Source organism: Azolla caroliniana, unplaced genomic scaffold (genome assembly GCF_043228905.1).
Source record: "Azolla caroliniana isolate FFs.n. ecotype wild unplaced genomic scaffold, voAzoCaro1.0.p SCAF_1, whole genome shotgun sequence".
Taxonomy (NCBI): Eukaryota; Viridiplantae; Streptophyta; class Polypodiopsida; order Salviniales; family Salviniaceae; genus Azolla; species Azolla caroliniana.
Window position 1 is genome coordinate 32,558,165 of NW_028230436.1, and position 140,771 is coordinate 32,698,935.

A 140,771-nucleotide genomic window follows, 5' to 3' on the forward strand; every position below is an offset into this window, starting at 1 on the left:
AAGGGAATTTTGGGCTTTGAAACAAGAATCAAAATCTTCAAAGTTTGTAAAATGAAATAGAAAGAAATTGAAGTGAAAATTTATGGCCATATAATCTTCAATTTTCAAACTAAACCTACCAATATGTAAATGTTTCAAAATTGCAACCTAGGTTGGTCTTCAAATAATTTATCATCAAAACCTTTAAGTAAATGGTAGGAGTGCAACCTTAAAGGGCATCTGGAATTCAAGAGAAGCCTAAACTTTTCAATAAAAAGTAGCAAAGTTTTAAGAAATTGAAACCCATTCAAGTGCTCGGAGAAGATTGGGGTTTCAAATCATGCAACCGAAAGGTCTTTGGAACACAAAATCAAACTTACTCAAAGAGAAATGGGTGCTCCTATTTTGGAAATGTTTTACAAAATTGTGTGAAAAGCTTACCTTTGCCTTTTAAGTGTTGCTAGTTATTGATATAAAATCCTTTCGATCTGAATATACTCCTATACTTCAACTTATACACACTACAAACACACACACACACACACATATATATATATGTCATCGACATATCTTTGTCGACAATGTCCCGATTATTATACTATTTCATATGCATTAATTTGTCTTCTATAAACCGAGGGATGAACTCCATCACTACTATTGGCTACACTTATTTCGACTACCAACTATTGATGTTGTTGGTTGTAATCCATTTCATGTTTTCACAATGTCACTTTTTCATGTATTTCAAATGATACATTTTCTTACTCTAACTTTAAGCTTTGTGCATGGTATGTACTCAAGGACATTTTTCCTAATCATGGGCCTTAACATCTATTAAGTACTCTTCATCATTTCTATACATATTTTTTGTATTCCTATCAAAATTGGGATCTTGTGAGTTAACCACTCCATATTATATCCTTAGTCTTGCATATGTCAATCACTCAAACTTTAACTTTTTATAAAAGCATTGCCCTTTATATCTTGTAACCAACCATACCTCATCACATTTGTGTAGGACATTTCGGTTAAGCGAATATTTCGGATCTAACGCATGCTTTTTACGTATGAAAGAATCTCTTCGATTGCTTGCTCAAATATTGCTACATGAAGCATGTTTATGTCTATTATTAAAAAGGGCATTGAAATGTTTCATGCACACATGTGCTCCAATCATAGTTATTAGTCCACATTCATTCCTAAGGGTGTAATAGGAATTGTCTTTTATAGCCAAGTTTTATCTTTGTGTACGCCCAAAGCAAGATGAATTTGATGGATTTGGTCTTACGCTACCAATGTTCTGAAAACATGTAATATTTACTTTGGAGAAAACACACTAGTAGTATGAAAACTTCAATAACATGTTTTAGGTGATCCTTAGATGCGTGAAATGTATATTCACATTGTCATATCAACATCGCTTGTGTGTTAGTTCCAAAAGAAGAATATACTCCATTAGTTAAAATGACATACAATACACAACTTTAGACATTACCTACTTCCATATGGACTACATCACTTATTTATCTTACACTAATTAGCCCACATGTTTGTTCTCTATGTTTGTCGTTTCATTCACGCCCCTCTATCATCTAATGGGAGGGGGGAACAACCATCTCGGTACTACGTACTGCCATTCTATATCCACTCCAATTTCTGTAGCCATCGGTGTAATACACCATTGTTTTCTGAATTTCAGCCTCATTAAATTTGAAGCATCATCTGTTCCATCAATCCGCTCATATTGGACCCTCAATGTAGTTATTAGCATGTGCCATATTAGCTTAATAGATTATGCTGGAGGCCGTTTGTTTGCTGAAAATACCTTGGTACATCTTGCGGTCCAAATGTTCCATATGATAATGGGTGCTAACAACATCCATAGATCTACAATTTTCTGCTTCTGGACATTACTTCTAGGTGCACTGTTACCAGCAATCACTCGAATAGTTCCATTCTCCCCTCTGTACGTAGTTGTACATGTGCTATCAAATTTCTCTACGCCATCATCAAAACAATTCCAACAAGCATGTCCCCAATTGAGGGCAAATGATCTAGAGGCATGGCAAAGCAATTGTAATGCCCTTCTCCATACTACCGTAGCCTCATGACATTCCCAAAGACAATGGGAAATGCTTTCTAGTTGTCCACATGCACTACATCTTGGGTCTACATTGGGGCCTTTAGCCCACGCCCCTACTGGCAAGGCTCTATGCACAATAAGCCATAAGCACATCATTATCTTGCGGTCACCGCTGTCATGCCATATCATTTTCCAGAATTTAGCTAATCTCCTTTCACTAATGCCCTCTTGTATCCAAAATTTATGAGCTACAATATCTTGGTGTTCTTGTTTTAGGATAATTTGCCTCCCGGATTTTGTGTTGTACCTGAAAAATTGCACCAACTTGGCACCATCACTTTGACCTTAAGTTTTCCAGAAATACATCGCGGGGTCCCATGATAGCTTATTTGAATGCCCTTCTATCGGTCAACACGTTGTCGTTGTTTGAGCTCACTCAGTTTGGGGTCAACTATCATAGCCTTTCCATTTTTTGCAAGCAACCTAATCGGCCTTTCAGTTTGATAGGCTGGTTGCTCGCATATTACCCTTCTATGCTCTATTTTGTAGTAGCATGCCTCATTAGAGCCGACTTTCATTCCCTTAATTCCGATTATATAATTTTCAGCATCGATAAGTCCTGTCCATTCCATTTCAGAGGGGCTTATGGCTGCATCTTCCAAGATTTGCCCGCTGCGTGCAAAGGCATCTGTAATCCTCATTAGCATGCATTTACCCCTGTTTATCCTCCATATTCTAGCCTTTTGAGTGCCCACATCATTACATAGAAATCTCTTCCAATCTGCCAATGTATACCACGCATGTTTGAAACAAGGATAATGAAATACTATGAATTAAATTTGAATTTCTTCTAACATAGTATACATAGACTTTGAACTGGATGATTCAACACTCTAGTGATCATCGTAAATAACATGCACACACTCTTGGACAAAAGTTAAATCAAAGCTCTTCGCTTCTAAGTGGTCAACTTAGCATTGAACTATGCATAAACAATTAGGCGGTGTGGTTAAGATCAAGAACTCAAGAATTGCAATGTCCTAGATAAGTATTTGAGGTGAATAATATACATGTATTTTCCTTACCACCAAGTGATGCATAAAATAGTTCAATGAGATATTACCAAGCATGTATACATACGTATCCATATACATATGCACATTTAGAGAAGTGAAGTCAAGAATAGTTGTCACAATCCATACTGACAAGGTTGACATTAAAGGGAATGGGAAGACAAGCTCATAGAAGGTTCAAGAAATTGCAAGAGACAAAAATTATTAAAAAAAACTAAAAATATCACTAGACAACTACGCCACAATAAAACGATATATGTTCAACGAGATGAACGGTTTGATCACCACCATAATTCCAGCTTCACGCCGTATCAATATATGCCGATGTGACCATGATATGTTTTCTTTTACTACCTGGAAAAACTATGATAGCAATAATTTTCTAAATTTCCAAGTTATTCTCATATCCTCCTTTTTAGGTAGAGATATTCACAACCTTTTTATGAGGGCATTTGTAATTCAATTAATAATCACGTAAGTGTTGAAATTAGTATACTACGTTTCCGATGTTGATGATTTCGATGAGTTGGTTGTTATGACAACGACAAGAAAGTGATTTTGTAGTTCACTAAAACTAATGTTTTTCACATATTGTCATACTAGATTGTAACAAATAGATTCTAATGGGGATATATATATGAAATAGGTCATAGGTATTATTGAGGAATTGTGACAAGTGTAAAGGATTAAGGTCAACAAGTAAATTTACAATGTTAAAAACTTTTCTATTGATATACTACTAGCATAAGCCTTTGCATTAGCATGAGGTCAAGCTTGACCCATACAATATGATGTGCTATTTAAAATATGTGCGTCTTCTGTGTACACGACATCAAAGTGCCTCTATGGATCGACAAAGTTCTACGTCCATATTGGTATTCTTTCCAAAAGGATTTGGACCTATCTTTACCCTCTTAGTAGCGAGCCGAGTGAGAGTAGTTGTCAATCACTCTCTAGCCTCTAGTCTCACAACTCTCGTATAAATAACACTCACACATGCTCTCTCTCTTTTTCTTTTTTCTTTTTTTTTCCTAAAAAGATACGCCTTGGTATTACGAAAACATAAGAAATACAAAAGTTGTGTTGGATAAACAAATATACAAACTGATTCCCTTGTACTCTCATCATAGCCGATTTAATGTGTATATACAAATACACATGCTCTCTCTTAATAGAGAAGAATACAAGAGTAAGCAACACCAGTCTACCAAAGAAATGCACACGACACACATACAAGAGGTAGAGTGATTAGGGTTTTAGCTAATTAGCATTTAACCTTAACCACTCGTAGAGTCAAGTGAAAGACTGATGGGGAAGAGTTAGAGCTCTAATATGGCTATGTGAAAGGAGATATCCAGGGAGGAATAACAGCTACCAAAGTGACAAAAAGGTGACTTTCAAAGCTTGTTACAATAAGGTTGGGCCCCTTTCAGGTTAGGGTGGCCATTAGGCTACAAGCTTTAAGTGATATTCACTCTACCCCCCCTTTTCCTAGTGTTCTCTTGAGCTCTATGTATATCCTTGGTGCCAATATCTTCATGGTTCTTGTCTAGAATAACAAGTAATTTACAAAATATAACCAAGAAAATATCACAAATATCAAGAGAATGAATGATGAAGATGAAGTTAGTAATGAGAATATAAACATAGATAATCTCTTAGGTACACAAGTTCTTCAACACAAAAAGAGGTGGGACGTGAAGAGGACATCCTTTTTTTTATAAAGACATGCAAAGTTTTTGTTTGATGAATGCCAAGATAATGAAAATCAAGGGCTTCTTAAATTTGTTGGATAATTCAAAGAAGCAATGATTCTCAAGGTTGAAGAATCAAAACCCAAGACAAACAATTACGATTGGAGTTGCCATGAGAGCAAGTTTCAGAGACAAAATGAGATAGTGTCCCCATCAACGTGAAGACCACTATACCCATGCCACTCGTTTTTCACTCAAGCAACTTTCATATTTTTAACACTAAAGTGAGGGCATATCTCCGGACAGCATAACATTAGTATGTATGATGAGTGCAAGTGCTCACTCTGGGCTCGTAAACATGCCAAAATGTTTTTTGAGATTATGACTCCAAAATATTGTATTTCCCCAAACTTATAGCATCTTAATTGCATGGTTGTAGTATTTGGATGTGGGGGGCAATTTGATAAGGCTATTTCAATGATCAAGGCAATGCCATTTTTTGAGTATTTAGCCATAGGGATTTCACTATTGGGTGCTTGTAGGAAATGGGGAAATGTGAAGCTTGGGAGATTGTCCTTTGATCAAGCCATACAAGTAGATAATAATGGTGCGACGACATATGTTTGCATGGCTGATATATTTGGAAGTGCTGGTATATTAGAGGATGAAAAAAAATTGAAAACATGATCAGAATAAAACATGATTCTTGGAGAAAGCGAGAATATGAACATGCCATGGATGTCTATGTCAATGAGCATACAATGGATGCCTACATTGATCATGGATGAGTTGATAGATTTGGTGGGTTTTAACAACTCATAAGCATGAACATACCATTAATATCTATATCAATGAGCATGTCATGGATGCATTTACTGATGAGATTAACATGGATTTCTATATCGATGGTGGTTGTATATAAGGGAACCAGAATCTGCAACCTATGAACATGAATATATCATGGATGTTGAGGAACATGCAATGAAATTTCTGCCCATAATCCATAGATCTAGGGGAACTTGAGTTCACAAATAAAGGGTCATGAACCCAAGCTTAGGGCTTGGAGAAAGCAAGTAATATTGAACATCAAAAACTATGTGTGATTATTGTATATACACATCAAATCGGCCATGATGAGAGTACAAGGGAATCGGTTGGTATTTCCAACACAACTTTTGTATTTCTTATGATTTTATAATACCAGGGGCGTATCTTTTTGTCAAAAAAAAACACTAAAACACACACAACTATAACTTGACCTTATATGCACCTTTAACTTTATTGAACTAGATTTGTAGCATGATCTTAATGTGATGATGTTAGAATTTGTGTTTTGGGGGATAATGACATACATATAGCTCTTTACTTGAAAAGAAGCAAATTATTATGGCATGATAGTAATGTTATTATATCAAGTATAGGACGTCAATAGTAAATACGCATTCGTTTTATTGTAATAGCAACTAAAAGCACAATAAATTAGTGGTGTTGGTGATAAAGCCACGGCTTTAAAGGACTTGCACACCATCATTATCTAACAACCCCATTGCCACCTCTATAATCCAGATGCACTTATAGATTCCCAAATGTTTTTGTTGTTAAGTTGTCATATGCACATGCTTCTCGTCTAGTGCTTATGATGTCTCAACAACACTGATAATTGTAAAGTGAGTTTGGTAGGGATATAGAGTGCACACACCATGTAGTTTGTGTAGATTTTTACCTCCGTTGTGTTAGTACTTTGACCTTTTGCATATCATAGTGTCACAATTATATTCCACATCAATAGTATGTCATCATCCATATCATCAACATGTTTATGCATGAATACAAAACATTGGTTAAGTGTTGATAATTAGGCTTTGTTATATTAGTTGTTGCTCCTATAATTAATCTTCATTATTAGGACCAATCTTTGAAGTTTAGGAAGCCATTACGAGATTCAAATAAAAGGAAGCCTTTGTTATTTTAAGGTTGCAAATAGTTGATGAGTCGCATTAAAAAGTTTTAAAAACTAGACCAAAATTACAAGGTGCTCAAGGTTACATGAATTATATTATATGTGTGTTCGTGTGTGTGCATGCGGGTATGCATGTATGTACCGGCATACATACAATTTACAAACATATGCATTGATTAGTATGCATAATTAAGACATTTGAAACTTTTGAAGGTCCATATTATTAACAAATTGAAACTTTCCTCAAATTGAACAACAATGTTTACTGTGAAGGCCAAATATAAGAACCTAAAAGCAAATCCAAGGATTGATTGTTCATATTTGGATTGTGTTCCCACTTCAATGCATACATATCATAAATACATACCCTTTTATCTCTATGCATGTGTTCTTTTGTGCCACTGACACGCTTTTAGCACACCCTTTTTAGCATGCATATAAGCCAACCCAAATGGGTACCTTTGTATTGACTATAAATTGAGCCAGAAGTAAGAAGTTAAGTAGGCTGGTTTTGATGGGATGTGAATGTGGGGGGTTGGCTCTTCCATGACCACCCCAGAGGTCACTTTCAAGAGTTGATTTGAAGCATAGCATTGGAGAGGACTTGCAAGAGCTGCTCCATTTGGAAGTGGGGTGGCCGCTCATGAGGTTGTGGGAACTTAGGCTACATAGGGGTATCTGCGTCGGAGGCGACGGGAGGGAATTGGGACGCCATGAACAATGTGTTAGCGGCTAAAATTTTACCCCACATCTCCACCAAGATGTGAAATGCACATATATAGATCAAAACCAGTCTACTTAGCTTCTTACTTCTTGCTCAATTTATAGTCGATACAAAGGTACCCATTTGGGTTGGCTTAACTACATGCATGGTAAAAAGGTGGCGCAAAGGAACACATGCACACCACACATGCAACACATTTATTTATAAAATGATTTGTATGTAGTTGATGTCACAATAAAAAACTTCACCCCCAATTTGTATCCACAACAGTTAACCAAAAACTTTGACATATGTGTATCGCATTGATTCCATATTTCACAACTGACCCAATTTCATATTATTATACATTTGATACGTTTTCCATGTCCTCAATTATACATGAGGTAGTTAGACGATACTTAGATTTACTTTTTGAGTCTTCTCAAACATACCTTGGGACTTTATATATACATTTCAACCACCCCTTCTCATGTCCCCACAAACTTCTACATTCTAGCCTTTGACTATACATTATAATATAATGTACTTGACTTTCTTTCTTAGAAATCTGGGCATTAAAACACCTTTAACCTCTCCGTGTTGTATCTCAATGAACTTCTATATTCTAGCAAATCATATGTAATATTTGGGAAATGATCTCGTTTTAATGACTTCTCTATCGTGGACTTTGCATAGGTCACATACTTGTTTTTTCATTTGGACAAATTCTTTCAACCACCTCTCAACATGTATAAATGTACTTCTATGTTCGTGAATCCGACATTCATCTTATAAGGCATTCTTTAGATGCATTTTGATTGTACTTTATTGTGTAAGGCGAGTATTTTGCCATACCCATCGGTAAAGATATTAAGTTGTTCTTAATCAACGTTTTTGTTGGCCAATCCCGAAACATCCTCATCCCCCTTAATGATATATTTGAAGTTTGCTACCTTTAATGCTAAGTAGCATAAGTGGAAGGAAGTCGATGAAGTTTAGGAAAAACTAGTGGTTGATTGATGTTTTTCATAAGATTTCAAGGTATGAGTATGTTTTTGGGCATATCAATTGAACTAGGTATTAAAACATTATCAAAGAGTCAGAGATTTTGTTCGAACCAATTGAATTAGGTATTAAAACATTATCAAAGAGTTAGAGATTTCGTTCGAACCAATATATATCCCTAGTGTGCATCTTATACCATACGTAGGAGCATTTAGCATGTATAATGGTATGTATTTGTGACGAGAGATTCAATTGCAAACTAGAACAAGAAATTTCCATGTAATTAATGTTGTTCTTTGTTACTATTTGTTTAGGGGGCATTGGGTTGTGTTTATGTGATAAGCGATAAACTTGTTTGATCATCATACGATTATAATAACCCAACCCAAATTAGTGAACCACACATCATTCCTCCTCTTAGCATATTTGGGTGCAAAATCATCGCCATCATGCTAGTACCGATGCATAGAAATGTTGGCATAAGAAAAATTAGTTAGTGCATTTCTATGGTTGATGACAACTTCTAATGGCCTCACCATGAAGCTTGATGGGTGCAACGTAGTTTGGGATTGGATGCCAAATGTAATGTTGTACCTCAATGTTGACTCATGTTGGGTTTGTCTCGCAACTTATGAAGCATTTCTTCTTCCACGTCCACGAAATTGTTGTCTTCCATACAATTGTTTGTTGGCTTACCACTTTCTACTTGTCCTTGTGTAAATGAGTCGGGTCCTCTTCGAGGACAATCACCACCTTGGCTCTATACAGCCATCACAGAATTTATTTTTGCGCTTTTCCTAAGATTTGTACGCACGAAATCATGACAACTAGGAACAATACTGGCTTGGTCGGGAACAAAGGCATTCACCAAGGAAGGGACGAGGGCAAGGCGCTCACATGTACGTAGTGTTCTCGGATAGTTCTCTCTTTGCCGGTTTCTTACTTGATCACGTGTATGCACATACGTACGTACGCGTGTATGTATGTATGTGTGTGTGTGTGTATGTATGAATGTATGTATGTATGTGTTTGTGTATTTATGTATGTATGTATGTATATATGGGTTTGTTACACATGGTATGCCATGATAAAGACCGAAGAGGATGATGGATTCAAATGGGCAGGCGGAGATGAAGATGCACGTCCGCTGTGTGTGAACGCAAGAAGGTAAACCCTAAACCCTAATAAAATGAAAGCAGTCAGTGTTTCACCATAGCCATAGCCATAGCCATAGCCATAGCCACAACCTTACCCCTGTTTTTGTGTGTATCTATCTGTCAGAAGCGTTATACATCCTCAGGGACGGACGGTCATGGTGATGACCCCGACCTGTGCCAGTGACGATTCCTATGAAGGGATGAAAAAGAACGAACGCTCCTGGTGTTCTGTTTCTTTTGCCTGATTCATTAATTTTCCTTTTGATTGTCACTACCACTGAGGCACAGGGGAAGAGAAACTGCTGCTCTATACAGATTCCTCCTTACATTTTTTTATTATGTATTTTGTTCCCTGTTTTGAAAATCTAGTGTAAGGATGTTAAGACGGCCTTGACATGTGGTTAGTTCTTTCTAGCGGTTTTGGATACCGCTGTTTTCACCTGAATTCTTCTGTATATGCATGCAAATTTGCAATTATATTTGTAAACCCGGAAATCTTAAATCTTGAAACTCGAAATACCCACCTGAATGCATGGTAGACTCTAAGCAGGGACTCCCGATAAATTACTTGGATTATATATTTTGGACTACTGTTTTCCCAGACATTCTTTGTGTAAATCAATCTGGAAAGAATTTCCATCAAAGCGTCAACCACTGCGTAAAAATTCCATTTTTGTTGCTCCGCAAGGACCACGCATTATGGTTTTCTTAGAGACGTGCATCATTTAACCTGTTCATTATCATGATGATTCATATCTGATACAATCGTTTGAACTCACGAGTCACGAGCTCTGACAGTATATATGCTTAAACATCCAGATTGTCAGATATAGGAAAGAAACTCTATTCCAATTCAGCTGAAGTATAACCTATATTATGTGCTCTAATACTCTATTAGCCTTGATTTCACGAAGTTAGGGTTTTCCGAGACGAGCTTGTGGCCCAATTACATTGAAGCAAAATGTCATAATAAAATATAGGTAAATCTAGGTGTATAAACACGATTATTTGCAATTCGAAACGAGGATTTAAATCAGCGAGTTCCTAATAACGAATAGTTCCATGACATACAGACGCAAAATCCTTATAACCATTGTTTTACATATAAATATATGTATACACTGATGGTGCTTAGGCAGCATGCTTTCCGGAACTCTGTAACCTTTAGTATGTCAACATGATTTGACTTTTGACCCAAATTTCTGGAACGCAAGCAAAATTGTTAATCTTTACACAAGCAACATTGTAATAAGAGTAGATATGTGTATCGTATATGTCCAATACTTGAAATGATAAGAATTTGCTAATTAGTTATATTATCCACTTGATTTCGTTTGCTTTTCGTTTACTGCTGCGAATTTTGTCCGTTTCTCTATCTTTTAATTTAGTCTTTTGATCTTCCGTGGCTTGATGTGTTAAAGGTTTCGGTATCCCAAGAGTGTCTTTTTTTCATCTGTGCAGTTTAGAACAATCAGAAACCTCAATCCAGAAAATTAACGGATTTCTTCCGTATTGGTCTGACTTCAAGCTTCCTCTGCTGCGATTTAAGACGCATGCTTCATTTTGTCATCGTTTCATATTTACAGGTATGTATGCCTTATAATTTCTTTCTTCTTTTCTTGTTGGCCCCATATCCATATAAATAAAAAAGGCTTTCTTTGGCACAATCCTTGTTTACGAGCACCCTACCTGGTATATGCCATGGTCAATCTAGTAGGCTCGTTTTTTCTCGACTAACTATGAGGCGGCTCTCAGGTAGTATTGTTACACAGTGGCTGTATTTGTGGTATTTTATAAAACTCCATTGCCACTATTTCATTAGCCAAGACCATTCTATTATACTTTAGAGGAAATAGAGATGAACAGGTAGAAAGGAGAGATAGATCGATAAAGAAGATATATTTGGGCGATAATCTGGTTGTGGCCAATAATGATCAGACCATTTCATGAGGTATTATTGTACAAATTGGAACAATGTTGTGCTGCTTGTTAGACCTTAAAAAGTAACGTACTTTGGTTTAGAGAATCTTCTTCAGAAGGATGTCCATGTTGATTTAAGGCTCCCCCATACCCCTCAGTGTTGATGATTTATTCAGTTGCAAATGAGCGTGCATTTCTGTCAACAAAGATGCAACAATAACCAAAGTTTCAGGTCGTTGTTAAATAAAGGAGAGCGCTGATTGATAGATGTCTGATGCATAAGGATGCATATATATAGCTAATTATCCGGTTTGCCATTGTTTTCAAACCTCCTAACTAAGGTTAACACCACTCGGAGAGTCACTGTATATCATGCTAGTAGGGTACCTCAAATGGATGTATCGGAAGAGTGAAGACCCATTTTGTTTGCAATGAGTGAGAAGACTATAAATAAATATGGAGAAAATTGCAACAGAAAGCAGTTTCTTAGTAAATTACATGCTGAGGATGTAGGAAAAGTTGTATAACAATGGCAGGTTTTTTCACACATACCCTCTGATTATTTGAAAACTCTTGGTTTGCTAATTATTATTCTGAAACAATTCTCCTTTTTCTGAGCTTAAAACTCTCTACTTCGTGGAGAGTTTGATTTGCTTCGTGAGAATGGTAGCAATGGAACTTGGATTGAATTTTGATGTTGTGAACTTGTGAAACATATAGAGAGGTTGATGTTATGTCTGGACCACGTTGGAAGTACTCGGATGCTGAGAAATTTGCCCTGGAGAATCCTGTCTCTGGAGTTTATGATAAAATCAAGTGCATGCCCTGCATCAAATCATTCTTTGCAAATACAGCTATGATTCTAGAAGCAGATGCACATCAATCAGAGCTTCTAAACAATGCTTGTTTTGGTCGACCTATTCTTGTTGGACCTCGTCAGAAGATTTCATTCAGTATGTTTTGATCTTTCGTTATTTGCATATTGATTTTTTTCTAACAGGCTTTCTCTAGTATATTTTGGCAGTCTAACATCAACTTCAGAACTTGCTTTTTCTTGTGTTATTTGTCTTTTTCTCTAACACGAGCATAACTACTCCTTTTTCATTGTTCTATTAAAATCTGGAAATCATTGGCTTTTGTTTTGCATGTCTACTATCAGATCAAGAAGGGCTTCCAATGTCTACTGATCAAAATGAAGAAATTCTCTTGTATGAGCTTGGTTTGGAAGAGGCTTTTTTCTTGTGTCATGAATTGAATTGCTTACAAGTGTGCCACAAATCAAGGGAGGTAATATTTGCTCTCTACTATGAGCTGTTTAAGAATACTTGTAAATATTACCTATTTGCTCCATATGTACAAGTGTGCCACAAATCAAAGGAGGTACTATTTGCTCCCTATTCACATTTGAGGTGTTGTCTTTATTTTGATTTGTGCATTTTGCATAGGCTTTATGCTGAAAATCTGAGCTGTTTTCCTGAGCCATTCAAAATGTGTTTTAGATGAAAGTGTCGAAGTTAAAAATGTATGAATGTATTTTCTTTCCAATAATTACATAGTTTGCATGTGCAGTGTTTATAGTTATATTAAAAAAGTAAAAGAAAAGATAGATCATATATTCTTAATCATTGATTAAATTGCAGGGGGAATGTATTTTGGATACATCTGAGCTTTGGCTTCTTATGTTAAAGAAGAAAAAGGGGTTTTTGTATTTTTACAAAGCTTATCATCATCTGAGACAAAGGAACTGGATTGTGCGGACTGGGCATCAATATGGAACAGATTTTATAGCGTACAGACATCATCCATCTCAAGTACACGCTGAGTATGTAATGATTGCTAAGTAGAAAATGGGCTAAACATCAAATAATTCTCAATTGGATATTTACCAGAACATGCCAATGTAGTTGCACGCTTTTTTACCGAAGAGGGGTATGATGCTATCATTTGAGAAACTTAGGTGTGTTTTGGTGAATACCCTTGCTCTTGGAATTATTCCAGTCCCTATTGTGATAGAAACGTTTCCACTAGAGGATAACTAGCAGGACTTTTTGAAAACTTAGTTCAATACTTTGCGAAATACATAAACAAAGTAAGTATGTTTTGTTGTTCAAAAACTAATTTGTAGTAATTATGTTTGAAAACCTTTGTGCTTTTATCCATACAGGTTTGCTGTAATTGTTGTCTCTGAGAGTGATAAGCAGATACAGCTGAATTCATGGAGTCATATGCAAGGTATTATTCGACTTTGTGGGAGTGTAGCAAAGGTAAATAGAATGGAGATGGTTTTTCCATAACTTTTATTTGGAGAAACATTGGTTGGGAATAAGGTTGTTTATATAGTAGTAGACAGTAATCAGCAACAGTTTGGTTGGTTTGGCAGTCTGAAACTCAACCAAACCTAAACCAAACAAAACCTCAAACAAATCCTCAAACCTGTAAACCAAAACCATTAGCTTAAACGAAATGTTTCAAGTATTTTCAACCTCAAACGAAATGTTTCAAGAGATAAAAACTGTTAAGTTGCGGTCGGTGGTTTTGCAGTTCAGTTTTGGCTGTTGCTGAATTATTGGCAACTACCCATTTTTTTTATTCAAGAAACTTTTTTCTAAGAAAAATGCAGAAGAAGACTAAAGGCTTGAGAGAATTGTTAGGCATTAAAGTTAACCTTATTATTCATAGTACATAATATATAGTTTATAAAGTTTTTGAGAAATGTTCATCTAAACCGCTAAGTTGATGAAGGCTCAAACTGAACTTCTGAAACCCAAGCCAAACCGAACCATTTGCAAATTTTTGAACTTGAACTGAACCAGAATGGTTAAGCCGTTAAGCTCTGGTTTTGTGAACTGTTGATCATAACCCCAATTCAAAGGAGTAGATGAGTAGAGATTCTTAGCATTTGGTTTGAAAATTTGTACTGACAACAGAAGTTTTCCTACAGACTTTACTACTGTTGCGTGTTTCTCGAATAGAGGCTGATGATTCTCATGGAAAAAGCCTTGACAAATACTCTGTCCAAGAAATGGAAGTGAAACGGTGGCTTCCTAACAAGAATCGAATGAATAGTTTGGCTGCAAATTGTACGATGCCAGAATTAAATAATGGTGATTGTGGTGTGCATTGTGAAACTCCAAATCCTTCCGTACAAAGTAAATAAGGAGAAATTTGAGGATCTATTTTTGAGAATTTTGAGAATTCTGTCAAGCAGTGGTTTCACTAGCTCAGTTTTAGTTTAAAATTTGAAATCTTCAGAAGCATTCCATTCTCTATTGTGTTTATTCTCGTCACAAGGTTATTGGAACTTAAAAAGTGATTGGTATGATGGCAATGGTGTAACGTAGTAAAGATTATTGGAACATTGAAATAGAAACTGCAATAATTCCATTCTGCCAAAATTTGCTCGTGTACCACTTCATTAGTAAAGGGAACTTATGCAAACTCATTTTTATCATTATGTTTGTTTTGTACTGTACTTGATATGCCATGGTGCTAGTTATTCTAGGTATTTATTTAATTAGAATCGTTGTGAACACTTTAATTTATCATAAGTTTATTTACGTAAACAGTTTGTCTGAACCTATGCTTCTTGTACCTCAATTCAAGTTTTGTCATGACAGTACCTGTCGAGGATTTATTATAAAAGGAGCTTCCAACAGACTTCATCAACATATATTTTGTAACTTCATCAAATAGAGTCATTAAACATATTCTGCCTCACTGAGACTGTAATTAGTATTTGAATTGAAGTGTACGAGTCTCCATGCTCATGTATCACAATTACATTAGGAGAGCAAAACCCCAAATGAAAACTTAGAGATACAACAAATGACATTCGAACATCAAGACAGAAAGTTTCAAGATTTCAAAATTCTGTTGTGGACAGGCATGGTGGTTGTATTTGACATGTATATTCTTCATTATTTACATTAATACATATCTCATCCATGAATATTAAACCTAACATACAATTGACAAAAGATGAGATAACTCTCTGCTCACCAACCAAAAGAATCAGCCTCCAATATACTTCACATTTGACTTTGTTTTGTTGTTAATCTACTGTCCACTGTTTTCGAGTTCATGGATACGGAAAAAGTTACTCTTTAGAATATTCACTAAACAAAAAAGAATGATTGACACTTAATTTAATAAAAAAGAAGGAACTTCAACCTGACTCACTAACTACCATTGCTATGAGAGGATACGTTACATGGTCTTACCCTGCCATTCCCATACAACTTTAGACTCCCCTTTGACCAATTTCGGATATTGATCAATCCGTGAGTCTCTATTCACCATTTGCTCAACCTATTATATAAGTTGCCATCATTAGATTCTACTGAAAATAAACATGTATCGTTTTACATTCACTCTTTTTTTGTGAAAAAATATATCATCAGTGGAACATATCATATACCATTGACCAAGCCGAGTTATTTTGTCGTTCCTGTGGCGTAAGAAGGTGATCACGAAGATGTGATGTGACAACCCATGTTTCTCTCCCTGATGACTTATGATGTGCTTTCTCTTCCAATGTTTCACAAACCTGCAACAATCCGGAAAAATATGTTATGGGCAAAAAGTTCTTATGGCTCATACCAAAAACTGATCAAGAGCTTGATGCAAGCTAGTGTTTCGAGGGCAGAAGATTCAAAATATCATTGAAAAACAAAATTCTTGAATTCTCCTCATGATACAAAAAAACCAACACTTTCCTGCAGATACAACTCTTCAGCCCGAATTGAATGTTTGTGTTTATGATATAACTGAGAAAGGATTTTCGCAACTAAGAACACCTGCAAATCAAGTAGGCATTAACATCATAAAGAATCCTTAACACTGTAAGAAGGCATTTGTAAACAGTAAAAGCAAGAAAATGTCACATACTGATGATGCAGTAACAAGTAATATAACGTAGTTATAAAAAATCCACTGTTGCAAGCAGCAGAAATACGATTTGTAATGCTCTCGTAACTCAATAGGACATTGTAGCTCCAATAAACTAAAAGCATAGACAATGATCATTCAATTTACACATATATAAACAGAATCAAGAATCAAGAATCACCAATCCAGAGAATAGCCATAAAGGAATAGCAAAAGTAACCAAGAACAAATAGAAAATGAATACTAATCTAGGAAAACAATTAACACACCCATCTGAAATTCTCCTTTCAATAAGTTGCTTCTTTGCGGCTTTCACACCTTCTTCTATGGCAAGCCTGAATTTTGAAGGATCTATCATCAATTGTTTATCTATCCCAGAATTTTCCACAAGTAAAACCTCCTCATCCTCAGGAACCTGCACTGAGATATAATTAAATGTCAGTTTCCATATAATTGGACATAACTGACTGTCAAAGATGTGCACAGTTAATGCAATAGAAAGCCATGATCTTTTTATGAACGCACAATGCTTTTCTCCGAATTATATAACGCAAGAAGAATTAAAGAATATGCATTTCGAGGAAAGGTTCTGCTCTATCAGTTTCATACACAGGATTGTTCCCAAGATTATGACATTCATTTTATAATCTGGTTGGTTGAGTAGGTTGTAATTTTTATTTTTTTCAATTTGCCACATTTGCAATGAAATGTTTCAAAAGGTGATGAAGTGGTCACCCCTTTAATATTGTCTTATTATCTACATTTATGATACAAATTAGTCAAAATGACTAAGGAGCTAAACACTTTGAGAAAAGAAAAAACGGCAACCATGCTAAAATAAAGTGATCCAGGATAGAAGCAAACCCATTCAAGCCCAGTCCATTGGCAGAGAGGAAAGGTGAAATGACCACATACATGCTGCATTACATAATTTTCCTGCAAAGAGAAAAGCATAACAAACACACATGAATGCGCATGCATTTTCTTGAAACTGTATGCTTGGAAAACAACTAAAAAACAGAACTTTGCGGAGTAAGAACTATGTATGGAAACACCTGCATTTTCCCAAAACCATGTGCAGCATGGACAAAAAGATTAAAAATAAAACTTAGCATAAGACTTACAACAGCTTTGACAGCCTTGTGTGCTTGCTGATCCCTCAGACACGCTCTTCTATGCTTGTTAAATCCAGGTAGACATTGCAATTCACCACCATAACATATCCCATTCTCTGGACAAGACTGACATGCTCCTGGATTCAATATCATACAGCATAGATTTAGATACACCTTTTAGATACATAGCTTTTTGCAAGTCTTACTCCTAGCAGCTTCAGACTCAAATCCAGCAAGACTTCTTCACAACCTATAGACTTTATTTTCATAATTTCTTCTTGATAGAGCAATTTCAACACATATTTGGGAGTGAACGCATTTGTTAATGTGCGATTTTATAGAAACGGGTAAATAACTACATCGACAAAATACCAAGGACAGGTCTTGCACATCATTCAAAAATAAAGAAACACGTATTGTCTTTCTAAGAAGGCGGAAATGGTGCATCTGTGGTTGTTTCCGCAGGTTGTTCAAAGAGGTGAAGAAAAGACGGATGCCTTGTTTACAGTGAAATGGAAGGAAAACGAAGAGAACAGAGCGAGAATGGAACAGGAATGAGAGGAGAGGGGACAGTCACCCAGTTGCTGCTGCTGCTGCTGCTGCTGCTGTTGATGATGGTAAAGGTGAGGGATGAAGGTGTCGGCGATGGCGATGGCGGAGTGAGCACAGAAGGGGAGAGAGCGGCGCTTGTAGGATTCGACGAGGGTGATGCCGAGGGAGGCGACGACGGCAGCGATGGCGACGACGGCGAGAGACTGAAGAATCTGATCACGCAGAGCCTCCCATGCCAACGCCTCCTGCACCTCCCCACGCCGCCGCCGCATCTCTCTGTTCTCTCTGCTCTCTCTCTCTCTCTCTCAGTCTCAGTCTCTGTCTCTGTCTCTGTATCTGTATCTGTCTCTGTCTCTGTCTCTGTCTCTCTCCATACACATACATACGTATATACTTCCATATACATACATACATACATACAGTCTTACAGAGTCCAGACAGACAAACGTATATAATTTCGTATACACACCCATACACACATGTACGTATATGTAGTTCCCTCTCTCTTCATCTTCTTTCTTCTTCTAATTCGTTTGTTTGTTATATAGCCTTATAGGTGTGTGTATCCATAGTATTAACCATACGTACCATACGTGCATTCGCGTAAGAAAAACACCCCTCAGAGAATGATCAATACCATACCTTTGGATTAACTATTTATTATGAGGTAAATAAGCATAAAAAATGGAAAAAACAAAAAAAAAAAACATTAAAAAAAAGGGGGGGGGGGGGAGAAAATAAAAATAAAAATGTTTGAATAACACTCGCATTTGTTTTCCAACGTAAGAAAACGAATGTTATGCTATACGAACACGAATTTTACGTACTATGGGTGTATGTGTGTATATACATAGCTAGCCGAAAACAAAACCCGAAGAAGAAAATGTATTCTATAGAGATGAGTCTCAGTTAGGAACGAGCACATGCATTCAACCATACTTGTCATTGTATCAAGCTTTGTTGTAAATTGTAATAACCTAAGGAACTTCCTCAATTAGAGTCATTGCCAAAGAAATAATGTCTGCGGTGTATTTATGTAATGTATGTGGATTCTGTGCTTCACTTCTTTGCAGAGTATTCATTTGAGTAAAATTCGTTATGATCTTTTTTGTACTTCTTACTTCCTCCTCCTCCTCCTCCTCTCTCTCTCTCTCTCTCTCTATATATATGTATGTATTCCTTGGAAATTTTTGTATACATGTTACATCCACTATGGGAGATTTCGCCAAGATATAATTTTGGGGGATTAGAAAGGCAAAAACAAAAAAAAAACTCACGCACTCCCGGTGTGTTCTCCCCCATGCTAGATTTCCACAACATTTTACGTTCGTGTTGTTCCATCTCGATTTCATCAATCCGATAATGACATATCTATATATCCATCTAACTTAAATTGGCAAGTGTGGATAGATTGAGGGCCAATGCTGTTTTTGCTTGTGCACTATGCTATCGTATGTCCGGCCGTCCAACATCTCTCTCAATATATTAGCGCCTAGTGCACCGACCGGATCACATGCCGATTGAAACATTTGGAAATGAGTTCCGTTCCGACCTTTTAATGGTTCATATGATTGTTTGGGCACACCCAATTATGCATTGGATTAAGTCAATTAGGTTGTATTTATTCCACCTTAAATTCTCTCTCTCTCTCTCTCTCTCTCTCTCTCTCTCTCTCATTTTTGTTGTAACCCAATTGTCTCATGGGCCAAATTTGGCCTTAGAAGACGTTAATATATCTTTCTTTCTTTCTTCTTCTTTCTCTCTCTCTGTCTCTCTCTCTCTCTACCTCTGGACTAGATTTCCCTCTCTCCCCCCTTCTGGATGACTAGCAATTTGTCTGTTTTTTTTGTTGTCTATTTTGGTATCATGTGGGTCAATGCAGGCACATTAATCCTTGTAATGGAAGATATATATGGCCATTGTCTCACCAATTCACCTGCATTAGCTATGTTCTAAAAGCTTCATTAACAGCAGAACTCTCCTTAATACATACATACATACATAGGAATGGTCCAGATCTTGAGGAATATAACATTCACATTCCCCTCATTAAATTTCTTCAACCATGTCAATACATACATACATAGGAATGGTCCAGTTCTATTGACAGTAGTAACACGAGTGTAGAAGCAATAATCCCCAAAAAATCAACCATCCCCACCAATTATTTGCAGCAATGAAGAAGGGCTTTCATTGATTTCCATCAACATTTGCATAAGCTAAAGGACTATAATTAGTTTGCGGAAGGGGCAATATTTGTACACTAAATGAATAACTTTGATCAATCCAAGAGCACCTTTTACACTGAGCGAATCAGATATGATTTAAAATTTAAGCTCTAACATTATTGTGAGTATGCTTCATCACCACCACCATTCACTCAATTAGGCTTCATACATCCAGAATCAAAGAAAGTAATGCTTTGGTGATATTTCTTATCGGCTACGTGGGCATAGAACCCACATGGCATGGTTCGAGATAGGTTTCAAAAGACACACCGGAGATGCAATGGAACTAAGTATGTTCTGACAAAGTTGTTTAATGAATTGATCCAATGTCTTCTTGTGATGGTATAATAAAACAAATGATCAATCTAGAAGGGAGAATGGAGTATGATCCTCTATGATTAATGGACATCATAGTAGTAGTCTTAACTCATTCTAGCATCTATGTGTCTTCATGATCGATTACGAGGTCAAGTGTTGTTTTGTAGTGCAAGAGAAAAGCACCTAGGTTGTAGGCAAACAATGTGCAATCAAAGAAGGACAAACCATGACTGATGAGGCTGATGAAGTCAAGGAGAAGGGTTACCATTGACTTATGAGAGTAGGATATAGGGAGGGCGTAAGAGAGGATTCTAATGAAGCTAAAGGTGAGGATCTCTTGACGGAAAAACTTGCTAGTTGTTATGATGATGACCAAATGCGATAGTTGCCGAATGGCATAGTGGAGTTGTCGAAAACCATACCATAGCCTAATTGTCACTTTGAGGAGCACGAACCAAAGTAGCCCCAATGTGTTGGATAAATATGAAGTGATGATCCCAACGATCCATATGAACGGTTCTGCGCCTACATATAACATTGTTATGAGTATTGCGATTATAAAGCATGTCGTTGCTGGACTTTGTGGTGTCGAATGATACCCATAAGTATGATCTCCTAGTGCCACAATGGCACACATGATCTACCAAAGTCGGAATCCTCTTCTTCTTCTTCGATTACAATCAGCAAATATTCAAGAGTTTGTGTTGAATCTGTAGATCATCGGGAGCCAAGTCCAACAAACTCTCTCGCTCAACATACCCGGACTCGAATTAACATCGATTTACCCTCCGAAGTCTGAATACCTCTCTATCTTGGCCATCAAATCACCTCCCTATTCATTATAATTGATGGCAGGGATTGATTTTGTGTCTATAAACCTCTATGTCTCTATATTATATTTGTGGATGTAATTTCTCTCTTTATGTTACTTACACATACATCCTTTCTCAATTAAGCCTGGGCTTGAACTTTGAAGAGCACCCCTCTTGGCTTTGCACCCTTTTCATAACTAAAGAGGGAGGGTGGGTTAGTTAGTTAGTAACAAAAGAAGGCAGACTTACTTCTTAGTGGAGTGAAGACTTCATTTCATTTGATAAAACTCAGAGAAAACAGACAATAATGGCAGTTGCCAACTTGCCACATGTCTAAACCCAACAATCTTTTACCATTTCTCCAATATAGTTGTTATGGATATACATGGGTTAAAAACTTAAATCTAAAAGAACCAACTTTACAGAGTGGCTTGTTTGTCCCCCCACCTTTTGAACAACTCAATGCAGCTTCTGATCAATTAAAAAAGATTAAGGCACTTTATGCAAACATTTTCTTCTTCTTCTTTTGAAAGAAACCCACCCACCCTAACACTTTGGAGCATCTAGAATTAGTGGCTCCAAATCTATGGTCACATATTAAAGAAGACATCTCTGGAGCCAAGTGAATGAGGAGCCTCATCACAATTGGGATGTACCTCTTCCCACAAGAGGAAGGAGGAGGATGTATTCCTGCCCTCGGGTTCTAATGTTAACAAACTTGAAAAATCATAATTTGGTGAACCCGACATGACTTGGGGGACACATCCATATTTCAAACATAAAAATCAAAATAGAACAATGATCTCATGCCATACCCCGGAAACACTCACGATGATAAAATGTAAGATGGAAATATCAAATTTTGTTGCATCGTCTTATAATATCTTACCTCACAACAATAATACCATAAGATCGAAATATGTCAAAAGTTGTATGAAACTTTTGTGACACGATTTGAGATTCATCCAAAAACTGTCACCTCATTGTTATACACTACAATAACCTATGTAACATGCTATTACCCTCTTGTGAGTCGTAACTAAGGGTCCAATCTCTTATGGTGCTGAGAGATTAGGAGGAGAGGATTGGGCACATGGACTTAAAAGTGCAATGTAGCTCTAGATAAGACGTTTCCAATTAAATAGAGAAAAGAAATTTTGAATCTTGTAAAAATAACTTTCAATGTATAAATTACAAAGATCTAAAAGCTAACCTTGTCTCTAGAAACTATGGTGCACATGCACCTACAAAGAACTCGAGATTTGTGAGCCGAACGACATAATGAACATGCATCGACTTTAATGGAAGACTTTTTGACAAATGAAAGATAGTGTGGTAAATTGATGTTTGGAAAATTGGTAGCAATAGAAAACATGACAAATCAACTCATTAGCAATGTGTTAAACACTCGAGATGCCAATGAAAATGAAATAAAATGCCATTATCGAGATCAAATAAAATATTTCAAAGTTTACTTGAATAGTTTTTAACGGATAAAAACTTGTAGTTTGACAAACAACATGATATACTTGTGACAAAAAAACCATATTCAATTTTTAAGATAACAAAAATGCAATATGGTAACAACATAGTGAGATTAACAAATGTTAGATTGACCATTACAAATTATTTATTGATGGAAACTATTTTAAAAACATGTCAATCTTATTAGGACTTTTTGGAGGAAAAAAAAATCTTATTAGGATTATAAATTTCTAACTTGGCAATCCTTTCGCATTCTAAAAATATTGTTAATTTGTCCTTTACATAGTAGAACAATTTCTCATTCACATAGTAAAAGATAATCTCTCTCCTTTATATTATTTCTCGTGAATCAAGGCACATGAAACCTTCCCAAAATCATTGCACAACACTTGCAACCACTCTCTTGTCCAAATCTTTATCATAATACTTTTGGACAAAAAATCTTCCTAGATTCAAATAAGTCATAGTCCTTTCTTAAATCTATATCAATAGTACAACAATCAAACTTCTCAAATAGCTTTGACATAAATGGACCATATGTGCATTTGGCCTGGCACACATTTCGTGTGTATTTATTCAACATCACCTTTATACATTGCATACAAATATTGGTGTGAAATGCATTCAATATCCATAGAAGTAATTAATACATTCTCATTAAGTACCATTCTTGTGAAAGAGGTTCAATATGTATAACAAAGACCAAATTACCAATGAATGCCAAATGGAAAGTTTCAATGATTGATTGAAAATTACTATTTAGATTATCCTTGATTCCTTTGTTTCTAATGGATGTACTTGAGTCTATATGAGGCGTTACATTTGTGCTCAACAAAACAAAAGTGAAACCTTACTTATAATGAATCAATATTGATCTAACCTATTGTAATTACTTACATTAAAGATAGCATATTTTAAATTTCAAATGTTGAGTTGAAACTTAACATATAGCGTAAAGAGGAAACTCACGACTCATCAAGGAATAAATTGATTTGGTACATATTGCATATGTTTCTGTATATGCAATTCATTTCCAAATCATGAGAATCATCCTTACTAATTGCTATAGCTAGAAACATATAAACTATAAACATTATGTAATTATACCATATCGATTATGGCATATGTTATGTTATATTTTGTGGAAGCACATTTACAAGTACAACCCTACTAGTCTATGGCCAATGAGTGTATCCCCTCTCTTCTCTCTTTCAAAATGATTTTACATGTGAGGTCACATTTTGAAGGCCTTGGACGTGTGGACAACAATCAAATCCTATCATTCATCTATAATTAATGTGCAAATAAGTTATGTAGCTAACAATGATTGGTTCTTAACAATTATTGCATTATTGGTTTAATATTCATCAACTTTGCTATTAGTCAATTTTATAATTAATAGATCTCACATATATTTTTGTACTCTAAGGTGTGTGAAAACAATTGTCAAGGTGCAAGTTATAGTATACCTCAAAAGCACCTATTGAGATAGTGACTAGTAAAAAAGAGTTGTTAGTTTGGAAAGACAACATGGTTATGTGAAATTCTTATGAGTCCTAAGTGTTCCAAATTTTAATAGTTCATTTCTACTAGCTAATGTTAAGGAACGTTTGAGAACATCAAGCTCATACCTATGTGGATCATGGGGGGGGTGTTGTAAAACATTGTGGGTTATGGTAAGGCTTGATTGTAAATGAACCTTTCCTAAACATCCAAAAATAGACAAAAATGTGAAAAAATACTTGCGAATGGCATGTTAGTGTGTCTAAAAACAGGAGATTGCGACATGGTAAAGCACAACTTGAAATATATTTGCATTTATGCTTTCCAATGTCCCTCTAACGTTTGATTCTATATTCACAAGGCTATTAGGCCGAAATTCTAATTTTCAATAATACAAACATTGCAGGCATGCATGGTGGTAAATCGTGTGTTGAATTTGACAATAAAACTCTTCATAATTGTTCATGAGGACTATTGAACTATAGAGGATGGATGGTTTTTACTACTTACATATTACCACATCTCCACAGTCCACAAAACAGTGAAAACAGTTACACACCGCTGAAGATGCAATGCTAACAACTCCATTCATCGTGCCATTTGGTGTGTTGTACAACTCTGCCCCTATTTTAAGTAACAATGGGTTCCATGTTTTCCAATTGATTGAAACTCGGGTACAATTTCCCAGTTGTTTTTCCTCTCATCTCCAAACTCCACTCCATGAAGAGATCCTAGCACTAGTATGGGCTTCAGATTGGTGTTGCTACGGTTTGCCCTGGAGATGTTTCAAGTATTCCTTGACAAGCATTCTCTGTTGCCTCAATATCTGAAGGCATTGGATATGGGTCCTCTATCACTTGCACGGGCTCAATTGCGGTGAAGCTGAATAACCGAAGCCCTAGTGCCAAGCACTTGAAACACTCTGTAAAGCTCGGTTCGCCTTTCTGTATCTTTTCCAAGGATTCTTGAGATAATACGTCTCTGAGTGTCACCAGTATACTCGCATGGAACTGTAAATGTCAACAATCATGAGGTTTCAAAAATGTTATGTGTCCCTTCTTTTTTTCTTTTTTTCGAGAATGAATTGATGTACTGGAATTAAAAATGCCGTATGTAGTCCGTTGGCGAGTCATCTAATGGTTAATGCAATGATGTTAGAGCCATGAGATCCTGGGTACAATACTGCAAAAAGCATGTGTAAGGGACACTTAACATGCTGGTGTGAGCCATGTAGATGGACACACCCCCAAAGAGCCAAGTGACTTGTGTATCGAACTCAATGCTCCTGGGAGAAATGCCCTACATCGTACTCAAGAGGCGCCTAACATGTTGGTGTGAGAATGTTAATGGAAAAATAATTATAAAAGGTAATTTTTTGTATGACCATGTAGATAGACCATTTTCCCGAATTAATCCCCCACACAACAGAAACAAATATAAAAGAATGACTATATTGTAACATTTTAACTAATTGATAAATTAACTAATATTCAACTTTAAGAGTAAAGATTAAACCTCTCCCAGTAACTCTTCTCCATATTCTGCTGATTTGTCTGTTGCCACAAGAAGCCCATTTCCTTTGGCTTTGTACAGGATTGTCTTGATATTTTTACTCTGTGAATATTTACAGAATAGTATTAGTTTTTGCATTAATATTTTAGTTACTTCTTATATACATTGTTTATAAGATTTTCCAAAATACAACCTAATACATGGAGCTGATCAACACTGACCACTCTTTGATGTAAGAAATAAATGTACTTTAACATTAATGTTCCATGATAAGCCTAAAAGCACTACCACATATTGACTCTGTTGCAATTTGATCTCATATTGATGTAATAAAATGATCTACTATTTTATCACTCAATATGTATTTTAGAAATCTAACCCTAACACTGTAAAATGGAATACTACCTTCTCAAATGTTGGTGGGAAGCGCAATTCCTCGATTTCCAATATTCTTACCACGCAAGAATCTTTACCAGCTATGGGGTTCCATTTGCTACTCGCAATCGCACATGTGGGAATTGCCAATGCAATGTCATCACATGTATAATGTTCCACCATTGCCTCCTTCACAACTAACCCAAAATTCTGAGTGTGAGATTCTTTTAGAGTCATTAATTCTCTATCGCAATAAAAAAAAATGTCATATACACAAACATCTTCAGGGTTAATATAAAATACCCCTCATGTAATAGGCAATATCAACATTTAGGGGTAATACGAAAAAGGAACTGTACATACTGCATATAAAAAAGCAGGACTCTAGATATTAATATTTCAAATGAAAAAAAGGAATGACAAATTACACTTCAAAATGTCGCTATAAATACCAATCCCCTCTTGCATTCAACTTTTCTCACCTTAATTGGTGTTTGGAAAAATTGGGCATCATCATCTTCAGGCATCAAATGCAAGCCACATTTTGATAGTCTCTGTTACCATGCAACACAACAATATGATTGATCCATATGTGATTTCATTCTCAACTTTCATGAAGTTTCACCAATGAGACTATATATATATATATACTATTTTCTTAATGTATAATGTCATACCTGGAGAAGGAGTATTGGTTCTAATTCTTCTCCTATAATATGTTTGCACTCTGGAAATGGCGTTTCTAGAAGTTTGCACAAACCACTCCCAACTTCAATTCTGATAATGTTTCCATGGGTGTCCAATGTGAGAATAGCTTTATTTTCTGTTACAGGATTCAAAATCCATGATTGATATGGATAGTATTTCACTCTGCTCTGCTCCAAAGAAAATCCATATAAATCGCATTTAGTTTATCATAGGAACATATATGTTGGGTTCAATCTTTCTGGAAAATGATAGTTTTTTTTGCCAAAAAACGATATTACATTAGTATTAAGAAACGCCCTATGGCTATACATAAAAGATATACCGTTCAGTAATGAGCCCCTTTCTAAATTCTAATTGTTGGCTTAGATAAATACTTCATGTAGAGTTGAACCACTCCACCTTATCAGAAATCTGTCTATAAAATATTCCTTTGTCCCAAATGGCATGAAACACCAATCGTTTGAGCTCTGCCTATTGCGTATTACCTTTTATGTTATCCAAAGAACCTCTGAGATTATGCACAATCTCTGTCCAAATCCCAGAAATTATTTGGGCAGGTCTTTCAGTTACCATATTGATGATATGATATGAATTCATGGTTTAGCCATAATGATAAGGGATTGGAATTGCCCTAGTCATCTCTGACGACGATGGGTTATACTCCATGATTCATTAAATCCTTCATTAATGCACTGATAAACACTGAAACCCAAATAACTGAATATAGTCTTATCAATGTGGAAAGAATATATAACATGATTCTTCATATATTTGGGCTAAACACTGAAACCTTCTAGAAACATACTTAGCAAGACGAGTTTAGAATGGGTCCAACTCTCCTAATAACTGTATTTCTTTTTTCTGGCTTCAAGGCTATTTAAATCCCAAATTATGCACTTGCATCAATCTTTCATCTGTGCTGCCAACAATTGATGTCCCCTTAAACCAATCATTCACCTTTGCATACCAAAAGTTGGTTTAACCTTCTTTCCTAACACTAACTGTACAGACAAGGCAAGAGCACGCCATCAGTGGCAGTGCCTAGGCTGCACCCATTGGCAAAATGTAGAAAACATAATCTAGACATGCAATAGCTATTAGGCCATGATGCATCTACTCCCACCCCATAGGTATAGATCCCAAGTGGAAGAAAAAACTATTCTATCGTCTCTGAAAAACCAAATTCAGCATCCATAAGTATTTTTAAATATCCATGGGAGACCCAAATATGATCTATAAGACGGGGCTGAGTGGAGAGAAATGATTATGATCTGTTGAGGTCCATGGGGGGGGGTTTGAAAAGGGTAGAATAAAACCCAAACTACAACCTAATATGAAATAATACGCACGAATTTCACACTATGGATCTTTCAGAAGTTTGGATCTGTGGTTAAGTGGATGGGCAAAGAGCATTTCTAGTATCATAATTGATGGCCGGCCACCATCTGTAATTTTACCAATATTGAGTATTAATATGGCTGTAATAATACTTGGACTTGAATCTTTATTGGGCTGTTGTCTATTTCATGTGGAGGCTTCCAATGTGGTTTAGTATAGAAAATGGAGTCATTCTCCTGCCTTTTTTCTTTTCCTTTACATGCACATTCAATTTCGTATGTAGCCATTTAGAAGTAATTTTCCATTTCATGTCAAGGGCTTCCAATGTGGTTTAGTACAGAAATTGGAGTCATTCTCCTGCCCTTTTCTTTTTCTTTGCATGCACATCCAAACACTCACATTCAATTTCTCATGCAGCCTTGGGAAATGATTATGAAAGCATTTTCCTTAGTCTTGATATGTACTTTTTTTTTAGGGGGGGGGGGGATTATTAATTTCCATGGAAGACTGAATGTGGTCAATGGGAGGTGGCCAAGCCCATGACAAGGATAAAAAAATTCAAAATAGAGTTGATGCTAAGGTGTAAACCACTAAGCCAGCAGCAAGAGAGAAACAGCGAGGGAGAACCTGTATTACTGCATGTGGCTTTGCTTTGATTGTCTCAAACTTCAAAGTTCGAGTCAATTTATCATATTCCACATTACTGATGCCTTCCTTCTCCCAAATCTCTTCTTCCTGAATCATATAAGACATTCAGAAAATGAATATGTCCAACAGAAAATTCCAGTAGATGTAAGCTTCCTCTCATGTTAGGATCTTATATTAACCATCTTACATATAATGCATGTGCAGGAATAGATTATGTATATCTCATATGGTTTCCAGGAATTTATAGTAACACTTTAAAATGATTTCTATATCATTTGACAAAATGCTCAAACTAATGACTCCAAAGCCACATTGAAAACATGCATCTAAAGGAATAGATAATACATACATCATCATATTGTCAGAAAGATTTCAAATCTTATCACAACTATGAATGTTTCGAGGATTTTTTTTAAATAATTTCAGAAAAACAAAATCTATGTCATTGACAATATGCTTAAACTATAGATTTAAACATCATGGAAATGCAAAGGCAATCAAGACTACATTATCATAAATCTCATCATTAATTACAAGGTGAAATATATTTACTAAGCATCAAGGGTCTTGGTACTTAAAAATAAAAAATACAAAATGCCTGTGCAAAGCAGATAAGAGCAATGGCATCCATTGTCCTTGACACCAATTCGTTCTTCACAGTCAAAATTACATTAGAAACACAATTATTACCAAATAACATCGGATGGCAAACATGTCACAAAGGCTTTGCACATTATCTTATTTCTTCCTGAGGAGAGTGTGTGCATGTCTATCTGTTGCATTACCAGAAAAAAGTATGTGTGTGCATGTTTTCAGCATCAGTGAGAGAGAGTATACTGACCTCATTCCACCAACCTATCTCTGGAATTCCCTCTGAAATTATTATTTTTTCAGGTATAACAAACTCCAGCCCAATTGGAGACACTGCTGTAGATCCAGGTCCCACACCAGAACCATCTCCAGAAAATGGGTATCCAAGGTGTACCACAGAATTTGTCATCAATGAAACTGCAGGGGAGATTATTGGCATCAGAAAATTTGGCATATTTACTAGCTGATCTTTATTTGTTTTTAAATTCAAGATCAGGATATCTTGTATCTTATATCAAGTAAACTCAGTAAAGTACAAATAATTAATAGTACAAAAGGCATACCTTTCTCAAAAGTCCAACCCTTAGATGATCTAGATGCTGGGGGGATCGCCAATACATCCAACACAAAGATTCCACCCTGCATCAATGCATTCATGGAAAATTTTATACTTAATATCCTTTTTCCAAATGCATCATCATTTAGCTTAAAATGAATTAGTTGCAATCAATCCAGGCCAATATCTGGGATATTCCAAAACTCAAAAAATGAGCTAAATCTCACCACTGACTTGAATCTGTTGCGAGAATTCAGAAGAGGATCTAAAACTTGATGAAAGGCTCGAACTGCAACACTAGAAAAACTGAATGCCTTTGGTAGTGTTATAGTTATCATCAAATTTGAATCATTCAAGACACGCACACGAGGGTTTTTCGCATGGTTGATCCACAGGTAGACCTTCCATCCTCCTGACATGGCACAAAATGTAGCCTCATTTGTTTTCTTCCAAATTTCATGAGACCTCTACAAGACAAAAGTTGTAGCAAAATTATGCAAGTGAAAACTTGCAGCATCTAGAAATTCTCTTTAATATATCCTCATATTTACCATCAATTTTTTATTCTAATTATCAAAACCAGGCCACCCATGGGAAAGAGAGAGAATCATACTATCAATAATGATGCTGTCGTTTGATCAATTTCCTTTTGCAAAAGCAGTTCCAGATTCTTCATATAACGATGATACCTGCTATAAAGACCACAAATTCATCAGAAAGGTTAAACCCTACTATTTCCCCAGACACTTTTCTTTTCTGATACTAACATGTTACTGGTGGGGAGTCCCAGAGTTGAAAACCTAGAAACATAGAGTACATAGGAAATGTCAAATACTAATTTTTAGATTCGAGAGATTAAAGATGATTAAGTTTTACATAAAACATAGAGTACATAGGAAATGTCAAATACTAATTTTTATATAGTTCACTTCATTCCCAATGATTATCCTATGATGTCATGCCCAATGACCATTTACCCAGACAATTTTCATGTTTAATTAGTCACCTTTCTTCTGACGAGGGGTTATTCTCCTTTTGTTTTGCCACCAATGCAAGATCCTCTACAATCAAAAACACCTAGAAAGAAAACAGAAACTGGAAGTTAAAATTATTATGAATAGTCAAAGCATTTGATTACAGTATGTTACTGATGTACAATAGTCATAAATGTGTTTGAATGAAATTTGTGTGTGGGATCCAATTATTTAACACTGATTAATGAATATGCTTTTAGTTAATTATTTACCTATTTACATCTAATGATGTCACAATACCTTATGAATGCTCTTGCTTGTGGTCAATGCTGCTTCATAATCCCGATCGCAAGAATTCTCTACTGCATTAAAAAAGTTGTTCATTCGTCCCTCATCACTTGCATGGGGTAAGCTTCCAGCTTCTACAAACCTTCTCCACTAATATAGAAAAATCAGTGAGTTACAAGGATATACAAACATCTGAACGAGTATTTTCTGTCACACATTTGAAATATTCTGATAGTGTCTTAGATTTGCTAATTCCCTCATAAACGTCAATAAACTCAACCTCAAGTGCAAACTGTATATTTAAATATGTAATGTGGGTTGAAAACATAACAATTCATACTAGTCATCAAGCAAACCCATTCAAAAATATTTCTCTGATAGGAAGCTTCTACTGTCTAAACTGCAGACTGGGTATAGCCAACAAGCCAGTATTGATTTTTGCATTCTCTTAACATAAACAGGGGATAGACTTGGAATGCACATAAAAGTCACCTCAACATCTGATGCACACTATGCCACTTCAAATGAACATTCCACATGAATTCAAACAGGGGGTAGACTCTGAATGATATTTCTTAAAGCTGTTACACACATGTGGATGAGTGTGTTGGCAATCGGTATACATCATTCCTCTCCTTCAGTGAAGGTTCAGTCATACTTACTTCATCCGCATTAGCTGCTGTAGCATTAAAATCTGCAAGAGCTTTAGATCTCCAATTGAAAAAGCTGAGTAAACCTTCCTTTTCAATTAAAATGCGTTCATGTTCAACTTTCAAGCGAGCCTGCTCTACTTCCCATGCTATTCTTGCCTCCTCTTCAAGTCGCTTTGCCTCTTCCTCAGCAAGCCTTCTCTTTTCTGAAAAATCACATCACACATTTCTCATGGGAAAATACAAAGAACACAATTTTATAGCATCTATAAGCCATGGCTCAGACTTATTGACCTTCAGCTAGTCTTTTCGCTTCCTCTTTCTTTTTTTCTGCATGTAGAACAAATTTTTTATGTTAGTCTAAAGCTTAGTGATAAAAACTAACAATATGTTTACATTGTGTTATCCATATATCTACCCATATGATCATAAATTCATTCAGATATGGAATGTCCTGCTTTCATTATTTGATTCCACTAAAAAATTTGAGAATTCAAGAAAATGGTTTACCTATCAATTTCCCAGGGGTTTAGAGGTCAACAAAATGCCTTTATTACCAACAATGGTGATTGATTAGTTGAATTAACGGGATCAAAGTCCAACACAAATGTGTACGATTTCTGATGAATTTCAACAAACATTTACAGCATTTTCCCCACAATTTCCTATCACTTCATACACTCGAAATGAAACTCAGATGATCAGCAAGGAAACTTTTGTTTTCCCAAATATCGAATTCGTATAGCAACCATATCCTATTCCCAGTGATCGAATTCAACTGAAAAAAATTACATGGAGCGTACTTGAACTCGAAAGGAATAAATGCGTCGCAAAAAATGTACAAATCTTCTGTCAAACAATGTTTGCACTCACAAAATTATAGATAAATGAAATATATGTGTATAGCTTCACAAAAGAAAAGAGATTTAAAGAAAATAGGAGAAACAAAGAGAATGGAAAGGGAAGCAAGCCCTGAACGGTCAACTCTTCATAAAAGACATTGGCAGACATGTGAATAAAAAACACATGTAGAAAACCAGAGAGAAAGACAGATGAAGGAACCTTTTAGTTGTTTTTTGAGGGCCTTTAGGTCTTGCTTGCTTAGTTTCTGGTTGTTCTGAGGTGCCTTTGGCGGCATGGTCTCGTCGCATTAATTAAACAGAAGACAGAGAGACAGAGACAGAGACACAAAAATGGAGACGAGAAGAAACAGTTACAAAAATCGTGACCAACCAAATTGTTTGTTTGGTGTTTGTTTTTAAGACCGGTTAGTTCCTCCAATTTACATTTCTGGCCCATCTCTCCTCTCTTTTAAAGGATTTTGTGGGTGGAGCCTAGGGTTGTGTCCACCTGAGACCTCTTTGGCTTTTGGTGGCCCACCACACCATACCACTAAAAAGTCATACATTTGAGAAAAACCAAAGAATCCTCACCGTATGGCTATGATGTCATTCCATCGCAATTGCTCTCCTATGGAAGTGTAAAACTCTCTCTATGATGTAACATTAGAAAATTTCCGATCTGCTATATTCTTGTCCCATAGCTTCTTCCATAGGTTAGCGATGGCAGGTCTCATCCTCCTCTCCTTGGGACCAAACCAATCTCTCAAGCGTAGACCCTCATGTTACATCATACACATTTCATGGAGTTTCTTGTCTCGTCGGCTTTTGCATATATATATACCCATGAATGATTGTTTATAAAAAGACATCTCCCAAGCTTAGCTCATATGATTGAGATTCTGGTAATTGCTTCTACTTTCTAGTGTCTGATTCGATGTGACCCCAACCCCCTCGAGCCGTACATTTGTGCTTGCATCTTATATCGTCAAAAGACTCTTCTCAATTATAGTTTGACTGCATGCATACTATTCAATTGTTCCTAAGAACAGTGGCATGTAACATTGACAATTTTTTCCATGATATGCGGAGTTGCACCATCCTTTCATAGGCTATGCTAATAATGTGGATTGTTCTTGGTATATCATATAATTAACATATTTTTACTCGATAGTTAACACGACATTTAACAATGCTAGAACCAGAATTAAATTTGTATGAATGACAATCAACTCCTTGTATTATAGGCAATCTATTGCTTTGAGAATGCTTGTGCTTTGAGAAGCTAGAACACAAAGGCGATTTTTTTTCTCTCTACTTTTCCTAAAAAACGAGGTTTTTACCACTTCCATTTGTTGTTTTGATACATTATTGGTTAATTTATACAATAACAAGCGTGTGTCACAACAAAGAGTTGCAAGTATAGGTTAGGTGTGACAATCTTACTAGCTATCCCAAGACGTGCTTTACAAACCCCCACGGGTTTCATATGATCATTTACTTTTTAATTGACAAATAAGAAGCAATCTAAACTAACATGTGCTTTCCATCACCAATTTCTTGCTTTTATTATAATAATTGATGGTTCCTTTTACAAAATACACATTGATGTCCAAATGTTGAATTATTTTTCACAAAATGCTATAAAAAGTGCCTCATTACATCGTTATTGACACGAAGGTCCAGAAACATATCTGATCCAAATTTCTGTTTTCATGTTAGTTTATATGCATGTGAACACAATAAAACTGTCAAGCCTTCATCTATTCTATGCGACGATAAAAGGAAGAACCATCAGCATAAAGGTTTGATAATCCAATGTTGCAGAGCCTTTCATTTGTTTGTCTTGCGCTTTAAATTTCTCGGTTAATCCCTACAGGAACAAACACGAGATACATATACATATATATCTTAAACCACACCATTTGAGAAACTAATGGTGTATATATATGATCACCATTTTGGAAGGAAAAAAAAATCATATTTGTTTATGCTTTTGCACTGAATCAACTATATGTCATATTATGCATACCTTAACAATCAGCCCACACCTGAAAAAACCACAAAAGAAAATAATACAACAGGTAAGCATCGTTATGCCTATATGAATGTTTTGACATTAAAAGGAATTAAAATTGATCCACATACTCCACGAAGCTGTCATAATCCATCGCCTTTGCTTTTCCACTTCTATCATACTTTGATATAAGGCAATCAACAATGGGAGGTGAGATTGAATATCCAAGACTCAAAAGAGCATCTCGTATCTCGCCTTTATCGATCGATCCACTCTTGTCTCGGTCAAACCTCTCAAATATGCCCTATACCACAGATATTATGCAAAAAAATCAAACTCCAAAGACATTACAATCAAACCACACATTTGACACCTAAGGAAACATTTTGATTCCCTTTCAAGTCACATGCATGTTTAAAATAAATCAATAAAACATAAGATGCCTCGTGATGTATTCAGATGGAAGCAATGTTGATCATCACTACGTGAAAATTATCAATATATATGGTCAATTGCACCCACACAAACACATCATCATCATCATCATTGTATAATGATGTACGATCCCTCACATTGATTAATTTACATTTGTATTGACTCATATCTCATTGTATAAGCTCAAACGAGATCATACACACTGCAACAAAATAAATTGTAAAGATGAACAAAAACTCGTGATATATAAAGACGACAGTATGCATATACCTTCCAATCTTTCAATGCCTTAAACAAGGTGACAAATTCCGTTGGACCTAAATCAAACGACATGAGATATTAAGTTAAATATTCCAGGCTCTTTCTTTGCATTGGTAATGCTGAAAAGAAGGCTATTCAATGAGCAGCGCATAATCCATCCGAATGCCAAATGATATGTATGTGATCTATACCCGAATTTGTTAATACTTTCAAATAAGCAGTACATGAGATTTATCGCCACAATTTGTTGATGTTGTATTCGCCAAGGGCAGGAATAACATAAACAAATGGTGTAAAAACACAAAAACATTTGGCCCTAATGGATCTCAGCTGCATATACCAGAATTAAAACTACAAAGTTATTAAAATCTAGTGTATACCAAGTTTGGTAGCATTATTCGATCCGAACATGTGGATCATCAGGCGTACGGTGCGAACACTGAAAGGCTGAGAATAAGACAAGACTCGCTGAAGCTCGAATTCGTCGGCACTTCCGCTTCCATCTCGATCCGCATCCTGGAACAGACGCACAACCTCAGGATCGGTTCCCGGAGGAAACAGATGATAGTTCAAACCACCCTGCGGAGGAGGATACCCCGAGTGAGGAGGAGGAGGATATGCCGAATTAGGAGGAGCAGGATATGCAGACGAGTGAGGATATCCTGAAGGCTGAGGATATGCAGAAGATTGAGGATATCCTGAAGGCTGAGGATATCCCATCGGAGGAGAAGTCAAATTAGGGTTTTGCTGTTGCCATGGTGATGATGATGGTGGTGGTGGTGGCCCATAGCCACTAGTGCTCTGCTGTGGTGGCCATGAAGGATTCTGATTGTATTTAGACATACTACCGATAGGATGATGAAAATGATGAACTGAGGTTTTCTGATTATTGCTGCTTCTGCTCGCTCTGTTTCTTCTTCTTCTTCTTCTTCTTCTTCTTCTCCTTCTCCTTGCTCTGTTTCTTCTTAACAAATATCTGTCATTGACTTTTGAATTGCTATATTTTGAGGAAATACTAAAAATGTCCCCTCTGTCAGGTATTATCTAGTTTCTTTGACATTGTTAATTTGTTGGAAGGATCTTGTTGATCCGAGACTTGAGTTTTATTTAAACCCAACTTTGCACGATCTTATATTTGATCCATTATGTGGAAATTCTCGACAACATGTTTTGTTCGATAGGGTTCACAAGTTTGAGTATTACACTTAATAGCAATGCTCGACCCTAGATCATGTTTGAGTTCTCGTTCCCCGCATAATTAACGTTTATCGATTGCAATGCTCATTATTAGAATTTTCGAACATGAAGAGTTAATTACCAACTCCACATGTACTCACAACAAGAAATTATTTCAATACAATCCCATGATTCACATTTGATATTGAAGATTGGGTGCTTATCTATGACCCAAGTAGGTATATAGGATGGCTTGACCACCTTTAATAATAAATGGGTTGAGGGTCCAACATCGATGTAATAAATTAGTAAAGTTGTACAATAGAGCAGGAACCAATGACGAGGGTCATACCTCATTCAGTCAGTTAAGTCTCAAACACATCCATATATAACATTTTCAAAGCAAAACTCCAAAGTATATTACATTCAACATTAAAGTTGTAAAGGATAAAAAGGTCAAGCAAAATACGTAGAAATGATAGTGACACAATGTTATCTACAAGTTGTCACGTGAAATTGGGCCCTTCACCTAGAAATCATACATATATCTCTATTTCCCATTAGATGACGCTAAAAAGGGAGAATTCCACTTGGCACAGAGGAACAATATTAATCTAGGTTTTCAAGAACCATCATTCTTAATTTGATAGTTAATCCCCCTTGTACATGCCTAGGTTTTTGGCAAAGGAGTCTTATGATATTTTAATATTTTAATAAATTTCTTTTTTTGTGTCAAGGTGCAAAATTTTCAATCCAAATCTTGTCCACGACGTTCCCTTTTGATGCATGACATAAACTTAATCTCCTTCTTTTGATTTTCATGTATATTATGATTTATCCTTACATAAGCTATATGATGTCATTAACTATGAATTTGTCAACTATGTTGTTGGGTTTTTCCATGTACTCTCATTGAGCTTTTTGGCTACTGAATAATCGACTAGGTCATCAAAGAAACGTTTTCCGACCACTACATTGTTATGTGTTTTACAATTAGTTAGCAACGACATCCATCCTAGAAGATTGAACTCAAAAGGGATTGTCAAAAGAATTTCTTCGGCTAAATGCAAATAGCCCACTCGGCCCAAAACGTCCACCATGCAATTGTAAAGCTCTACAGTTGGGGGAACACCATCAGATTCCCTTGCTGATCTGAATAAAGAACATCCCTCATCTAAAAGTCCTTGTTGACTGCATAGTGACAACATGGGAACAAACGTGACATAAATCGGATCAACTCCCCCTTCTCGCATCTTTCGAAAATAATCAAAAGCCAGATTGTACTCACAATTTTCAGATATTCCAGAAATCATAGCATTCCATGTCCATGTGTCATGGCTCGACATGCTGTTGAAGACATGACATGCGTCCCGGATGTTTCCACATCTAGAGTACATGTAAATTAGAGTGTTATTAATGACTGTGAGAGATTCATGTCCAGCTTCGACTATGTGTGAATGTACGCATCGGCCAGATTCGAGCATTGTCATTATGGAGCATGCTTTTGAAGCAATAACAAATGTTGCTTCATCTGGTTTGCAACAATGATATTGGCACATCTTGCTGAAAAGACAAAGGGCTTCCCACCCAAGTCCATGTTGTGTATACCCAGCCATCATAGCATTCCATAACGCCACATCTTTCCTATACAAGTTATCAAATATATTTTGTGCATCTTCAAGCCCACCACATCTTGTGTACATGTCGATTAAACTACTACTTATGAATGTGTTTAATGTAACATTGTTTCTTACGATGTAGCTATGTATGAGCATGCCCCCATCAAGAACAAATATGTTGGAGCATGCTTGCATAATGGCAACCAGTGTTAAGTTGTTCGGTTTCACATTGTGCTTGGGAAGTCGAGTGAATAATTGAAGAGCCTCTTCAAAATGTTCACAACTAATGAAACCCGTTATCATTGCATTCCATGTAGCCACGTCTTCTTTGGAAAGTATTTCAAATGTTCTCCATGCATCTTCGAGGTTTCCTCTCTTGGCATATATATCAATAAGCATGCTCCCGATATATGCATTCAATTCAAACCCATTCTTTATTATGCATATGTGAACAAATTTAGTTTGATCAGGGGCTGATTCAGAGCACGCTTTTAAGAGGCTCACAAATGTAACACTATTTGGCCTGACATTTCCTGATCTTTGCAAGTATATATAGTATTTGATGGCCTCTAGACCATGCCCATTGTGTAGAAAAGCAGTTATAATTGCATTCCAAGACACAATATCTTTCTTATTTGATGTATTTTTGAACACCGAAGAGGCATTGTGGATGCTACTTAAATTTCCATACATGACAATAAGAGTGTTCCCTACATGCACATCAATCTCCATACCAATCTCGACAATATAGGCATGAATTAACATACCATCTTCGACATGAATACACGCTTTCAAGACTGAAACAAGAACAAAGCTGTTGGATTGTAAATCCATGCCTTGGAAGAGTTTCATAGCTTCTCTGTTTTGTCCTGTTTTCACAAATGCATCGATACTCAGGCTCCATGTCCATGGGCTTCTTTCTGGGATCTTGTTAAAAATCCATGTAGAATCTTCTGATAAGGACTCACCACACAGGATGAACATGCCTATGAAGTGGGTGCCTAGGAAGGCATTCAATTCTAACCCTCTCATCGTGACGAGTGAGTATAGATCTCTTCCTCCCACTAGATCCTTCTTCTTAATCAAGATCTGTAGCAGCCCATAGATTGCATGAGGAGAGGCTACAGAATGTGTGATCATCAGGGATGGATCGATCCTAGTACCTGCCCTTCTATGTTCCTCTGTTTTCCACATGGATGATGGTAACAGTGAGGGGTTTTCTATTCATTTTGAGGGTATAAGTAGGATATGAGAGCCCAAGAGCCATAGCAGGAGCCCAAGTGTGAAAGAAGCCATGCTTCTTATACCCATTCCTTCCTTCCTTCTTTCCATACATTTTGTTGCGAATGAACCCACCAACCAATTATCGCTCCCCGATTGATTCACGGGTTTATGTTCGCCGCGTAATACATTCTCTTGCAAAACGAAACTTTGTATCTACTTTTAGGGTACTAGGCTCGAGCCTCTGACCAAATTGGGATTTTTATTGGTTCGGTTGTAAAACCTCGTGATTTCTCGCTTGAAGATTATGGGTTCCGAGTCCCGAGCAATGCATTGCCATGACTAAAAATGAAATGCTCCATATTTGGTTGTCTTCGATCGCTAGCACTAATGGTTGGTTCCTCGACGTTTTTGGCCTTTATATAATAGTACATGTATACTAAAGTTCAATCCCAAAGCATTGTGTTCATACATCATTCATTATAAGACATCTATGGGGCAATATGGTCCTACAAAATTGGTTGATGATTGATTCGTGATCATAGTTTGCTAAGTTTTAAATCACGACGCATTGAATTGATGGTGCTTTACCACCCTCTCAACAATGTCGATTTACTAGACAACCTTTCTTTGTTTAAACAATCAAACTAAATGTTTCACATACTATTATCATTGTGTTTGAGCAACATCAAATTTGTTGGGTTAAACCTCATACATTTCAAGACGAAAAATAATGTATTTTCTTATGTCTTTCGGAATTACTGATTTTTCTCAAGTATATCTATTCGTGATGTTCTCATTAAGTCGTGTTCATTCAAAAAAATGCCTCATCTTTTATTGTTTATCATTCGTGCAAATAGGTTGCCCCTAAACATACGGCTTTGCAAATCACTTTCCACAACCCAATGTTGGTGTCGTTGTGAAATGCCATCGCCTTTTATACTTATTGTTTGCACTAATTGGTTGCTCCTAAAAATTTGGCTTTTGCCTTAAAAAAGTAATTTGGTTGCGGTCACAAGTTGAATGAATGGTTAAAAATAGACTCTACATATTGAAAAACAAGGTTTCGAAATAGTAGATGTGCAAATTTTCCCACACGACAATTAATGGTAGTTGGCTAATCACCGTCGCTTAGTGATGGATGGGAGTTTTGGTTCCGAGAGAAAGGAAAATGAGATGGAACATAATATTAAATTTATATTTGTTCTATATGAGCAATGGTTGCTTAGCCATTTGCATCAACAACTAGACCAAATTAGGACGTCAAGAAAGCCACATGTAATGCTTAATGTTGAACATTTAACCTTTGGCTTATTATGTTGGAAAGCTACGAGTCGGTAAGAAAATTTACCAATGCATTATAAATTGGACCTTCAACAAAATGACATTGATTGTTTTAAAAAAAAAGGTCACATCACGTATTTTGATTTTGCACGCTACGAATGCTGACAAATCAAAAAAGAGTTGTTGTATATTGATAGAACAATATACGATGTGCATCACATGATGTTTCAAGTTACTTTAGATATAAGTTGTAGATAAAATCATTTATCATACAATGGCTAGCTTTATATGTATTTTACTGTTGACGACGAAAAATATTGCTTTGAAAAGGGATAAAGACTACTAAACACAACCATCATGTTTTTTTTTCCCTTGGACAACAAGAACTTTGAATGATGTCACACATGGTTTAGAAGTACTTAAATATTTTAATCACATGAACGAAATCAATTACACCTATGTTTGGGATTGTATGAGATAAGGATTCCATTGAAACATGACCATGAGCCAATTGAAAGTCACATTAGCATTTCCTTGATCACCTAAGGTTTTCCCTTCTATTGTGTGGGTATAGTGTACGTCTCATGTGTTTCCTAAGAATCTTGAAGTAATGAATCGAACATTGAACCATAACATATAATTTTGACAGCAAGAAAATGACCCATTAGAGTGTAGGCACATTGTTTGGATTATATTCAAAACCTCGATGTCTTTTTATGAAAAAAACGACGGCATAGATTCTTGATAATATAGTTGATACATGCATAAACATATCAACCTAAACCTGAGAAATATTTAAAAAGCGTATTAAAAGCTAGTTGGACACATTGTGGTTATAGGTTAATGTTATGTTTAGATTTCCTTTTGTAAGGATATCATGCACCCAATGAGAACTTTGGATACATTCAGATGGATCGCACCTCAGAATAGCTTGGCATATGAATATGTTCAACATAAAACCATCAAAATGATTACTTGGATACTGTTGAGTTCAAATCATATGTGACACTTATGCTCTGTTGCAATATGCCAAAAATTTGTTTGGGTCATGTCACTCGCTGTCATGCAATCAACATCACACCTTTACAAACATACTTTAGCATCAAGTTGGAGACTATCCTAAAGATGTTGGGTCATTTGTCATCTCACATGCACCTCACCCCCTTTGGATACATATACCAACACCCATCGTGAGCCTAGCCTATGTATCTTTTACTCAAAGCCACAACATATACATTTATGTAATTGTGGAACCTAGTTTATGTGTTGGCATTGAACTCCCAACCCATAGCAACCCTAAAAATTGAGCTCCAATATGCATAACCGTATGGTGGGCTCCAATGGGCATCAGAGACGTGTCTCAACTAGTTAGCTTGCTTTACGTATCTAACATGTAAGCGAATATCTATTTAAGCCCATATTCTTTGCACATCTCTCTTGTTTGATGGTACGGTACAAACAAATATCTGCATGTGTGAATACTTTTGTGTGCAAAAATCAGGTAGGTGATTGATGAGAGCCTCTCACTGAAGAGCTAGAGACCCAATAAGAAGCCAAGAATGGGCCAACATAGGGAAATAGGAGTGCAATGGGGCAGGGACGAAAGCTTGTTGCGGCCACAAGTGGGTAACATCACTAGATCACTACAATCTAATGCAAGAGAGAGGGAGAGAGAGAAAGAAAGAAATATTAACGTCTTCTAAGACCAAAATTGGCCCATGAGACAATTGGTTTACAACAAAAATGGGCTATTTACCCAATTCATCGAGAGAGAGAGAGAGAGTGTGTGTGTGTGTGTGCACGCACGCGTGTGTCACATGCATATGTATGCATGTACGTACGTAGGGAATGTATGTATTGGTATGTGCTCATGTGTGTGTTGGGGGCGAGAAAGAACCAATAGTGAGCGAGGTGTGGGAGACATACATACATACATACATACATACATACATACATACATACATATCCATTCATGCATCATGTGGACATGGCCCTCGTCTCCCTAGTTCACCCCATCCACGAAAAGTCCAAGTGTCTAGGGGATGTGCGCGAGCATGGATGGCCAAGTCTTTTCTTCTATCTCTCTTTGATACATACATACATTACATACATATATACATACACACATACATACATACATACATACATACATACATACATTGTAAATGCATATGTGTATGTGTATGTGTATGTGTATGTATACATATGTATAAGTATGTGCGGGTGTGTTCAATGTGGGCACATATTTTTAGTATTTTTAGTATGTACATAGTTGGTTGTTGGTAATAAGTATATGTATGGTATGGTATGTGTAGTATGGTATGGTATGGTATGGTATATATAGTATAGTATGTATGTATGTATGTATGTATGTATGTATGTATGGTATGGTATGTGTAGTATGGTATGGTATGGTATGGTATATATAGTATAGTATGTATGTATGTATGTATGTATGTATGTATGTATGTCATTCCGCCCGAGCACGATCCGAGCACGATGATGGCGATGGCGGTTTCTGTCTGACAGAATCTTTTTGCTTCGACTCTAAATTAAAGGAAAGCCCAAAAAATAAAAGGAAGCGAAGAAAGAAAGAAAGAGAGGAAGGAAGAAAAGAAAAACTAATTCGTTTTTATCGCAGATTTAGTAGTAGGCTTGGCTATACATACATACATATGTATATGATTTCTTGTTATAAACAAAAAAAACTCCGTGTTTTTCCTCCCTCCCTCCTAACTATATTTCCTTTCTGCGTTTTTCTTTTTTGTTCTTTATCAGAAAGATTAGCTTCTCCTTCTTGTTTCTTTTCCTGTCTTTCCTTATTTCCTTGGGATCTATTGATCAACGCCAGATATGGATGAATGCACTACTCTTGGCGACCTGCATATGGGAGAGATCAGAGAAGGCGATGGAGTTATTAGCAGCGACGTGAGCTGTGAGGATTTGAGCTTCTGTGAAGTGGGTTTTCAGAAAAGAGATGATTTGGTTGATAAAAGTGATGGAGTAGTTGTGGAATATATGGACGGTTGGGCGAGCCCTAGAATCTCTTTTTCACAGGATTTTGTGGTGAATAATGTTAGCCCTATTATAAGGGTTTCCCCAGAGAAGAGGAAATGGGATCACGATCAAGATGAATGTGAATTTGAATTTGCGATAAGAAATAATGCTAGTACGTGTATGATTAACAACGATGATGATGATGATAATGGTGGTGGCCACTCTAGACTCGATGACAAAGGCTTGGGTCTTTATATGCTATCTGCAGATGAACTCTTCTTTGATGGTAAGCTCTTGCCTCTCCACATAAATTCTAAAGCATATGATCCCCATGATCTAGTTAATGTGCATACTAAGTATAACGATGGTGATGATAATCATCATCGTCATCAGCAACAACGACAACAACAACAAATCTGTGAAGATGATGATATGGTTACCCCGAGCAGAAAACCTCAGAATGGTACTAGTAATCCGAGGCACATTAATATGGTTAGGCATCTTAGTTTCGATTATTCAGAATCACGCCATACCACATCTCGTGATGATGAATCTTCACATCAATATGCCATGGCGACATCACAGTCATCCATGATGATGCTGTCATCATTGACCCTGTCATCACCATCTCCATCTCCATCTCCATCAATGTCATCATCATTGCCACCGGCAACGATGATGATGACCCCTCAGACATCATCATCATCATCATCATCATCACATCAGTCGCTAGCATCCACATATTCGGCGAGATTTAAGACATTGTTCAAGTCTTCCAACAAGAGTACAGATCAGGCTAGTCCTCCATCTAATACTACAACGAGGGATGACAATGGACAAAATGCAAATTTGGGCCGGAAGATGATCCCGATATACATGTCTCCAAGGTCATTCTGGCCCTTCTCGAGAAGCAATTCGGCCGGAGAGAAGAAGAGTACAGTAACCCCACCTTGCCTCAGGTACCGGAGCAACTCAGCTGGAGAGACTAGCTCATGTAAAGCTATTATATCTGGTAGATCTCACAGACCTATGGTTGATAACTCACCAAATCTACTAAACACTGATTCGAAGACCGTTGATGATGCTCTTGATAGTAGAGGTATGCATACATGCTATATATGTATATCTCTTGTCAATATATATATCTATATATATATATATTTTTTCATGCATCAATGGTTTTATGATAATGTAATTCCATGTCCATATCTACACCATTGTTTTTATTTATTTGCGTGTTGTTTATTATATTCTTGAACAACAAACACTCATTTCTTTTCCCTAATGATGCAGCTCAAGTTGAGAAAGAGTGTACAAAGAAACCAAGTAAAACAGCTATAAGCGAACCAGAAAGCTCGTCGAGACACAATGAAGAAGAAGAAGAAGAAAAAGAAGAAGAAGAAGAAGAACCTCCTTGTCATAGTAACATAAAATATCATCATACGAAAGGAGATGGTGATGGTAGTAGTATCGGTTCGTTTGAGAACATAAATATTGCGAGTGGGACTGCGAAAGTGCGAAGGTTAGGGAATTCTATGAAGGCTTCCACAAAGAGAAGTGTGAGTGTATATAGTGCCAATCCTCCAAGCAAGATAGTGTTGAAGAACTTGGAGAGATGTAGTGCTGAGAAGAAGGTGGGATGGAAACAATTGAACCGGAGGGGGTCTTTCCCGGTGGCCACGAGGGTTTCTCCGGTTCTTAATGTGGCAATATATCGAGGTGGAAAGTATCCGGCAAACAACCCCAACGGCTTCTTCGGCAGCTTGTTTAACAACCCGAAGAAGGAATTGAAGCCCAAAGAAGGTGCCTTGAATTGGAGAAAGGGTGCTTGATTTTTCTCGGGAGAATCGACCCCCCCAAAACCCCCTACTGCGGTTATTCCTGGTAATTCTTGAAACCTTTTGGAGTTTATTCTCATGTGGACCAATTTGTCCGAAAAATGTTAGGTGGGTATTTTGGTGAATCCAACCCCCCCTATGACCTATGTTGTGTTGATTGTGTATAAAATGTAACAAGAAGCTTATAAGAGATCCCATGTTTTTTTTGCCAACAAAGCAAAAAAGCTGGACACCATGGCACGCATTTTTTGTCCAAATAATCTATAATGCATCTATGTGCCTCTGCTACCAATGTTTTAGACAAGGGAGATCTTATTCGTGACAAATTCCACGAAGTAATCGTGATACCAAGCATATTTTGGGTTATGTGAAAATGCTTTTCTGGATTCTATTTTCTTGCGGGAAATTTGAGTTTGCTTGCATTCAAAGCTAGCATTTTGGGGTTATCAACTTAATGTCACCTCAATGTGTTGGCTACTACCTTGGGAAGCCAATCGATATTCAACTTCTCTGATCTTGAAGAGATTTAGAGTGTCCCTACTCAAAACTTATGGTAGGTTTTGATCTTGACTAAAGCTATGTTCATTAAAGTTCAACCTCTTCATGTTAGAGTCAAGCACGACGACCTAGAGTCAAGCATATTTAGGGCACAACCATATTTTGCACTCTCAATTGCTATTCTCATTAATAAAATTCTCGAACATTGACAATTGCTACTCACTTTCGTTCACATGCATTCTCTGAAAATTGCACATTTTTTGTCTCATAGGTCATATTTGACCTGCAAACACAATAATAAAGTGTATGTACCTATTGACCGACCACTCAAATCTCTAAAATCACTAGGGGTTAAAATTATGAAAACTTCTTAGCACCCTTTTTCTAGCCCAAGGACTTTCTGAGGCCTTGGCGTACATCGATGATTGACCTTTAAAAAAAATGTCAAAAATGTTTCTGGTGAAATTGGTCATGTTAGCTAGATGCATTTATTCATTGAAATCCTAAATTTATACCTTTTTCTTTATCCAGTGGTTAATATATACATATCCTATCAATATTAGGCGTGTTCAAAGATTAAAGTTATTTGGGAATTTCGAGTAGGATATTTAAGTTCCTTCGAAACAAAAGGCTATGAACAAGAGGAGAACACATACTAAACTAAGAACAAAGAAATAATATTAAAGATGTGATATGTGCAATGCAAACGTCGTCACTCTAAAAAGCAATTAGTGTAAGGTTAGACTTGTAATATTGATTCAAAATGCTAGCAAAAGAGGAAAATAGTTTATCAAACATATTTATTTATTTATTTATCCAAAAAAAGTTTATCAAACATTGGTCCACATGAAAATTTAGCAATAATGATAACGTATGTAACAACATTTAGTGAGACTTGTAGTATCCTTCATGAGACTATGGCTTTCCTCGAATCATTGTGTACATTGACATTCTTTTGGGGAGTTTTTACCTCATATTGTCGTTTCCTACTTGTAATATCCTACTAAGAAGGACAATGTAATATCACTTCTTTCATAGGACAAGGTACCCCGTGTCGGTAGCAAGGGATATTGCATTGTTTTTTTAACAAAACACATCAAAGTGCTCTTGTCTCATATTGCCATGGCATCAGAAGTTTGGACACTCCGCAAGCATCTATTACCTCACAAGACCCCCATTCATGTCCGACACGGTTTACTTGTTTTATCTACACTTGATCTCACCATTTGTAGCTTTGTAGTACATCCAGAAGAAATACCCTTTTTGGGGAAAAGAGAAGTAGGACAATGCTTTGTTTTGCTTGTCTTGTATAAACAAAAAATGTAAAATGGCAACGAGACAAGTTTTATTTCTTGTGTACCTTACTAAAGGGGAATGATGTCATAATTCAATGTTTTGCTTATGTAGTGAGGATGGAGGGCTTACAAAAATAATTGATTTACTTAGTTTAAGTGTAAAAATTAGATTCGCTAATTCTAAATATATTTCATGCAACATCAAGATTAAGCAAATCTCTCTTATGTTGGTGATTTTAGTAAAGCAATTATTTTATGATTGCACTCACCATGACATCTTAGTAAGTAGTTGGTGTGATATCTTAGTAAGGAGTTGGTGTGAATGAAGACCAGGTCAATCGTCTTAAAGTTTAATCGTAAGGAGAAGAGTGGGCTTAGTTGATAAAGGGATGGATAAATCTTTTATACCCATTTAAAATTTGGTAGGCCTAGACTATTCAAGACAAATTTTTAATTCCCCCTAATATGAATTCTACCCAATGTGATCATTTTCCTTGGAAACTGCACATCAAATTCTCGTACATTTGCACATGTATATAGGAACCTATGATGTTTCAACTTGTTTGTGTTGTTGGTTCTTGATTTGGTACTTCTTGCCAAGGATTGCTACTTCTCATCTCGATGAAGTAATATATATACCCAATGCGATCATTTTTTGTTGGAAATTGCACATCAATTTATGATACAATTGCACATGTATATAGAAACCTATGATGTTTCAACTTGTTTGCATTGTTGGTTCTTGTCTTGGTAATTACAATTCTAGGAAACAAAAGTTAAGGTTGATATTTAGATGCATGTTAAGTTTTTTTTATCCAAGTTTTGTTATGATTTCATTTCCATTGAATTTATGTACTGCGAAGAGAATGTTTTTGGAGAGTGAGATAGTCAAGTTCACAAAGTTGTGTTAGATGGTGAATCATAGCTTTCTTCATTATGACTTGATGATTACAAGATTCGGCATTAAACATGGCACTTTTATAAATAAGACTGAAATAGAAATAAGTCAAAAAGATAGAAAGTAGTATGGTCTAGATGGTATGGGCGTAGCATGTCAAATTAAGACTAAATGTTAACTGCAACTCGGGCCAAAACAACCATCTATTCCTTTTGGTCATACATTCTCAAAGGCTGAAAAAAGAACCCCTATTAGAGAAAACATCATGTGCACATTGTTTTTTCTTTTACTGTTTGACAAATGGATAAAAGGGGAAGCTTGAGAGGAGAAATTGTAAACATAAATTATAAAATAAGTGATGGGAAAGTAGCGATCAAAATAATGAAGAACTTGAAGACATCAAGTGCTAGAGCACAAATTCACTATATTGTCATTAATATTCTAAATTCAAACATATTAACATGATAGTGAGGTGTAAAGTTTCTTCTCTGCAATATGTATTGAGGTTGGGGTATTATTGAGCAAATGGATTAGAGCTTTCGTTCTTTAGTACAACTTCTTCAAACTCTTTGTAACGCACTCCTACAGTTGTGCCCATGGTCATGTGGTTTTGTAACTTTTGGATTTGTCCTTTGAAAATGATAGTATCATTCCTTAAAAGGCAATGCCAACATTACACTACATTCTATACCACAATATGAAACACCTAGCTTTTAGTACATTATATAAAGAGTTTTAGATCACCTCACAAATTATTGCTTGTAGATTCACGATGAGCTATATACGAAAATGAGGGGGTAAAGGTTGTGCTTAGTAACTTAACATTGCGCATTGAAGTGACAAGCATATTATGAGAAATCGTTATCATTTTAGCTTAAGATCACAAACACTAAAAACATATTGCAATTTGCGACTATTTGTACGAAGAGTGAAGAGAATAACACTACACTTTAAAGGGCATTAAAAGGGCGGATAAGAAAGAGTATATAGTAAGGGTAATAAATTCTAATCAATCCATATCATTGAATTCAAGAAGCAAAGCAAAAGTCGGTGCCAACAAGTGCCAATCTCAAATGTAAACATTTACACTAGATTAAACCGCTTGAATAAACAATTCTCCTCCTGCTCTAAATTGAAGGGGATCAATTGTTGAGGAATTTCAAGTCCTCGAGGATTCATGCCTTCCCTTAGAGAGTTTTGTATTCTTTTGGAGAATCCATTACACTTATGAAATATGGAGTATCTTATTTTGGTTTGTGAATGTTTAGTAAGTACATATACTTCCCGTTAATTTCCCAACATGGTGAAGATTGAAGCATTGGAATGCATCAAATTCATGTTTGAAAGAAGTGTTCATAAATCATCAACCACAAGCTCCAAAGGAATTTCATGTTCCTTAATATGTGATACTATTTACAAGAGAGAGAGAGAGAGAGAGAGAGAGAGAGAGAGAGAGAGAGAGAGAGAGAGAGAGAGAGAGAGAGAGAGAGAGAGAGATACCAAAAAGAAAGAAAGAAAGAAAGAAAGAAAGAAAGAGAGATACTATGTGTTCATTACTTTAAGGAGTTGATTGACCCACAATTGTTAATGACAAATGAGGTGAGTAGAGCACGTCATGAGTTTTATGATGTGGTTAGATGTGTTGTGCATGACCTCATTAGTCATGAATTGGATGCAGATTTCACTGAGGATGAGGGGGACACAGTTTTAAGGCATCTTCCTAGTGGTAAGAGCCCTGGTAGGGATGGCTTGACAAATGAAGTTTTTAAGTGATGTTCGAACATTTTAAAGGGGCCCTTAACTTTGATGTTTCAACATTCTTGGGATTTTGGTTGTATGCCTCAAGCTTGGAAGGTTGGTCTAATTAAATTAGTTCCAAAGGTGGCATCTCCAGAGTCATTTCATCAATGGAGACCCATTTCTTTGATGGGGGGGTTGTATAAGATATTTACAAAGGTCTTGGCAAATAGATTACAAAAGTATTTGCCAAAGTTGATACATCCCGCCCAATATGGTTTTATTGCAAGTAGGAATATATTGCATAATGTGTTGAATATTCAAATAGCCATGGATTATGCTTGAAACACTCATCAAGAATTGATTATGGTGCAATTAGATTTGGAGAAAGCTTATGATCATGTGAATTGGTCATTTGTTTCTGGGTTAATGCATACAATGGGCTTTGGACCTCGTATGTCTCGCCTCATATTTTTATTAGGACAAGATGCGGTGTCTCGAGTCATGCTTAATGGGGGAGTTACATCAAATATTGCCCTTACAAGATCCATTCGTCAAGGATGCCCTATTAGCCGTTGTTGTTTGCTATTGTTACTCATCCATTGTTAGTGATGCTATCAAGGCTTGCAACAAATGGTGATATTGTGGGTCTACACCTTCCGTCTAGAGGGCAACTAGTTGCACATGCTGGCAGATGATTCGTTCATGTTTCTATAAGCCTCACGAGAGAATCTTGAGAAGGAGATGCTTGTATGGAACCAATTTGCATTGGCTTCCAGATTGCATATTATTTGGAGGAAGTCTAGTCTCACATCATGTACTAAAAGGGATTTGGAATGTTTAGGATGGCAAGGATCTGTGGTGAAGAAAGGCTCTATTTTTCGACACTTGGCTATCCATTAAGAATGAATGTTACAAATGGTCAATTGATTGAAAGGATGTCTAGTAAGTTAAGGGATAAGTTTATGTATTGGAAATGACAATCTCGGCCATATCATGTATGTTTGAAGGTTGTACAATGTATTATGGAACCTATGATATTATATTACTTGCCATTGCTTCCATGGACAAAGAAAGCTTTGCATTCTATTTTGCAACCTCTTCGATATTTGTTGTGGAAGAAGAGGGATAAGATGGGAATCACTTGGGTTGCATGGAATCATCTAGCAACTCCTAAGCGCTTGGGGGAAGCTGGAATATTGAACTTATCTAAGCATATGATGGCTTGTAGATTTTCATTATTACAAGACATGTGTTCAAACTCACAACCATGGATATCTATTGTTCAATATTTGATTGAGAATAAGGGTTTAACACATGGGAGGACAACAATTAAGGCTTCATGGTGGCAATTACTAAAAGGATGCATTTCACTTAAGATTCCAGGCTCTACATGTGTTCAACACTTGGTTACCTCATGGCAAGAAGCACTCTTGTTATGTGTATGGAAACCATCATCTAGTAGAGAGCATTGTAATTCTTTGCAAAAAGAGTTACTTGTGTCTTCTCGGTTATTATGTTGGCCAGGAAAGGAGAGATTGCACTCTCAATTTAATCGTTTGTTTCATTTGGGGGTCAAAGAGGTGGGAGATATAGTTGAGGCTCCATCTCAAAGAATTTTGGAGTTTGTTGAAGCGCGACAATTATTACGCATTCCGCCTAATTATGGGTTTATCTGGCAACAACTACAAAATATTCCATTGATGCAAGGTTCCTTACCTCTACAAATAGGAGAACAACCTGGATTGATTGGTGTTTAAAGGGAAAAACATCGTTGTTACAAGTGACGACTAATCTTTTGTATCATTGCTTTGTTGAGTCTCTTGGATGGTTATCATCTAAGGCTGAAGAAGAATGGAGATTACACAAATCTAATCATGGGTGGTGGCAAATCTTACAACGTAGTTGACATTCTAAATTGCTACTTGTAGCAAAGGTCTTCATTTGGAGAGTTTTGATTGGCGGATTGCCTTTGGGATTAGCTCTAAAGCGTTGTGGACTAGCAACGGGTAATTGCTTTTTTTGCACTGTTCAAATGGAAGATAGTACTCATCGATTTATACAATGTTCGATTGCTTCTCAGATTTGGAGTTACATTTCTCAAATTTGGCAAGTTTTATCACGGTGTTATTTGACACCTAGACAGTGGGTGTTTGCACAATTTACACAGGTGGACCCAAAGTCAGAGATGGAGATCGTTTTTCTATTTCTGAGATATTGGGGATTGTGTCATAATTGGAATATGCGCAACACTTTTGTATTCGATGGTAGACATGGAGTGAAAGCATATCTACGAAAGTTGAAGGGAGTACTAATGTGGCAATTTTCTTTATTGGAGCAAGTGGAAATCCTTTCCTCAATGAAGTGTTCGTCTTGCCTGTTAGCAATTCAACATGTTCCACTACCCATGCAATGTAGTGTAGTTAGTGGGTGACCATACTTCATGGTCACACCCATTGTAAATAGTGTTTTTTACACACATTTATTAATATAATTGTGTGTTTTCACCAAGAGAGAGAGAGAGAGATAGAGAGAGTATTATTATGGTATATGTACATATTCCTCATGAAGCAAGTTATGAGACCCATGGAAACAATATAATTATGAGAGTATTATTTGTTGATGCAATGGGCAAAGCTCACATGTATCATGTTATTTTTATGAGATTGCTTAAACGTTTAAGCAATGGGCGTATGTAGGTGCTCTTTGTAAGACAAGGGTGATTGTTTTATGCTAGTGCATGATGTATGTAATGGTAGGAAGCATTCCTTGACAATATCACAGGCTTCACATGGATTCTTAGCTTCGAAGTTGGAGCAAAGATCTTTTTACAGTGACAACCCTTGCATGTTTATACAAGTTGGAAAACCTAAATGATTCCTTTTACACCACAAGCCAATTGGGCATAAACTATTGCCACTTTATAAAGGCAATTTCTATACCATGATGTACAACATGCATACGCACGATCACAATTACATTCGTGCATATTGACACATATGAAAACACACACACACACACACACACACACACACACACACACACACACACACACACACACACACACACACACACCAAGTTGAGAAAAACACTAATATTTGTAGGCTCGACGCAGACACGTGTACTTGGTTCCATGCCTTTGTAGGGAAACTTTCCAAACATATATGGGTTCATCTTACAATAAATATGAATCAACTTCCCATTTGCCTCTTCCCAAAGACGCATTTAGTGGTTGACCAAAATTTCTCCCCAGAGACACACAAGTTCGAGAACATTCAAATACATATATACACATGCTCACGATGATGTAGGTGAAAATCCCCACTAATTGTAGGCCTTAAACTTAATATCCAAGCCTATTTACTTCTTTCAAGAGACGAGACTCTCCAAATAGAATAGGTCTCAATTTTGTCACATGACCTCTCATGCATGCTCTTACAATTGATTGCTCACTCATAATAAATAATAAACTCCAAGATGCCAAGATTTAGAATTGCCAATTGTAGTAATTTAGTAGGGTAATATCTATTGATTACAAGCACACTACCATCTCGACTTCTCTACGTGAAGGAAGATAAAATCAAAGTAGTTAAATTTTGGACAGTTATGATTTTACAAATTTGACATTGTTTCAACATTCCTCATTGGCCCCATCACGAGTTCATATGCGAATTAGCTCGACATTATGAGAAGCTTAACAAATGCAACTCGATCGTTAAGGTTGTGTAGCAAAGATTAACTAGTCATGTGTTCAATCCTTGCCTTCCAGATCTCATCGGCTATGGTAATGCAACTAATGAGAGTTGAACCCCAAAGTCTAGGTTGGTAAAAATTATGGTTTAGTGTGAGCTCCACCCCAAGACAAAAGGTTTGATAAAAAGTGCGGCTTAGATTTGTGTGGTATAATCTGCCAACAAAATAAATGAAAACGAGAATAATAGCATAGACATATAAAAATGTCGTTGTGGTTATTGTAAGGTTGTATGGAGTATCGCAACAATGAGTGCCTGTTTTTCTAAGTTGTTAGCAAGCAAGTAATAAATTTGTCTTAGCACCAACAAAACATACACGGAGTATCGCAACAATGAGTGCTTGCTTTTCTAAGTTGTTAGCAAGCAAGTAATAAATTTGTCGTAGCACCAACAAAACATACACAGAAGTTTCTAATTAAGATAAATAATGAATCTTCTATAGCCTCAAGGTGGAATTTCATACTCTAATAGTAAGAAGGGAAAAGTACCAGAATACCCCTGGACGTTTGTCTATTTACCAGAATGCCCCTGGAAGTTCCAAATTTACCAAACTACCCCTATGTCCAAAAAATTACACTTTAAGTAATTATACACTCAAATATTTGGTAAATAGGGTTAGTTTGGGTCCATTTCTTCCATCTTTGGTAAATAGGTCTTGTAGATTTGAGTGTATAATTACTTTATAAAGTGTAATTGTTTGGACATAAGGGTAGTTTGGTAAATTTGGAACTACCAGGGGCATTCTGGTAAATAGACAAACTTCCAAGGGTATCCTGGTACTTTTCCCTAGTAAGAATAAGTGTTCAGTAGGATCAAAACCACGAGCAAAAGGAAAGCGCAGAGAAGCCTTGAGAGGAAAGGAAAGGGCATAATTCGTGCGCTTAAACTTTTTTTATTTACCATGTGAGAGTCTATAGGAAACACACACACACACACACACACACACACACACACACACAAAGACTAACATAATTGAGCATAATGTTTCCAGCAAAGAACTTTCCGACTAAACTTTTGTTTTAAACATTACGATTCGAAAAGTTTCAGAACCTTTCTCACTCGTACATTCAAGGTTTCTGTCTAACCTACATCTGACCATCACCACCAACATTACCATCACACACACACACACACACACACACACACACACACACACACACACGATGAATCAATGAGAGACAATTGTCGGAGAGGTGAAGCAGTTGATTCAGAATGAGAAAATTTGATGAACCGTGATTTGCATCGGGGGGTTGATGAGCCGGGTTATATATTGTATCGCTCTATCGTATCAACTTAAACAAACACTTCCTTAGTTACTTAGGAGGGTGTGGTTTGTGTGTTGTGTTTTAATGTGTAGTGACTTGACTCACTAGTATGTATAAATGAGGAGGGACAGTTCTATAATTTCACAGACCTTTTGAATTGAAGATGAAACAGAAGAGAGAGAGAGAGAGAGAGAGAGAGAGAGAGAGAGAGAGAGAGAAAGAACAGAGAGGTCTACAGAGACAAGATATGGACTCCATTTTTTGGTTCTCGAAGGAAATGTTCCCCTTTTTGTGTGTGGATAACTGACATACCTGTCGTCGCCTTCTTCTGTTATTCTTTTCATTCTCTCTCTTTTTCCCCACAACAAAAATGAATTACACAAGGAATTAGCTTTAAAAAAAAACCCCAAAACCCCATTTTTATGTGTTCATTTATATATATATATATTTATTTTTTTATTTATTTATTTTTTCTCTAAAAGCAAAGACGAAGATGAAGCAGCAACAGAAAGAAATTGTTTTAATGGGTCTCTCTTTTACCAGATTTTTGTTTAGTTGATCGATCAGTCTCTCTTCATTCATCATATGGTGCTGCTATCTCTCTCTCTCTCATTCTTTGCGATCGTATACTCTCCCTGTTTCCACTCCTTTTTTGTATCATTCTAAACTATCTCCTGTTTTATTTGCTTGTTTTAATACTAAATTTCTCTGTTTCCAATGTGTTCATTCCTTACGATGATTCTCTGATTTTATATTTTTCCATTTACTTTTGTCATCATCATCATCCTGCCCTGCCCTGCTCTGCTCTATATTATATAATGATTGTTTCTATTCATTTTCAATAAAAACTCCATTCTCTCTTCATTTCTTTCAGCATGCTTTGTAATATCATGTACTTTCAGAGTTTCTTTTTCTCTATCGCTTATTTTTCCTATGATGTTTCGTCTGTGCCAGACACAAATAAAGTAAATTCAGTTTTTGCTGTTACATATCGAATGTGGTAAAAGCTTAAACCTTTGCGTTTAGGACGTAAGGGGATGATTTTAGGGGTTAAGGTATAAAAGGTTTAATATTCATAGTCTAGTTAGGATTAGAGTTTAAGATGTATGTTGAAGAATTAGGTTTATGGGTTAGGGTTTAGGGTATAGGGTTTTGAGAACAGGGTTTCAGGTTCTTATGATGTTTCTCCTTTTCCAGACAAAACTGGTTTTCTTTGCTTCTTATAATGATTCAGGCTTTTTGTCACTGTTCTCTTTATGAAGAAGATTGCATAATCACTTTCTGTACTAGAATCAACATTTTTAGGACTTCTGAGAGAAAGAGTGAACCCGCATTTTCTTCCTCGCAAATTTTGTTATAAATAGCCACAGGTATTCTTTGGGAGGAATCATGTATATTCTTGCAAGGAATTTTCACCTTTTTCTTATTGCGAACATCTTCTCCATACTAATCAACCTCTCATCTAGGTAAACTCTAAACCCAAATGGTAAATGCCTAATCCTTCTCCTGAAACCGTAAATCCTTAAACCCTAAGCACTGAAACAATTATCTAAATCATTAACCCTGAACTCTTAAGTTTCTAAACTCTAAACTCTAAATCCTGAATCTTAAACCTTAAGTTATGAACCCTAAATCCTAAATCTTTGATCCTAAACATAAATCTGGGATTCACTCAAAACTGTCTAAATGCATTGTGTTCTTAAATATTTTTCTTTGGGCAATATACTCAGCTCTTCATTTAAATAACTTTCCCATGACGCAGGACTAAACCAACAATCTAGTACTAATTTTCCTGTTGCTATTAAAGCCTAGTAAGGGAAATTAAATCTTTAATCCTAAATGCATTGTGTTCAGTCTGGAACCTTAAATCCTAAATTTTAGATCCTAAACTTAAAGGAGGGATTCACTTGAAACTGTCTAAATGCATTGTGTTCTAAAATATTTTTCCTCGTTTCATATCCTCAGCTCTTCACGGTCATAGTTCCTACAATGCAGGACTAATCCAAAGAATCTAGGGTTAAACCTTCTGTTGCCATTAGAGCCTAATCAGGAAAATTAATAACCTCACTAACAGGTACACACAAAACATTATCTAAATTTTTTTCTTATCAGATATGTCAATCTACGAAGTCTTTAAGCCTATAAATATCTCATTATTTAGAGGCATGTATTTGTACCATGATTCATTAATCTTGAAATTTATAGGAGTTTTATACACACCTTAAAATCCTAAAACTCAGAGGTGATTGCTGAATAATTCAGGTGCACTTTACAGTGAATTTGGATCTTATTTTTTGGTACACTGATGGGACACTTGAAGACTAAAATGGCCATTCCTTGTTATGGTTTGAGGAAGTATGATGGGGATATTCTAGAGAAGGACTTGATAGAATTCTATGAACGAGCACGAGAAGCAACAAAAGAAGCTCTCGAGGAATGCAATGCCAAATTGGCCTCATCTATACAAGCAAGTTCAGCTTGTGGTTGTTCAAGATTTTCTGATTCTATTCAACTCTCTCCATTAACATTAAAGTTTGACGATGTGGACGTTGAGAGAGAATACTCTCAGGTTTTATGCAACAAGAAAGATTTAATATCCTTTGGTGCCAATTTTATCATTCGAATGATACTCTTGTGGCGCTTCCTTTCTTTGTTGCAAGCAAAGGATCATGTCATCCAGGTTCGGTCATTTGTGTTTATCAGACTTTCTACCTCAAATTCGAGATTAATTTAGAAGGATGTGAAAATGTTATACTTCATAATTAAAAAGAGGGTTCACTCAGAATTAGGGTAGTGTATAGGAATCCAAATTATAATTTGGATTGTTTTCGGTCAGTAGTAAATCAATGTTTTCCTCTTCTATTTTAATGAAGGTTTGTGGTATTGTGCATCTACCCAACATTTCTTGATTGTAGTTTAAATTATTTCTCTTATGGGTTTCTAAAGGTTAATTCATGGACAAAAAAGATAATGTTATATATCACATTGTGCTATGTACGTAATGGATTTTATGCTTTCAAAATTTTAAGGCTTCTCTTTTGCAGGAGGACTCTCTATTATTATCTCTTCACCTTTCACATTTATCAGTGAGACTTATTTCTTATCTTTGGATTGCTATCGTCTGTGTGTCAATGATTATCATTCATTTTCAACATCCAAGTTGGTAAATGATCCCCACTTTACTTTATAAATTTGTAAATGTTCTTCTATGATCTGATTTTGCATTTAAATGTCCTTCATGATATGATGATACGTTCATTCCATAATATGATGGTATGGAAAAGTTTAGTATCATAAATGTGTTTAAAAATAATAGCCAAACCCAAAATTAGGCTCTACATCCTCGTATGTTCTCTAAATTACATCATACACTACAAACTTTTTGTCCATTTTATTTATATCTAATACAGGTATGTACGATATTGGAACACGGTCTTATTTGTGGCATATTCCTTGGCATATTTTGGAGAAGAGCTTGCGATTCTTTCATCCCATTTGGTAATTTCTTGTTTTGTAGTAAATCTAGCCTTATAACTTGATTAATTATCTTGTACTTGTTTGTAGGAGCAGGCATCATCACTTGACCTCTCTCTTGTTTTGGCACAATCCATTTTTCTGAGTGTACTTTACCAAGTTCCTTTTTGGTATGTATTAACATCTTACCAACATCAAACTATAGATCTATTTCAATCTTTGATATATTTTCCAACAGTTTACACCTGAAGACAAGGGTGGTTGGGTTTGTGCTGCAAATATTTGGCATCCTTGTGGGGGGAATCAATGTTGACAATCAGAGAGCTATGTTATTCCTTAGCATGGGCCATAGTTTTGGTATTGTTGTAGCATACTTCCTAGATCAGCAGTCACGGATTGGTTTTCTTCGATCAGTTCCTCAATCAATGCAAAACAGAATGTTGGAAGGTTTGCATTGATGAAATTATTTCAGCCATCATCACCAAAATATCTATGTCACATTCAAGTGTTTTGTAACATGTGCTTATCATCTTCTCTACTACAGATTCTAATATTTATTGTCTCGAATTTCCAAGAAGAGCACTTGGTGGTTTTGCGGGGGGTTTCGCAGGGGTCTCAAGCTTGAAATGCAATTCCTCTCCATCACTTTGGAGAACTAGTTGCATGTGATCACATAACCACAGACTTCATGTACTAGCAAGCTCTGGTGCAAAACAAATCACCCTTCTTGTTGTAAAAATATATACCAACGTACTAAATTTGTAAAAAAACTTTTTATTCAATAGCAGTTTGTTGCCCTTGGAATACCTCTCGATGTTACTGCTTTTTTTAATTGTGATATGTTCATAATTATCCACAAACATGTGTGTTCAATATAACTTTTGATTGTTGTAAATGAATCAATTTATGATTTGTTATGGTTCCAAATTTGTTAGCAGATACAATACAGATAGAAGTTTCAACTTGACAACTATAAATAACTCATTCACCTATCTATTTAAGAACACGGCACAAATACGATAGATATCTAAAACTAGACCAACAAATTTGTACATGTACCAATTACATGGACATGAGAGAACTTTTTTTTGTAAGAAACATTTAATCATAGAACAGAAGTTGATGTGACATTTGCACAGCTCATTATATAGTAAACCCTGGTGTCTGATCCATTCAGTCATAAACCAACCACGTCATCAGTTACATTTAGCACAGCTGAATGTGGAATGAGCATGTGATCAAGAATGACCCTTGTGTTTTCTCAAAACTGCCATTGGTGCAATTGTTTGGACTGATTGATTTTTTGAGTCACAACTGTATCGCATTGACCAGTATGTTTGTCTCTGGACATAACCTTTCAACTAACTAGGTATGGAGATCATACCATTCAATAATAGAAATATTACGAGGTTAAAAGTAGGAAGGTTAAGAGCCTTCTAACTTCTGGCAGTTTAACTAAGAACCTTCTGTGATTCTCTTATTGTTTCATGCCAATACAAGTTATTTAGCTCATCATACCACTTCCTCTATAGATCTGTACCCACCAGAATCGTCATGTCCACCATCACAAATCACAATGTCCATTAACCCAAGTTTATGAAGGAAGATCTATTTGTTTGATGGGCGGCTCGACATCTCGCCTTAAAACAACATCAATAAATGATTTGACCTCTCTCTCTGAGCATAAATCAACCAATGATATCACTGCCACAATACAATCAGCAATAGACCCTTCAGAATATTTTTGGTTTCGATGATTCGTTTTATCTGGCAAAACTTGCTGCCTTAACTGAAGATGAAGAACCTCTATGGATGTGCACGTCACAATCCTTCTGAGGTAGCACAGCAACTGAGATGAAGAACCCCTCTGATTCACAAAAAAATCCTTGAAAAGACACTCAAGAAGAACAGATGGAGGCTTATCCTCTGAAACACGTGATGATGATTCACAGATGCATATCAATTCTACTAGTATGCTTGCAATACCATGTGTCACAGCTTCAAACCAGTTTTCACAAGTTTTCCATGGCTGTGACTGTAATAATGTTAACCATCTCCAAGTTTGCAAAATCTCCGATATCAAAAAATCACCTTGAAGGATTCCATTTCTCACAAGCATTTCCCACATTGACAGAAGGCCTGGCATTAAACCATGTCCAAAGTGATTTTCCTTCTGAAAACCAATACAACGTTTTTCAGCAAGGGTCTTCTCATCAAGGAAGGAATTTTGGGTAGACTCCTCACAGTACCTCCGAAAGAAGATCTTCCCATCTATTCCTTGCTCATGAACATAAAACTTGTGGAATGGATGTTCTTTAAACTCAAGTTTGTCCACATATTGGGAATCTACAATAGGAAGAAGGCACACACATCCATCCAATGATTCTGGACTATATCCAAAGGCTTGTAATGGAGAAAGCAAACAGAATCCTAAAGCCAAGACAATGCTTCTTTTAACCAACCCTGTCTCTATTCGGAAATTAACATCAAGATCATCACATGTGGTGGCTAAGTTCCTAAGATCAAGTGAACCTAAACATTCACTGTCAGCATTTGCGTACATCAGTGCATCAAAGCCTCCAAGTGGCAATTGGCTACATTCTGAAGAAAACAATGTTTCCATTGAGATACATGCAGCTGCTAGGTTTACACGCAATCGGTGTCTTTGGTTTTCAATTTGTAAACAATCTGAACAGAATTCTACCACTCTAGCAAAGTAACTTAGTGTTCGATCAAGATGTGAACCTGTTTGTACTGTCTTCAAAACATTATCATGTTTATTCTTCATAGCAGATTGAATATTTTCGTTCTCCTCCGTAAGGATGTGATCTTGGAGCTGGTTTCCATTCAAAGCCTTAGATATATCAACAGTCATAAGACCTTGTTCTTCATGTTCTTTCTGCTTGTTACTGTTCTTTTGCGCATTATAAAGTCTCTGCCTCCAAATTTCAACTTCTTGAGTAATACACTTCCGAACATCACAAGAGATATTTGCAAGGGTCTTTTTACATGCTGCTGATCCCGATGCATCAGCCGCAATTCCTGTAAGCCTCTGAACTTTAGAAAATCTATCAATTATATGAACCTCAATATAATAAAGCGAAAACTTCTTAAAAAGATTGGTCGGAACAAACTTGCAGCAACTCCGAGCACATAGGGACTTTCATCTGGACTGGCAAGTACAGTCAAGGCCTCAGAAACTCTCTCTCTCGTATAATTCTTTGCATAATCCATTGCAGGAATAAGTGCTTCTTGAATAGTAGATGTTATTATCTAATAAACGGGATCATACATGTATATTAGCAATGAGGATGAGATAAGAAAAATAAAAACTATCAAAAAATTAAACATCACATACATTTTCAACATCTGCTTCAATTTCACTTTCCTGTTGGTGATCCTCTCTGTTATCAATACTGACGTGAAGCTTTTGAGAAAGTGATGTTTCCAATTTACACAAAGAGGCTCTTAATATAGGAGGCACACATTTCAAGGATGCTGCTCGGGCAGCATTGACTGCAATTGTGTCAACCACAAAGTCGACTAGCCTTTGCAACTCTGGTCTTTGCTCAAAGAAAGATTGCTGTCATTCAGGTTACTCAGTTATTCCAGAGCATTGGCATGTATGAATAATGACTACCCATTTTATAGTGTATAAATATGTTTACACAGATAATATGATACACGCATAATATGACTACAAAAATTATTAGCGGGTCGCCTTGTCAGATATATGTTCATCTATTATCTATATCTGTTGAGAGATAGCAAGCATGTAGAGACTGCTCAAGTGAAAAATGGATGTCAGGTAAGTCTCAAAAGTAAAGAAAAATTGTGACTAGAAGCACACCTGTAATTTCACTTGGATATAACTGTCTGAAGAGGGTGTCACATCTTCAACAACCAAAGAAACGCCTTGGTCAATGAACCCTGAGGATTTAGGGTGATGAACTGGTGTAATTTTCCTCAATGATTTTCCATGTAATATACTAGATTTTGAAGCACCGCTTGGTTGGCTTTCCACCTCCATGAGCATGACACGGAGCTCCTGCATATGACAAAATATCAAGTTTAAGAGAAGCACAAGAAAAAACTGAAACAAAGATAACAAAATTATCATTATCACCATCAATGCAGGACAGCAATGTTGAATATAGCTAGTATCAACGACACCCACTATTCTATCAAGCCCACTGTTTATTTTTGCCTCAAGTGGAGAATCGTCTTGTGCATGCTTCTGAACTTTGCCAGATTCAGTTTCCTTTAGGTTAACATCGTAGGTTGGCAGATCCATGAACTCAAAAAACCTGTCTAACGATGCCAGAATACATATGCTTGGCACCTGCATAATCTCCAAAGCATTAGATGCCAAGCCTGAACAATACTATCTTCTGCTGCTGGGTTAAAACAATACTATAGTTCCTTTTAATTGAATTTGAGGTAAAACTTTTCTGAACAGGGCCGCAGGTGGTCTGAAGGAGATCAAACAGGGGAGGATAAGCAGGCTTTAGGTTTCCTTTGAATTTGGGGTTTTACCACTCCATAGGATCTTGTTTCTAGGTTCCATCTTTGTTTATGTAGAAAATGACGACATATATATATATTACATATATATTACGAATCCGCTAAAAAATGGTCAGAAATTAGCTGTTAGAAATCTATTTAGCAGGAAATACCCAATAGAAATGAAGAAATGTGAAGAAGAAGGTTAAGACTAGATATCCTAGTAATAAGTCTATAGTAAACAGAAATCAATGTCATTTTCATTAGCCAACTTACCTAGATTCAATTCCTAGTTTTGTAACTTTAATCTAAAGAGAAACTGTAGGTAAACTGACGTAGGCAAAATGAAACCATCCTCTGGCAGTGACCGTCAGGTTAAATGTAGCCATAAATTCTTCAAAACAATGTTAAAGGTAAGAAGAATCACCCCAAAATATTCACATTTCGGGTCTAGGATAGGATAATTGTACACATTCCAAAGTGTCTTTAATGCTTTCTGGAAATGCAGAAGTGAAACTGCTTGTTGGTTGAGCTGCCATCAAAGGAAATGTGGAATAAGCTTAACACAACATGCATGTTGAAGTAGACATAAAAAGCATATAGCATTACAGGCAGATAGACTTCTTTTGTGTGAAGGAATACATCATACCTTGGCTAAACGGAGAAAATCAAGAACCCAAGGAAGGGTAAGCAACATTGTTTCATTAGATATTGCTTTCTGTATTACTTCCACCACATTTATCGGTGGATCTGTTTTGCTGAACTCCCATTCTAACCCTTCATTTTGAGGTCCCCCATCAGGGAAAAAACAGAGAAACCTGGCATCAATGATCTCATTAAGATTAAAAAATTTTAGCAGTTCACCAAATAATTTGATACAAGATAGCAAATAACACTCACCCAAGCAAGCTAGCAAGTGCTTTTAGACTGAGCACGCGTTGTGTCAATAATGAACCAATTTCAGCTGCATCTCGAGAGTGCTGTGGAATCCTAGACATGGAAGTTAGGCTGAATTAAGCACATAGAAAATCAATTACAAGATTACCAAAGAGAGAATTCAAGCATTACTCTGTGAGTCTTGATATCTTGGATTTTAAATTCCATATCATGAGCATTGTTAGTCGATAGCTATCTGCTGCCTCCAGTATCCATACATAGATACGCAATGAAGGAGGGAGATATGTAATGAATTCTATTCCTGCTGGGTTCACTTTCTCGGATTTCACAGTATTCTTCAAGTGTTCGGCATTTGAATTCAAAATCTTCACACCTTTAGAATCGTGGAACTTGTTAGGGTTGCTGAATGGCAAGGATGAGTTTGAAGACCTATTTCTTTGACCCAACGTAAGCCTATCATGCAGCCTTTGCAGCTTCATGGGATCTTGTCGAGCAAGACCAGTAACCACTGGATCTGTCTCTCCACACATAGCCACCTACGAATTTGAAACTAAGAAATTGTGAATTAGTCAAAGAATTCAATTCCTACCCTCAAATGAGAGAATGTCAATCCTGTGCATCGACATCAAACCAGAGCAGTTGGTTGAGTAATGATTTATTGACTCCTCAACTCACAAGAAGCTGGAAATACAGTCATACTAAGACAAGTCTACAAGGGCCCAACCATGCAATATCTGAATTCTCATAAGTGTCTCAAAGTCTATGTTATTAGGTCTGACATGAATTCTCATTATGGATGGTTCCAAAGGAATAGACTTTTCTAAATTCACTCACTTGGTTCAATTATTATGTTTTCAAGATTGTCAAAAATGCGGAATCATCTCCAAGGGAAGCTGTGTAAGAATCAAGACTGAATTATTAAGTTTAAATATACAAATTATCTTCTCTACTGTGTAAAATTTAAGATTAAAAATATGTAATGCATTTCGTATATAGTATACACCATAACAGGAAATCTTGAACATTATACAAGTGTTCTATGATGCTACTGGGATGAATGTATGTTGCATGGTGCTGAAATGCAAACCACAGAAAATGGGCAGAAATCATCCACCAAAGTCAAACATATGAACCAGTTGACAGGTTCCACCACTTAAGATTGGTTGTCTCAATGATGAATAAGAGGATCGATGCAAAACAGTGTATTAAGACTTTCAAAATGTGTTAACAAACCCCAACATTAAAAGGTAATATTCATCTCATTTATGTTTCAAGACATGTCATATGCAAGCAAGAAATATATCACCAAGTAACTAAATAGAATCAAAGAAGCATTGCTGAGGGTCAAAATGTCTGCACCCTTAAAGATGGCGCATATCATAATAAATTTTATAGTCCCCAGAATTATGAGTACTTTTCTTTCACAACGCTAAAACCTCCAATTGGGAACATGGCTCTAAGTCATTTCCATAAAACCATAAATCCAGGAAAGTAGTAGGTTTTCCTAATACACCATTCCCAGCAGAATTTTTCTCTTTCAAATGAGAAATGATCACCTCATCTGACATATTTAATTCCAAACGAAGTTACCTGGACAAATTGCTCCAAGAACAACTCTGCAACAATTACATTCAGCATATGTGAATAAATTGAGCAAAACAGAAACTAATAGAAAAGTTGCAAAGAAAACATTTACCAGCGAACCAAGGATAATTTTCAATCACCAGGACATTCATCATAAGTTTAACACTCTCTTGCATCTTCAAATAAGATTCGTCAAGAGTGCAACCAAACGAATTCTGAACTGAGGCGGCATCTCTTATGATTGCATAAAACTGGTCCCGACAAAGTTCTCGATTATTATATAATGTTTGTGACTCCTTTGGCAAAGATAAAACAAACAAATTCAGGGCATTGATGATACTTCTATGCAAGAAAACTTCATAATCTTTACTGATTCTTTTGACGGAAGAAAAAGAAAAGTAGACATAATAACACCAATATGAACTAACTTACTCGACTTTTGTAGTTGTTCCTGGAGTCCCTAGCTGCTTGAAAAGGTAAAGATACAGGCATCCCAATGTCTGCAGTTTCTGAAAGAACATTGGTGGTATTACATGCCTTGTACAGCTTAACTGAATGAAGTGTAGATGCCTGATGGCTGGCTAGTGATGCCTTCAATCGCTTCTGTAATGCAGGAAAATATTGTGTTAAAAATGGATGGTTTATGAGGCTTGAAAGGAGAGGCTCTCCAACTGCAACAGAAAACAAAACAAAAAAAGAATAAGGAAAGCATAGCATATTATATTAGAAAAGCAAAAATGACTGCTGATATATACCTATGCATACATAAATCGAGACATATGAATCCATACATACATGGATACATTATATATACACACATGTACATATATACATGGATAAAAATCTATACCTGAGTCTAATATTCTTCCCAGCTGTTCCATCAACGTGCATGCATAGAAGGAACAGTCGTTACTGGATTCAAACAAGTGTCTCTCGGTAAGGCCAACACCATACTGATGCTTTGAGAGGCGCTGAAGACTTAGAAGCTGGAACAAATATTGCAACTCTCCAATCAGAGTGGGCACCAACTTTTCAAAGATCAACTTGGAATGTATAGCTGCAAACCGTCTGAGTCTATTTATTGTACTTTTTGGAATACTTGAGCATTTGGACAAACTTTGAGTTGACCCAGTACTCTTCTTTTGCATAGAAAAACATTTTTCGTGAACAGAAGATTGGTGCATGGAAGTTTGTGCTAATTCAGCTGTCTTAGACTTTGATTTACGTTTCTGATCACATCTTTGCATAAGAGCATCCATATCCACTTTCAGAGGAATATTGCTCCTAGTCTTGAAAGAGTTATTGTCACCTGACTTATTTGACTCTATCTTTGCTAGGACAAAAGCACTGTCTACAACTGGATTTTGTGTTGGGGTAGGATTTACCCGCCTTTTCTGATGCAAGTCAAATTAAGGTCAATCATTAAAATGGTAACAGAATCCTGAATTTCAGATGCGAAATGAATTTGACAAAACCTCCAAAACAGAGAGCAAACTCTCTATCACATAGCAATGAGCAATGGTTTGAGCCAAAACTGAACCATGGTTTTAAAAGCTGAACATTGGTTTGGCTTAACTACAAATTTGGAAAGCAATTTGGTTTAGGTTTGGTTTGCCTGGGTGATTAACAACTCGGTTTAAGTTGTATCGATTTAACGGCTTATGGTTGACCAAGCTTGAAATTTCCTCTTACGCAACTTATAGAGTATTTTTATAACATAAATCATAAACCCTAAGACCTCTCTTCTAGGCTATCACTTCTATGTTTTACATACTTTAGAGTTCACTATTTTCGATTTTACTTCTTATGCAAATTATTTGCTTAACAGTTTCTAGTGTAATGGGTTTGGTTTTAAACGGTTCAGGTTTCAGGATCTCTTAAATGGCTCAGTTCAAGGTTTCAAGTTTTAATTTTTTTAACAGTTCTCGAACTAGTTTGAGCCAAACCGAGCTGTTGCATATTGATATCATACACACACACATATGGAAAACGGCTCCTTGAATTTCCTAATTCAGCACACCTAATAACAAGTATAAATGATACCATCTCAGTGGCTTCTTGCAAATACTCATTAGACTGTTACTTAAAAGGTTTTGTTGCTATTGTATACCTTCATAGTTTATAGCATATCCTAAAGTCCAGCACTTCATGTGCAACCTAAGGATTATAAGTATTTTCAGTATTGCCCAATTAGCCAGTGTAATATGTGATGTAGTTTAAATTCTTAATGAAATATAAGAATAACAATTTTCCTTTTCTTTCTTATATGAATATTCATGTAATGTCTTCTTAACCTATCTCCTTTTTCTTACTAATCCTTAGAGCAGCCATACAAAGCTTAGTTTCCTGTTGTTCTCTTAGGAATAAACTAACATTTTTTTCTGAAAAAACTAAAGTCAAGTTGTGATTGAAAGCGAATCTAATACTTCCATCTTGTTCTCAGTACTAGATTCTTACTTCTCCATGTAAACGAAAAAAAGGGACGTAAAATCCATATCCAGTTGAAAGCTCTTACTTTCTCGGTGATACAATACCTGTTTTTCAAACATCAGAGTCTCACTGAAAGTAAACCTTTTCATCTTACTTTTGCAGTGAGACAAACCTTTCCAAACCATATAAATAGTTACATATATGCAGACACATTAGCACCAAAACATCATTGAGAAATCAAATATAAGAAATAATCAAATGAGGAATTTAACAAAGGAAGTATGAAAAGAATTCATGTGAATAACAATATCGCATAGTATGAACTAACCGGCCGTGTTAATGATGTAACTGCCTTCTGAGTGGCAACATTGAGTCTTGGAAAACCCCCTAATGATGGAAATTCAGCATCGTAAGTATCCCCTTCATTGTTTGTAGGAGTATCTATTACAAAAGGAGAATTTACAGTAATGTGTTTTTCTTCAGAACGAGGAGTGATTTTATTTGATGAATTGATCACGTTGTGCGGTTCATTTTCTTTGCTTTCTGACTCCGAAAGTTGACTGAAAAACATGTCTGATTCAGATCTGATGTATTCCAGAAAGGCTTTAGCAAAAGATGAGCGATTTGTTTGTTGCATTTCTTCTTTCAACATGATAGCTTGTCCGTTATTCTACATTGATAAAGAGCAGACTCACAAAGAGGTTGGAAAATGAAGATATTTAACAGAAAAAGATCGAACACAATGCGGATGAGGAAGATGATGTTGTTGATGATGACAAAGGCGAGATGAAGAGGAACAAGAACAAGAAAACTCAAATAAAGATGGAGAAAGGCTAGAGTAACCATGTGAGAAGACCAAAATATGTCGGAAAAAGAAAAACATACCAGAACAATACATTAAAGAAGAAGAACTATTACAAAAGAACCCAAGAAAGAAGAAGAAAAGATCCGAAGAACACAAGAAAAACAAGAAACGATCAGAGAAGAGCTCCAAAAAGAAGAAGAAGAAGAAGAAGAAGAGAATCAGACGAACTCAAAGAAGAAGACCTGCAGATGACTTGATGAGGTTCCCGAGATCCAAGGCAGAAGGAAAGCCAAGAGAAGATCATCATCATCATTATCTACTACATCGTGAAGAAGCAACCTTTGAATGAGAGAAGAATCTGCAGAAGAAGAAGAAGAAGAAGAAGCCATAGCTTCTTCTCAATTCGATAGATGCAGACTGAATTTTAAAAATTGTTCAGTCCAGTTTGTTCCCAGTCTTTGTTTTTGTTTTCTTTTGAAAGTTCTCAAAAATCTCTGCAATGTACTTCTCCTGGATCATATACTACTCTACTAAAACTATTTATTTACTGTGTGAGCTGCGAGCGAGCCTTGGAAAGTTGAACACACATCAGAATGTATATATGATGATAGATATATGCATGGATGCATGGATGGATGGATAGATGCATGAATGGATTGATGGATGGATAGATGCATGAATGGATAGATGCATGCATGGATGGATGGATGGATGCCAAATGGGTTGGAGTAATGTATGCATGTATCATGTATATGTGATGTCTCTCTCACTCTCCTAGTCTCTCTCCCTCACTCTGTGGGTCTTTCGAAGTGTGGGTTGGGGTGGGCGTGGCCTGTGGGTTCCTTAAGCAGAGGAACTCACTCATCCTTTTCATGTCCCGTGTGTCTACTAATAGCACCACCAGAATTCTCTTTGGGTTCTATCCTCGCTCGTCCACGCCACCATGAACACATCCTGCATTCGTATGCCTCTCAAATTTCTAGGTTCGAATCCGCATCGTTTACCCACCCACGATTGTCTCATTACCCAAATCCCTTTGATAACTTTGTCATTGTGCGATTTTCAACGGCATTGTGGTTTTTTTTCTGTTTTTTAAGGGGGGGGATGTTATGAAACTCACCAATGCCTCATCATGTATGTCTGTAGCCTATGGGAATTCCTTTACTGATAGTTACAAACCTTAGATTTCCTACTCATCTTATATCTTTCTCTTGTTCACTTTGATAAGCTTCGATTCAGAAAGTTCAATCATTGAAACTTCAGCAATGATTAATCACATTTTTCTACAATAACCACTTTTCCTCATGAAAGGTATAAGTCATGGCTGACCTCAACTTGTAGGGAAACAAATAGACACGCCTATAACTTGTCAAAATAATTGAAATGCAAAACTCGTAAGTGAATAAATATGCATATGCTTACAATGGAATTCTAAGTGTCTATTGTAGATATATTTTTGAAACCTTACCAATGTATCGAGGTTTATTACCGTATGTAAATGGTTGTATGCCATGTCATGTTTTATAACTAGTAATTGCACAAACTTGAACCCATAACCATATGCTACTACATGCTTGCCCTATCGGTTGTGGGCGTAGCACAAGTTCACGTAGCAATGACACTTACCGGTTTCACTAAAAACTCACCCTTCTGGTCATACCATCATGAAGTAACAATGCTTAGTTAACTCCGGTTGATCACAAGGGGCACTCTGTTTGGAATTCAGCACCCAAAATCCCACCACATATAGGATACATATAGGGGCTTGAAATGTTTAAGGAGTCTCTCATGTGTTAATAATAATAGCCAATGCACTCATACCCAAAACCCAATCGCTATTAATGTGATACATTATTGATTAATGGTTTCAAATCAAATACATTTTTCATTAAACTTTAAACTATTTGATTAAATTTTCTTCCATCTACATTTTGAATTGTGAGTCAAATTTCATAATTTCAGCCAACTTTCTTTTCAAAGGATTCTCACAGCCATGGTTTCATGGTGACTTTAGAAAACAAACAATATTTTCATTAAATCAACATCAATGAGAAGACCAGACTGAAGATGAAGAATGTTTCTTTTTCACAGACCTTCACACATATTGATTATTTCCTACCCAAAACTTAAAATCAATAAAGCAATGAAGAACATTAGGATGATCCCTCAAAACTTCATTATTATCAACAAACAGCATATAACAGACGTCACAAAATTTTAAACTGCACTAAAAAATACATACTACACAGATAAGAATGACCACGTATTAAATTAACTAACTGAACATAATAATGGCAGCCAAACAGAGAATAGACATCTAGGAAGCCAGAACGCACCTCTCAAGGTGTTTAATGAATACCTTGAACCAAAGAACAAATTGAGACCATTTTAGAAGTTAAATATTAGATTAGAACAAACTGAATAAAACCGTTTTAAGAAAGATCAAATAAAATGATCAATCAATGACAAGAAACAAAATATTTGTTAAAGCACTACCCAAAAAAAAAACAAAATTTGCCATCCTGGTTTTCATCTATTTTGCCTCTTCACTTGCATCATTTCGCTTTTAATCAACCTCCTCCATCTTACTGCCATCAGCATCAGCGTCTTCCACAGGAGTGTCAATATCCTCATCAGCATCAACAGAAGCTGCAGCATCATCATCAATGCTCAATCCTAGTTTCAACATACGATGAATCCTGTTGCCAAATGTGTTGGGATCATCGAGACTAAATCCTGAAGTGAGAAGTGAGGTCTCGAACAAAAGCAAAACAAGATCCTTCACTGACTTATCATTCTTATCAACATCAGCCCTTTTCCTTAATTCTTCCATTATCAGGTTCTCTGGGTTTATTTCCATTGTCTTCTTGGAGGACATGTAGCTAGACATGCTACTATCTCTTAATGCTTGGGCTTTCATAATCCTTTCCATATTAGCTGTCCACCCGTATTCACCGGTTACTAAACAACACGGTGAATCCACAACTCTGTCAGACACCACAACCTTCTCTACTTTGTCCCCGAGAATATCCTTCACAACTTTGCAAAGAGGCTCAAATTTGGTCTTCAATTCTTCCCTCCTCTTCTTCTCCTCATCAGAGTCTTCCAGCTTCAAACCTTCCTTCGTGGCAGAGACAAGTTTCTTCCCATCAAACTCTTTCAGCTGTCCAACAGCATATTCATCAATGGCATCAACCATAAAGAGAACTTCATATCCCTTCTTCTTTAACTTTTCCAAGAAAGGGGAGTTCTCAACTGCCTTCTTGCTCTCACCAGTAATGTAATAGATATCAGTCTGTCCCTCCTTCATTCTTGTCACATAATCTTTAAGGCTTGTCATTTCATCACCACTCTTGGTGGAGTGGTATCTCAAAAGCTCAGCCATTTTTGCTCTATTCTGGCTGTCTTCATGAACACCCAATTTGATGTTCTTTGAGAAAGACTCATAAAACTTGTCATAATCCTCCTTATTCTCAGCAATCTCAAAGAAAAGCTCAACACATTTCTTCACTAGATTCTTACGGATAACCTTTAGGATCTTGTTCTGTTGGAGCATCTCACGAGAAATGTTGAGAGGCAAATCTTCAGAATCAACAACTCCCTTCACAAAGCTGAGATACTCAGGAATGATTTCTTCACAGTTGTCCATGATAAATACCCTTCGAACATAGAGCTTGATATTGTTGAGCTTCTTCCTTGTATCAAAAAGATCAAAAGGAGCTCTCTTGGGCACATAAAGCACAGCTTTAAACTCCAATTGACCTTCAACAGAGAAATGCTTCACTGCTAGATGTTCTTCCCAATCGTTGGTCAAACTCTTATAAAAAGCAGCATACTCGTCCTTAGTAATATCATCAGGTTTCCTCATCCAGATAGGTTTCTGCTTGTTACAAACTGACCACTCGTGAGAAACTTCCTTGATTTTCTTTTTCTTTTTCTCTTTTTCTTTTTCTTCTTCTTCAACATCTTCAGCTTTACCCTCTTCTTCTTCCTTGGTTTCTTTCTCCTCTTCTTCCTCATCATCAGAAACCTCCTTTGTCGTTGTCTTCTCAACCCACAGAGAAATAGGATAGCTGATGAATTCTGAATGCTTCTTTACCAAATCTTTCAGACGCCTCTCTTCAAGGTATTCTTGCTGCGAGAGACAAACAATGAAATCATTATCAATCGTATCTCTGAATCAGATATATCACGATTGAGCAATAAGAATCAAAATCTGATTTGTTATTTAATTTCCCTAAACAAGAAACAAATAGCGTTCTTATTATTACAATTCTGGTTTGACTGCAGTTATTGTTTAAGCAAATCAAAACAAATATCACTGCTTTACCTGATCCTCCTTCAGGTACAGAGTGATCTTGGTACCTCTACCAAGAGGCTCTCCATCATCTCTGGTGACAGTAAAGGAGCCACCGGCCTGGGATTCCCAGATATATTGCTCATCATCATTATGTTTCGTGGTAACAACAACCTTCTCGGCCACCAAGTATGCAGAGTAGAAACCCACACCGAACTGGCCGATCATACTCACGTCAGCACCTGCTGCAAGGGCCTCCATGAACTCCTTGGTTCCAGAACGCGCAATAGTACCCAAATTGTTTACAAGATCTATGAAGATGAATCGAATTAAAAGAACAAATATCAGTATGTATGCACATAAATACAGAAGTTTGAAATGATCTGTCAGCACAAAATCTACGAACACTTCGTGTAATCAACTTTAATACCAACAGCTCCAAAAGCAAAGAATTGATGAAGAAAGAAACATTTACCTGCTTTGGTCATTCCAATGCCACTGTCAATGATGGTAAGAGTGTTTGAGGCTTTGTCAGGTATGATGTGAATGAAAAGTTCGGGCTGAGAATCGAGCTTCGACTTGTCTGTGAGACTTTCGAAGCGAATCTTATCCAGGGCCTGAAGTTTATTTAAACAACAACACATGAGTACAAGAATAATATCGCATGAGCAGGCCCTCTTAAATATAGAGGGGCTGAAATCACTACAGACAGAATACTTTAAAAACTTACAATAGAAGAAAGCCTAAAGACATAGATCTGGTTGATACAACAAGAAAAGATAAAAAATATGAAGCTACAAATACATCAACATGACAAAAACATCTTAAATTTGAATATTGAACAAATTTGACCATTGAAAAAACATAGAATAGAAGGAAATGAGAGAACTTCAGTCTGTAGTAGCTAGTAGTAACAAATAATGAGAAAACATATATATATAAGCACGAAAGAGAAGAAAACTAAGGACAGAAACCAGTTCAAAGAAACCGTCTTGGGGAAACTCAGCAAAAAATGAAGAGCAATGAAAGCCGAGAAGAAGAGGAGGAAGAGGAAGAAGAAGAAGAAGAAGAAGACGTGCTTAAAAGAACTATTGAAGGAAAAATGAAACAGAAAGTACAATGAAATGAAACTCACATCTGAGGAGTTACTGATGAGCTCTCGCAAGAAGATCTCCTTGTTGCTGTAGAAGGTGTTAATGATGAGGCTGAGGAGCTGGTTGATCTCAGCTTGGAAGGCAAACGTTTCAGTGTCGGACGCCATAGCTAGCTAGCAAGCGAGCTCGCTTACTGAGCGCAAAAATAAAAATTTGTGAAAGACAGGAGGCGAAAACGGGAGGAATCGAGAGCAGGTGAGGGCGGGAGCTCCTCAGATCTGAGCGACAGAGAAGAAGAAGAAGACGAAGATTGGGAGAGAGCGAGAGACAGTGTTAGAGCGTGAGAGGAAGCAAAAGAACCAGAGAGAGAGAGAGAGAGATATAGTAGAGTATGAAGTAGGGCAAGAAGGGGAGGAGAAGGGGGGGGGGGGGGGGGGTTGTTTCTAGAATGTTCCACGAACGGCCCTCTTTGTTAATAAAAGTTTGCCCTAATAATAATACATTCATTTTTTTCCCTCCCTTTCATTCTCTTTTCTTCTCTTGGATTGAGATGGCATGGCATGGGGCCTGGGCCATAGCATGGCATGATAGCATGGCATGATAGCATGGCATGATAGCATGGCATGGCATGGGGTGCTTTCCCACGCAACTAACCACCCCCCCCCCCAAGGCCTCATAGTACATATGTATCGTACTCCATGCTTTGATCGAGCACGCACTCATACATACATATTGCTAGGAAGGATCAACCCATTTGTGATTTCATCGCCTTGATTACACCTACGTTGCGCATATATATATATATCACACGCTCCCTGCTGCTTCTTTCCATTCTCTCGAAATTATGATCCTTACTTGAGGCCTTTTGAGTTTTGATTTGAGTGATTTATACACTACGACAGGATCCCTTTGCACCTTATCTCCGCAATGTTAGTTTCTTCAGTTTTTGAGTATATCGAGCTATTGTGTAAGATATCTGAAACCATTTGACGTTGATGTGTTTGTCTAAGACTCGTGTCGTTGCTGATCGAATGTCCATACACCATCGATTTTTATTTGACTCTCTTTAAATCGTTAACACGCTTACCATCCATCAAGCGATTTCTTCTCACTTATTCAATAAGTGAGGTGAATGAATACATATACTTGGTTTGTATTAGTTTTAGAACCTCTACTAAAACAAGATTTTAATACTTTAATGTGAGCACCTATGTACAATGTCTTTGACATGTTTTTTCCAAAATATCTTTGAGTCTTTTTAGTGGCTTATGCATGTATATTATGTTGGGAAATTTGGTCCCTCCGGATGGATCGAAAGCACGAGCCCGATCGGATGGAGTCGATTAAATACCAACTGAATGGATAAGTTGAATCAGTCGATAGTTAAGTTGGTCGAAGCCAAAAAATCGACTAACCGACAATCGATTGATTAGCCGAATCGACCGAATCCGACTAGGCTATATTTGTAAATAGTTGTATATGCACATGAGTATAAATATAGTTAGGGCAAGTAGTTATGATTAATTACGTTGTCATTTAAACTGGTGCATTTTGTGGGTGCAACTCGAGAGAGTAACATGTGTGTAGGAGAGAGAGCGAGAGCGAGAGTTGCAACTTTGTTGTAACCGTCTTCTGACGATGAGGAGTTCGAGGTTGTTGCCTTTATAGTCTCCTGTGTATTTACCTCCTACCATAGTGATATAGTTCGGTGGACTCTCATGGTTTTTCCCTATCAAGGTTTCCATGTTAAAAATACATGTGTCTATGTACTTTCATTTGTTTGTCTTCTACGTTTTTTGTTTTCTATCATTTCAATCTTTGCACCCACGTACACACGTGTATCAAACGGTTGTGGTCGGTAATGTGTTCACATATGCACAATGTCTACGGCTTTTAGTCTTTGACATGTTTTTCCCAAAATACCGTTGAGTCCTTTTAGTGGCTTATGCATGTATATTACTCCAACTTTAGCAAATACAATTGAGTTTGAATATGGTAGAATACCAAGAGAAAATGATATTCATTATCTTTGACGTAGGAGTGATTATGTTTAGAATCAAATCATCTAAGGACACTTAATACCCAACGAACGATGATCGAAAGCTCTCCAAGTTCATGTAGGTTTTCTAGGTTGCTTCACACCACCTTGCTCAAATTGAGAGCCCGTATACATATGTATATAGATGGGAATGAAGCTTTAGGGGGTTTCATATTGCAAGCTCATGTGACGAGGGACGTATTATTCGTTCCCCAAAATATGTTTTGTGTCAATGTTTGTTTAATATGCATTATAAGAAAATATACAACCCTCTAAAGCTTGTTCGCTTATTTATGTCTGGGCCTATATGACATAAGTTACTCGAAGGGAATAACTACTTCATCGAATTCATTGTTGACGTAGCTCAAAAAGCTATGGATGTATGCAATTTATCCCAATTCAAGCATCTTTGGTCTTCATTCATTGTCACATTGCAACAAAATTGTTGTCATGATACTGCCCAAAGCCTTATTTCTTTGATAATGGTAGAGATACATGTCTCAATATTTTCAAACTTATATGCAAATTAAGGGATTCCGTCATCAGTGGCAACTCCCATGTTTCTATGCAGAACAATAAACTAGGCATTGCCAAAGCAACCTATCATGATGTTCATGAACAATGGATATGAACCAAGTTTTTGAGCAAAGACATAAATGACCACACTATACGTCATCAATGTGGGAACCATGCATCTAGTTCTTTGAGTATTTACAAACATGCCTTGTCGATTTGTTACAATGGAGATTGGATGGGTAAACATTCTATAATCAAAGTGATGGGTAAGAGAGGAAGTGAAGAAGTGTGTTGACGGATAAGCAGAGAGTTCTCTCACTTGTGCCCCAACATCTTGTCTCACATAAAGAGGATGTAAACCAAATCGAATGGAAGCAACATTCATAAGGAAGTGTTTTTGCTCCTCTCAAATTCATTCCAAGTGAACTTAGTAATGTCATCGCCACATGTTTCAATGTCCATAATGAAGCACTAATTTTACAAGTGTCAATGAGCTATTTATTGCTAACCTAACATTCACTTTATTTTACCAATTTGTAGTAAGCTCTCTTTGCCACTTCTAAGTGGTAGGTAGCACGTTCATAGTTTCATTCTACATATGATTGGAAAGAACCTCAATCCTAACATATGTGAACCTTTATACATTTCAAGTGGCTCATTATTGTGCATAATGTGTGATTTATTTTTATTTTGAGTCTTCACAAGCATAACCTTTGAGTGTCGAATACATGTGTATAATGGACGTATTCACACTATCCCGTTTTGGCCATTTATGTAATTAGCATAAAGGGTAGTTGCCCTAAGTCGGTCACTATATATAGTGACCTTGTAACCTTTTTGTAAGGTTGGTTGTTGTATTATTGCTTTGTGAAATAAAGAGTCTTTTGTGTCTCTCTCTCTCTCTCTCTCTCTCTCTGTGTGCAACGACCTACATTCTGTCATACGCAGGTACTCAGCAACGATCGAATGCTTCTTGATCTTCCGCATTGACGACCTTCGTCTCCAACATCTGGTATCAGAGCAGAGGTTCGGCCGTCATCACCGCCTGCACAGTATTCGCGTCATTCGAAGAAAGAGAGAAGAAGAACAAAAACGAGGTTTGCACCTCATTGCGTTAGATCCTCTTGCTTGGAGTAAGCCATCAGGTTGTACTCTGTTCCTTGTGATCGTAACCGCTCGAGGTGAAATCCCCTTGTGCATCATTGACACGATCGTGCTCCATTCGGTTAAACGGCATCCGAAAAGGTCATTAAACGCTGCTCGCTGCTCATTGTAACCACTCGGTGCAGATCGGTCTTAGGACAACAACCCCAAATTCGTGCTTTATCTGGTTGATCGACATTCGGGAGGATCAGTTGGATCCGTCTCTCTCGTTGCTGCAGTCAACCGAAGCAGAATCGGTCCAGATAATCGGTTTCAATAATCGGTATTCGGCAACATTCGGGAAGACCAGTCGGTTCTGTCCCTCAAGCTACCGAAGTCAATTCGAGCAAGTTCCGAAGCCGAACCGACTCGGGGTCAAATCCGACTAGAACGATATCGGGTGAGCCAACCGGCTGCACTCCAACAAGGTTCGTAGTCAACTCCGAACCGAGCTCCGTCAACCGAAACCAAATTTGATGGCATCAACATCCGGCTCGTCAGAAATGAGTCTACGAAAGTTCGATGGATCGAACTTTAACTTCTGGAAGGAGCAAATGCAGGACTATCTCATAGTCAAGGGGCAAATCGATCCCATCGAAAATGAAGAACCTCCAGAAGGATACAAACCAATTGAGTGGCAGAAGCTGGACAGAATCGTCCGCGCCACGATTCGGATGCACCTATCGGAATCGGTATATTTTACGGTGCAATCGTGTACGACAGCATTCGAACTGTGGAAAACACTGTCGGACACCTACGAAAAGAAGGTCGCTGCAACGAAGATGTTTCTGATCCGGCGCCTCTACAACTTGCGGATGAAAGAATCCGATTCGGTCCAAGCACATCTCAATGAGTACGAAAGCATAAGCTCCCAAATCTCGTCACAGGGGACGGCAATCGAGGATGAACTCAGAGCAATGATACTCATGAGTAGCCTTCCCTCATCATGGGAAACTTTCGTCACAACCGTGTGCAACGCGTCAACCACGGCTGTCAAATACTCCGAAGTCACGAGCGCAATTCTGACCGAAGCAGCTCGGAGAAAGTCTTTTGCCAAAGACTCAACAGACGACGCTTACGTAGTACAAGGTTCGACAGACCGATCGAACATACGAGGAAGAGATTCCTCACGACCGCCGAACAATCAGCGAAGACGGAGCCAGTCACGGGATAACCGAATCTGCAACTATTGCAAGAAACCCGGACACATCAAAGCCGACTGCCGCGCACTCAAGAACAAGAACGACAAGTCTCAGAGATCAGACAAGAAGAGTGGCCGGCATGAGGAGATCAATTACGTCAGCTTCTCAGCTGATGTGCTACCAGACGACCCGAATATACTATCAATCGAAAATCCAGTCGGATCAGAAGTTCTACTCACGACTGAAGAATCGAGCACATGGATCTTAGATTCGGGCGCGTCATTTCACGTGACTCCTCATCGATCCCAATTTCGGCAATATACGATCCGTCACTCCGACTCAGTTCGAGTCGGTAACTCGCAACACTGTGACATCATCGGAATCGGCACAGTAGAGCTCAACCTTGCAGGTGGCTCTACACTTGTACTCCACAATGTCCGACATGTACCCGAGCTCTCAAGGCCATTGATCTCAGTCGGACAACTAGATGAAGACGACATTCGTGCCGGTTTTTCTTCGGGAGGGTGGACACTCCACAGGGGGAACCTCCTGCTTGCTAGAGGACCCAAGATACACTCACTGTATCCGTTACATGTTACGCTCAGAGAGGGTAACCTGTTTTTGGTGGATATTCCTGTGTCATCACTATGGCACCGAAGATTAGGACACCTCAGCAAGGCCGGCATCACGCACCTATCTAGAGCCGGATACATCCCCAAACTCTCCTTCTCGGACCATCAATTCTGCGAGCATTGTCAGTATGGCAAACAAGCAGCCGCATCACACCCGACATCAGCACCAAGAGACACGAGTCCTCTCGACTTAGTCCACTCGGACGTCTGTGGCCCAATGCCGCATCAGTCTCTAGGCGGTGCCTCTTACTTCGTCACTTTTATTGACGATTCGACTCGAAAGGTGTGGGCTTATCCGATTCGCACCAAAGATCGGGTCTTCTCGATCTTCTCAGATTGGCTCGCTATGGTAGAAAATCAAACCGACCGAAAGCTGAAATGCCTTCGGACAGACAATGGGGGAGAGTTCAAATCCGATGAATTCGTCAAATTCTGCCGACAACGCGGCATCCGACGTGAATTTACGGCACCACACAGTCCGGAGCAAAACGGGATTGCAGAACGAATGAATCGGACGATCCAAGAAAGGATAGTTTCCATGCTCCAACACTCCGGACTGTCGGATGGCTTCTGGGCAGAGGCTCTACTCACGGCAGTACACATAATCAATATGTCGCCAAGTAGACCTCTAGGACTTCAAATTCCTCAGGAACTATGGATCGGCAGTAAGCCGAATTACGACAAGCTGAGGATCTTCGGATGCGAGGCGTACGCCCTTATTCCGAAAGATGATCGCCGAAAACTTGCACCTCGGTCCAGGAAATGCATTTTCCTTGGATATGGATCAGACGGCGAAATGGGATACCGACTCTGGGATCCCGAACGCAGACAAATCGTCCGAAGTTCGGACGTTGTGTTCAACGAGTCGGCTATGAACCCATCAGTCGAAAAACCGATCGAAGTCCGAAGGGTAACATTTTCCGATGTGCCGACCCTTCAAGAAGGCCCCGCTCTCAACACACGGTCAGCTTCACGGGTAGCCGACCCTTACACTACCGACTCGGACAACTCCGACTCGGCACAGCAGAACAATCCGCTTTTGGACCATCCGACCTCGATACCCGATGCGACCAGTCCAATCATACCTCGACGATCCGAGAGACTGTCGCAACCTCCGGAGAGGTATTCTCCTGGAATTTTCTTCACCGACGCCGGCGAACCGACGTCTTACGACGAAGCATCGACATCTGTCGATTCCGCCACCTGGCATCTGGCGATGGAGTCGGAAATGCACTCCATTCGAGCAAACAAGACTTGGGATCTGGTCAAATTACCTAGGAACCGACGTGCTCTTCCTTGCAAGTGGGTTTATCGACTAAAAGAGACGTCTGATTCGACCACCCCAAAGTACAAGGCCAGATTAGTTGCGAAGGGCTTCCGACAAGAATATGGCATCGACTTCGACGAGATTTTTTCACCAGTGGTGAAAATGACAACCCTTCGTTTTCTACTCGGCGTAGTGGCAGCCGACAACTTGGAGCTGATTCAGCTAGATGTCAAAACAGCTTTCCTCCATGGTGATCTCGAGGAGGAAATCTATATGGAACAGCCAAAAGGCTTCGTGGCAACTGGCCAAGAACATCTAGTCTGCCGACTCAGGAAGAGTCTATACGGCCTCAAACAGGCACCGCGACAATGGTACAAGAAGTTCGACGACTTCATCCAATCGATCGGCTTCTCCAAAAGCGATGAGGACCATTGTCTCTTCACCAACACAGCTCAAGATGGATCACCCATCTTCCTCATCATTTACGTGGACGACATGCTAATTTCTGGACGCCACGCGGGCGAACTTGCCGATCTCGTTCGGCAACTGCGGTTGAAGTTTGCCATGAAGGACCTCGGTCCGGCACGACACATCCTTGGCATGAAAATTAGTCGGCATCGCGATAAACGACATCTCTTTTTGTCTCAGACCGACTATATCGGACGTGTCTTGGAACGCTTCAACATGCAATCAGCCAAATCTGCTTCAACCCCGCTCCCAATGAATCTTCGGCTCTCTCAGCGAGACTGCCCGACATCCGGCCCGGAGGGGGAAGATATGAAGTCGGTACCGTATGCACCGGCAGTCGGCTCCCTTATGTACCTGATGGTCGCGACACGGCCTGATATTTCTCATGCCGTAGGAGTCGTTAGCAGATTTATGCACAATCCTGGCCGATCGCATTGGAACGCAGTCAAGCATGTGTTCAGATATCTGGCTGGCACAAAAGACCATGGCATTCTTTTCGGTCCGAACCGAACCTCAGGCGTAGTCGGTTACACCGACTCGGATTTCGCCGGCTGTATAGACAGTCGGAAATCAACAACCGGATACTGCTTCAAATTCGGCAATGGAGCAATCTCGTGGAAGTCGAAACTTCAGGAGTGCACAGCGACCTCAACGACCGAAGCAGAATATGTAGCTGCGTCCGACGCAGCAAAAGAAGCTTTGTGGCTCGGTCGGCTGGCGCACACGTTTCGACAAGTCGACCATGACTCAGCTCCAGTTGTCTACAGCGACAGTCAAGGTGCTGTTGCCCTGTCGAAAAATCCGGTTCACCACAACGCCTCCAAACATATCGACGTTCGATATCACTTCGTTCGGGACTGCGTCATTTCAGGGAAAATCGGTCTAGAGAAAATATCCACAACCGACAATGTCGCAGATGGAATGACCAAGTGTCTTTCGGCAGACCGTTTTCGGTCTCTTCGGCATCAGATGGGCGTAACGACAAACCAGTCCGGTTAGAGCCGGACACAGAGCAGGATGGTTCCCGACAACCGACATCAGTTCCTTAATGATCGGCTTCAACTGTTCCGACCCGACCAGTTCGGTCTTCTGCCTTCGGACCCTGCCGACTACGAACAAAGCTGATATGTCCGAGAACCCAAGTCTATACCTGTAATCTTAGATAACCCATGTATACGCCCATTACGGGGGAGTGTCGAATACATGTGTATAATGGACGTATTCACACTATCCCGTTTTGGCCATTTATGTAATTAGCATAAAGGGTAGTTGCCCTAAGTCGGTCACTATATATAGTGACCTTGTAACCTTTTTGTAAGGTTGGTTGTTGTATTATTGCTTTGTGAAATAAAGAGTCTTTTGTGTGTGTCTCTCTCTCTCTCTCTCTCTCTCTCTCTGTGCAACGACCTACATTCTGTCATACGCAGGTACTCAGCAACGATCGAATGCTTCTTGATCTTCCGCATTGACGACCTTCGTCTCCAACATCGAGTTGGAGCTTTGTCACTTAACTTACTACACATAGAAAAGTACACAACTTCTGGGCGTATGTTGTAAAAATCACTATAACTCAAAGGTTATTTGGATAACATAAAAGGTAATACGCAACGGGGAGAATTACAATGATTGGAGTTTCATGCAATATGGGATAAAGGAATATATTATAGGCAGATTTTTACAAGGTTGAGTGGTTATACTCTACATCGAAGTATTGATTCAAGACGCCAGTTAGGACTTAGAATGGAGGTCATTACCTATACGTACACGGTTCATTTACCACCATAAGTTTATGTACTTATTGCATGCACCTCCAAAGGTGCTCATAGGGCACCATATCAAATCATTTGTTGAAGTTTGTAACAACGACATAATTTTACCTTCCACGTGAATTTCTTCCATCAATATTCGATGAGTGCCAAGGTGATCGATGTTGTTATGGCATTTTCGAGAACTAACTTGTATGTACTACCTCTCATCATTCTTTTTAGCCCATATGTCGAACTTCACTTTCATTATATATCTAAATAGTCTGTCCATAAGATAATTTGCCTCAATTGTCCTTATGCTTCCCCCTTTATGCAAAGGTTTGATCTAGATTGTACACCAATAACGACGCACAACATGTTGGGACACATGATTAAACATATCACTTATCCAACCACGTGTTTTCTTTCTTGTCCATTTTAACATTTCAATCTTCATATACTAGAGATCTCTTGCCTTGTGATTGACAAGGCATTCGATGGTGTCTAGTGTTTTCAAAATCCAACTTGTTTTGGAGACTTGTTATCACTATTTTCCACCCATGTCCTTAACTGATTTCCATTATACATTACAATAGATTTGCAACAAGAGAATTGAACACGATTGTCCAATAATTGTTTATATTATTTAAATCTACCCATTTATACAAAGTTTTGATCCAAATTGTACTCCAATTATGAGGCATGTTGTCATTGGAATGCACAATTACACATATAATTGATTGTAACATATGCTTGTTTTCCTTATCCGTTTGAGCAATTTTGATACCTTGAAGATCCCCTACATTGTGAATTGCCAAAATCTTTAGCCTTATGCATGCACACATCCTCGATATTAAACAAAGCATATGTGTGAAAAAAGATCATAACAAAAATTTTCTTGCATTTAATTAACCACACAAGTTCATGGGAGTCAAGGTTACCAATATATCTCTTACATGTTTTCCAATAGGATTTCTCAATATATTTTTCATGTGAATTTGCATCATTGAATGATAAGACTTCGTGTTGCAACATTCTTGCATGAGTATTCATGTCACCAAAGACAATAACTTTTCCCTTGCTTTTGACGCTACTAACCACTATAGGGGTTACCATGTGGTGTGATCAGTGTGATACATGATATCAACTCATCCACACCGTCCCTAACTTATTGTGCATACTTTGGGCTGATTGGCTTCATCGTTGCAAGGTTGGGTGAGTATTATGCATTAGTATTTTGTGGGATGATCACTTATGGTGGCACACCTTTCATGTTTTCATTGTGATAGGCAAATATATCCTTATCATTGAGGAGATTATTGGTATGGTCTCATTCATCATATTAGTTCTATTGCTATGTAGATAACATAGAATATTTGTCATTCTTTAGATCGAGTACAAAAGGTTGGTCACTATCTAGCTAGCTAAACACATAAAAATTAGACCTATGACGAGGAATGAGGCATGTCGGTATGGTAGTTCTCCTTGTTGGCGACTTCTAGAAGGTCGACCTTAGATGGTTGTAAGATGATTGCGATCATGTCCACCAATTGCATTGGCTATCAAGTAACACGATGGAATAGGTTCATCCAAACAATGAATTGTAAGGGATACAAATGGGCAATTAGATGGGGTTTTCTTGATATTGTGCCTCCACTATATTTTGTAATTAAGACAATTACTGTTTATGAAAAAAGACAAGAGAAAAAAGATACTTTGCTTAAGAAACCTCAATATATGGGAGTCTTGTTCATTATGAGATGATTTAAAAATATATGAAGGGTTCCTTCCCAAATATATAGAACCTACAAAGATGTTTTTCTTCAAACTATCATATGATAAACAAAAAGTTAAGATATAGATGCTCAATGATACAACCTATGTTAGTAGTCATAAAATAATTTGGTCCATGACAAAATAAAATCGGGTCATACTCATGAAATAAAATTTCATCTAGTGAATAGGACAAATAAGCCCAAAGCAATTGTTCACCTAGTACATATTAAAGGTACTTTGATTGCTCTAAACCTCTTCTCTATGACAGAAAGTTTGTGAGCATATATCCAACAAGCACTTCTTAGCCAAAATATCTTGGTCGAAATGTGACCATTCAAGTTATCGTTTTACATAAGGCACAATTCAGACAAATTCAATGTATATAATTGTCTACTTTTTCTTTCATCATTTTCAAGCCTATTATATTTTTTTGGTATGTAGTCATTGTGTATAATGATCCAAAAAACTCAAAACTCAAAAAAACATTCATATGAGCAATGGTCTGATCAACCAAAAATTCCATCAAGAAATCTTTTCGGTAAGCAAATTCTTGAAACGGTACAGATCACAATTACGCATCCATCCACCAACAACCAACATTAACATGAACATAATTTTTTCTGCCTGATTCTTAATTATTAGCAAAGCAAACAGATGTCAAATTAATATACAGATACTTAAATTATGATAGCACTAGCAATTAAATAGACAATGCATTTTGAACAGTCAATAGACTCAAATCATCTAGCACCAATTTCCCTTGAAACACTATGCAAACTATCATTGAAAAATGAAAACTCATCACATTATTAAGCCAAACTATTGTCAATAACATTTATAACTGGAATAACTCCAAATAACTGGAATCCAGTTTATACCATCATTCAGGAATGGCAACAAGAAAATCAAATCCAACAAAAAATGTACCAATGCAGAGTGTATGATAGAGCAGACCAACAAATGCACATTGCAATAATTTTTACAGTTAAATACATTCAAAACATAATACATCTAAACATTAACAGATTTAGTGAAGAAATGCATCTTATTGGCACTTAAGCTTAAATAACAAATTTGGTGAAATATAGCATCTTAACATAACAAATTCTAAATTATGTTCTCAAATAACTGATTAAAGAATTCCGAAAATAAAGGGATACAGCTACAGGAATTTTTTTTATTGCTTTCATAGCTCACTAAAAAAATGCTGTTTACTATACTTTGTTTGTCATTATGTCCCAAAAACACATCACTTGGTCTTGGCCTTCGGACTTGGAAGTAGCTGTGAAGAAAATGAAAACAATCATTCATTAAATGAATGATAAGCAAGAATAATTAGGAGGGCAAAACCCTAAACCCTAACTTCCGTAACCTTTTACCAGAATACCCCTCTGAAATACAAAATTATTACAGGAATGCCCATAATATTTAACAAAAAGTAACAAAATATCACTATGTACTAGCAACATTATAATCAGAATATCCCTTACTAGAAACAAACAATGCCCAAAAAAAGGAAATCAAAAGGTGTCACCTATTGATACCTGATAACATGAAATCAAAGATGTCACAAAACCAAATGCTCCAGTAACCCTTGGTGTCACTTTCTTTGGAGCCAACTGGAGAAGCCCAATAGCCACTACAATATCCAACGAGGACTTGATCCATCCAAGAAACCTTTGCTCCATCTGTTTTTGTAACTTTTCACATTCCTTCAAAAATTAAAAGAAGCCAAGCACACAGTCAAACAAAAACACTCACAAGAGGACAATAATAAACACTACAGAACATATTTGGCACTAACAGAAGGGTCATTGGAAGCCTTCTTCTTCCCAGCAATGCGCAATAATTCGGCTAGCTGCACAATAGAACAGCATATTTTAATTCACTCCCAGACGAGTCAGTGGACCATTCATTAATATTCGAAAATATCATGTCATAGAATGAATTAATGATAAAACAAATCATGTAAGGTTGAGGGATAAAGGTACTTGGCGAAATGTGATGAACAGGATTTATATATAAAAAAGTTTTAAATATCTGACAGACCTTTAGAATATTTTATATCTTATTAGCAGTATTATTCACTCTATATCCCTACAACATCTAAAGGCCTAGATTTTCATGGTTCTATAATAAATTAACCAATAAATATGGCCAATTCTCTCCCAAAATTGGACATTCACATCATGTATCACTAACGTAAATGCAAATCTCACCTCCAGCAATGAGTTTGTCGTACAACCACCAAGGAAGCAATATAATGCAATTCTTGAAATAAGCTCTGTGCGCTCTTTATTCTGCAATATCGCAGAACCATACATTCATAAATCCTTGGTTTGCCTTGTCTACATTTATTATCTCAGCTTCGAGTGACAATAAAACAATATCCAGAACTGAATTAGTTCAAAATATGACCTTGTATATGCCTGTCCTCCCTGCCCATACGATTTGATCAAGGGCAAAGAATGTAGCCATTAGAGAGCTTTTTGACTGCCAAAATATATCACGGACATGAATGAAATCCCTCTGGTTAATGTAAACATGTTTTAGCTATAATAGTAACATAACAACTCTTATGTACCTTTGAAAGTAGCACCAATGATAATGGAGTTGATTTTGAAGGAGGTGTGAGCAAAGCTTCCAGCTCATTTACAGACTGCAAAGAACATTAATAAGAATGGGACTAGCTATTGCACTTTTAGGTACCTGCATTGCACAAATGTGCATCATCCATGCATTTTGCACAAACACACAAAGCAAGACATTGAAAAGATACCTTCAACAGACGGAAAACCTTGCGAGCCAGACTAGTAGTTTTATCAACTTCCCGTGCTGCTCCTGCCTCACCACCACTAATGAACTTGGACCCATACTGAATTGCACGACATATCTTGTCTCTTGATTCTGATTGACCAAGATAAGCCTTGATGAGTGCTAGCTCGGTTCTGGTTGCATTTAAAGACTCCATGACACTTGGAAATGAAGTTTAGATAACAATTTCTACTAGATCTGCACATAAACAATTTCTACAAAGTCTTTCAAATGTTTTAACAAAAAACTCTTCACAAGGAGACAAATCAAACAAACATAAACTCCAGTTTCTGAGGAGACCAATGAAAAGGTACATAGAGAAAGAAAACGTTCATGAAGAACTCAATTTGGAAATTTAAATTATCAAACTTCTATAATCCCGTGGATAATGACGTCTTGGGTGAAGGCATCTGGTAATTCACATAGATACAATAGCCCTTGAAACTATACAAAGTCATTAACAGTTCAGAGATAACTCCTTCCAGCTTTACAAAGTTAATCATGGCAGTGATGATAGATTAGTAAAATACTAGCAAAAGACACCTTTTTCCTTCCATTCACACACATCCACCTTGGTTAATCTGACCTATAACACATTTGATAAGAGTGATAGAAAGAAAGAAAGAAAGATATATTAACGTCTTTTAAGAGGCCAAAATGGCCTATAAGACCGAATAAGAGATTACATCTTAAATGTTTTCTCGTCTTTGAGAACAAATCAAAACAAAGTAAATATTACACAGTGAATATAAAAGTAAATAAGATGAAAAGAAAAGAGACGAGAGAATCTGGTTTTTGGCACATGCGAGATTCTCAAGTTAGGTATATTGTAGTTTTTGTCTCCGAAAGATCTGTATCATAGGTCGATCCAGAATGGAAATGTCTCCAAAGCGAGGGAAGCACCTACGATGGCGGGAGATAATGGCTTTTATTTGTCGATGACAAGGGTGTCGAGGTCGTGGTCCATGGGGCCGGGGCCTACGTGCACGGCAAATTGCCATTGCCCGATCAATCGTAACCCCTTTGTTATATCATAATAACAAAGCTGTTCCATAATCTAGATGGATTACATACGAAGTCATTATAGAATTCCTCACATCAGCATCCACAGGAGTAGAAACCAAACAAGCAGGTGTGGTTTTTACCATTGATGAGAAAAATATTTTTCCTTTCTGGCAACAATATATGTGATCACGATCCAGAATTTAGTTACAGTGGAAAAAATGCAAAATATCAGTTTTATTTGGTCATTAAAATTCTTACAACCTGAACTATCCAGGTTGTAAGGGAAGGAACAAACTTGACCTGAAATTAAGAAACTGTAATTCGGTGCATAAACGCACAAACAACAAATTTATAGAAGGTATAACTGAAGAGCTACAACCAGAAATATGTTGAAAGCAAGATGAAATTAAGAAAGCAGGAGGACCAACGAGATACTGGCAGATGTATATTAAAATCCTACCAGAGATGCTTTATACGAAAAGAAAGCTCTTTTCTATTTGGTCGAAAGACACTACAGAGATGATTAAGAAAAAGAGAATATTTTCCTATATGAGAGAAAAAACAGATTATGGTTGTTAGGAGTGTAGAAAACGGAAAAAATAAACAAAAGTACGTTGTGAAGATGGGATGGGAAGAAAAGGGAAAAAAAAAAAAAAAACAAAGCATACCTGAAAGAGACAGAATCACGAATTTCTTTCTTTTTTACTTTCTACGTATCTGACTCAAACCCGAGGAGGGACGATCGATTCATTGCTTGAACTTTTCTATTGAGCGAAGGTTTAAGACGCGGGAATGAAAAGAGCATGGAACAAAACAAAGCATACGTACTCTGAGAGAGAGAGAGAGAGAGAGAGAGAGAGAGAGAGAGAGAGGGCGAGAAGAAGATTACCTGTTCCCTCTTTTATTTTCTCGTCTAATTGATTGATGGAGACGTAGCGATCACTTCATTTGCTTGGTGTACATATACCGGTAGCTCCGCAGACGGAGGAAGAGAAGGAACAAAGAAAGCTCGAAGAAGAAGAATCAGAAAGAAGAAGAAGAAGAATCAGAAAGAAAAAGACGAACTGAAATTTTGGTCAGAGAGAGAGAGAGAGAGAGATTTTTTTTGCTTGAAATTTGGGGGTCGATGGGGACACCTAATTACGCTCTCTGGATTTTTTATTTATTTTTCTATTCTACATATATATACTGTATATATATACAGTATACATATACATATACTGTTATACATATACATACGTGTATGTATACACTTACTTCTCTTAAAACCTCCTTTGTTGTTGGCACCATATCTCCCCAACAACACTCCCTTGGCCTTTATATTCGCACCCCTTCTTGCTTGCTAATGTGTCCGTTTGTGTGCTTATGCAGTATACTGCATACATATGCATACGTGTATACGTGTATGTATACACTTACTTCTCTTAAAGCCTCCTTTGTTGTTGGCCCCATATCTCCCCAACAACACTCCCTTGGCCTTTATATTCGCACCCCTTCTTGCTTGCTAATGTGTCCGTTTGTGTGCTTATGCAATATACTGCATACATATACATACGTGCATACATGTATGTATACACTTACTTCTCTTAAAGCCTCCTTTGTTGTTGGCCCCATATCTCCCCAACAACACTCCCTTGGCCTTTATATCCGCACCCCTTCTTGCTTGCTGATGTGTCTGTTTGTGTGCTTATGTAGCCTCAAGTACACATATATGTGGAAGGCTTTGGAAAACGTCTCTCTCATTGAGACAAAACTTTTGCGCACTACCTATTATTTAAAGATGATCTCTAACCAGTTCTTCATAACATAAGTATAGCACGTCAAACTATCTCAGTTGGGTCTACACTCAATTCATGCAAAATAGGGGCCCAACGAGGAGAGGCCAACAATTTCCACAAAACACAAGATGAAGATGGAATAGTTTGAATGAGACAAGCATTTTGCGTAAATTTGTTCTACATGGAATAGTGTTAAACTTTATCTAAATGTGGTAGAATCATAAATAGTGATATCGCCTACATTTTTGTGAATAGGACAGCAACAAGGAGATATTACAAATTATGAATTGTTACAGCAACAAGGTATGACAAGGAATACCTCAAGAAATTATTCTCATGTGTTCATAATATTCATGATTTGCCACCAACCATAAAATCTTGTAAAATCTATAAATCCACAAGCTCATGATGTTGCAAATCATGATAGAGTGATCCAAACACAATATGGGATTTACTAAAACAAGATTAGTATAGTGTTAGCAAATAGTTGGAAATCTTTGAATAAGGTTCAAAAACCAGATCAGTTATTGGAATAGACTGCATTCACCACAGAAACTGAATTTGTAAGATGAACAAATACCAACAGTGACTTGGTTCAGTAACGAAATTTATCATTCAGCCCATCTGACAACATACACAAGGAACAACATACACAAGCCAGCAATTATATCAAAACATTATATAAACTCACAACATGCTAGCCATCAATATATATGTATGTGTTTCATTCTCAAATCTCAAACCTCAGAATGTACAAAGTTTCTCGTACAACAAAAGCCATATCAATCCAAAGAAGAAGCTCAACCAACCCTTCGGGCTGGATAGCTAGATATGAGAGGGTTAATACCAAGAATATCCCTTGCAGGGAATCAAAATAGATTGGACCATATAGCTATGGCCCCAGCAATACAATGCAAAAAAACATGTATACCTATATCTAGGGTGTTAAGCATAAATCTCTCGTTAGTATCAGTCTCCGGTTTTTCTGAGTCCCTTGGAAAAGCTGTTTTCTCTGTGCCAGACTACATAATCAAAGATCCTCTTGGAACCCAATGCAGATATCAAAATGAGTAGGGTGAAGGGTTTCAGTTTACAAGGTACGTTGACAAAAAGGGTTTCAGTACATGTCGGCGTTTTTGCTGCAGGAAAAACATCTGGCTATATGTAGGATTCTCTACATTGGCATAAACTGTAAAACAAACTTAGTGAGCATCCACACAAACCAAAAACACTGAGTGAGTGTTTAGTTTTTCAGAACCCAAAAAATACCAGTATGAATTGCAAAATCTTGGACAAAAAGGAAAAGAGCATCCATACTTACATTGTCGCTCTTTACCTGTAAATCAATTTCATAAAATCCTGGCCCCCGAAAATTTCACTAAAGCTGGACTTCTTCACATCCAGAGAAGTCCTGCACAAGCAGTTTCAATCCACCACAAAAAAGAGCTTGTTAATCTTCCAGCTGTTCAAATCTTATTAAATGAATAAAGAAAAGTGGCAATTCCCTGGCTTTTAATCCAGCAGTTAAGCCATACTGAACCAAGTGTAGGTCTCTTCGGCCCATATTGGACATGAGATGATTATTAGCAGCCGTTAGATCTCCAGGAATATATAGTTTTGTTCTCTCCTGATACTACAACAAGATCACCTTTCTCTAGCAGAAATCTCTTTCACTTCGTAGATCCACTTTGACACCCTTTTCTACAGCTAGCTGAGTGATTGAATTGATGTTCCCTGTTTTCTTTCCAATGGTTAGTAGTCTGCTCCACAGCGAAGTAGAAAATGGATATGCTAAGAGGGCGAATTGGTAAAAAGCTTCCAATAACCCATCAAGCTCTAGTAACTCCAAGAAATTGCCAGCTTCGACCCAACATGATTCAGGTGCTTCGGGTAATGATTGGCAGAGAGAATCAACTAATAATGAAGCAGACCAAAACAATGTGGCAGATTTAGTTAATGGGTTACAATTATCGACCTTGGATTGTACTGCTCTACAAGCAGATAAAGCTAGCCTCACATTGTTTGGCAAAACCTGAAGGATCTTTTCCGTGAAATCTAATAAATCTTTCAAGGGCAACAGCCCATCTGGAATCAAGGTGGGTCCATACATGGTTTCCAAAACAGTGTTAAAAAACGTGCAACTATTTGGCCAAGGACCTAAGAGACCGTCAACAAATAGGCGTATTCGTCGTTTCTTAATGCTTTCACAGAACCACTTTGATAGAGGATGCATAGAGGCTAGAAGTTGAGTCTCCATCAGGCATCTATCAAACAAACTCAGCATTTTCTCATAGTTATTCCACTGGATAGTGACTGGGGAACTTCCCAGACCACCACAAATTGATGCTGCAAGCTCCTTCAAACATTGCTGCATGACATCCGCGTCTGCTGCAATATTCAGGCTATTATGCAGGGCAACTCTGGCTGAATCAAACTCTCCATCCAGAGCCTCAGAGAATGCAAGGTTCAGGTATCCAAAAACAGCGTCCTGATATGAGAAAACCTGCCCAGAAACTTTAAATTCTTTTCTAAGCTGCCTTTTAACAATTGATGGGAGAAACTGGAAGGCCTTCTGAATATAACCATTTGTCGGAGCTTCTTTCAAATGCTGAAATTCATTTCTTAATGTATTCCACATTTCAACGGGGATATCGCAGGTGGTACTACTACAAACATCTTTACAGACAGATCTAAAGCTCTCGGATTCATGTATCTCAGCTGCACACCTAGCTAATAGGACTTTCGCATAGCCAGGACCTTTGGCATCAAGAGAAAATCCAAAGTACTGGTTCCAAAGGCGTAGCTTTCCACTCTCATGTAATGGCCAGCGAGAGAGGGCCTTCTCAAAGATTGTTAAACCAGCCAAGTTTCCTTTGAAATGAGCTTCGAGTCGAGCACAGAGGATAGTTAATTCAACTGAACTCACATATAAGTTGAAAAACTTTTCTGCCAAGGTCAAAGAGAACTCTAATCCCTCGCAAACTGCAGCACATTGCACATAGTTGGCAGCCAAGACTTCCTTTGGGAGCCGAGATTCTGTGTCTAAATGTAATCCAATAGACTCGAGTCCAAGACAACCTTTGCCTTCCGACGCTGCAATTTCCATGAGTTTCATTGCCTTACTACTGCAAGGCTTCGTAGCTTTAACATTGCACCAGATATTCTGAAAGCACAGCTGTTGTTTACAACCTAAATTTTCAATCATCCTCTCAGGTATCTGCATTTGTAATAACACATATGCACAGCAAATCCAAAGGATACAAAGATCAGAGTATACTAGATGGGTCAGAATAATTGATGCTGTGCTACTTTGACAACCCTGAACATCTTCAGAAACAGACAGCATGAGCTCGTCAATCCATTTCACAGCATCTTCACTTAGTCCTGACACACACATACAATTCAATTGTTGCAGAACCAAGTCTAATAGAAAGGAACTATTCTTCTTTACTGGTTGGCCTTGAAGTTCATCCTGGCTTCCTAGAGCAATGATAGCTCTTTCATAGGCTTCCAGCCTCTGTGGCAAATTTCGTCTACTGTTGATGAACATCATCCAAAGTTCATAAGATCCTCTATTATGGTGGACCTGGAAATGCAAATTCAAGTGTTGCAGAAACAGCAAAGATGGCAAAAACACCATACCACTTTCTAACGATGAAATGGTACTCAAAAGATAAATTGAAATGCATATGGACATTGCACCATTTAAAACGACCTAGTTCACTCATAAAACGTTACCCTCCAGCACTGAGAATTACTATATGTACAACTAAATAACATGGCTCAATCATACTAATAGAGGTTTCGCCACACTTTCTGGACTCCAATTCCTAGATCTATTCACTGACCTATTAGATAGGCATCACAGATTATAGACTTTTGCGTACGTAATGGCAGGTGCAACTTCTGTAAAAGTAATAACATGTCGACCCAAGCACAGTTATTCCCAGAAAAGAGAATTCAGTCACACAATCAGTCTTTATTGAAGGAACCTTATCCACACTCTAGGGAGTAACGACATGCAGTTATCTTTGACATATTCTAAATAAAATCTATTCCTATAACAAAGACATTTGCTAAAAATCCAAGCAGAACTTACCACTTGGGCACAAAAGGATGCACTGAATTTTACATACCGCGTGATAAAATAGATCATCTTTGGAGATGCCTTTTTCCCATCTGCTGAAAAGGTGCAGATAAATGACCCACAGAGCAACAAAAAACGGCTTCATCTCTAAGCCTCTTGAAAGCATATATAGAACCTGCACTCATTTAAACTCATATTACAAGATCAATCATAAATGATTCATGTAAAGGATATGGTTCATGTAAAACATCATATCTAGAGGTGAGACTAATAAAAAAAGTTAATAATCAAAATTTAGAAGCAAAAGCTAATATTTATTATTATACAGCCGATGATATATAAACCATCATTGATTACATGATCAATCTAACACCAGTTACCATGAATAGATAATAGAGACTAAGAAAGAACAGTATATATTGTAATGTAATAGAAGCATATTAAATCCATCACAGCATAATCATCAATTTCTAGAGCTGAATCTTACACTTTTTTGAACTTCTGGATTCTCAACCTTCAAATCAAAATTAATAAGTTCCAATGCTGACTCCATCAATGACTCTACATCCTCCAGATTACTAGACAGATGACCCTGCAAGCCAAATAGGTAGCAATAAGGTGAACTAAAGCAAGCAAACTAAGCTCATAAACATCACTAGAATCCATGTATGCAGATTGCAACCATGATGGTGAAATTTGCATTCTGTTCAAAACCTAGAAAATTCTGCAAAGGAATAAAAACATGTGTTTGAACAGTACCTCAACTTCAACTCTCGGTCTATCACTAAGTAACAATGGTCTAGATTCGAAAGAGTGGTCAGCAAGATTTCGCAGTTTCAATGATGAGTCATACAATGACACGTCAATGGGTGTACATCTATGAAGAGCAGGAAAGTATTGTTCAAATCCTAGCTGTTGCTTGCAGACCAAATCGGGCATGGATGATGGAAAATAATTTGCCTTCCTTATATATGACCCAATGCGATATATAGGAACTTTTGTTAAGTGGGTGTTCCATTTCCATGTTATCTTATAAGAAGCAAGACTCGGTAAACTCCTGGATTTAGATTCTTCATTCGTTGAAGCACTAGTTACTGCAATAGAACCCTTCTCTATTGTGTCTGCCATGTCTTTGTGTTCAGTGCCTTCAATACTTTTATCCTGATTATTTGAAGTAGGATTTGTCCTCAATGTATAGTCTCTTTTATGTTGCCAAATACACTCATCATTGTTGCATTTCCCACGATGTTCATACTTGCATAATGTCTTGTATGGATCAAGAATACACATTCTTTTTGAATAAGGGGGCAAGCTATCAACATGATCAGAAGAGCCACTATGTGAACTAAATGCAGAGAGGGGACTCTCGTATTTCGTAGATTCAATTTTGATTATCTCACCCATGCTATGTAGAGAGCTTTGTTGCTTCCAAGCTGCCATAGTACTTTCCAAGGAAATGGGTTTTGAGGTATGAGAAAATAGCACATCAAGTTTCAAGGAAGGCACGAAACTTTCTAAACCAGGATTTACAGCAGTCTTAGTTCCTGAAACCTTTTCAGACTGACTATCCGGCAATTTCTCATTCAGACTCCTGTGAATTCCCAAACCTTCTAAAGCTTTATATGCTTGTGCATCAAATGCCACAGAAGGACTCTGATTGATACATAAAGAACAATTTGCAGAACTCTTTTGATGTTGAATGCTTTGAATTGCTGACACATGCTTATGCCTATGTAGGCTGTGTTTATTTAAATCAGCATCTACTATCTGCAACATGCAGATCACAGGCAGATTAGCATGAGATTGAGAAGATATGCACCATGAGGTTTGCATATACATTTACAAAGATGTGTGTAAGGTTGACAGACTAACTTGCTCATCAGTTTTCATTAAAGATGGATGCACTGCCACAAAACCAGACAGGGGTTCTTGAGGAGCCTCTTTGTCAACTGTCCACATCATTAACTGTTTATCAGAATGTTTTTGTGATCTAAAAATTAGAAAATTCCTACAGATAAATGTTTATTCTATACATCAATCTAAAAGAGTATATAATTCAGAGAATATAGGATTCAGTTCAAAGACAACTCACCATGCTGGTCTAACATTGAAGATCCAGCATTCTTTTCTGGAGGAACTGCATTTGGTAAACACGAATCTTCTCCATCTGTGCAAGCAGAGCTGTTCATAGGGCAAAAGGCATTCGATACAGCTATTGGTGCAGATGCATCAGTTACATTCATTTCACCAGAAGTTCTCTGTGTTCTATATTCTAGGTCAGTGTGTACATTACACGGAGAATATGTTTGAATGACCAATGAACCAGATTGAGAAGCAGCTGTTAAATTCAACCGTTTTGCTGCAGCCTCCTCATCTTTTAGAATAACATGGCCTCTATCAACAGAATTCTGAATGGTGGCACTAGTTGCCTTATCCAAATCTGTTGCAAAACTTGCAGAGCTGAAGCCATAATTGTAATCTTTGTCAATTCCATATCCATGATTTTCAGACAGTGTTGAAACAATCACTGAGTCATCTGTCGCACATTTAACCCCATCCACACATGCTCCGCTTAAATTATAGAATTCTGGTTCAGATTCATTTATCAAAAATCCAGTTGAAACTTCGAGTTGAGGTTGTTCTTTAAGCACCGGTAACAGAAAAGAGTTTTCTAAGGTAATTCTTCCAGGTTTGCCCTGAATCTCTACATCATTCACATCAGCATTTGAAATGTTTTCTGATTGATTTGTTACCCGAACATCAAAGTTCTTATTTTTTTCATTGTGATAATCTGTACTTAGATGCTGATTAGTATCTTCTGAGACTACACAATTATCTGTATGATGCATCTCTAGACCTTGGGCTAAATCTGATTCCTTTTCAGAAACATGTCCTGTCTCCGGGTCCATTTTGTGATTAGATTGTGCAGTTCCACCTGCTCTACACCAAACTGGTGTTTCCAATCTCAAGGAAGCTTTACCAGAATTAGAATACATTGGTGAATTAAAGGCATGAAAAATCCCTGCATCATGTTGTGCATGTAGACGTGACTTGTTTGAGTACAACTGTAGTTCTTCAGCTTTGATTCGACTGGCAAGCATCTCTCTTTTCTCGTAAAGCATCTCACAATTCACATTAGCAGAACGAAGCGCTTCTTGTGCCTCTCGGTATTGTCTTCTTGCCAATCGTTCTCTTACTTCACATCTTCGCCGATTTTGTTGTGCTGCTTCTAGTTCCTTGTCTATCATGTCTTCTTCTTCTTGCCATTGCTGAAATGTGTCATGCCCATATTCCAATCCCTGCTCAGAAACTCCTTGAAATACATGCACATTTGAATTTTGTACACCACCATCGAAAGCCCATACAGGAACACTCGAAGATGTAGAAGTAGGTCCAATAAAAACCATCTGTAGTTCTTTTTTTCCATCTGGAAATGACAAACTATCCTTTTGAGCTTCATTGGCAATGGTTGCGGATATATGTATCGTCGTATTCGCTTGCTTGCAGTGAGAAGTATCTAACTGTTGAGAAACACTGTTTTTCTCTAGAATATTTTTGGGTGCAGTCTTAATTTGTTCAGATAGATGCCCATGAATGCTATTTATCTGGAAAGGTGTGACACAGGAGACTATATTCTCAGAGTGGGTAGTGTTTGTGAGATCATGACTTGTTTTGACAGCCACCACATCTCCAGTGCTATGCATTAACGATATAACCCCTTCTTGAGTACTAATCTTCTTTTGTGGTGCTATAATGGTGGGTAGAGCAAGTGTAGAGTTCTAACACAGACAAGAACAGGATTAGAGCCTGAAACATATAAAACTTTACTATAATGAACATGATATTCATCATCCAACTCACCTCCATGTACTTTGAGCTTTTGGGTGACATATTCAGCAGTTCTTGTCCATCAGGAAGCTCAGAAGGAACAGCATCCACTGGCATGGATGTGATAAGTTTATTACAACTGTTAGTTTCATTACATATTTTCACTGAAGGACTATCTTGTGACTTTGTAGGCATTTGTATGGGACACTTATATTGTTTTTGTTTCTTCTTAGCACTCTCTTCTCCTTCAATTACTGGAGAAGGTATCTGTGATCTTTTACCTTCATCACGTTTACGCTTTGGAGTAGTGATGACCTTGGTATTATTTAGATTCATTGCTATATTTGCCTGATCTTGCTTCCTGGTCAGAAGTCCTGTATCCTTGCTTCCTACAGGTTGTACACTTTCTAACGCTTTCCCATTGTCTGCAGCATGAGGTTCTATAGTCCTACTACTGGTTGAAGCATTTGCAATGTTTGTCTTAGGGGCAGGCTTGCTAAATATTGTTCTTTGAGGCTGTGACTCCAAGGTGTGACCTTTATCAACCTTTGATGACGATATATCCACATCACCAAGGGCTGCATTTACTTGTGATTTATCACTGGTAGATAAATGTACTGCAGCTTGACCTCGCTCTATTATGTTCTTATCTTCAGTATCTACTGGGGAACCCAATCTAGAGTTAGATGTTTGGGGTGAAACAAATGTATCCGTAGATCCTCGTTTTTGAGATTGTAATTCATCAGGGGCTGTATTTACTTGTGTTTTAGCACTGGTAGATAAATCCACCACAGCTTGACCCAACTGTAACCTGTTCTTGTTATCATTGTCTACTTGGGAACCTAACCTAGAATTAGATACTTGAGATGAACCAAGTATATCAGCAGATCCTCGTTTTCGAAGTTGCAATTCATTTTCTTTTGCAGCAATTTGTTGTCGTAAACTCTCTAGTTCTACAGGCATCATTGGTGAAGAAACTGATGCTGAAAGTTGTCCAGACTTGGGAGCTGATTTGGACAACGTAGATCCTGGAGAACTTCCCACCTTTCCTTTTGTCCTTTCAATGGCAGCTATCTGTTTCTTTACTCTGTCAATTTCAGATTTCAAATCTCCACCAGCAGTACCTTGATGTGGAATGCCATTAGGAATTGATTTTCTGTTTTGAGAATTTTTAGTTCCACTCTGTCCTTGCTGTTGGTCTTTATCACTATCACTGTCATCGTCTGAGAACTTTATTACAAGTGAATTACTTCTATCACCTTCAAGATTGGATGGACTCGCAGTTAGTGGAATGTTTAGGCTGGCTAAAAACACATCTGCTTCTTTGCGTACACCCATGGCTGTCAGTGGAATACTAGGAATCCTTGAAGGCAATGATCCTGGTACCATCCTTGATGGTCGTGGAGTATTCATTGTTGCATGACGTTGCTGAATAAATTTTGTGTCCTTTCTATACACCATTGCTTCCTTTTTGCTAGCTGAAGAACCTGGACATCAACGAAATTATACAACAAAAACAGAAAGATTACTAGTGTTCAGTTTGCCTACCATCTCCATCATTTCCTACTTGAACTTGAGCAGAAATGGTGTCTGAAGCAAGAGTAGATGACTTACCAATTTGCCTAATTCCTGGCACATGAACTTGGGCAGAAACAGTATCTGAAGCAAGAGCAGAAAGAATGGTTGAATCCAGAGCTTCCCTACTGCTACCCGCATTATATTTAGCATTTACAAGATGCTCCTCTTTCTGCCATGTGGTCGTATTCAAAACCTCTTTGCATGAGGCCTCATTATTGCCATCTAAATGGCAATGAGATGCCTGAGATAAACAGAGATGCAGATAAAAATAGAAATAATTACATTCAATGTTATTTCTGCAGATTGTCAATTCTTTACAAACAGAGAAAAACTCAGACAAAATCATCCAGTTATCAATACAAAATAGTGGAATGAGTACTCAGGCGAAAGCAGCATCCAGAGTAAACCTGCACCCATGCCGGTGTACGTTTCCAGAGAGGCCATTCAACATTCAAGGAATATATATTCAAAAAAACAAAAATATGTATTGGAAAGGATGAAGCTGAAAAGATTTTCCTGCTTTTCAATGCTTTTAGAATGGTTATTAAACATTTCAAAAACATCAATACAAAATAGCAGAAATAAGTAAATCAAATGTAAGAACAAAATGGCCGAAGTCAGAATGCATTTGTAGAATATCAAACAAACCTTAGTTCTAAGAGAATTCGAGGAAAACAAAATACACACTGGCCATTGAGACAGCTTTAATCCTAAGAAAATATGCAGAAAAAACAGAATACAGAAATGCAGTTAAAAGTCTTTTGAGAAAACAATGATACATAAAACCTCAGTACTGTTTATTTTTGCATGGAAACAGCTAGCAAACTAGCTATTAATTCATTTACGAAATGAAACAGAGAATAGTAATGACGAGAAATACTGCAGAATAAAAACAGAATACAGAATGTCCATTAAACATTGTAGAACATTGCATTTGAAGAATCTGTTATAGAGAAACAAAGTACAGAAGATCCATTAAGCAGTTGAATATCGAATGGGTCTTAGTTCTGAAACATTTTGAAGAAAAAGGGAACGAGATCACCATTAACAATTTCAAAATCAAAACAGGTTTTAGTGACGGAGAAAAATGAATATAGGAAGTTCATAAAACCCTGTCGAATATCAAATATTTGAAGAATCTTTAAAGAAAAAACAAAACACAGAATTTGAAGAGAAGCAAAAGGAGATTGCATTAACAAATGAACAGGTTATTCTAAAAACATATTCTCAAAAAGCAAAACAAATTCAGAATGGCCATTAAACCTTCTGCATCAACTAGGAATGAACAAATGAACAGGTTATTCTAAAAAACATAATCTCAAAAAGCAAAACAAATTCAGAATGGACGTTATAACCTCAAGACGGCTTTTGTTCTCATAAATTTTTGACTGAAGAAGACAAAGAAAGTTGCAACAGGCATTAGTTCAGAGAAAAACAAAATGCAGCCAGAGATGAAAAGTAAATGTAGAGTTGCTATTAAACACTTGTAGACCATCTAACAATCCTTAGTTTTGAGATAACTGGAGAATGGACATTAAAACATCAACACAACATTAAAACAGGCCTTAGTTCTGAGAGTTATTGCAGAAAAAAGATACAATGCAGCACTAAACCTTCCAAAGAAGGTCAGAGACGCCTTTCAATTGTAAACAAAACGTACAAAAGAATATAGGTGATGGTCATTACACCTTCCACGAACATAAAAACAGGCCTGTTACTCGTTAAAACAGGAAATTCAGATAGAAAAAGAACAGAAAGAACTCACTCCTCCAGAATCCACATCTTCGTCTGAAACAATCTCTCCTTCTTCGTTCTCAACAGAAGAAACTCGCTTACGTTTCACTATAGGAGGACAAGATTTCCTCGCTACACTGGGAATAGAAGCAAACGCGAGAGCTCTGAGTTCTTCAATCTCTTTACTATCCATACTTCCTCTCTTTATCTCCATGGAAACAAGCCAAGAAATATCCCATCAGGATTGACCTTCTCTCTCTTCTTTGTCGTAGATTGCTGTATTTCAACTTTTCTATATCGTGGATCGCTCTATTGCTCTCTGTTTTTCAGTTGTTTCTGCAACGTTCTTCGGAAACCGTGAAAGAATCTCCCAAAGAGATCGATCTATTTCTCCTCCTCCTCCTCCTCTCCTCTTCTTCCTCTTCCTCTTCTTCTTGTCTGTCTGTCTGTCTGTCTGTCTGTCTCTCTGAATATCTCTCTTTCAAGCACGCTCGATTTGATCGGCGATGTCTGTCTGCGGCAAGAAGAAGAAGAAGACAGCAAAAGCAAAGCAAAAAAGCCTGAGAAATGGCGATGGCGATCGTCTTCACGTTCTCTCTCTCTAGTCTCTCACTTCTTTATCTCTCCTTTCCTTCTCTCCACGTATGTATCATGTATGTACACACATACTTACATAATGGCAATGTCAAATTTCAATGGTAAGGAAATTCTCTCTCTCTCTCTCTCTCTCTTAATCGTAATTAGCTTACCCCAGTGCTAAGTTGTTAAGACTAGCAGCACTGCGTCTTGGGTTGGAAACCCAATTTTTCTCACTTCTCTCTATTATATACTTCATATATATCTCTTAATTCACTAGATGCCACTATGGAATGTAGGGGTTGAACCCATGACGACCCATGACGACCTGGTCTTGGGTTCGAAACCCAACTTCCTCACCTCTCTATTATATACTTCATATATATCTCTATTTCACTAGATGCCACTGTGGAATGTAGGGGTTGAACCCATGACCACCTGGTCTTCATTGGGCAACCTTACCAACTGAGCTACATCCGTTTGGGCTCTCTCTCTCTCTCTCTCTCTCTCTCTCTCTCTCTCTCACACACACACACACACAAGTTCCTTCTTCTTCTTTCATCATTACCCGCCTCACTGTAATGGTGACGAGTATCATTTTTGTGAAATCTAGACTTTCGTAGAACATTGTTAAAAGGATGAACGTTTTAATTGTGCTTTGTTTCGCAAATAACTAAGGTTAGCTTACTCTAATAAAAGTGAAGAAGTAGCGTTTTATTTTGATCGACTATTAATTCATCAGGCTCTTTTCACAAGCAAAATGAATAGATGCCATCTAGAATTTACCAAAGCATAGACGAATTGAGCAACCAAACTCTATGTATGCATTTGGATACACATACTACCTCTATCAAACCTCTCATATACATACATACATACATACATATACATATATATACATATATATATATATATATATATATATATATATATATATAAGACGGTAGAAATGTAGAAGGAAAGGGGCATTTTAGTATTATTAAAATGAGCCTTTGATGAATACATCAAAGCTCAATATTAGAATACATATGTAAGCCTCATTCATGGGCCTCATGCAGAGTAGAGGGAGGATGGAAGTAAAAAGGTGATGGATGCATAAACTCTCCTCATTACTTGCACCTATAAAGACACCATGTTGATGTGAATGAGAGATAGGGGGTGAGACTATACAATCAAGTTTATTGTTTTGCTTTTACTATCGGGACTCTCTATCTTCATTGTGTATTAATTGATTATGAAATTCCATGAATAACTATGACCATGAAGTGTAAATATGTAAGTGCATGCTAACTATTGGCATGCCTTATCGTTACCCATATAACCTTATGTCATACTTGAGGCCTAATTAGCTAAGGTGTGTATCAACCACAATCAAGATGGCCAATCATCACCCTTTGGTTGATTCTTAATCAACTCTCGCACCCCTTGTAGGGAGTATAATCATTCAGTGTGTGTGCCCATAGATGGTTGGAGTTTACTCCCCATACCTCCCTTGATTCAATCAATAAGTTCGTTCTGTGCTAATTTGAATGGGCTTCCTTCTCTTTCTCTTATGGTTGCAAGGGTTTGATAGGAACTACATTCATATCATTTGGGAAGTGAGTCACAATGAGTGGTCTTTTACGCTCAATTGTTGAATCTTGCTCCACTAATTCTTGCTCACATTGCTTTCGTGTATCTGAATAAACCATTATGGTGTTAAGTACATCATATATTCACTATCGTCAATATCAATCCTCTCATATGATGTATTTTTTATGGAACACCCTAAGCAACATCACTATTGCTTGATTAGGATATTCATAATCTCCATCTACACTCCAAAGCAAAGTGACCCAGTGAAAGAGTATTTGGCTCTACTAATAGACTTTGCCAACTAATGAGCAAGTGTGAAGGTCAAGGTATTCCCAGTGTAACCATCTTTCATAACGAAGTTTATATATTAGCCATTGTCTCCACCAAAGCCATCTCCTCATGTTCATTTAATTTGCATGTAAATCAACATAATAGTTCGTCACTAATTGAGGTATACTCTTGTATATTAGTGTTAGTTTTCTCATCAATCATTATTAACTTGTTCACGAATAGGGTGTTGATAGTAAAGCAATTTTGGTTCGAGTGTATTCATGAATTTTATTTTATTTGATAGGGCAAATGTCATATGCACTTGCAAGTGCATGGATCTAATTTATCATGGACAATGGTCTCTTTATAGACAATGCACCTGCGCATGTATGTATACAACTCCATAGGAGGATTACATAAACACTATGTTTTTTAAAGAAAGATACACCTTAGTATATTACTTGAGAAATGTACATATAGAAAACAGAAGGAGACATTTCATCTCACCTCTATTGTACATAAACACTATGTGTATATTGTGTGGTCATTTTAGCATTGAAACATCGTGTATGTGTTTGCTTTGATGAGCTTTCCATGTGAACAATCAATGATCTCTAGAGTAACGAGACTAATGATCAGTTAAACGCTTTTCAACTACACCAAGTAACCTTTGCGATCTCAAGAAGGAAAATTATATGACTGAAAGAAACCATGCACCTCATGCATTACAAGGATAATCAAAGGCGTTTATTTTGGTATATGTATTATTAACCAACCTTTTGATACAAGCTGGAATATCCAACTTGTTAAATGCAATGAAGATTAGCAAATAATATAGTTTATGAGATGCTCGAACATGCGTAAGTGTGTTTTTCAATAAAATCAAATATTATAACTTGTTGCTCAACTCCAAAAGAAAAATGAAGCATTTAAAATAAAAGAATAATCTTAACAAAAGGATTGCCATAGTTATCTAAGCTAGGATTATTATAATGGATAACTCAAAACTTGTGAAGATGTCTAGGTTGTCATACATGAACATTGTGAGAGTTGGGTCTTAAAGGAGCACTACGTACAACGTGTGACTTTGAGGTATATATTTTAAGGAGCGAGTTCAAGTTGTGGAGGTCGCCAAGGCGACATATAGTGCTATAGGCACTATCTCAATAGCGTTTTTTTTTACAATTATATATATGCATCATGTGTATGTCTTTGTGTGTGTGTGTGTGTGTGTGTGTGAGAGAGAGAGAGAGAGAGAGAGAGAGAGAGAGAGAGAGAGATCTCATAGGTGTGATATTATATACCGAGATGTCTTTTTAACACTTATTCAAAAGGAGATGGAGATTCCATCTAAATCCTCAAATATGTACCTTCAAGATTCAATATGCCAATGGTACTAAATCACATTTGAAGATTCAAATATGCACATGGGACAAAAACACTTCCATTAACTAGTAGACAATCATCTTCCTGTCAACCATAGTAGAGAGAGAGAGAGAGAGAGAGAGCCCAGATGGATGTAGCTCAGTTGGTAAGGTTGCCCAATGGAGACTAGGTGGTCATGGGTTCAACCCCTACATTCCACAGTGGCATCTAGTGAATTAAGAGATATATAAGAAGTATATAATAGAGAGGTAAGGAAGTTGGGTTTTGAACCCACAACACAGTGCTTGTAGTGCTAACAACCTACCACTAGGGTAAGGTAATTACAATAAAGAGAGAGAGAGAGAGAGACTCGATAAGGAGGGTTGTATTGAGTTCTATTTACCTTTGATGTTTTTGATACCTAGGATTAGAGTGATCCTATATCAATGGGTCGTAGCTCAAGCGTTGAGGTAATGCACTTCTGAAATGCTTTCTGGTGATTGATTGACAAAGTAAAGTGATCCAAAATGTTTGACGTTTACAAGGTTTCACACTAGCAATGAGACACCGAGATAACGACGTCACCCCACACCAAGAGACGTCACCCCACACCAAGAGCTAAACGGAAAACCTAGATATAAAATAGAGAGCTCACGTCCTATAAATACATCTGTTGGGTGCCATACAATCCACCGCACTAAAAGAGTCCCGAGAAGAGGACTAGAAGGCTTTTTTGCTTGGGTTCCCTCCCATATGGAACTTTGAGAATTAGCCCGAGGTTCATCGGAGATTCAATCCCAAGCCGGAGAAGTGGTCGAGAATGGGCAGGTCTTCGATCGGAGCTTTGCAAAACTCTTAAGAGATTGTAGGTTTTCTCTAAGTCATTATATTTTCATGAGTGTTTTTACTGTGTTTTTTGTTCATGTGGGGTGGGGTCTGCATGGATTAGAATATATGTGTCTGTAAGATGTACATAGGCTTTTGGAGAGAGGAAGAGATTCTTTCTGCTCTGGTCCCCCATGTATTTCGGTCCTTGAGGGGGATCTTTTGGATCTTTGCTTGCACACTATTTAGGCACCTTTCTGCATAAGTCACACCACACGATCCTTCCACATTGATTAAATCCTCTCCAGCACAACGCATTTCTGCTTAATTACTGTACCCCCCCTAATCCTTCAGCTAATCATCCCCCCCAGTTAAGCCTTAACTCGCCCACCGACCGATTCTCCCTTTATCAAATAATCTTGAATTAACCCTTGCTTCATATACTAATCTCCACTTACAGCTCGATTCATCAATTAATCTTTCAGTACCGGCTCAATTTATTCATTAATCTCCAAAGTACTGGACTCACATTATACCCATCCCCAACAATGGCTCAATTCATTGCCAATTACAGCTCAATTTAATCAACTCATCACCAAGAATGGCTCAAATCCATCAAGTCTTCCCCAATTAAGGTTAAAATCATCAATGCATTCATTTTTCAATCATCAATTCAACTCCCATAATTCATCCATTTCATCCCAAAGTCAGGCTTAACCCGTGGGTCTTGTCTATTATCATAAGAGCAAGTTAATTACGATACAAATTTCTTTGAGTAGGCCGTGTCCAATATCAACGATCATAATCAGCTAATTATTTGTTTCTTCATATCAGTACCCATCATCATCGAAGACCTAGTCTCTGCATCATACCTTGAAATTCATCAAGAAAGTTATTCATTAATATAACGGAGCGAGATTCTAAGACCTGACAAGCATCGTGCATTCTACATCCCAAGACCAGACTCTCATATTTCTTAAGGTAGATTGATCATCACAAAACACAGTTCTCCAGTCAAGCCATTGTAGCTCACGCTGACATCAAATATGCTTCAAGGTACACTATAATTTTTTAGTGATACATATTTTTATCTTTTAGTGATACATATTTTTTCTCAACGTTTGGATTTTCTAACGCTGGACACATGATTCATTCGGCTTGGAATTTGATATGAGTGATGAATGCAGAACCATTTGAGCATAAATTTCTATTTGTAATCACTAAATCTGTGTATGTACTCTGTGTGTGTGTGTGTGTGTGTGGAAGTTCATAAATAATTTCAGTTTCCTAAATTATGTGTATGTATCAATTAGCAACAAATCTATGTTCTTGTATTGTGGTCATATATGCATGTGAATATGGCTTCACGGGGTGCTTAAAATTATCTATTAGTACGTGCTTGGTTTGTTTTGTCCAACAGTCTGATACTGATACAAAAAATGACCTCTTTCAATCAGGATCATACATATATCAAGCAGATCCTGACCAGTCATACGGAGATTTATCATTAACCCCGACCTTTAATGGAAAACATGGTTTACAAAGTTCTCATTCTCATGAGAACAAGGATGAGCCTTTGTCAAGGAAGAGACGACTGACATTGGATCAGACAAAATCTTTAGAACATAGTTACTCTAAGGATAACAAGTTAGAGCCAGCCCAGAGGAATAAACTGGCACTTGAGCTTGGTCTTCAACCAAGGCAGGTGGCCATATGGTATCAGAATCGGCGCGCTCGGAGTAAAGCAAAGAGTATGGAAGGGAAGTATAATGCCCTTAAGTTACAATACCAAGAAGTGGTTTTCAAGAATAGAAGACTTGAGGCAGAGGTATATAACAGTTCCTCCGGTATGAAATCTAGATGTATACCTTAAAAGAGTAAATCTAAATGCTTGTTTTACATTGACTTCTAGCATAGATATATATAAATTGCATGCAGGTTAAAAACTTGAAACCATTGATATTCAACTCTTTACATTGATTAGCATGATTACATGTTGTGTGAACTCATTTGTATAGGATTCTAGATCAATAATGCTTGCTATTTGCATTAGCTAGTATAAATATATGGATTTATGTAGGTAAAAGGTTGAATTCATGATTACATAATATATATATATATATATATATACACACACAACAAATTAAATGGGGCTCATACCTACGGACTCACTTGCAGGTGAGTAGTTTAAGGGAGAAATTGGAAATGAAGGAGAAGGCTGAAAAGGAAGCCAAGAGGCATCCAGACTCAACAAAAACATCTAAAATTGATCAAAAGCAGACTGAGACTGCAGGATTATGTAAAAATAAAGTTTTGCTCTCCACCATGATAGAGTCTGAGACAGAAAATGAACTCAATATAGTGAGATGTGAAACTAATTCGGAAGATATAACCAATATAGTGCAACATTTAGATGTGAACAATAACTGCGTAATGGATGGCGGAAATTCTCAAATCAATTCCATTGGACTTGAATTAACAGGTCCATATCAGTATAACATGACTGAAAACCGATTTCATCCACACTTCCAGGACCATTATAATAACCTATCTAGCCTTCCAAGCCTTTCCCAATCCACAGTTGATATGAATCCAGAGAATGAAGAATACCTTGTACAACTGGCCACTTCCTTAGCTCATTTGGATGAGCAATTCTTCAACGATTATCCATTCAAACAGCATGATGTAACAGTTTGTCTCTATTGCAATCTGGCTAGCCAAGCCTGAATATCCATTTGGGTTCTAGTACATTAATATCTTCCTCCAATGATCCTAATACATAGTTTTTTATCCATGAATAGTGGATGACATGAGACTTTAACACAAATAACAGTCATAAAGATATGTTACAGTATTTTACCACAGAGCAAGGTAATTTTAGGTTAAAAAAGCATCCATTGCAATATAATTCATATGGATTAGTAAATTGATTCCACAAATTTTGATAAAGATTGAGTCAAATTATATTTTTGGCTTGCTTGTAAAAACCTCGGTCAGATGTATTGAACCAAGTGGTAGCCGACCAAATTTGATTTACTGATCTCGATTGACCATTTATGACCATCTCCAGTGGACTAGAATCAAGGAGCCAAACAGGTCAACGAATGGTGCCAAATTACAATGCTCGGGGGAAAAACCATGCCATATTATTCACTAAAAGTGTGGTTACAGATTTGATTGATCTTGACGGTTGGAAATCTTTCTAGAAAGAGAACCAAAATCCAAACACATACAATGCTAAATTGCAATATAATTAGTTTGTGATCTCTCCACTGTGATTTTCATGCACAAAATGAAATTTGCCAGATTAGTCGAGAAATAATTCTGAAAGGAAGGCGCCTGCATATATTTACCATGCTGTTAAGACTGTTTATGACGAGGTTAAACTGGATATATATGTCATAATTAAGCAACAGCTAACCTAATGTGTTATTATAATTCATAATTTAGCCCCAAGGATAGTTTTTACCAATCAATGAACTTAAAACAAAGACAGGAGAAAATGAAGACAAAAAAGAAAACACCTATACAGACCTACCATCTATTTTTCACTCTCCTCTGCCTTGAAACCCTAAACCCTAAATTCTACCCCTATTCCTCAACCCTAAGAAATGCCAACTGTCCCAATTATTGTCCTCATTTTCTTCTTCTTTTTATTCCTTACACCCGTTGCAAACGCTCTCTCGGGTTCCTTCGAATTACCCAAGATCAGATTCTCATACGAGCGTGCACTCTGTCGCCTCCAGACAGAGACAGAGCCTGAGAGAGAACTTGGCCCGCATTGCATGAGGTTTGGGTTGGTTTCGGATCTCCATTGAACTACTGACAATCTTGAACTCTTTTCCCCCATATCTACGTAAACTGGATTGGCGTTGAGAATTCATTAAGCCAAAGGCACCACTTTTCAAGCTTGACAGCCCCACCTTTAATCAAAAGATATCAATTTTGGAAGTTGCCTTCTTGCATTCATCAATGGCCTGTCACCTGATTGTGAACGCTCAACCTTATTCAATTTACGCATTTCAACAACTGCTTCATCTTTTGGCACACCGATTGATTGAAAATCTTCAAAACTTTGGTAGAAACTTTCAAGCTATATTTGGGGAAAGGATACATATCAATGGTGCTCCATAATTGATGTGTTCATTATTCATGACTATCATCAATCTCCACCTATACATGAGTCGATCGTTGTTTCAAAAGCACCATATTAAAAAGTTCCCCTCTCCATATCCTTAATATATATCAGTGGCCAGTTCATATTAACTTGGAAAAGTTTTTGTTTCAATTAAGGCAAAGCATAACAAATTTTCAACCTCATATCGGACAGGTAATCTAGGTTTCAGCTTAAAACTCTGCGCATTTGTTTGAACTTACCGATTATGTCAATCTAACTATGAAATATATGAATTGCCACCAACATTATCGATATTAATATTACCACTCACATTTCTATAGGGTCATCAATATTATCAATTAACCTGAGAAGTGCATCAATATTCCAATAGACAACAAACATGCTGAAAGAGTTCAGGACATTTGCAAAATACAACAAAAATATGATATTTTTACCAGAAAACATTATGATGGGTCATCAATATTGTCAATTAACCTGAGAATTGCCATCAATATTCCAATAGAAAATAAACATGCTGAAAGAGTTTAAGACATTTGTAAAATCCAACAAAAATATGATATTTTAACCAGAAAACATTACGATGGAGAAGAACATGAAAGCTTTCTGTATAGCAGCCAGTAGTGAAGATTACACAAAAATCTTCGTGAATGTTGTGCTTATATACAATGATGGAACTAGGACAATATTTACTTACACTAGCAAAATTGAATATAAACCTGGTGTAAAGGAGCTACAAAACTTTGTTTGCGTCTATGTACATCAAATACAGACACAGCACCATCAGGTAAAAGTGGAATCTAGGCTCCCCACCCTCACCTTTACCAAAGGTGAATTGAGGACTTCCTCTCTGGACATGTTCCTTCAATTCAATTGTACAATGATAATGGTCATATTATCACAACCTTCACCTAGTGTACAAGGAGCCAAACAATGGTCGAGCACCTTCTCACAGATAGCTGATAAAGATGGTTCCTGCAGCAATAGACGAAAAGTTTCATTACTCATATATTCAAAGCAGGAAAACAAACGGAAAACAGAACTTTCATTGGTTTCGAGCATCACAAAAACTTCTTTTTCTTTTGATTTATTGTACATAAAAGTTCACCAAAATCTCCATGTTGCCTAATTCTGGAGGAAGTATAAGCACACAATTCAGAATGCAGAGGAGCATTATAAGACAAAAATAAAAGAAATTTTTAGCAGAGCGAAGATATCTTACCGTTTGTTTATGCTTGTGAATGAAATTCACCACCTCCTGACTTCCCATGACATCCCTGCAATTCAATCAAGATATTACTAAGAATTACATTGTAAAGCATATCAAGCTAGACAGGTCCCACCCACAGTTCATTCCTAGTTATAAATCCTGTATCATTCTGTACTCAGAATGATTATGACAAAATAGTTCGAAAGTAAGGCACAAGAAAATATAACTAATAAACCTCATAATCAATCAAGTCATACCCATAGATATAGGCGTCCATAGGAGCTAAATTTTAGCCTTTTATCAGATTTTTATGAACTAAAATACATCAGCCAACAACATATCCTACATCGATGATCTATAGGCACATACATACATACATACATACATATACATATGCATATGCATACACGCACACACTTACATACATATATATACACATACATACATGCATATGTTCTTTCTGGAATGAGTATTTCTGTTAAGTCTGTAACTTCACCTATTTGTTATTCATATGCAAGACTTGACTATTATGCCATGACAGCTAGTCATCTAGTGTCAGTCATTGCGTGAGATCTATTGGAAAAAATCAGTTTCCTCACGTCTCTTGAGAGTGGAGTTCACACTGTACAGCCATTTCAAATGACCGTGTGAGCATTGTGAGGTAAAGAAGGTGCATGAAATCACCTTTGACAAGATGAAAGCATACCATGTCCCCATAGTTATGGAATTGCTTGCTTTGGAAAGGCCCTTTCAGTAAAAACTGTAACTATATCTCCAAAAATAATGACTAATTAGAGAATGAAAGATTTAAAAATGCTATCCTATATCAAGGAATCATTAATCCATGTTATTCTTGGGCAGAACATTCCTCAATTCGTCAATTTGGTAATGAGTATACTTGATTATTACCCTCAGTGATCTTAATTCTTTGTCTGGAGACAGCTAATTGATTATCTTCCGATTTCAGAATCATGTAGTATATCTGATACTTTCGGTTTTCAAAGTCTAACAAAGTATACAATAATAATACTATAAGCATAATGAAATCATTATGAAATACCTCACAACTATGACGCACTTAAAATGAAGTCCTGAAACATGAGGAAGAAGGATGAGGGTTACGCATTCATACTGGATACTGGTAACAAGATCACAACTCTGTAGGGTTCTCCATTATAATAGGTTGTTTTACACAGATCCAGAAAATGGGGCTTTCTTTGATACGCTTGGGGGAGACAGAGGTGAGTTTGACATAAAGACATACAGACAACGATATACAGCAAAAACATTATCATTTTCTGAAATGGCAGGGAAATATCCCAAAAAACACTTGAAAGTTCTTACCAGATCCCATCACAAGCTAATATAAGAAATTCATCATCAGTAGTGCGCTTTACCTGAAAATGATTAAAAGGCCTATATTTATCAGAAACAAATTTGAAATTAAAAATTAAAAATTATCCATAAATGCTTCTTGCAGACATACTATTTTTATTTCAGGGCAGGCCGTGAGAATTTGCTTATCGGGAGACAACAATTCGTTTTGTTTGAACTCAACATCACCTGATTAAATGACAGAAAATGGTATGGATCAATCATATAGTTTTATATAGGTGCATTCACATAATAAATCCTTACCGATTGCCCGAGCCAAATTTAAGCTGCCACATATTCGTCCACCAGATATAAAACCTCCAGCTTGTGTTATCCTCTCTTTTTCTAGTTGAAGTCCTGGTTTGTGATCCCTAGACAACTCCAAGGCCTGCCAGAAAATTTAGCAATACGTACAAGTTTCCAGCTTGATCTCAGATAAAATTGATGGGCTTAAAACGTGTTTCGTACTTTGCCAGCTCTTGAAAGGACACACCGAGAATCACCAGCATTAGCTACTATAATCGTATCAGATCGTACAAGAGCAACAACAGCCGTGCTCCCAGAAGTAGGCCCTGGAAAATCTGAATGGGAACCCTGCCAAGATGAAAATATGAATAAAAAGAATATTGCCATAGAAGGATCAAATCAAAGATGAAGAATCAATTATTAATCAGAACAAAATGAGGCAATTCTCTTCCTCAAATTTGCACACTGAATTGATTTTTTATAGTAAAAAAGTGCATCCAAGTTCTATACACACTCACATATCGTGTGAGAAGGAGATGGTGAAGGGAGGGACAGACCGCATGAAAAGAAAATTTGTTCATTAATTTGACCATTACATCTATGCCTTCTTTCATCAGGGCTGTGATTAAGTTTCTGAAAGAATCATTGGATAAGAAGTTAAGCTAGTCATGCAAAACAGAACAACTTGAGAAGACAAAAATATAGACAAGCTGAAAGAATCCCAGCAGTACAAGACAGGTATGGTTGGAGATGAAAGTTTGAAATATGGATGGCTGAAAATAGATGTGGCACTATGAATAGAGCCACATCCTTCCCCCAACAATATGTCATATATTGTTGCTTGAATCTGTTAGCCTTTTCTTTATTGACACACTCGAACTTTTTTTTCAAAAAAAGATACTACTGTGGTATTAAGAAATGCCATAAGGCGATACATAAAAGATGTACCTTTCGGTAATGAGACCCTTTCTAAATTATAATCACCGGCTTAAATAAATACTTCAGTGTAGAGTAGAACCACTCCACCTTATCAGAAATCCGTCTATAAAATATTCCTTTGTCCCAGATGGCATGAAACTCCAATCGTTTGAGTTCGACGTTACAATGGCCTAGGTTGTGACAGTGAATCAGTGACATTCCTTTCGACTCGCCAGCAACAATTAAGATGCATGAAGCAGTACAGGTCGAGGTTTCATTGCCACTGAAACCAGCCTTAACAACCTTTGATGGCAGTGATTAACACTTTTACACATAAATTCTTTCACTCAATTAATAAGTACGATTTAGAAGAGAGCAAGAGTTTAGATAATTTGACACAATACACCGATTGGTCAAAGCTTGGTGCCTCGGTAGGTATTTCTTTATCACTCAAATTAGAGTCAAATTGATTATAAGAACAGAGTTTTTCCTTCAGCCAGCATAAATCCTGAGAAAAACAAACCCCACAGGAGTGTCCAAACCGACCTTCTCTACTACTAAAAAAACTCAATATCACAAATCATAAAGATTCTCAGGATACTCAGAATTCGCAATTTCTGAAATCAGTAACATATCACAAAACTCTAATTGCTTATCAGTTAAAAGAGGCATTAGCTTCAAGTTGCCGTAAATGAGAGCGAGTATCCTCCCAAATGGGAGAGACAAATTGGTAGGTAGTGATTACGTGATTGATAGTATATGTCACATTACCATCATGGCCATTTGGTCAGAGTGGAATTCTTTCATTGGCTGCAATAGTACTGTCCCACACTTCTCATACTGATGGCGTTGTCCCATAGTTCAGACCATTTATGGAGTTGAATTGTGAGTATTGAATGTTCAATACTGGACTTGAGGATTCATGCATAGATTTGGTGTTTCTACATGTCTCTAGGTCACTTCCATAAGCCATAAGCATGATATCTTTTGCGTGCTACTAGGACAGCAGTGTAAGAGATGTTCAGAACAATATATGAATTCTTTTGCTCTATGTGTTCTTGCCAGGACAGAACTTCAGCACAATTAGTGTGCTTGACTGCATTTTGTACATTGTTGAGCCAATCCTTGTGCATTGTTGTACATTGGTTTCTTGCAGCGATAAGATTGCAGCATAATAAAGTAATTAATTAAGAATGCAAGACATGAAATTGGAGAAGAAAGAAAGAAAGAAATATTATTGTCTATGAAAGGGCAAATTGACCTATGAAACCAAAGCATTTTTACAAAACACTAACAGCGGTAGTTTCTAGCTCATCAGAAATGTGATGAACATTCTATTAACAAATGAAAGTTCAAACTTGGGGGCATGTCCTAATTGTTTACTTCTAAATCAAAAGGTTTACTAGCATGGCCTATGACCCTTATGACGGTTAACGATAGATTTTATCTTTTTGAGATAGCGAGTTTGTGGACAAAGAGATGCCAAAGGTCATCGCAATTTTGCAGGATATGAGTGTTGTTGCTCTTTCCAGGGTAACAAACTCCTCTAAGGCATGTTTTACTATGTTTTGCGCTTTGGGGTACATATATGGGTGGGATAAGATTTTTTGCAAGGGTCCAAATCCTTCTCTAAAGAGGTTGTGATACTTTCCTCTGATTTCATAGAATACAGGGTATCAACATGTATGATGTTTCTCTGTTTCAACATTGAGAAAGCATCGCTGTCAGAGGTGGTTGTTTCGTTCCAGTCCTCAACAGTTTCCTCAACATTCTCCATTAGAGAAGGTGAGTGAATAAATAGATGCAAAAAAATGCAGTTGTATACGCAAAGATATTATCTACTCTTTAAGGCGGTATTCATGGTAGGCAGGATCTTAAGATAAACTGTTCTCTTTGGTGCAATTACTGTTGCAGATCAAAATCCAAGACCTATTCATAAAACAAAATAAAACCAAAAACAACAAAAAGGAACTCCTGACACCCTATCTCTCAAGAACAAGGTTTTATACAACGCTATATAAACCAAAATTTGTTGGGAAAAATAGTTCCACATTTTTTACTGATCTCTAAAATAATCCTTCTAACCTAAAGATTATTTGAGATTTGTCTATGGGTTAAAACATCAGATTACCTGTCGCAAGCAGATTTTTTCAAAGCTGCACCAATAACATAAGAAAATCATACAAACTTGTTCCCTTTCTTCACTAACCACAGAGCATGAATGGAGCTTTCTTCGCTTAACTGCTCCTTATCTTCAGATGCTCTATATTTGCATTCAAGGACTTTATATAAACCTTACACAGCTCCAAAGGAGATGTTCACGATTATATTCAGCCCTCCATTCTCTTCTTAATTTATCTAGGACGCATTCATTGATAAGAGGTTCCTATATTCTAGTAATGACGAGTCATGATTGATCTTTCATGATGACATTTAGGCAAGTGTGCTATTTCATGATTATATTCAGCCTTCCATTCTCATCTTAATTTATCTGGGACGTATTCCTTGAAAAGAGGTGCCTGTATTCTAGTAATGATGAGTCATGTTTGATCTTTCTTGATTGATACTTAGGCTTACTGAGTTAAGTCTGCCTACTAGAAACATATATAATGGTACACACCATAATAGTTCTTGGATCTGATAGTAATTGTAACATTTTCATCTTCAAGGAAATAAAGCAATAACTATAGTTCAAGCAACAACCGAGCAATTGTGTACCTGTTCAAAGATCCAATTATCATCAACCACATGGTTTGTGTTTGTGGCCTTGCTTTCAGAGATTTTGGGAGACACAATACCACCAAAGAATTCGCTTATTTTAGAAGTTCTATTTTTGGGTACAATGTGCAATTCCCTCCAGCCTCGGTGTCCACGCATCATCTCATCCATCCTATAAACATTAGCAAGCAAGAACCGAATGTACTCTCTCTATAATCACAAAAAGAATGATTAAACCCCAATGCAATTAGGTGAAAAGAGAAGGAAAATTCAGAATATTGCGCAACAAGTATGACAGATGCTTGTGATTTTCTATCACATAGAATCACCTCAAAAAAGCACTATGAATACTTTTTGATATGTCTTCTCTCCTATATTCTTCACTTCGCAAGAGTTGATCATGAAGATGCTTAGCACAAAACCTCGATACAGCTTTCCCTGAACACAATTACATATATAAATATAACTGGACACTTTTGGTGAAAGTGATCCTAAAATATCTTTAAGTTGAGAACATCAATCAGGGAAGTACACATAGACATCTGCTGCATATTCTCATGTTAAACTCTAAAGCTTAAGATGCCAAATGAACAACATCTGGAGGATCGCATCGATGATCTATAAGTTCTTGTTCTGAACCACGTTTATAGAATAAAAAAACTGGAGAAGTGACACACTTTTCTTTGGTTCGTAACTTTTCCATAAGAAATATTCCTATTCGAGCAAAGCTGAATTTTTGTCTTCGTGATGAATAGGCACTTTGGCATGGAAGAAAATAGACAAAAAACTTTGGGTTATGGAGTTCACATTTTCGAGCTGATATTACAGGACAGGGATATAATATTTTGAACTATTGTATGAAATTTCAAAATTGATGTCTGTGTGTTTATAAATTATTACTCCAATAAACAAACATGTATTTATAACTTATTAGGCAAATGAGCTGATGTAACATTCTTCTGCAGAATCTTAACTTCTGTTTGATTACAATAGAATATTGACTAAGCTCACCTCCATGACCATCATAAACGCCAAAGAAAGATGTTTCTTTATCAAGATCTAAAATAGCAGTATGCTGCAGCAAATACAACCATGTAAACGGTATACATTAGTCCTTTACTAAAATATTTCCACTAAATGAGATCTTAATATAAGATGAAGTGAACAAGTACTACTTTCAAGGATATCAGAATCCATACATCATATAAAATCAAGGGGGCAATAGGAGCTATTTATCCACAATGAATTGGCAAAGTTTCCAAAAAATACTTGAAAGGTAACCATTTGGCACGGGTACAAGGTTTTCAAAATATTCCCACAATTTTCTATATTTTGCTATTTTAAAGCTTCAATTGAATTTCGTAAAATCAATATATAATGCTAAATAAACTCAGTCGTTTGAGTAAAGCAATTTCCTATCAATTGCTATTCAACCCTGCATGTAGCAACATTGCTCTGACCAAATACAAAAAAAAATATAAACTGCAGACCCATTTGCATAAATCAATTACTATTCAACTCTATATGCAGCAGCAATTCCCTGACCAAATACAAAAAGCTTATAACTTACAGATAGACAAAAAAGGTGATGAGATGGAATAAAATTAGAAAAACTTACTGCATCTTCCATGGTGTTTCGCCAGCCTTGCATTGCAGAGACACCATATTTCAGCTGCTCATTATGTCCATCTTCTGATAACTTTTCAGTCTTTGGAGTGCTGAGATAACTGCCCATGATCTACTGCTTTCGGTAGTTCATGTGTCAAAATAAACTAGCTCTTGAGATTTAACACTTCAATGAAGCACCAAGATTGTAAACCCATTCTCTTGAAGTATTTGACTAAATGATTCAAATCACAAAACCAAGTCCCCAAACTTTCTATGACATGAAAAGGACATAGGGAAACATCATCCGAAGAGCTTAAGTGACAAAACCAATCCTAATTCTAACAATAAAACCAAAACCAAACTGATCCCCTAAGTGATACAGCCACACACTCCTATTCAGCCAAGAAAACCTAATAAACCAGAAAGCAAACTTACGCAGCTTGATCAAAAAGGACAAAACTTGATTGGTCATAAGATGAATTAGAGTTTAAGTGCATAGACAACGCAAAGAACGTCATTTTTGGCAAACAAAACCAGAAGAAATTAGAGTATACTGTGCATATTCAAGAAATCAACAAAGCAGAACATGCACAATATATTCAAGGGAGAAAAGGGAAATTAAGTACGCGAACATTAATTATCTGATGAATTAGAATCTGTAACGTAATGCATTGAAAAGAAGAAAGAGCCAAACCAAAGTGAATGTAACACACGGAAGTCGTGAGAGAATACTATGCAGATGCCAGAAAGCAAGAAACAAAAGAGAGGCAGACCTTGAATATGCCTGTGTGAGGAATCAGGAGGAAGTATCAGAGAAGCCAGTAACTGCAAAAGCAAAAAAAAACAAGTGTTCAGCTCTGCAGCCACCGATCCAACCAAGGTTGCTCTTCAGGAGGAAGTATCAGAGAAGCCAGTAACTGCAAAAGCAAAAAAAAGCAAGTGTTCAGCTCTGCAACCACCGATCCAACCAAGGTTGCTCTTCAGTCAAACCTCTTAGGTTAAAAGGGGAGGGATCCTGATAAAATCAATCATATACATATACATGCATGCATATACTCTGCCGCTTCTATACATGATATATATATTCTGCAAATTCAATGCAATATAATATGTGCATGCACACATACATATACTCTGCAACTTCTATGCATGTTACATATACTCCGCAACTTCTATTCAATATAATATATGCATGGATACCTATATAGACATACATATACTCTGCAACCTCAGCCAACATAAACCCATCATCATCATCATCATCATAAATTAGGCCGAATAGAGTAGGATGCACTGAAACTAACGAGAGTCTTTTGCATCAACAAAGTCAAAAAATCTTCAAGATCGTGCATATGTCCACCACCTCTACCACCACCCTTTGTCGGAACATAGTCATGAACTCAATGATTTTCACCATTAAATCCTTTAGCGCAAGCAAACGCCACACTAGCAAAGCTTTTTACCATTCCAATATCGTCTGTGTTTTTGCATCTCATTGTTGGGACAGTGCTCTAATTTTCGTTCACCATGTCGGTAAAAAGGTTCAACATACATATGATGATGATAACAATGGAAGGTTGTGTCAAACAAAAATATACATAGCAGTCTTGATTACCCAAGGCAACTAGAGATAACTCTGCAGCTGCTGCGCATATGAGAGAGAAAGAGAATGTACTTCCACAGTTTCGACGAATTTAATGAGATCAATTTCGAGAATTTAGGATACATACTCGTGTTAAATTAGGGTGCCCTATATATGTACTTTCTTCTAGCAGGGCCTGAATTTGACGGGTTAGTCTTTAAGTTTTTTGACACGCATTTTTTAAAGATGTATCTCATATATCACATGAGAGTGCAAAAACTGATATGTCATTTCACGTACAAGTTTTAATAATGAAAAGCTCTATATGATACTTCATTATTATACATTTTATTACTATCGAAAATAAACAAAGATACACAAATAAACATAACTACCTAACAAAGATAATGAAATCATACAAATTGCATACTTAATTATCATATATTTCTTAAAGCCCAAAAAATACAAAAAAAATGTTTGTCATACCATGACTCCTCATATTAAGCATTGTGCAATATGTGTCTACTTCAATGATACTATCCTTCTCTCTTTCTCTTCAAACCAAAAGTTAAATATATCCCTCCAACAAATGTTTGATGATGTCTCTTGAGCATTCAAGGATATAAACATCCGCACAATTCACAATGAGAATGATTCCATTGTACTAACTAACATATACACAAACTTCGATATTTCAAATCCATGCGTAATTAAGCACTTGATGTTCGTTGTTGGTAATATATACAATGCCTTCTTCAATTTACATGCATAACCTAAGAATTTTGGATATTGCATATAAATTTCCCTGCATGCATGCTCATGTACATATTGTTCCCAACTACTCGACGTGCATTAGTGGCATAAGCCTCTTCGCTAACCTCATATGGCCAAATGAGCATACCATCTACAAGATATTTGTTCTCTATCAAAGTTTTGTTAACTCATACAATACAATATGTACTTGTATGATGTGTGATGTGTGACAATAAGATGTGCTTATTGTATTCGATGACTTATAGCATACAATACAATAAATACCAAAAATCTTATCACTAATTTTAAGAATCAAAATATCCCCAATATTAAGATTCAATAGACCAAATTAACCTCCAATTTAGAAAGTGCATGAAAATTTTAAAATTTTAAAAATCTTCCTAGAGTATCCTAAAATTCCTCTAGCATCACTTGTGCATATTAATAGTTCATCCAATCAACAATCAAACATAATAACCTCATCACAACCATACTCCTTGATATCTATGGGTTCAACCAATCAACAATCAGACCTATCTCACATCCTCCATGCTTTCTATGGCTTTCAATAAGTCCATAATGGACAAACATATGTAACTAATCACTCTAATTGCTTAGTCCTTATCCTATTGTAGATTTTTGTGGGAATAAAAGAAAATGCATTCCACTTTGTCATACACGCTTCTCATGAGCAATCTTCAAAGAAAAAAGATTCAATAAAAGAGAAAAACAGAGAAAATAGAGAGAAAGAGAAAAAAAGAGACAAAATACATACTTCAAAGTGGTGTAGTGGCAAATAGCAGATGTCGTGCAATCACTGAGAAGCGACAGGGAACAATGAGTAGTGAGTGAGCCGGGAGCAATGGGTAACAACCAAGGAACATGGAGTAACAATGATGGAAAGCAACGAGCAGCGTGTGAAGAAGGAATAGGAATCGTGAAGAAGGAAGCAAGAAAAGAGAAAACAGGGGGGAAATTGGGAATGAAACATTGGAAGAAATATAAAATATAAAAAATTTCATATACTATAGAAATAGCCGACTCATCCAGCTAGATTCTAGTTGGTCAGAAATCATGGCCGGAATCGATTCCGGCTATCCATAATGGTTGCCACCGGCCGGCAAAAGTATTGATTCCCAATTCAACCTTTGCCCAACACTATAATATACATACATACATACATACATACATACATACATACATACATATATGACATGGAAATTAAAATTTTAGCATGTCATTTGACATGGGGTGTATGTTTTTGACGGGCAAAATGGCCTTAGATGGGCAAATTCCTGCCCTGTTTTCTAGCCCTATATAAATTTCTTATGAGAAAATATTGATCTCACACGATTATAACTGGCTTTGCATTTTAAGTTTGATACATGTACATAGCATATACATACATATTTAGAGATTATTGTGATATGCCTGCAACCTAATGATACCTAAAATTTAAATCATTCATGAACATTTGCCAAAGAAAGAAAACAAAGAGTTAACACCTAAGTAGTTTGCTATGCTTTATAATTTAGAACGTGACTTTGCATTGGTTAGGAGAACTATATTAACTACCAACCTTAATTAGAATCGAAATTATTCGGGCATAATTATGTGTTTGAAAAGGAACATGGGAAACAACCTTCCACCCTCCTCAAGGGAGAACTAGATGCTTACGTGGATGGACCCTCATGTTGCGCGCTCTTCTTGATCCTAGATAATATAAGTTATAACCCTGACCTCCAAACATGGGACAGGGTAAGAGATTGGGTATAGGAGGAGCAAGTGCGCTTGGTTCATTTTCGGATCGAATGGTCGTGACATCAACCTCGGAGGTTTCCAATATGGGCGGACAAATGAGGAAAGATGCATGTGGACATCGGGCGTTCACACATGATGATTTAGCGATGCCACATGAAACATAGGGAGCAATGAGAGGGATATGGGGAGACAGAGGTATCGGCCCGGCTCTCGGCCCGGTTCCTTGGAGAGTGAATACATACACAGATAGCGAGTGCTTAACATTCACATTCATCACTAGTGAGTGAGAGCCCCATGAATGAATGACTTGAATGAAGAAAGGAAGAAGAAAATGACCCACTATTTTTTTAGGCTCCTCAAGAGAGAGAAGAAGAGATTATTATTGAAAGAAGATACATATATGTAGTTTTAGAATGGCCAAATTGCTCCATGGCTATGCTCAGTCCCCTGTTCTTCTTCTGCGTCCTGCTCTCCCTGCCCATCGCTCTCACAGACAGCACTGTATCAGCCTCCATCAATCTGCTCGGAGTCTCTCCTCAAGGTGATGACACCTTTTATTATTACCATTTTGCTACGATTGTCGTGCCCTGTTCCCTTCTCTCTCTCTCTCTCTCTCTCTCTCTGGCTGCTCTTATCTGTGCCGTTTCCTTTCTTTTTCTTTGATCTGCAGATGCTGATTACTATAGAAGTGGCTCTGTTATTTCATGTAAAGATGGGTTTGGGAGCTTCCACGTAGATCGTTTGAATGACGATTTCTGTGATTGCTTTGATGGAACAGATGAACCAGGTAACAAATGCAATCTTTGTAGAAACATTTCGATAATACTGCTGGAATATGTGCATGTATGTACCCTGTGTGTATGTGTTCATTGCATATGTGTATGTACTCATCCGTAGATGTATGTGTGTGATAAAACATGCCTTTCTGTGATTCTCTCAATGATGAAATACAGATAAATTAGGTAGCATATTCTTTCCATCAGAGTAGACAATTTATGTTTATGTATATGTCTGTATGTGTGTACTGTTTACGGGAGAAACAATATTGTCCCTTGAATCCCTAGCCTGTGGATCAGTAGATGCATGTAGCATCGTCTTTGCAGTAAATTTCGGTAGATAGTAGGCATTGCATCTTTCTGTATGTATGTGATTTGTGTATGTGGAAGCATGCACACAAAAAACACGACTGTTAACTGTCTTGATTGAGCAGATTAATCAATTAGCATCGTCTTTGCATAACATTTGAATAGATAGTACATTAGACTCGCAATTCAACTGAGTGTTCATGTCTTAATGGCATACATGTAAATGAGTTACATAAGCATATGATTCAATTATTGAAGATTTGGTGAAGAAAAAATCTGCAAGTATTCATCTTTTTACGTTTGTGCATGTGTCAGAAGCATGCTGTATTGTTAAAAAGAGTATGTGAGTAGTGTGGGCTATAACACCTTAAGACTTTTGCTTCAGGAAACATACACTATCCAAATGTGGAGAAGCATTTAAGTAGATAATACATCGTCATGAATATGTACATGGCATATGAGAAGCCTGTGATCTATAACACTTATGATCCTTGTATCAGGAACATCAGCCTGCCCAAATGGGAGATTCCACTGCAAGAACCAAAATCACTCGCCATTGTGGATTTTTTCATCAAGAGTAAATGATGGGATTTGTGGTAAGTCTTGCATTTTGTGTATTGTCAAATGAAATACATTATTTTTGGAAAGCATCATTATTAAAGGTATCATCTATTGAAGCTGCATGAAGACATCATTAAGATGGTGAAGTTGGGTATGAGATGGTAGCTTGAAAAAGAAAGAAGACATCATAAGATCGTCAAATTTGGTAATGTCATCTTAGCATGGTGGTTGTAGTGATTTCAGGGTAAAATGTTTCATATCTGAGATATTTCACCCTCCTAGAGCCCTTGTTTCAACCTAGTCCTCTGACACATTTCATCCCTAGGATAAAGTTTAGTGAAATTTTATGATGATATATTTACATACACATAACTTTTTGTCATGTTTTACAAGCTTTGGTTGAAGGGCTAATAGAATATTCTAAAAGGCGAAATCTTTGGATGTCCCCCAATTTTGATAGGCAGTTACTTTCATGACTGTCTAGAGGCAGACATCCTGCAACATATTTTGCTTATGAACTTCACAGAAAGACTAGATTGGTTCGTCATTAAATTACAGCATCATGGCGAAACATGCCAGCTGTAACAACCCTTTCAGTGGCCAGTCATTAAAATTTCAAGCTTCTTGGCATCATAAAACCATTGGGAAAATTCTAGAAATGTTTCCAAACCATAACTGTTTATGACTGATTATAACAGATTGCTGTGATGGAAGTGATGAATATGAGAGGGAGATAAACTGTGTGCTTAGCTGTCCTAAGGATGATGATGATGATGATGATGGTGCCAGAAATAAAGCTGTAAAAGAGATAGTACCGATACTATTGCAGAGTGATAAGCTCAAACTTGGTTCATGGAAACCAGAAAGGAGATCATTTAAGAATGCAGTTCATAAACTTAGAGGTCAGTTAACAAGGTCCATGATAAGATAATGTGTTTCTTTAACTACTTCAAAAGTACTTTAGTGTGTTTGTAAGTTTGTAAAAATTCAAGATAAAGCCATTCAAATGCATTGGTTTGTGGATCCTTGCTACAGACTTGAAGATATTGATGGTTATGGAGATGGGTTTGGTTTTCTTGTTGCTGTATCAATTCTATGGATGGTCACGTCGTCGAGGTTCAAATTTGAGGAAGAGATTACCATGATGACAATACAGTCTTATGGATGGTCATGTCATCAAGGTTCAAATTTGTCATTAATTAACAGAATAAAACTTAGAATATATGGAAACATCATACACTATAATCCATGGCAGAAGAACTGGCCAAATTAATGCCCATTTGACACATCTCTAATCAAGTGATCATGATAAAGCACAATTTCTCTCTTAAAATGTAGATACTTACTGAGTGAAGGGATTAATTAGAAATTTTGAGGAATGAAACATTGTTGGCTGGTTTCTTGGTTGTTAAGCATGTGATTGGGTGTAGGAGATGATTGACTTATTCAGTGTTGTATATGTTCCAATCGTCATTGTCAGTGAGGGGGGGTTGATTTTAATACACCCAACTTTACCATTATTGACATTCATATGGACAAAGCAATATAGTTTTTGCTCCTAATGTAAGAAAATGCAAACATGTATTTGTTAAGCCATGTTTAGGCACAGTGATTGTACGCACCATTGTTTAAGCTTGTAACTGCATGAGCTGTGAAAATATATGAAGTCTGAAATGCTTGTTTATCAAGAAATTATGAATTGCCGCAATCAAATGCACTATATCAGCTCCAAGGGAAAAAGTGGTATGAACTTTTTGATAGACTGGAAATTTCAAAGAGAACATATCCATAATGATCTCACCATAAGCTTTTACTAAGGAAGCAAAACCGGAAATGACTAGCTAGAATTATTCAATTATAGGTGTTATAAATACACACCAGATATGATGAATCCAAAAATTTCAATCCAGCTAGAAATGAGAACTCAAACCTCCAAGTGTGAATTACATCTACAAAAATAATATTTCCCTCCCAATAAATCATTTATGATGTGTTTTCTCCTTCAGACACCATTAATTAATACCTGAACTCCTTATGATGTGCCTTCTCATTCACGCACCATTAATTAATACCTGAAATCATTTATGGTGTGCCTTCTCCTTCACGCATCACTAATTAATACGTGAAATCATTTTCGATGTGCCTTCTCCTTCACACACCATTTATTAATACATGAGGATACTCAAGGCTCTTTAAATCATATCCAAGGGGACATCTTTTATAGATTTAAGTGATTCAACCTCTGAGCCTCTTAAGAATTTTGCAACAACGGAGGTTTTACCCACTCCATAGGAGCCATTCGTCCCATTTTTCGCGCGAAGGCTTGTTTCAGATTTTCTGGTTCTGAAAAAAACATTGAATGTGACTCACACGCTATGAAATAACTAAGCTAAGCATTGTGAGAAACGCCACACATTCGTTACCTTTTACATTTGAATGAATCTCTGTCAAAAATGTCATTAAACCCTCGCAACTATCCTGGATGTCTAAAGAAACTCTATACAATTCCTCCTATAAAAAAGAATGACTATTAGCGTATGTCTATGTAAAATAACATGTAAAAGAAACAATGCAGTAACTAGGATTTTCAAATACAATAGGATGAAAAACATAGTCACCATTTCCTCTGCACCACCAATATTTCCATACAAGGGATCATCGATGTCCTCTACCTAAGGAAAAGCAGATTTTAGATTGCATGAATTGAAGATACAATACATCACTAAGCTAGGTGAAAAGAATCTCAAACAAAGCCCAAAAAACAAGCAGTCGAATGAGATGTTTCACATTCAGTTCAAGCACAGTAGCTGTACTATAACTGGTACTAAGAAACATTTCAGTTCAAGCACATATGAATTTTAGATCAGGCTAGGGAACTGGTACAAATCAATCAATCAAGCCGAGTTTTTATAATATAGTTATACCTTCCGGTGTGAGCAAAAGTCTCCCAATCTTCGAACTTTCCATGAATAATAGCTGTCTTTATCGATTGCCTCAAAGATAGTGACATCCTTTAATGCATCAGATGCTGTGAACTAAACATATGAAAGCTTTGGTGTTAAAACCTGCACAAACTCTGTCAGTCTCTCTCAGCTTGCCTGCACCATACGTCTCTCCAGTATGTTCTGGAAAAGTTAACTAGCGAGGAATATTTACCAATGAATTCTTGATTCTATGGTACTTATTCTTAATAATTTTGAAACATTATAGAAACAATCTAGTTTGGAAATTTAAAAAATCTTCTGTCTGAATTTTATTAAATTATTAAACATCCTTCTTAACAAAATAAATGAACCCTGGGAAGTGAAATCCAATCACCATCAGCATTTTAACAGGATCAAGAGAAATGGCTAGTGTGAAATGTATTTTTTCTTGTAAAATCTAACCTTTTTTGGGTGAACTTTTACTCAATGATATACTATATACTGCCTATATATATTATTTACATATCTTCCATTTTATATGCGCCATTCTTCTCAATCATCCCAATTACATATGTTGAATTTTCCTTTCCATTATTTGTTAAGATCTATAGAGAGTGTGATAATGTTTCAACAGATTTCTTTCTACTAAACACATTGAAATTTTCCTTAATAATTTACTTTTATTTATAGACTTCAACATTATATGACCAGTATATTGTTTCTACATGAGTGCCTTGGTTCCCAGACAAGATATCGCATTGACTGATAACCACATGAACTGCATAGCAATTTGATAGTCAAGCACATTATGCCATCCTCGCGCAAAATCCCATTGGAGCATTCCAATCCCATAAACAAATCTAAGACATCCATAAAAGGATGCAGGGATAAGTCTTAGCCATTTTGAAAGATTGCAAAGAATTGTTGATTTTAAATAGTTTCACAAATATTAGTTGAAATTTCCCAAAATACATCAACTAGAAATGGCACATCTTTACACATTTACCACCCAGAGGGAAAAGGCTAAAGAGGACGTGTTAAACAAAATACCTTATCCATTACTAGCAGCAAATCATACTCCACGACATCTTTAGCACAATCGAAAACCTTTGCAGTGTGATGTTTTATATCCAAACCAAGATCTTCAGCAACCTCCAAGACACTGCCACTTGGGCTCTCCCCTGCATTATAATCTCTTGTTCCCTGTTTAAGAAAAATTAGGAATTCACATGAAATGAAGCAAAGACTTTATGTGTGTGTCCCTCTTTTAGCCTTCGTTTTCTCAAGAACCTTAGGTGTATAAACTATGATAACGTCATAGCAATTTAAACCTGCCAACCATGTGAGTTATTCTCTAGCCTCATAGATATCTAAAAAACTTTGATTTTTTTGAGGTAACCAGTAAAAACCCTCTCATTTGCAGGTGAAAAGAGAAAATTTCCCATTCTTTATCCATGTTTTTTTTTCACATCCCTAATCCAGTGCTCCATAAGACTAAAATTAAAAACCAAGTCAGTAACTCGATTTCATACTGCTACATCGACTTCTTTCTGAGATCAATAATATACGCAGGCATTAGTAGTTCTAACCTTTGAACTACATTGAATCACATCTTGTAGATTTCTCTCTCTGATGAGAGATGTAAGCATGGCTTCTGCGATCACTGATCGACACACATTGCCCTCGCTTAAGAAAAGTACCTTCAAGGTATTTTCAGATTGTTCATTCTGTTCAGAATATAAGCAGAAAAATGTTGTGAGACCTGAGTTCTTATATTAATGATAATGTGTACAATGGAAAAATCTTACACGAAGAACTTAACAACAGAAGGATCAGAATAGTCCAATAAAAAAGAAGAAAGATGAGAAGAATAGAACAGGCGAAATAAAATAAAAAAGACCCAACAAGAAGGAAAAAAATCAGAATAACCCACCCACAACGAAGAAAAGTTAGCAAAAAGACAAATAGAAGAAGCAAATGAAGAAGAGGAAGAAGAAAAGAAGGACGTGGTAACGAGTGAATGAATGAATGGAAAGAAAACTAACCTGAATATGACTAGGAAGAATGGATCGGAAGACTGGCTGAATACAATTGCTGCTCACGTCAAACATCTCTTTGTCATTCTTCTGATCCTTCTCAGCTGGAAGGTCAGCAGCACAAAAAATCTGAACCTTGTTGGAATATTGTGTCCGGTCCACAGCAGAGCTATCTCTTTTTCTTATTCTCCTAGTTAGAAAACCTAATGAGGATGAGGAATAGGACGAGGAGGAGGTTGTTGCAGAGATGGAGGCTGAAAGCAGCGAGGAGCTTCCCATGAGCACGAGAAGAGCCATAGCTGTGAACTGAGTGTTTATTGAAAGCTTCAGTTTCCCAGGCATCAAAGGAATGGTAGATTGATGATGATGATATAAACATTTCCAAAATATCCGGAATACCCTTCTCAATCAGACGTTCAAATTATCAAAATTGCCCCTAAAAACAAAATAGCAATGCTTGGATTTTAATGCATTCTTCTTCTTCATCTTTTAGCCTTCAATTTAGTACTCTCATTACCAAATCGGATCCTTAATAGTTCCTGGCATTACAAAAAGAAAAACAGCGGATCCTTAATATGTAGTTCGTGCCTTGCTGATTGGCACATCGCATCCAAATCCTCTCTTAAATTGTCACAAGTTGAGCACTCATAAATGTAATGTTCCTTTTTTCTTTCAATCTATATCTAATATGCTAAGGAGTCCCTATGTGGCATCCTCCAAAATGAGTGGTTATTCCCATGAGAAAGATGAGTAACCATGTAGATGGGTGGTAATATAAACACACCCTCCACAATGTGTGTAGGAGATAGTCTTATCATCTTTGTCCCTAATCATTAACGAGGATTTCATGACTACATGGGGCATCAAACCTCTCCATTTGTCTCCAATATCTATCATGGTTATCTAAGCTAGGATCCTAATTTTGAACTTCACATTGCATCACACAATCCATCCTTTCAATCTCTCCCAAAGTTCAGGGTTTAGTGACAATAATCTAAAAAGCTCCACTACCTTCACCTATTTGTGTCATCTAACCGTTTAGTTGATATATTATTATAACACCATAGTCTTGGTTTTCAGAAGGTTAACACAATGCCACGTACCTAATAATCTCATATATATGACGGACTAAATTTAATAGTCTCATAACAAGCCATCATAAGTACACATATCCATTAAATTATTGAGACCAAATGAAATTAAATTTAATACAATGGCTTAATATAAGGAGATTGCCCATCGAGGAAAACGTTTATGTTCATGAATCATTACGTTAACTAAAGAATGTCAACAACTGCCTAGACAACAAATTTGAAAATTAGGTAGGATCACATAGCAACACTCACAAACCATGACACATTGCAAGGCATCATCAATATTTTACAATTCAAAGAGCTACGTCCCATTTTAACCAAAATCAAAGACCCTTAAACAGGATTTGTCAATGACCTTAACATGCATGAAAAAGCATAAGAATTTGCATAAACAGGATTTGCATAACTAAATTTGGCTTTCAACATAAGAATTAAACTTAATAATAATTATTTCATTAACGGTACTACTAGCACAATAAACCAAAGTCTAGAAGACATGAGTTGTCATCGAATGAACAACGCTTTGGTAAAAGCTGTCTGCTAACATCAGGAAACAGCTATTTACTCCACACTTTGTCCAGGATCAGGGAAAAACTTTGCCTGAACACAGATTAAAACTTGAATTGATACTCGAGGAGCATTCAAATTTTCTCACAGCAAGATGTACTAAAATTAGAAAGATATTCCCAGAACCTTATATGTTTTAAGGTCTACAAATGCTACATAGCAGGATCACCATTTGATGCGCTTTTGTTATTACACAGCTATGATTGTGGAAGATTCACAACTCCATGGATATTCTAGATTCGTAACCATTGTAGAAATTGTTTCAGATAAAATCCACAAAACATTATTGCTCAAGATGTTTGGAGGAAGCTGAATCTTCTCTAATTCCGAAACACTCCATAGATCAAGTAGCTGTTTTGAAATATTAGCTTAAATGCAATGATGAATAATTATATGGTCTATTTTATTAAAACATTCTAAACTCAAAATAAGTGAGATTTAGATGTAAACATGAATTTCCGAGCACATAATAACTACTTACTAGCAAAAGAAACTTTCACTGGAGGTACAGGAGGCACATCTGCATAAAGAATATTCTTTGAATATCAACCTTGTTGCTGTAAAAAATGTTTAGATGACTCCAATCCAATTTTATTGGTGCAGTCTTAATTGAGTGTTCTGTTTTATCAGGCCGCATTTAAAGAAATTAATAATTTCTATTGAATGGACACAGCTGCAACCCTCAAGTTAAACTATACCCCAAAAAAGTGCACAGTGAAAATCAGAAACTCAAGGTATAGTGAGCATTTGAATCAACGAACTTCATTAATTAAAGTCACCAGCAGCATTTCTGGTGGGAATATATGAGCTTTCATCGAAATTGTATACTTACATATATGCCGTGAAATTTCCAAGCACATTATAATTTAGCAGTACGGTAACAACTCAAGATCCTACAATAAACAAAACTTCTCTATGAAAGCTCATTAAAACATACCTACCTTTCTTCTTAGGCATGTTCATAAATTAAAAATTTGTAGCTATAGACAAATGGCATTTGACACCGTGGTCATGAGGGTGAAAGAGAGATGCATGCCTAGGAATCTGAATACTCTTTGGTAGTGTATCACTCAGCTCAAATGAGCATGACTGATTAATTGTATACATCCGCAATTTAGACAAAAGATACATATGTACATCTCTCTCAAAGTAGCAAGCCCTCTTAACTAATATAGTATCCATCTGCTCATCAAAAGAATACCTGGCATTCAAGGAAGGATCATCATATTGGATTCTCCTTGCCATCGTGCTACATCTAAAGAAGAAACGTGTGTTTGAAGGTACTGTAAAAGTTCACAAAGGATGAATCATGCCATGAGAGTGGTATAATAGTCGGCTCCAGCCACTGCATATTTCCAGAAATTCCACTTCATTCTAATTCGGCCTCCACTTTGATGTTGAATTCCTGTGTCTTGCCACAACCTGGACCTTACTCGGATTTGCTGTATACATAAAGTCTTCAGATAAGACACTGCCAATATGGAAAATATATGAAATGGAAAGATTAACATCACAGTATCAAAGTGCATGCATGACACACCAAGCATCAATCCACCATGTATCCCTGCTCCATGACCAGTATACAAGGCATTTGGCATATCATTTGATGTTAAGGTGATGGGAACTCCTAGAGCTGGTTGGGATGAACTTTCCTGAGACTGTGCATTTGTAGGACAATTATAGCCCAGTCTTGACCTTGATTCATGAGATGAGTACATCCAACTATGGCTTAACTCCTCCCCAGTGGAAAATTGACGGCCTGCACATCAAAAGATCTTCAGAGTAAATTCAGCATTTTCAGTTTTTGCTTTCAGTTTTTAATTACCAAATACCTGTGGTCATAGACAAATAGTTTTCCTCCCCAAACCTATCATGGCGATGTTCCCTTTCACAAACATTTCCATGCACATAGCCTGAATCTCTCTGAAAAGAAGGTGAGGAAGATTGGTGTAATAACGCCTTTGAACTTCCGTAAGGAATGGATCTTGGTGGTAATGGTGGGGGAGACGGAAGACGGGAATATTGTGTCTGAGAGCTCAGAGATCCACGTTGAATGTGTCCTTGAGCCATGTGACTGGTATGTGCATTAAATGGTTGAGATACATGTGTTACAATGAAGTTTTTGGGAGAACCATATGCAGATTCCCTATTCATAGCTTGAGCATTGCTTCGAGAAGGACTTTGCACAGAATAATACTGTGCATAATGGTGTTCATAAACGTTCTCATCAGCAGTGGTTCCATGCACGCTATGTTTCTGTACCATAGGCACACCAGCTTGCTGTTCTCTGCAGGCAACGTATCCTGAACTTATTCCAGGTTGTCTCACATCTGGTGAATGGTTTGAAGTATTTGAGCTTGCAAACGATGAAGATCCATATGCAAATACATATGATGATGCTAGAAAAGCACCTGGAGGGGGAGATCCAGGTGGTGGTGGTGGTGGTGGTGGAGATAGTGGCGGTGGTGGAGGAGATGGTGGCATAGGTGGTGGAGATTCTGGCAATGGTGGAGGTGATGGTGGCGGACTATCAGGAGGTGGTGGTGGAGGTGGTGATGTATCTTCTAAGGCAGAAATAGACTGATATTCTTGTGCCATAATGCTATCTTCAATGTTTCTGTCTGGAGAAGCATCCTCCATCTCCAGTTCTCCTTCTACGTCCTCTAGTATGTGTCTGTGCTTCTCAGCTGGTAGGGAATGTGGATCAATGACCTCTTCTGTTGCACCTGCAGCAGACTCTAAGACATCTTCAGCTGGCTTCACCTGGCTAGGGGATTCTTCTTCATCATCAAACATCCGAGATGAGAGCAGTCCCGGCAGACCAAATGTCGCATTGCTGAAAAATAGATGTGGTTAAAAATCAGCATTTCCAACAGCGTCCACTCAAAGTAAATTTGATTTCAAACTGTAAAAGCTTATTTCTCACCTTCCATATTCATCTACATACATCCCTTCCATTTCCCTAATTGGATCATCCACAGCACGTTCAAAACGAGCAGGTCTCCGAAGAGAGGCACCTATCATTTTATCATCATTGTGAGACTCAAGCTCGTTCACAAAGTCTCTCAAGACAGACTCAGGCATAATCATCCGAGATCTCCAGAGTTTTAGAACCTGTGCCCAGTGAAAGAGTGATTACTTATTGCTTATATTTTATTCATATAATGAATTATATATATAAAGTAGCATGCACATAAATATATGACATCTATGCTACATTTAAGGGTTTGCTATACATGGATGCATAGGCATGAAATACCAAATATGTGCACATGCAATTGAGCATATCATGCACACAAGTATGTACAAGGCATCAAACATATTTCTACCATGTGTATGTATAGATAGATAAGTTTGATGTTGATGCATAAATATGTCTGTCATGCTCACAAATATGCAAATTTAATTTTTGAAATGCATGTGACCAATAACTAAATTTTAATAACTGCAAATGATCAATGACCATGCTCACAAATATTAAACTCATGAGAAGGTGAGATTAGCCTGCCCACTGATTAGTAGGCAATAGCAAAGGTCATAAAATATATACCAGAGCACAGAATTTATCGCTTATATATATTAATAATATAAATTCAAGTACCAACAATACTCCCATGATTTTCCTCAAGGTTACGATAATACATATTGTAGAGTTAAAGTTAACATCATATTATGTATGGTCTTTCATTTTCTCTTAAATTAATGAGCTTAATCAAGCTCAGGGCAAACGCCTGACATGCTTCTAAAGTTACAAAGCAGTACTAAGCTTACCCTCAAGCATTGTCGACGATTTTCCCGAGCCACACTTCCAGGTGGTGCAGCTGCGTGTATTAATCGTGGGAGAGCAGCCTGTACAGCTGGACGGTATACTGCTCCTGCAACACCTACACAACCATAGACCACATTTGTAAAAGGAAATGTGAGCAGGAAAAGGTCTCAGTTCAAAGTAATGGAGCCACATGGGGGAAGGTATACCTGGTGTACTGGCAGAGAGCTGGGTAATTGAATCCACAAGAAAGAATAAATCAATCCGGCGATGAAAGCTTCCCTCGTTCTCTAGCCTTTGCAAAATGATTTCCAATACCTGCAAGTTCATTGCAAACATGAGGATTACAATAATGTACAGATAAGAAGAGTTAATACATTAAGACATTCAATATGCACACTAAACACATGGAATAATTTTGATGTGTTGTAGATAACTTTTGCAGGGGAATAATTTGCATACAATACAGCGTAAAATAATCATCTACACTATGTAAAATAATCATCTACTTTTTAACTATATAGTTGCCATTATAATGAACACAGACATGTTTGATGCCTTAAAAACAGTTTTAAACATGCCAAACTATTAGAATGTATGGATCTAGTTCCAAACTGCAACTGGATGCAAACTTATTTAGCAAACAACAGCTGAAAACATTTGTCTTCAGTTTTTTGGGAGAACCTGTATCCAGCTTCCACACCACTAGAATAAATATGTAAAACGATGCTTATCTAACCATGCACAAGTTCAAACACCCAAAATCTTATATTCTGACATGATGAAACCAAAATCATTGAAACTAAATGAAGCTCCTAATTAGAAAAAAGAAGAAATCAAACAGAAACTTCTGAAGGAATATTTTACCATAGTTTGAAAATAGATCTTATATTTTTCAAAAAGTTTTCCAAATAGAATATACAGGAGATATGGCAATGGGAAAAGTAATTAAACATAACAAAACATGATAGTAATGATAAGAATACAAGCATCAGAAGCCTGTAGCACAACCAATACATTTAACCAACACAATACAGGTGACGAGAACTTTAAACTAATGAGTTCAACTTGGCAAAACCTTATATGAACTACTTTTACAAGAAAAAAATAATGGAAGTTGCAAGAAAAGATATCAAATCAACCAGTTGCACATACACAACTGAAGTGCTTATTTACAACCTGGGTATCAAAGCACGATTATACATGAAAATACCAATTACCTTGTTTGCATAATGCACATAAAATAATGTGTAATGTCAGCTTCTATGGAATTCTATTACAATCTTGTAGTTATGCAAAAGTAGGTGGTTCTTATATCAAATAGCATTTCATATAGTGGTGTTAATATAAATATACCAAGCAGAAAGAAAATAATAGTAATGTTGGAAATATAAGTAAAAAATTCCTAATTCATAATGAACTCACAAATAGAATCCAAATATGAACTAGAAATCCTAAACAATAACGCACATCGAAGGAAAAAGATGGCCAAACAAATGATGAAGGGATAAGCAAAAGCAAGTTAAATTCCTGAACAATAAGCATGTCGCGATTTGCAAGCACAGGTGGTTTTAGACTAATTTCCTGGGTCATCTACAGTGGAAATACGAGTGCCCAGTATTTTCAACATGCTTTTTAATCTCTCAAATTAAAAGTTTTATGGCATATATTATCAAATAAAAATTAAGAACAAATTACAAAACAAGATCAACCACCAGCAATACCTGCTCAGCAATACCAAATTTCGCACAGTCAAGAGCATGACGAGTAGCCCGAGCAATACTCTCTTTAGTGCGCGACAATGTCTCCAGCATCCCTTCAAAAGTATCTCGAGCGACTGTCATTTCAGTGTCACCACCGGCATTCGTGTCACCCAAGCTTAAATTTTGACTAGGGCTGGCCCTCACTTCCTCACCAGAAATTCCAGGAGTTTCAACCATGCTTGCAATTGTATGTTTAGGAGTATGAGATAACTCAACAGAATCTTGGGTGTAGCCCATTGTCTGAATATTCATAGGAGAGTTTCGTGGGGAACTGCTTCGAGGCGAAGGACTGTGTACAAAGGTGGAAGGCATATTATCTGGCTCTGAAACCTTCAAAAACGAAACTGATGTTCCAGTTACATGCTTTTTTAGAGCCTCTTTCACCTTTTGCTGAGCTTCTTTGGCAGCTTCGACTCTGTAACAAATATGTAATCAGACACAATCCTTAGAATTTTGTGAAATTGGAAACTGCCAAAAAATAGAACCACAGTTACACTTTACACTTACGCCTCTCTCACTTTGTTGGGATTCGACTCGATTTGCAACTTCGGCGCCCCTAACATTTCAAACCGGCCACTCATCATTGCATTGGCACCTTTAATTGTCTGTTTCAGTCCTGGTTTCACATCCAGTGGAACCTTTGGCATACCAGAAACCTTCAAATTATTCATCCCTGCCAGCTTGCCATGATGCTCTTGTGGCTTTGATGTTGCATCTGAGTGTTTGCTTGCAGTATCCTGATGTTTTCCATGTTTTCCAGCCTGTTCTTGATGGTGCTCGTGCTGCTTCCCATGTTTGGTGTGTTGATCTTGATGTTTTTCAGAGTTATGTGGCAGTTTTCCAATAAGCTTCTCAGTACCAGGAATGTTTTTTGCTGCTTTAAATTTGGGTTTCACATCCAACTTTTCTGTACTGGCTCTCAAGCCTTCTGATGCCTTACTTTGATTTGAAGACTTTGTTTGCTTAGGTTTTCCACTTTCGAATGCCTTTGGTGAATGCAATGGCAAGTCATTATCCTTTTTATGATCCAGAACCCCCACACCAGCACTTGATTTGGATTTTAAATGATTATCAGAGGATAAATGGTTTCCATGTTTCACTATTTCCTCCCCCGATTGTGAAGCATTGACCTTCTGATGACCTGACAGAATAGGCTGTACAGCAGAATCTAAGTCATGAGTTTTTGGCATGGAGCTGAGCTCAGCTGCCATTCTTATTTTGTCATCTTTTATCATAATATTCTTTCCCGTTTGCTGATCTTCAACAACTTCAGCTGCTTCAGCTGCACATGCAGACATTGCTTCAAGTGCACGCTGTCTTCGTTTTGAAGGAGGAAGCGCCGCCTCCCCATCAGCAATGCTACTCCTAATGCGATATTTGTCTGCTTTGGGGGGAAGACTTGTATCTCTATCCCCAAGGAATCTAGATTTTGTAACATGCTTCTCATTAGTGACCATGACTCCATTCATATCCATCTGCACTTCAGTTTTGACCTCATCTTGAACAGGATAATCCTTCTCCGAATGGGCTCTATCCTTCTTTTGAACAGGTGAGTCTTTATTGTCATCGACTGTGTATTCTGATTCCCTTGATAAAATATTCTCAGCTTCCTTATCACTTATATGTCCATGTTTATCCTTGTGGTCTACTGTTTTTGATTCACATTCATTAGATGTTTTCTGACGTTTCAAAAGATTGGCTGGAGATTTTTCCTTGTTTTGTTCTGAAGTATTAACAGCTTGACTTCTCTCCACAATTACAGAAACAGAACTCTGCTGCAAGATATAATCACCAGAGACCTTTAAGCAATTAGAAATAAAAACAAACCAATATATTTTGAGAAAAGAAAATGAATAGTTGAATCGCATACCATCAATCAAATATAAAATATAAAAATTTGGATATATAATTTCAGTGAGAAAACAACCATACCCGGAACTCAGACTTTTCTTGAGCAAGATCCGGAACCCTTTTCCTGCGTTGATACTCAGACACAATTCCTTTAACTTGCACTTCCTGGTCAAGAGCATGGGAGTCTATTGAATTTAGCTGTTTTTCTGATTCACTATCAACAGCTTGTAGTTCGAGTTTCTGTGATGCTCTGCGCTTTTTCTTAGGAAGTAATGTCTGCTGATGTAATTCCTCATCAAAGTCTAATGCAGCACCACTGTTTTTAGAAGCACCAGTTGATTCTTCTGGAAAGTTTCCATGGATGATGTTGGTTGATTTTCCAATTTCTAGGCTCTGACATGCATCAGTTTTCTCATTGTCTAATGAAGAATTACTTTTCCTTGCACGAATATCTGATACACATTCAACTGAGTGACTAAGTTCACTAACAAATGAGCTGATGACTTCATCCTGAGTTTGTTCTTTATCCAATAACTCGGCTTTATCATCTGGATTCTGAACGTGAGGTTTGGAGATCTCAGGACTTAGATTAGGTACAGTAGTCTTGATGTTGATGGCTAAATCCTCTTTTGAATCTGAATCCTCGTCAGATACTATAATTTTCCGTCGCTTTTTGTGTGTTTCTTGAGTAACATTGCTTCGAACTCCAGCAGGCTTCTCATTTCTACATGTAGAACCATTATTGAGGCCATCGATCCAGTAATTCTTCGAATCTTTAGGCAGCTTAGTGGACATATCAGCATGCTTGCATTCAACACCCGCTGATGTATCCTTACCTTTGCTTTTGTCCATGACTTCATAGTCTGCGACCTTCTGATTTGTTGCCTCCTCAGTCTCTTCTTGAGAATCATCATTATCAGAATCAACTAGGCCTTCATCTGCGTCACAGATTTCTTTCACTGCTCGACCGAAGTCTGATAACAAGTTCTTACCTTTGACTTTTGCAAGAAGACTTTTCTTCGTTTCAGAGGTAAAGCCCTTCACGTCTGCTGGTTGAACAAATCCTCTACAAGAAGCATTCAAAATGTCTAATTGTTACAATCAGATACAAACACATGCCATGCAAGCGTAGAAATGTAAATAACTCACATCTGCTGTGTTCCAAAAAAATAAACAAACAATTTCTTCCGATCCTTGGTGAAGCCAAACTCTTCTGGAACACTAATCTGCAAAGGGAAATTTAGAATGCATTCATCTTGAGGCAAACTAAACGATAAAATAGAGATGAGATCAATAAGCAATTCCATGCAGGACTCCATGAATTACTTTTTCCAATTTGAGAATGGCTTTTTCCAAGTTTTTTGAGACTGACACAATCAGCCATTCATATACAAGAAATGGGTCATGTACCTTGGCAGGCCACCATGGATGTCCTTTGACTTTGGCGAGGACGAGTTCTCCTGTGTTCCAGACAAGGTTTGATGCTGCGACAGCAACAGCCTTTACGCTTTTCTTTCGTGCTGGTGCCATGAACTTGGGCTATATTTTAAGCACCATAAAAATATTGCAATGTGTATGTATCCAAGAGAAAATGCACAGGTTAGTGTCGTCAGCTCCAACAACCACCATGAAATCCTAAAAATGACTATGAGGTAGTAGAAAAGAAACACATGCTCCTTCCTTGTTGATTTCTATTTCCAGCTTTGTTTGCCTTCGCTGGTTTATTTCTAGCTTCATAAACTGTTATCCCAACAATATATGGATGACCCCTGGAATGCTTTGAAGCTCTGCAGGAGAGAAGGAAAACAAGAGCAGTGTCCTCTGGATTTCCAGTCTGAACATTATCTTCTTCTGCAACTGGCATCATCCGACATTGTTTTCATACATGAGATCTATAACAAAAGTTTGCTGATTGTCTTGAAAAAAAGAGGTTACACTTGAATACAATGGCCTCTCCTTAGAAGTTAGCTATCCTCTAATCCAATACATGCAGATGGAAAAGCTGTGTACAAGTTGATGGAATACTCCTACTCAATACCCAGAAATGCAATAAAAAAAATTGTCTTTTCCCAAGCCAAATTTGATGATGATGATGTGAACTAATAAGCAGATTCTCGGAAATAACCTTTTGATGTCAACTAAAAAGCTTCTGGCCTTCCCAAGTAGAAACTCGATCATGTGAATCAAACAAAGCTTCTCAGGTAAAGCTTCTCTCTCGGAAACAAAGATAATGTAAATGAGCCAATGTTTCTAGGAAAAGAACAAAAACTTCTCTTTTTACCAAGCCGAAGGCAATTTCATGAGATTTTATAAACAGAACACCAGTA

The 140,771-nt window shown here is 37.1% G+C and overlaps 16 protein-coding genes across 32 annotated transcripts in view; 5 read left to right on the plus strand and 11 right to left on the minus strand.

The window, feature by feature from the left end:
* Window positions 1–9,594: 9,594 nt before the first annotated feature.
* LOC147869833 (tRNA-splicing endonuclease subunit Sen2-1-like) lies at window positions 9,595–14,748 on the plus strand. 2 transcript variants are annotated; one of them, XM_087333719.1, is made up of 6 exons: window positions 9,595–9,664; window positions 12,295–12,527; window positions 12,734–12,861; window positions 13,215–13,396; window positions 13,739–13,838; window positions 14,516–14,748. In XM_087333719.1, the coding sequence occupies exons 2-6, from the start codon at window positions 12,308–12,310 to the stop codon at window positions 14,729–14,731; spliced, it is 846 nt and encodes a 281-aa protein (XP_087189845.1). In that variant the 5' UTR covers window positions 9,595–9,664; window positions 12,295–12,307; the 3' UTR covers window positions 14,732–14,748. The 2 variants fall into 2 exon arrangements, with proteins under 2 accessions (XP_087189845.1, XP_087189846.1); XM_087333720.1 differs by lacking the exon at window positions 9,595–9,664 and adding an exon at window positions 11,111–11,240.
* A 695-nt stretch (window positions 14,749–15,443) lies between these two features.
* Window positions 15,444–18,467, minus strand: LOC147869834 (Man1-Src1p-carboxy-terminal domain protein). Its single transcript, XM_087333721.1, has 9 exons — window positions 18,154–18,467; window positions 17,586–17,713; window positions 17,326–17,397; window positions 16,731–16,876; window positions 16,462–16,576; window positions 16,289–16,370; window positions 15,992–16,119; window positions 15,795–15,882; window positions 15,444–15,640 (listed from the first exon to the last, which is right to left on the minus strand). The coding sequence occupies exons 1-9, from the start codon at window positions 18,398–18,400 to the stop codon at window positions 15,603–15,605; spliced, it is 1,044 nt and encodes a 347-aa protein (XP_087189847.1). The 5' UTR covers window positions 18,401–18,467; the 3' UTR covers window positions 15,444–15,602.
* Window positions 18,468–25,055: 6,588 nt separating this feature from the next.
* On the minus strand, window positions 25,056–33,302 carry LOC147869835 (uncharacterized). The gene is made up of 16 exons (XM_087333722.1): window positions 33,177–33,302; window positions 32,409–32,444; window positions 32,127–32,320; window positions 31,477–31,614; window positions 31,209–31,279; window positions 30,970–31,002; window positions 30,816–30,891; window positions 30,430–30,669; window positions 30,210–30,285; window positions 29,897–30,063; window positions 29,035–29,142; window positions 27,039–27,236; window positions 26,844–26,915; window positions 26,392–26,550; window positions 25,990–26,088; window positions 25,056–25,484 (listed from the first exon to the last, which is right to left on the minus strand). The coding sequence occupies exons 1-16, from the start codon at window positions 33,250–33,252 to the stop codon at window positions 25,224–25,226; spliced, it is 2,004 nt and encodes a 667-aa protein (XP_087189848.1). The 5' UTR covers window positions 33,253–33,302; the 3' UTR covers window positions 25,056–25,223.
* Window positions 33,303–34,502: 1,200 nt separating this feature from the next.
* LOC147869836 (calcium-binding protein CBP-like) lies at window positions 34,503–36,640 on the minus strand. The gene is made up of 5 exons (XM_087333723.1): window positions 36,047–36,640; window positions 35,676–35,722; window positions 35,102–35,274; window positions 34,986–35,004; window positions 34,503–34,826 (listed from the first exon to the last, which is right to left on the minus strand). The coding sequence occupies exons 1-5, from the start codon at window positions 36,507–36,509 to the stop codon at window positions 34,722–34,724; spliced, it is 807 nt and encodes a 268-aa protein (XP_087189849.1). The 5' UTR covers window positions 36,510–36,640; the 3' UTR covers window positions 34,503–34,721.
* A 1,026-nt stretch (window positions 36,641–37,666) lies between these two features.
* LOC147869837 (pentatricopeptide repeat-containing protein At3g53360, mitochondrial-like) lies at window positions 37,667–39,656 on the minus strand. The gene has a single exon (XM_087333724.1). The coding sequence runs from the start codon at window positions 39,653–39,655 to the stop codon at window positions 37,724–37,726; it is 1,932 nt and encodes a 643-aa protein (XP_087189850.1). The 5' UTR covers window position 39,656; the 3' UTR covers window positions 37,667–37,723.
* Window positions 39,657–43,782: 4,126 nt separating this feature from the next.
* On the plus strand, window positions 43,783–46,193 carry LOC147869838 (uncharacterized). The gene is made up of 2 exons (XM_087333725.1): window positions 43,783–45,062; window positions 45,257–46,193. Exons 1-2 carry the CDS (start codon window positions 43,820–43,822, stop codon window positions 45,793–45,795), a joined length of 1,782 nt encoding a protein of 593 aa, XP_087189851.1. The 5' UTR covers window positions 43,783–43,819; the 3' UTR covers window positions 45,796–46,193.
* A 9,618-nt stretch (window positions 46,194–55,811) lies between these two features.
* Window positions 55,812–59,406, plus strand: LOC147869839 (uncharacterized). Of its 3 annotated transcripts, none has more exons than XM_087333726.1 (7): window positions 55,812–56,616; window positions 57,509–57,926; window positions 58,294–58,409; window positions 58,657–58,744; window positions 58,811–58,890; window positions 58,959–59,167; window positions 59,265–59,406. In XM_087333726.1, exons 2-7 carry the CDS (start codon window positions 57,552–57,554, stop codon window positions 59,387–59,389), a joined length of 993 nt encoding a protein of 330 aa, XP_087189852.1. In that variant the 5' UTR covers window positions 55,812–56,616; window positions 57,509–57,551; the 3' UTR covers window positions 59,390–59,406. The 3 variants fall into 3 exon arrangements, with proteins under 3 accessions (XP_087189852.1, XP_087189859.1, XP_087189867.1); XM_087333733.1 differs by lacking the exon at window positions 55,812–56,616 and adding an exon at window positions 56,692–56,712; XM_087333741.1 differs by lacking the exon at window positions 55,812–56,616 and having other exon boundaries at window positions 56,985–57,926; window positions 58,817–58,890.
* A 413-nt stretch (window positions 59,407–59,819) lies between these two features.
* On the minus strand, window positions 59,820–69,371 carry LOC147869840 (uncharacterized). Its single transcript, XM_087333754.1, has 15 exons — window positions 69,182–69,371; window positions 68,463–68,804; window positions 66,555–67,098; window positions 66,137–66,375; window positions 65,817–66,000; window positions 65,711–65,736; window positions 64,292–64,656; window positions 64,124–64,213; window positions 63,873–64,041; window positions 63,651–63,755; window positions 62,847–63,062; window positions 62,571–62,768; window positions 62,079–62,303; window positions 61,855–61,993; window positions 59,820–61,762 (listed from the first exon to the last, which is right to left on the minus strand). The coding sequence occupies exons 1-15, from the start codon at window positions 69,326–69,328 to the stop codon at window positions 60,315–60,317; spliced, it is 4,437 nt and encodes a 1,478-aa protein (XP_087189880.1). The 5' UTR covers window positions 69,329–69,371; the 3' UTR covers window positions 59,820–60,314.
* Window positions 69,372–71,354: 1,983 nt separating this feature from the next.
* LOC147869841 (heat shock protein 81-1) lies at window positions 71,355–74,534 on the minus strand. Its single transcript, XM_087333765.1, has 4 exons — window positions 74,372–74,534; window positions 73,712–73,853; window positions 73,270–73,547; window positions 71,355–73,074 (listed from the first exon to the last, which is right to left on the minus strand). Exons 1-4 carry the CDS (start codon window positions 74,495–74,497, stop codon window positions 71,506–71,508), a joined length of 2,115 nt encoding a protein of 704 aa, XP_087189891.1. The 5' UTR covers window positions 74,498–74,534; the 3' UTR covers window positions 71,355–71,505.
* An 11,532-nt stretch (window positions 74,535–86,066) lies between these two features.
* On the minus strand, window positions 86,067–89,960 carry LOC147869842 (peroxisomal membrane protein 11-5-like). Of its 2 annotated transcripts, none has more exons than XM_087333775.1 (8): window positions 89,766–89,960; window positions 87,837–88,069; window positions 87,642–87,716; window positions 87,476–87,550; window positions 87,277–87,357; window positions 86,862–86,915; window positions 86,602–86,769; window positions 86,067–86,339 (listed from the first exon to the last, which is right to left on the minus strand). In XM_087333775.1, the coding sequence occupies exons 2-8, from the start codon at window positions 88,026–88,028 to the stop codon at window positions 86,307–86,309; spliced, it is 678 nt and encodes a 225-aa protein (XP_087189901.1). In that variant the 5' UTR covers window positions 88,029–88,069; window positions 89,766–89,960; the 3' UTR covers window positions 86,067–86,306. The 2 variants fall into 2 exon arrangements, with proteins under 2 accessions (XP_087189901.1, XP_087189909.1); XM_087333783.1 differs by lacking the exon at window positions 89,766–89,960 and adding an exon at window positions 89,545–89,653.
* A 1,400-nt stretch (window positions 89,961–91,360) lies between these two features.
* Window positions 91,361–102,375, minus strand: LOC147869843 (zinc finger C3H1 domain protein). Of its 7 annotated transcripts, none has more exons than XR_015531426.1 (11): window positions 101,913–102,375; window positions 100,184–100,388; window positions 98,603–100,056; window positions 96,834–98,520; window positions 96,614–96,690; window positions 95,501–96,508; window positions 95,229–95,333; window positions 94,791–94,916; window positions 92,303–94,240; window positions 91,991–92,065; window positions 91,361–91,843 (listed from the first exon to the last, which is right to left on the minus strand). XR_015531426.1 is itself a non-coding variant. In XM_087333809.1 (10 exons), exons 1-9 carry the CDS (start codon window positions 102,093–102,095, stop codon window positions 92,309–92,311), a joined length of 6,777 nt encoding a protein of 2,258 aa, XP_087189935.1. In that variant the 5' UTR covers window positions 102,096–102,375; the 3' UTR covers window positions 91,361–92,065; window positions 92,303–92,308. The 7 variants fall into 7 exon arrangements, 3 of the variants coding, with proteins under 3 accessions (XP_087189935.1, XP_087189951.1, XP_087189922.1); XR_015531425.1 differs by having other exon boundaries at window positions 91,976–92,065; XR_015531424.1 differs by having other exon boundaries at window positions 91,991–94,240; window positions 101,913–102,374.
* A 4,905-nt stretch (window positions 102,376–107,280) lies between these two features.
* LOC147869844 (uncharacterized) lies at window positions 107,281–109,237 on the plus strand. Its single transcript, XM_087333869.1, has 3 exons — window positions 107,281–107,548; window positions 107,950–108,320; window positions 108,671–109,237. The coding sequence occupies exons 1-3, from the start codon at window positions 107,539–107,541 to the stop codon at window positions 109,217–109,219; spliced, it is 930 nt and encodes a 309-aa protein (XP_087189995.1). The 5' UTR covers window positions 107,281–107,538; the 3' UTR covers window positions 109,220–109,237.
* On the minus strand, window positions 109,150–119,046 carry LOC147869845 (putative protein phosphatase 2C 58). Of its 4 annotated transcripts, none has more exons than XM_087333844.1 (10): window positions 118,712–119,046; window positions 118,105–118,168; window positions 117,423–117,531; window positions 117,094–117,265; window positions 113,680–113,805; window positions 113,476–113,599; window positions 113,324–113,400; window positions 113,182–113,234; window positions 111,850–111,904; window positions 109,150–109,264 (listed from the first exon to the last, which is right to left on the minus strand). In XM_087333844.1, the coding sequence occupies exons 1-10, from the start codon at window positions 118,826–118,828 to the stop codon at window positions 109,235–109,237; spliced, it is 927 nt and encodes a 308-aa protein (XP_087189970.1). In that variant the 5' UTR covers window positions 118,829–119,046; the 3' UTR covers window positions 109,150–109,234. The 4 variants fall into 4 exon arrangements, 3 of the variants coding, with proteins under 3 accessions (XP_087189970.1, XP_087189962.1, XP_087189978.1); XM_087333836.1 differs by lacking the exon at window positions 109,150–109,264 and adding an exon at window positions 111,219–111,602 and having other exon boundaries at window positions 118,712–119,043; XR_015531429.1 differs by lacking the exons at window positions 109,150–109,264; window positions 113,324–113,400 and adding an exon at window positions 111,517–111,602.
* A 4,173-nt stretch (window positions 119,047–123,219) lies between these two features.
* LOC147869846 (glucosidase 2 subunit beta-like) lies at window positions 123,220–125,635 on the plus strand. Its single transcript, XM_087339601.1, has 5 exons — window positions 123,220–123,338; window positions 123,468–123,584; window positions 124,383–124,478; window positions 125,142–125,345; window positions 125,479–125,635. The coding sequence occupies exons 1-5, from the start codon at window positions 123,227–123,229 to the stop codon at window positions 125,586–125,588; spliced, it is 639 nt and encodes a 212-aa protein (XP_087195727.1). The 5' UTR covers window positions 123,220–123,226; the 3' UTR covers window positions 125,589–125,635.
* Window positions 125,636–126,275: 640 nt separating this feature from the next.
* On the minus strand, window positions 126,276–129,762 carry LOC147869847 (uncharacterized). Its single transcript, XM_087333879.1, has 7 exons — window positions 129,413–129,762; window positions 128,957–129,094; window positions 128,418–128,570; window positions 127,368–127,478; window positions 127,062–127,115; window positions 126,867–126,954; window positions 126,276–126,786 (listed from the first exon to the last, which is right to left on the minus strand). Exons 1-7 carry the CDS (start codon window positions 129,743–129,745, stop codon window positions 126,695–126,697), a joined length of 969 nt encoding a protein of 322 aa, XP_087190005.1. The 5' UTR covers window positions 129,746–129,762; the 3' UTR covers window positions 126,276–126,694.
* A 2,196-nt stretch (window positions 129,763–131,958) lies between these two features.
* The window catches only part of LOC147869848 (ENHANCER OF AG-4 protein 2-like), a 9,509-nt gene continuing 696 nt past the window's right edge, over window positions 131,959–140,771 (minus strand). For 2 of the 4 annotated variants that reach the window (XM_087333892.1, XM_087333895.1), the window contains exons 2-12: window positions 139,855–140,771; window positions 139,594–139,670; window positions 138,526–139,510; window positions 137,101–138,392; window positions 136,555–137,008; window positions 135,040–135,148; window positions 134,836–134,948; window positions 133,991–134,178; window positions 132,897–133,900; window positions 132,605–132,823; window positions 131,959–132,506 (exon numbers count right to left, since the gene is read on the minus strand). The exon at window positions 139,855–140,771 is cut by the window's right edge. In XM_087333892.1, the coding sequence (XP_087190018.1) occupies window positions 132,439–132,506; window positions 132,605–132,823; window positions 132,897–133,900; window positions 133,991–134,178; window positions 134,836–134,948; window positions 135,040–135,148; window positions 136,555–137,008; window positions 137,101–138,392; window positions 138,526–139,510; window positions 139,594–139,670; window positions 139,855–139,974 (4,629 nt within the window). In that variant the 5' untranslated portion in view covers window positions 139,975–140,771 and the 3' untranslated portion in view covers window positions 131,959–132,438. The remainder of the gene's footprint in view (window positions 132,507–132,604; window positions 132,824–132,896; window positions 133,901–133,990; window positions 134,179–134,835; window positions 134,949–135,039; window positions 135,149–136,554; window positions 137,009–137,100; window positions 138,393–138,525; window positions 139,511–139,593; window positions 139,671–139,854) is intronic. The other 2 variants (XM_087333901.1, XM_087333898.1) reach the window with 2 other exon arrangements.

What these genes read in the sequence shown, in the direction of transcription:
- LOC147869833 (XM_087333719.1), top strand. Translation starts at nt 12,308, where the DNA reads ATGTCTGGACCACGTTGGAAGTACTCGGATGCTGAGAAATTTGCCCTG. An exon ending in CCATCTCAAGTACACGCTGA is followed by an intron (nt 13,397 to 13,738) that starts GTATGTAATGAT and finishes TTATCCATACAG; the next exon opens with GTTTGCTGTAATTGTTGTCT. An exon ending in TTTGTGGGAGTGTAGCAAAG is followed by an intron (nt 13,839 to 14,515) that starts GTAAATAGAATG and finishes GTTTTCCTACAG; the next exon opens with ACTTTACTACTGTTGCGTGT.
- LOC147869834 (XM_087333721.1), bottom strand. Translation starts at nt 18,400, where the DNA reads ATGCGGCGGCGGCGTGGGGAGGTGCAGGAGGCGTTGGCATGGGAGGCT. An exon ending in TACTTGTTACTGCATCATCA is followed by an intron (nt 16,371 to 16,461) that starts GTATGTGACATT and finishes CTTGATTTGCAG; the next exon opens with GTGTTCTTAGTTGCGAAAAT. An exon ending in TGAAGAGTTGTATCTGCAGG is followed by an intron (nt 16,120 to 16,288) that starts AAAGTGTTGGTT and finishes GATTGTTGCAGG; the next exon opens with TTTGTGAAACATTGGAAGAG.
- LOC147869835 (XM_087333722.1), bottom strand. Translation starts at nt 33,252, where the DNA reads ATGCCGCCAAAGGCACCTCAGAACAACCAGAAACTAAGCAAGCAAGAC. An exon ending in CAAGCAAGAGCATTCATAAG is followed by an intron (nt 31,280 to 31,476) that starts GTATTGTGACAT and finishes TTTTCTTTCTAG; the next exon opens with GTGTTTTTGATTGTAGAGGA. An exon ending in GAGAAGAGTTACTGGGAGAG is followed by an intron (nt 25,485 to 25,989) that starts GTTTAATCTTTA and finishes TGACATTTACAG; the next exon opens with TTCCATGCGAGTATACTGGT.
- LOC147869836 (XM_087333723.1), bottom strand. Translation starts at nt 36,509, where the DNA reads ATGTCTAAATACAATCAGAATCCTTCATGGCCACCACAGCAGAGCACT. An exon ending in GAATAATGCTACCAAACTTG is followed by an intron (nt 35,723 to 36,046) that starts GTATACACTAGA and finishes CGTTTGATTTAG; the next exon opens with GTCCAACGGAATTTGTCACC. An exon ending in AGGCATTGAAAGATTGGAAG is followed by an intron (nt 35,275 to 35,675) that starts GTATATGCATAC and finishes TCTGTGGTATAG; the next exon opens with GGCATATTTGAGAGGTTTGA.
- LOC147869837 (XM_087333724.1), bottom strand. Translation starts at nt 39,655, where the DNA reads ATGTGGAAAACAGAGGAACATAGAAGGGCAGGTACTAGGATCGATCCA.
- LOC147869838 (XM_087333725.1), top strand. Translation starts at nt 43,820, where the DNA reads ATGGATGAATGCACTACTCTTGGCGACCTGCATATGGGAGAGATCAGA. An exon ending in TGATGCTCTTGATAGTAGAG is followed by an intron (nt 45,063 to 45,256) that starts GTATGCATACAT and finishes CTAATGATGCAG; the next exon opens with CTCAAGTTGAGAAAGAGTGT.
- LOC147869839 (XM_087333726.1), top strand. Translation starts at nt 57,552, where the DNA reads ATGGGACACTTGAAGACTAAAATGGCCATTCCTTGTTATGGTTTGAGG. An exon ending in CAAAGGATCATGTCATCCAG is followed by an intron (nt 57,927 to 58,293) that starts GTTCGGTCATTT and finishes CTTTTGCAGGAG; the next exon opens with GACTCTCTATTATTATCTCT. An exon ending in CTTTACCAAGTTCCTTTTTG is followed by an intron (nt 58,891 to 58,958) that starts GTATGTATTAAC and finishes ATTTTCCAACAG; the next exon opens with TTTACACCTGAAGACAAGGG.
- LOC147869840 (XM_087333754.1), bottom strand. Translation starts at nt 69,328, where the DNA reads ATGGCTTCTTCTTCTTCTTCTTCTTCTGCAGATTCTTCTCTCATTCAA. An exon ending in TCTTGGAGCAATTTGTCCAG is followed by an intron (nt 64,657 to 65,710) that starts GTAACTTCGTTT and finishes TCAAATTCGTAG; the next exon opens with GTGGCTATGTGTGGAGAGAC. An exon ending in ATTGCTGTCCTGCATTGATG is followed by an intron (nt 62,769 to 62,846) that starts GTGATAATGATA and finishes TGTCATATGCAG; the next exon opens with GAGCTCCGTGTCATGCTCAT.
- LOC147869841 (XM_087333765.1), bottom strand. Translation starts at nt 74,497, where the DNA reads ATGGCGTCCGACACTGAAACGTTTGCCTTCCAAGCTGAGATCAACCAG. An exon ending in TCATCAGTAACTCCTCAGAT is followed by an intron (nt 73,854 to 74,371) that starts GTGAGTTTCATT and finishes AATAAACTTCAG; the next exon opens with GCCCTGGATAAGATTCGCTT. An exon ending in CATTGGAATGACCAAAGCAG is followed by an intron (nt 73,548 to 73,711) that starts GTAAATGTTTCT and finishes TCATCTTCATAG; the next exon opens with ATCTTGTAAACAATTTGGGT.
- LOC147869842 (XM_087333775.1), bottom strand. Translation starts at nt 88,028, where the DNA reads ATGGAGTCTTTAAATGCAACCAGAACCGAGCTAGCACTCATCAAGGCT. An exon ending in CATTGGTGCTACTTTCAAAG is followed by an intron (nt 87,551 to 87,641) that starts GTACATAAGAGT and finishes ATATTTTGGCAG; the next exon opens with TCAAAAAGCTCTCTAATGGC. An exon ending in CTTTGATTTCATGTTATCAG is followed by an intron (nt 86,340 to 86,601) that starts GTATCAATAGGT and finishes TTTTCTTCACAG; the next exon opens with CTACTTCCAAGTCCGAAGGC.
- LOC147869843 (XM_087333809.1), bottom strand. Translation starts at nt 102,095, where the DNA reads ATGGAGATAAAGAGAGGAAGTATGGATAGTAAAGAGATTGAAGAACTC. An exon ending in AAGATGTGGATTCTGGAGGA is followed by an intron (nt 100,389 to 101,912) that starts GTGAGTTCTTTC and finishes TGTTTATCTCAG; the next exon opens with GCATCTCATTGCCATTTAGA. An exon ending in TAATGAAAACTGATGAGCAA is followed by an intron (nt 96,509 to 96,613) that starts GTTAGTCTGTCA and finishes TGCATGTTGCAG; the next exon opens with ATAGTAGATGCTGATTTAAA.
- LOC147869844 (XM_087333869.1), top strand. An exon ending in ATAGAAGACTTGAGGCAGAG is followed by an intron (nt 108,321 to 108,670) that starts GTATATAACAGT and finishes ACTCACTTGCAG; the next exon opens with GTGAGTAGTTTAAGGGAGAA.
- LOC147869845 (XM_087333836.1), bottom strand. Translation starts at nt 118,828, where the DNA reads ATGGGCAGTTATCTCAGCACTCCAAAGACTGAAAAGTTATCAGAAGAT. An exon ending in AAATTTGGCTCGGGCAATCG is followed by an intron (nt 113,401 to 113,475) that starts GTAAGGATTTAT and finishes TCATTTAATCAG; the next exon opens with GTGATGTTGAGTTCAAACAA. An exon ending in TTAGCTTGTGATGGGATCTG is followed by an intron (nt 111,905 to 113,181) that starts GTAAGAACTTTC and finishes ATTGAATTGCAG; the next exon opens with GGATGTCATGGGAAGTCAGG.
- LOC147869846 (XM_087339601.1), top strand. Translation starts at nt 123,227, where the DNA reads ATGGCTATGCTCAGTCCCCTGTTCTTCTTCTGCGTCCTGCTCTCCCTG. An exon ending in GCTCGGAGTCTCTCCTCAAG is followed by an intron (nt 123,339 to 123,467) that starts GTGATGACACCT and finishes TTTGATCTGCAG; the next exon opens with ATGCTGATTACTATAGAAGT. An exon ending in TGCAGTTCATAAACTTAGAG is followed by an intron (nt 125,346 to 125,478) that starts GTCAGTTAACAA and finishes TCCTTGCTACAG; the next exon opens with ACTTGAAGATATTGATGGTT.
- LOC147869847 (XM_087333879.1), bottom strand. Translation starts at nt 129,745, where the DNA reads ATGCCTGGGAAACTGAAGCTTTCAATAAACACTCAGTTCACAGCTATG. An exon ending in TGATTCAATGTAGTTCAAAG is followed by an intron (nt 128,571 to 128,956) that starts GTTAGAACTACT and finishes TTTCTTAAACAG; the next exon opens with GGAACAAGAGATTATAATGC. An exon ending in TTGGTGGTGCAGAGGAAATG is followed by an intron (nt 126,955 to 127,061) that starts GTGACTATGTTT and finishes TCTTTTTTATAG; the next exon opens with GAGGAATTGTATAGAGTTTC.